Here is a 144,179-nt window from a genome sequence, read left to right on the forward strand (position 1 = left end):
TGGGTTTTGTGAGGCCAACCAAGCAACATAGAGAGAATCCCCTCCACAGTGAAGCATTGATGAAGGAGAAGACCAACATCATGTAGTGTTAAAGCTGTTGGGTTACAAAAGCAAACCTGAGCAACAGATTTTCTGAGAACAAAGTCTTGCACTACTTTGGAATAAGGGGAAAGGGACATGGTGCCCTTTAAAAGCCAGTCTTGACTAAGTGATTGCTCAAAACTGAGACAGCAAATTCATCATTCAATTATATTATTTATGTGGCTTAGCTACTGCTTGCACTCTGTGCATCCCCTTGTCAAACAGTATGGGCATGGAGTTACCAAGACTCAGGGTTGCAGGCTCAGTTCCAAAACTTTGGTAGAATCAAGAAACATAAACCTCTTTTTAAAAAACAAAATAAGATTGACTCAAATAAGTGGCAAGAGACAGATTACAGACCAGGGGGGGAAAAATGATGTTCAATTTGCAAATGAAAACATGTCCTCTAAGACAAGGCAAATTTGCTAAAGAAGCTAATGGTCCACATCAGTGGGTGCTCAAAGGAGTCTGCTAAAGCCTTACAAACAAAGTTATCAATTAGTGGTTCAATAGTTGAATGTCTACCTCAAAATATACAAGATCAGTATTAACCATCACAAGCTCAGCGGTCAATCAAATATCTATTTCAAGACACTAGGATTAGTATATTTCCCAGGATGAATCCAATATGGTATTAGAAAGTTGAATTAATTGATTAAAGGCGAGAGTTAAGTGAAATGAGTGAGTATAAAGTTTAATTAATATTTTTAGATTTGAATTCAACTAATATCAAAATGACTGGAATTAACTACTTGGTTAGTTAAACTTTAACCCTTTCAAATTTTTTATTCTTTAATAATGTAAAGACGTTAAATGCAATTGGGATTGGACTTTAACGTCTAATTTTTAGTTAAAATTGAAATTTTCCTTCATAAATTGAGATTGAATTGAAACATCGTATCGACCATTGAGATTAGATATCCAGATGAAAATTAAAATATGGTAAATATCAAATAAGAAAAGGCTTATATAAAAACCAGAAAACACATGTTACCTATAAAGGAGGATGGAAAATAATTGAAAGGGGTAAGAAGTTGTATTCTGTTAGCCTTTTAAATCACAACTACAGCAGCTGGAGGTGGCTTTTATTGACAATCCTTTCCAAGATTACATCATTCTGATCTTCCAATAATAAATAAGTGGATTTGGTTTGTTAAGGATTTACTATCTAGTCAATGAGAAAAATTGCATTAGGTATCCCAATAATAAACCTAACTATAGTGTAAAAGATTAAGTGTTTAAGTTTAATTTGAAAATTTCTTATCGTAATCGCATTAACATCTTAATTTTTAATTTAATCCGGTAAGTATTTGAATTCTGTTTTTATAATCTCTTAAATATTTTTAATTTTTAATTTAATTTAACAAACATCTAAATTTTTTTTCTTAGTAGATTATATTGAAAATTCAAACATAAAAATGACTAAATAATTAAAGTTTAAATGTCCAAATATGTAATTAATTATGATTGTTTCCCTCTTATTTGGTAAAGTAATGATCATATTAATAGTGAAAACTTACATAGTTAAGAGAGATTAAATTTCTTAATTCCTGCTCAATAATGCATTATGCATCAGAATGACATATCTTTTTCCCAATTTTGATGATCAACCGTTTGAAAAATTGGATCAAAACAAATAATTACAACCTGAAACAATGATGATTTTGTTTAAATTAGTGAACTAAAATTAGCAAAAAAATTATTTAAGAAACAAAAAAGAGTATAATGAAGGGACTTTGCCAAGTCTTTATCAATCGGTTAGTTGAAACTTGAAAGTAGGGACCAATAAGCTAAATCATGCAAAATTCTAATTTGATGAAACCTTGCATGCCTATACACATTTGGCTTTCAGCTTTAAGCAATCTCCATGCCAAATAAAATAAAGATAGAAAAAGAAAAGGAAATCATATCTAAGAAATGTATTTATCATTAAAATGTTTATCCTATTAATTTATTTTTCATGATGAGTTTTAAGTATGTATTTTTCAGATCCGATCTGTACATTCGAAAATTATTTCACTGAAAAATGATTGAATCAAATATAATAAATTATGATTCTAACTATGAAAATAGAGCCAACTATTATTAGAATTATTTTTCTAGTGTATTTCTTGTTTTTCTCTTAGAATCTGTTTGGTTCGATGCTAGAAATAAAAATGGGAATAAAAAGAAATGAGAATAAAAATGATTATATTTTATATATTATTTGATTGAATAAAAAATGAGAATTAAGTTCATTTATGAAGAAATGAGAATGAGAATGATCATATATTTCATATATTATTTAATTGAGTAAAGAATGAGAATAAGTTCATTTATGGTTGATACTAATAATAATATTTAATTTTATAATTATTATCTATAAAAATAATATTTATATGAAAATAAATTATTATTTTACTTGTTTGATTATTTATAATAAATTTAGCTTGAATTTAATGGAAATAAATTTTTTATTCTTTAAGAAAAAATAAAAAATAGATGATTTCTATTGATGGGTAATCCCATTCCGATTCGAAAGTGATTTTTAATGAATCAAACACCAATAGAAATTACTCATTTCTATTTCCATTCTCATCCTATTTATTTAAGAACGAAATATTCTCTTATATATATATATATATATATATATATATAATTAACCTTGCTTTCAATATTATTTTCACCAGTTTAGTTGTAGAAGTAAAGACCATCTGCTGCAACTACCAACTTAACTGCCCATCATCATGTTTAAAAGGTTAGGAGGCCACTTGCCCCAAAAGCTAAAAAATAAATAGAGGGAAAAACATAATTCCAAAGGGACAAGGGCATAGTGATGTGGAAGTAATTGATGATAGATATAATATATATAGGCACTAGTCACATGCATGCAAAAGACAATACATTATGGTCCAACCCACCATCATTTGTTAGCTTCTTCTGTTATAAAACTCCCAATTCATTTCAAATTTTCCATGAATTATGACCAGAAATTTATTTCTTTACCTACCTCACCTAATTGGGTATTTTTATTACTATTTTGTTGTTTTTTTCTTTAATGAAATTACTATTTTTTTAAGGCCATTTACATTTGTTCAAGAATATTTTCCCCTTTATTTAGTTACATGAATGTAAAAGGTTGACATCCATGCACCCTTGGAGGTATAAACTTTCCTAAAAGCTTAGTCATAAAGTTTAATTTAACCTTCTATGATTCTTATTTATAATCAATTCATTTCCATGACTAAATATCATAGTTTAAGAAAATAATCAATTTATTATATATAATATGTATATTTGCATCCATTGATATCTTGCAATATAAAATTTTCAACCTTTTTTTTAAATACTATTTACATAACTTGAATATGGGCCAAAATAATCCTAAAAATAGAACTTAGGGCTAACTAAATCAAACTAAAATCTTATGATTAAATTGACATTTTGCAAATAGTTAAGGTAGATTTGCAACTTATTCCTTGCATAATTTGTTTCCTGCTGCCATGCATGTCGAGTTTTTTTTTTCTTAATTCTTTTTTTTAATAAAGATGAACATAGCTTGCATATTATGGTTCTTATTAGAAAATATTTTTATCTTGAATTTGTATTTATTAAAAAAGTGATTTTTTAATAATTTTTAATTTTTAATTTAATTTAATACATATTTAAATTTATTTTTTAATAATATTTAAGCACATTCATAGAATATATGAAGACATATTAAATAAAAACACATGTCAAAAAATATTAAAATATTACTAAAAATAAATTTAAATGTCTATTAAATTATATTAAAAATTAAAATGTTGAGCCGACTAAATTATTAAAATTTAAAATCATAAATATATATTTAGCCTTCTTTTACTAATCAACATCTTTTGGAACTGGAATCAAGAATTGCTGTTGTATAATCCATCAATTCCTTCATGTCACTTTACATGAATGATTATGGGAGTTGAGTTTTGTCAATCTGTATTATCTAATTAAGAGTTGAATCGGATAAAGGATAAGTAAAATTATTTGAACTGAATTAAGACGAGATCGAGTTATATCTTTTTTAATTTTTATAAAATTATATTTTTATTATATTTTTATCAGTTGTTTTAATATATTAGTTAGTATTCTAACTATTATGAGGTACAATTTAAGAAATAAAAGCTGAATGTGAATAATAATTCATTATGGAGGAACCTTTTCAGAGTGTGATTCTAAGCTTTTCTATTTTTCCTTTATTTATCAAAGCATCAGATTTCAGAATTATAAATATCATATTTAAGTTTGCAACTTCTTTAGTTTCTGTAAAAATCAAAATAAAATAGATTATCTAAATCTATCCTACACTAAATTTGGTATCAAAGCTTCAAAGACTCTTATAGTTTGATATTCATCAACAATAGAAATATAGGATTTATGAATTGATCATATAAAATCTTGTGATTGAATTGATTCTGTCAAATATTACTTTAATCACCATAATTATGAAGAACTGTATAGGGTAAAATCTACAAAATCATGAAGGTATTATGTTACACAAATATGGATTCAACCATACATTAATATTGCAAGAAATGAAAACAGAGCTTTAAGAAAAACTGTCATCGTATTCTTATCAAAGAATGATGATACGAGTTTAAGGTTTAATCGATTGAAGTTTTCAATGACTAATAGGGATTTGCTCAGAAGGTTCCCTTCAAACCCTAGCGATCAGACTTCCAAAACTACTAACCCTAAATCTACAAATTGCATCCAACATCATTAGAGACAAAAGCATACAAGTTGTGCCAAAGCCAAACCTAAGACCTAATATGCAAACTATGCCTAGTGTTGGTAAATGAGCAAGAAATCTAATACCAAGAAAGCACCAGTAACTACAAAATTTAAAACTTAAAACTTCAAAATGTGCAATTAAAAAAGTTCCATATCTAGATTCACATGTAGGGATTTCAAGACAGCAAGTGGTAGAAATTAATGGTAGCAATTACTGTAATAATAGTAGAAATTAATAGTACATTAACAAACAACTAGAGACGTATCTTAAACAAGCAAAAGAGGTGAAACAACAATGGCAGCTAATAGAAGAGCATATGCAATTCCATGAGCAACATGGAAAAGGGATAGAAGATTAAATACTTATGATTACAAAACCTCAAATCTCGCTCCAAAACTTTGCATGTCCAAGACATTGAAGATGAAGAATCAATTCAAGTAAAGGAAGAATTAGAAAAACAATAAGAAAAGTAGAGCCTTTGCAAGATATTGATCAGCATATAGAAGAGAACAAAAGGTTTGATTTATTGCTCAAGTACAAAAAAAAAAAAAAAAAAAAAAAAACTCTTAAAGTTGTGAATTTGTGTTGCCTATTTATAATGTTCGAAAAGGTGGACTTCATTATTCCCGGTGAGTTCATAGATGAGTCTAAGAGGAGGTTTCAAGTATTTCATTTGCTATAAATAGTTAAAAAAGCTGAATTCGAGTATAATTTTTTATTGTATTTATTTTTATGGATTTTAAAACTCGAAGTATTTTTAGGTGTAATTTTAGATATTTTATTTTTTTTTCTTTGCTAGTTAAAGTATCATATCTCAAATCCTGTCATAAACACCAAATTTCAGCCCGTAACTTGTCCATTTTTTGCAATCTAATGTTATCTTGCATCACTAATGAGACTAGGATTCATACATCATGTAAAAACTTAAGAATAAAGTTCAAATAAGCCTTTAAATTTTGAGGGTACGACCAAAATAGGCCCTTTTAGCCTTTTGGGTCATTTTAATCCAACATTTAGCCTTTTGAAACTTAAAAATAAAGTTCAAATAAGCCTCTAAATTTTGAGGGTAGGGCTAAATAAGCCTTTTTAACCTTTTTGGATCATTTTGAGCCAATATTTATCCTTTTTATTAAGCAAGGGAATCCAATAAAAACAATAATAATTTTTAAAATTAAATTTAACAAACAAGTAATTATCTATTAATAATAATATCAAAAAATTACAAATCCTTAATAAATACTACATATTATTTTATTTTACTTTAACTTTTCTTTTTACTTTTAAAAGAGAGTACACGTAAACTCTCTCATCTAAAGTTAAATTGAGCTAAAATATTAAAATTTTATATTAAAATAGCCTAAAAATGTCAAAAGAGCCTAATTGGCTCTGCCCGCAAAGTTTAGGGGCATATATTAAAACCTCGTTCCTTAAACTTATGGATGGATTGATTTTCAGTACCTAATAAAGAGAAGTAATTCCAAATAAAGTGCTCTTTAAGATTCTATTAAAACATGTTTTCCATCATCTCACCCTTCAACAAATCTAGTCACGATCTGAACTAAAATACAAGAACTATGCTGCTAGTTACGAATGGTGAATTCATTCATCCTACTCACATAAAAACAATGACAATTTGCGAGCATAGGTGAAGACTAACTTCATGAATTTGGGTCATTACTTTGCGGCTTGCGGCTAAAGAAGCATGTTGTCTACAGTTACATAAATGAATCATATAATACACCAAGTTATTATACATCCCTCTGCCATCTCTTTACATCAACTGCAAAGCTGAACACATAACTCCTGCTGAGACTGGGAAAGAGCTCCATCAGCCGACAGTGAAAGGACATGGCTTTTCCCAGTGCTTATGCATGTAATGTTGAGTTCATTTCCAAATTGGCTCAACTGGAAGCACAACAATGGATTCAGGAACCAAAAAGAAATCAGAACAAAAACAATGAAGAAAAAACCATTTAAGAGCAAATAGTATAGGTGCTATATAATTGCATCATTCTGTATTGCTCCCCAAGGCTAGACTTTGATTTATTCTGCAGTATCCTACACATCACTCCTCTGAGATACCCAAGTCAAAAGGTGGGAAAAGCAAGTCGTTTTTTGTTTGAAACAAGGTCGAATAGATATCAAGACAAAATTCAATCCCCAAAGCACCAAGTCAAAAAGAGAATGCAGGTCCGTCGTATGGTTTAGTAAAAACTATGTCGAAAGGGAGCATTTCAAATCCATTCCCTTCATTACTACTGCAGTTTCCTTTCTTATGTCAATGATTTAGATAAACATAATATGAACAGCACATACAAACCAATAAAGAACATGCAAAGGGAGGAGAGAGAGAGAGAGAGAGAGAGAGGTAAAAGCAGTTACATTGCAATCAACTCTTGACGACTTGCAACTCCACAATGAGGTAGGGACGCAGCTCATATAATGACACCAAGAACAATGATCATTTAAATTTGTGCCGCGAAGGAGTGTTACCAACCCAACTGCAAATCTGGAAAAATTACAGAATGTAAAGAAAACTCCTGAACAAGTACCTATAACAGTTCAGATTGTTCAAGTTGTTTGAAATTTAACTCGTCGAAAATAGAAAACAAAAATTGATAAAGCCTTCCTTCCCTCAATCATTTCATTTTGGAACATAATTGGCCAGTCTTGTACATGAAGTATAGAATATCGATTCTAGAAAAGATAAAAATGCTTTTTAATATCATTTTTTTAGTTTTGAAAATGCCTCGGTAATTGATGTTTTTTTTCCAAAAGCATGCTTGACAAAAGCAATTTGTAAAAAAAACTAAAATTAATCTATTAATTAAAAATTTTAAATCTGTGCTTTTTACACCCAACAACAATTCCAAACAGGCTCTAAAGCAATAACTATAGAAAATCTAGAAGTAAGTTCCTATTATGCTTATCTATGTCACTCAGCTTCTCTCCATATACTAAGGAATTTACTTTAACCATAATGATATATACCCATATAAAATATCACATACAGAAAATCAAATATGTAATCAAAATCCCAACTGTAAAGAACAACTTACCCAACAATCAATAGTATGACAGAGACAACCCAAAGTACATACTGATAGGTCTTGTGTTTAGATTTAGCTGGGGGTGCAATGTACCCTGGAGGACAAGCTTTTTGGTTAACCCACCCAAACTGAGGCCGAATCAAGAATACAAATCCAAGAAGAAATCCAGAAAAAAACCCTCCAATATGGGCAAAGTTGTCCACATGTGGAAGGATTCCAACTGCTAAATTTATTATGATGATCAAAACAAGAGTCAGCAATGCTGCCAACTGCACATAAGAATTGGTAGTGTAAGATAACTGGGACAGACATATCACATTATCTAAAGGTGAAAATGTTCTAGGAAACTATTTATTCAGAGCAATTGAATGTACCTTATTTGCATATATGGTCCAGTTTGTAATCAGCTCCGAAAGCATGCCTCCTAGTAGGCCAAAAAGTGCACCAGAGGCACCAACGGAGATATTTGACTGAATAAAGAGGGCTGACAACAAGCTCCCACCAAAACCAGATATGACATACACCAACCCGATTCGGACTGAAACACGTAAATAACGGAAATAAATTATAACTTGCACCCAAAAAGAAAATGTTAACTGATCTTCAACCCCCAAAAATATAATATTAATAAAAAACAATAAATACAAGCATTAGTACTAAAAACTATTTGTAAAGTCACAAATGGTATCCATCGTTTCAAATCACCATCATCGATGTACACCAGACAGACATGTCTATTTAAGTTGTACTTAGTAGATAGGTGATTGCAGTTCCTAGAAACTCTTTCACATGAACAGGTTTATGACATTAAAAAGTAACAAAAAGACATTAATAACAAAGGTGATTTTGAGAAACTAGATACATACTAAATCCAAATTCTTGCTCAAGTCGAATTCCAATAAATACAAGACTCAACATGTTGGCGAGTATATGGAACACTCCGGCATGCAACCACATGCAAGAAAGTAGGCGCCAAGCCTGGTGCCCATCCACCACTTTGTCCACATCTAAAGCTCCCATCTTCTCTAATCTGAAAACATATACTACAGCATATTAGACAAAGAAACTCGGGTTCCCATTCCATAAATGTAATATATATATGAAATGCAGCTCCATCTAGAAAGACTATAGTCGGCAAAGGAAAACTTTAAAAAACACAACTTCTAAATTCTACAACTATGCAAATCTTTTGTGTGTTAATTAACACATGTTAACTAAATTTGAACTTGCCCAAAATAATTAAAGAAATGACTGAAATGAAGTTGTCTAGTGCCAACCCAACAAGGAAAAAATTGAAAATCTCAAATATCCATTATCGTGCCAAGAACAAGCAATTAAATATAAAGAATTCATCAATCGTTTTAATCGAGACCCAGAACCCAAATTTTCCAAGGTTCATCCACAATCACAAATGCAAAGTAGAATCACATATAAAGAATCATCAATCATTTTAATCAAAACCACAACCCAAAATCTCAACTATTAATCCACTATCATATGCAAAGAACAAGAAATGTAGAATCAAATATAAAGAATTATCAATGATTTTAAACATAATCCAGAACCCAGAATGTAGAATCACATATAAAGAATCATCAATCATTCAAATCAAAACCCTGAACCCAAAGTCTCAAATGTCCCTCGACTATAACATGCAAAGAAGAAGCCATGTAGAATCACAGACAAATAATCATTTATCATATAAATCCGGACCCATACCCTGAAAACTTCAAACCTAAAATTCCATCATCACAAATCCAAAGAACAAGCAACGTAGTATGACAAATAAAGTAAAATCAATCACTCAACCTTAAAAAGAAAAAAAAAAAAAGTCATCCAGCATCGCATGCAAAGAACCAGCAATGCAGAATCACATATAGAGAATCACCAACCATTTAGATTAAAACCCAGAACCAAAAAACTCCAATATTCTTTCACTACCACAAGCAAATGTAAGACAATATATAAAAAGGAAAGGAATTTTTAATCATTTTAATCAAAAACCCAGAATCCAAAAAGCTTCAAAATTTGGAAAGAAAGACATGAACATATCAAGAGAGATGAGGCACTCACGTAGAAGAAGAAGGACCAAGAAGCGGGTTTTCCTTCATGGGTTGAAAAGAGAACCTCCCTAAAAACTTGGCAATACAAGATTCTGGCTTCAGGCTATTGCTGGGACAGTTATTAACATACATAGTTGTAACAAATAAAACAACATTAGCCCCCACAAATAACGGTACTAGCCATGGTAACCACCGTCTAAACGGCCTAAACTCGCCGGCTGACGACACATTTTGCTGCTGATTATGAGACGCTACCACTGGTAACGGCGTTGATCCTTTAGATAAGGGTGGTGGTGATTGGCCCACTGGGTGTACAACGTTGTCCCCTCCTCGCCGTGGATGATGATGTACCTTGATCCCTACAGTACTGTTTGCGGGCTCTCCCCCCACCATTGATTCTGATTAAAAACTGAATCAAGAAATTGTTTTTATCAAAGATCACGGTACATTGCAGGAGAAGGAAGGTGAAGTGGGAGAGGGAGAGGGAGGTATAAATGCGTTCCGTTTTGGTTATTTATTAAGATAGAACATAAAATTGATGCTTTGTTTTAAATTATTATGACAATAATGTCTTGGATTTATGGTTTGTACTTACTCTAATGTCCGACTAGAGAAATTAAATAATCTAATTTTCAGTTCAATACAATATTAGAATCTAGCTGGATTCGGCTTCTCACTCAAAACCCATCTCCAAAACTTGCTTTGATTTTTCATTATTTATCAGGGAAATGCCTATTTTCCTCAACTATATGATAATTGATGGCTACATATTATTTACAGTTAATATAAAAATAATATTTTCTCTAAATAATAATATAATAATATATTTAAATTTAATTTAAATAGTAAATAGCAATTCTACTTTTTGGGTTTTTATTTTTGAAAATATAAACTCTGAAATAGATTTGAATGAGTTGTTATCCATTTACAATGGAGTTGAAGTAAAGGGGAGCAATTATTTTACTTTTAATAATGATTATAAGTGATTAATGTGAATAGAGAAATCAAAGTGGTAATTAATTTTTATAAGAATAATGTAATGATTTAAAAAAACATTATATGAAATTCATTAAATTTATGTATTTGTCTCTTTGTCTGCCATCATTTTTATTGGTTGATGTTCATAATATCTCATTATTTGATGTATAATTTAACTAAAGGATTCAATTTGGTAAAATAACATTAAATAAGCACAAAGATTATATTGAGATTGATACAATTAATTCATATAGAAAGAAAAAAAAAATCAGGGTACTTGCTAATTACTAAACAAATTAGATCAGAGATTAAAGTTAATAGTGTACTTAATTCAGGATTAATGAACATGGGTAGTATGATTCTTGTAAAGCATTGTGATGTCTTTCTAATTTGCCTTTTAGATTTTGTCCCCTTGCAGAGATTATTAAAATCATATAATAATAATCTGTGGTTCTTATTCATGAGAAGTACCTTCTTAGAAAGTGCTACTTAAAAGAGATTATTTGTCAAAAATTGTATTTTTAATGTGTAATTCCAAGTATATTATTTATTTATTTATTTTTAAATATAATTAGATTTTAAAAAATATAATAATTTTTTTCAATTAGTTTCGCACCGTAAATTATTATATTTTAAAACTTGTAAATTAAAATGATCAGATTTTATAATATTCAAAGTTTAAAGATTATAACATGCAATCCTCTTTTTAGCTTTTTCAGTATTTAAAATGTAAGATTTCCATTATATATTTAACATATTTAATTATTTTTAAATAGATTTCTTATAAATGTGAATTTCTCAAATATATTATAATAATAATAATAATAATTAATTAATTATTATTATTATTATTATTATTATTATTATTTCCGCCAATCACTCGCACTGTCAACCTGACCAGAGCTGTTCTTAATCCCAACTACACGTTGAGCATCTGTCCATTGTTGTGAAAGAGAGCCAATCACCGTTGGGGAGTTAAGTGAAAAGAATAATAATTAAATTGAATACAGAAAACATTACCATATTGAAAATGATAAAAATATATTTTTAATTTTTAATTTGTCAACCTTATTTTATTAGTTTTATTTATTTTTATTTTATTTTATTAAATTTTTCTATTTTTATATAATTTATTTCTAATCTAACTAAGAAAGAAAATACATAAATTTAATAAAATAAAATAAAAATTTAGAATTTAATAAAATAAAAATAAAAAATTTAATAAATAACTCATTTTAGAAATAATGATATAAAAATAAAGTTACTAAGTCACTAGACATAAATTTTAGAGCTATATAACTTTAGAGATATATATTCATTTTATATTGTCAATTTATTTAACAAATATTCATATCTAAAATATTGTAACTTATAAATAAATAAACAAAAATATAACTAAAAAAGTTCTAACATGAATTAATAATGTAATAAACATGAAATTATTTTGACATGATTATTATTTATAAAGTGTACTTATTTCTAATATATAAAATTTAAATATGTGTGAAATTCATAATTTTTATTAACTTATTGATTAATAAATTATATTTATAATTAAATAATATTTTTAATTTTAAAAAGAATATTTTAATTAAAATTTAATATTACATTAATTAAAAAATTTCTTCCAATAGAAACTAACAAAATAATTTTCTAGTTAGACAATAATTTCAATTCTAGACAATAATTTTTTAAATAATATCTTTGATGTTATATTAATTAATAAATTAATTTTTTAATTATATATTAATTCTAATCTTAAAAAATAATAATATTAATTAGTTAGAGATTAAAAATAACTTTCGTATAATCCTACTAATAAAATCTCAAAATACTCTTAAAGAAAACTCTTTAATTTATTATTTCATAAAATAATATAAGTTGTTATAGAATATTAAAAAATCTATTAAATTTTATTTATAAGTTCAATTTATATTTTCATTTATAATAAAATAATAATAAAATCGTGCAACGAACACGTAACAATTAGTTTTTAATCCATATATATATATATATATATATATATATATATATATATATATATATATATATATATATATATATCAATCTATAAGACCTAAAATTTTTTTATACGTGTATTTAATTTTTAATATGCAAGATTCTTATTTTGACATCTGTACTATTTTTGACACATAGAATTCAAGTTTATGTATAATTTTATGATTTTTTTAATTAATTTATTGATTAATAAATTACATTCCTAATTAAACACCCATTCTAATCCTAAATAGCACATTACTAATATATTAGTTTTTTAATTAGATAATGATTAGTTTTTAATTAAAAAATAATTATTTTAAAAGATAGCATCTTAATTATATTTTAATATTATATTAACTAACAAATCATTTTTCTAATTAAGATAACGATTATAATTATAGAAAAATATTAAATATTATATTCACTAATAAATTAATTTTTAATTATACAATAATTTTTAATTTTAAAATAATAGTAATATTAATATAGTGATAGTATTAGTTTATATAATAATAGAGTTAATAAATAAATATTTTAGAAATAATTTATTGATAGTATTAATTGAAAGATAATATTAATAAATAAATATTTTATTAATATCATAATATGAATAAATTTTTTAAAAAATTAAAGATATTTAGAAATAGTTAATTTGCTATTATTTTTAAAATTATTATAAATTAATATTAAATATTAAGCAATTGATTAAATTGTATTTATAAATTTGATTTTATAATTGAAATAATAATAATAATCGTGCAACGCACGAGTAAACGACTAATTAAAAAATTAAACATTAGCACTAGACATTATTTATCTTTTATATTAGTAAATAAAAAGTTAGACTTTCTAGAGCTTGATAACTTAGTAAAGCATGAAATTTCTTTGTATTTTTTAAGGATATAAAAATTTAAAAAGAAATAAGTTTTTCTATTAATCCAGTAATATCAATAATGGTCTTTATGATATTGAATTATAAAGACTTGTTTAAAATATTTTATGATAAATTACCTTTTCGATTGCAGTCAAAAATATACTTTTGATATTATATAATTGCCTGATATATTGATTATTTTCCTCTCTCAATAAACTATTGATATTATACAATCAAGAGCAAAAGGTTTCATCCCGTAATTTCTTAACTTAATAAAATGTCAATTCTTTTACCTAAATATTATGGATTATTTTGTGCTTTAAACAATGACAATATAAGGATAAGATTTAAAGAAGACTAAACTGAAATTTTAAAAGAATCAAATTATAAAAGTATTAAGAAGTGTCAAAAAAATTTATTTTAGAAAAATTTATTTTAAAAATAGATTTTGCTAAAATATTATTGTGGAACCCTACTATTATAATTCTATTTTTTAATTATAGATAATTAATTCGTATCATTTTGTATAATTTATTTATTTTATACATACTAATATATATTTTTAATAAATTTATATATAATTTTTTATTATTTATACAAATCAAAATCACATAGATGAATTTCATAATTGTCAAATATTATTGGTAAATTTCCAAAAATAGATAAAAATTTGATTGATTACTAACTAAGGACTATATATTATTGGCTTATATAGTAATTAATTATGTTAATAAATTATTAAAATTAAAATAACATCAATTCTTATAGATTTTTATGATATTATATACTTATAATATATTAGAACGACTCTTTAAAAACATATCGATTGAACGATATTTTTGTAACAATATAATATATTAAAAAGACTCTTTAAAAACCAATAGACTAGATGATATTTTTATAAAAATTATATTGAAATATACCATAAGACCAACATCATTAGCCCTAGACACTTGATAATGAGGATATCATGGCTCTTGCAAATTGGTATATAAAATTATTTGTTTTTATTTTAAGACAAAAGTGAACAACTTCCATGTCAAGAAACATAAAACCTATCTAATAGTTGAAGCAAGAGATAACTTTGAATAGATGAAGGGTCTTAGAGCATTTTCTTAGAAAACAATGGTCCAAATAAAGAAAGGAAAAATATATGCATCTTTTGACATTTGGCAAAATATTGTGCAACTAAGGTTACAATTGTGGTGGTGGAAAGTAAATCTTTATCATTATATCAGAATTGGACAATTCACAAGTCTCCAAATTCACATTTTCCTACTGAGTAATTTAATTATGGTCAATTCTTAGTTAAAAACAAATCAACATCTAAACATTGTCTTTAGAGGTTTAATGTTGATTTGGAGCTTTCTTTTATTCAGATATTAAATTATCCTTTTCTACCAAGTAACCAATGACCAACAACTTTTCCTTCAAATTTATAATTGAAAAAGTTCTTTTCTGGCTAAGTAAGTCCACAAAAAGTTATTTTTCTGGCTAAGTAATGTCCAGAAAATGGCTAAGTAAGAATGGAATGTGTCACTTTGCAATGCTTTTTAATCCCATGTGTTTCAACTCTATAATGGATAATACCAAATTTCATAGATTTTTGTTTTTCTAGATGCTTTTAATCCAAAGAAATATATAAAGAGAGATAAGATAATTTCTCTAATGGTACTCTTAGTTTAAAGAACATCATTTGTGCAATTAAAAACTTTCACAACAAATAGTTTCAATATACTTTATATATGGTGACTTTTATTTATTTTAATTATATTTTCATAAATATTAGTAATTTTAACTATTTTTTTTTCGTTTATAATTTTTGCTAATAAAAAAATAGAATTATAAATATTAATTAATTAAAGAAAATTTACAGTATATTTATTAAAATTAAAATAGACATTATAGAGACTGATGTTTTTTTTAAGATTTCAATATTTTTGAGGCAGTTAAGTCTTTAGGCACTAATACCATATTAGAATCTTGGTGGTTAGAGAATGTTGGATGTGAGACATCTTCCTTTTATATGAAATAGACTTAAGTTACAAGCTGTTCATTTTAAAAATCGACTTAGTCATGGGATCACAAAATTTGTACCTCCTAAATTTCTCAAAATAGATAATAAAATAATGACTCACCGTTTTTTAGTCTAATTTCTTTTCATTAAGCTTATAAGGCCTTACCATAGTTGGACAACTTCAAACATGAAGATGCTTTAAACTAGGCTTCTTGCTTGTCCAAAGTGCATAAACAATTTTAGTATTTAATTTAGTTAGAACTATGCTAAGGATATATGTTGCCGTTGTAAGTGCTTCTTCCCAGCGTGATTTTGGTAAGATAGAATGGCTAATCATGCTCCTTATGTCATTAAATGTCTTATTTCGTCTTTCAGCTACACCATTCATAGTGGGTAAACTCAGTATGGTATACTATGGGACGATATTGCATTCTTCTAGAAATTTAGTAAATGGTCATGGATGTTGTTTACCTGAACTATCATATCTATTATAGTATTAACCACCACGATTTGACACTTTTGATTCTTTTGTTGAGTTGATTCTCAACTTTAGCCTTATATTATTTGAATACATCCAGTGACTTTGATTTTTTATGAATTAGATATATTCAGCTATATATAGAACATCGTCTATAAATATTATAAAGTATTGTTTTTCATTTCAAGCAATCGTAGGGAATAGTCGACAAAAATTTGTATGTATAAATTCTAAGACGTTCAAATTCCTTTTGGCTTTAAATCTTCTTTTATTGATTTGTTTTCTCTTTATATAGTTAACATAGACGTTGTGAAATTTAAAAAATCTAGAATTTTGTTTGACACAAGTCTCTCCATTATTTATCTAGAGATACAACCTAATCTCTTGTGCCATAAAATAACCAAATTCTCAATGGTTGATTTTCTTTTAGTACCTCGTATACTTAATTGCGTGGGTTCATGAAATGAAGCAATTATATCAATTGAATAAAGATTATTATGACCTGACTAAGAATCAAAACTAACCAATTTTGAATCATGAAATAAACTAAAATTTCCATTCGCCAAGGAACACAAATAATCTGATTTGTCCAAAATAGAAATAGAAATCAAATTCCACCTAAATAGTATCACAATAAATGTTTCATCAAAGATCCAATAATCCAATCCTTAATAATAACCTAAAAGTTCTTATTGCTTCAACTTGAATTGTCTTGTCGTTGCTCACATAGATGTATTTTTTACCGTCACTTAGCTTTTAACAATTAAGAAAATCCTGCATAGACACACTGATGTGAGTTGATGTACCATAATCTATCTATTATACATGTCTAGGAACCATAGTTAATTAACTTTAGGAAAAAAAACTAAGAAGCCATGCATGATAATTAGTGTATTACTTCTTTTAGTGCCCTTTAGCTCTACAGAAGAAACAACTAGTAATTTCTGGTTTATTCGGTTTCAATGTTGGTAATATTATATACTTGAGATTGCACTATACTAACATGTATATGTTGCTCTTAGAAAGAATTTGAAATAAAAGATTTTTCCCGGATCATTTGAAATTATTTAAAGGGTGAAGAGACTAGCTAGAGTTTTTATCTCAAATTCAAGTCTTAACATTCAATATTGTGAAATTCTTCTCTTTCACACTCAAACTCTTAATTAATATTAGTATTAGCCTAAAAATATCCAAATCACTTAACAATTATGAAGTTTAAAATCTAGAATCATATTAGTGTTAGGTTAAATTCTTAAAATAAACATCAATGAACTCAAAATCAATTATGTTTATAATTACTAACAAAGAATAGATTAATAAGCGGGATGGTACTTGAATTCATAATATGATTAATTACTCTCTAGAGTGTGCAGATCAACACGTATTTTGCAGAAAGCCATTTAATTTTCTTTGTATTTTCTAACTGATATATGATATTAGTTTAGAATAAAATCATACGTGTGATCTGGGAACTATAACCATTATATTTATAAAGATAACAACAATTTTAATATTATTTTTTTGATTTAGCCCATCACAAAAGTAAAAATTATTTTTTAGGTCTCTATACATTAAAAGCTTACAATTTGTTAGATATACTAAAGGAATAAGTACATAAAAGTATTATGTGGTTTCATCATTTTACAATTTTTAGTATGTATTTTTTTTTCAGACAAAAAGAGCCATGTGGTTACAAATCGTGAAGGAAAAGTATTTCATCATTAAAAGTCTTGATTTTTGTAAGGATTTAGTCATCTTCACTCCGATCAGTCATCATTATCTCTCATGTTTGATAATATAAGTTTAGAGCTTAATAACTCAAAACGTCATTTTTTAACCGTTAAATTAATATTATCAGATTAATGACTTCTTAAATTGCAGTTTAACGATCAAATATTGAAATTGTGAGTTATTAAGCTTTAAACTTGCGTTATCAAACACAAACAATATGATAATGATAGCTGATCGGCGTAAAGGTGGTTGAATCCTTGCAAATTGAGACTTTTTAATGATGATATATCTTTTTTTCTCACGATCTATAACCACATGTCTCTTTTTATTTGAAAAAATACCACATATTAACAGTTGTAAAATAAAAAAACCACAAAATATTTTTATGTACTTATCTCTATATTAAATCTAAATTATCCAAACCTTATTAGATCACTTTTAATTGAGTTTAACATTAAATGGTTACATATAATTTATAATTATTTACATTTAATTATCTATATCCATTAAATTTTTATTTTGTAATCTTAACCGTTTAGAAAAGTGACCTCCTCTTTGCTAAATAGATAATTTAACTTTTATTCATTAAATTATTCAAATTCTAAGCTTCATTAAAATTCAAAAACCTTATGGCTAATGTAATAAAATTATAGGAGCCACAATATATATTATAGAATTAAATCAAATTATTTTAGCACTTCTCTCTCCTTCTCACCTTTTATCTTCTTTTTTTTTTTTATTTCACTAAACCTCATTTGTTACATTATATCAAGAATCAGAAATAATTTCCTTGCAAATTCTTGTCTTTTGATAATTCTTTTTTTTTTTTTCTTTAAACAGTAAACAAAACCTTAAACTTCACAATACTATTATTTAAAAGAATAATTAAGAACCTTAATATCAAGCAAACTGTATATCAAAGATCATTCTTCTTGTTCATCAATTTTCTTAAAGACTAATAATAGGTAATGTGACTTTCATATCTCACTACTTATTTAATTAGTAGGATCCATTATAATTTAAACAAACTATTTTAATATAAAATGGTAAAACTCTCGCATTATGGAAATGGCAGAGGGTGGATATTGGATTATTTAAGGTTTTCCAAATTCAAATTTAATTAGATACACATATTTAAATCTATTCTAAATTCATTTAAAATATTATTTTATTATCTAAATCCGCTCTAAATTTGAATAGAAAAACTTATATACTACCTAAATCCGTTCAAATTTGTTTAATTTTTAAAATAAATTTTATAGATATTTAAATATGTATCGGATATTTTATCCATTGAATATCCATTTATATGAATATTCTGACAATTAAATAAATACATATCTATAAAATTTAAACTTTAAAATATATTAACAAATATTGATGAAACAAAAAACTAAAAATTCTAATAAAACCAGAAAATATTATAAAAATTAAACTAATCAGATCTAAAATTAAAATCTCAACGCATTAATACAACCTAAGCATAAATTTATCATATTTAAAATAGTATTATAAATCACCAAAGAAAAATTATATGCAATATTTAGTAATTCAAAAATTACATAATCGAATTCAGCTAGTAAGTATCCAATAAATTAAAATCGAACCCGACCCGTGTATTGAAATTTAAAACGGGACTCATTTCAAATTTAATTACAATTATCTAATCAATTTTATTAGGGTTCAGATAGAGCGGGTACCAAAAAAACCCGCCCCGCTGCCATTCCTATAGTCGAAAACACTAAAGAAATTTTTTTTAAAAGGAGTTACACTCTAAATTTATCCATAGGTTTTTATTTATTTATTTTTGGGTTTTATACATGTGGTCATGTTCCCTCTATGACATCCTTTTTAAGAGATTGGTTAGTCATTTACTTAGTGTGAAGCCATTAGAGACTAAATCTATGAGACCTTTGTTGTATGCATTTGAGATTGCATTTTTTCAAACCAGTTTTTCTAAAATAAAAAATCTATTTATTTGCTTATTTAACTTTAAAAATTACTTTAATAAAAAGATTTGACAAAATTAATATATAAGAAAGTTAAAAAAGAAATTATAAACCTATTTTGTAACATTCAGCAATTTCAAAGAGGCATATAATAACAGGCATTTGTAAATTGTAATCTAATCAGTGGGATTAAAAAATAATAATAATTAATAAATATATATCTTTTGGTGATTCTTCTTTCCTGATTAAGTAATTGTGTTTCTCAAAAGAAAAAGAATTTAAAAAAGAAAAGAAATAACTCAATGATAAAAGGAAAATATTTTTATAATACATATGCTCTTTTTGTATGTTCTTTTTAGGAATATATCTATTTTGTCAGTTTATTATATTATAATAAATTGAAGAAAATAATTAAGAAAGAAAATAATAATAATATAGTTAAGGAAGAAAACCTTAATTTTTAATTAAGGACAGTCCAGCAACTAATCAAACCAATTTGATTAACTTAACAAGGTATGTTTGTGTGTATATGTATAATTAACATTCCTTAACAATATTGAACAGATCCAACATCTTGAATTCTTCAACGCAACCACTTCCTTTTTCTCCCTCTTTTACTCTCCTTAAACCCATACTTATTCCTTATTCATGCATTTTCTTGCTCCACAAACAACCCTTTAGATTCCCCTCTCATCACTTTCTTGTTCCCATCACTCCATGGAACATAAATTCTATGATTCTTGATTGCCAAGACTTCTCTTATTCGTGCATTATCCTGAAGAAAGAACAAAGAAGCTGTAGCTATGGTTGGACAAGGACCCAAGAAATTCTGGTATTTTGTTCTCACATCTTTTCTTTTATGGTTCTTATTGGTTTATTTCTATTATTCTGGTATAAAGATAGATAAAAACCAAGGTGACAATTTTGTTGGTACCCATGAATCTACATTTGTTCATGTCCATGGAAATTCTATTGAAAAGGGAATTAAAGATAGAGAAGATGTTAAAGAATCTACTGTAGATGTGAATGTAACAAGTAAAGGTAGCCCTATTGACAATTTCTTTACAGGAGGTGATTGGGATAGATATCTTGATGAAATATCAAAGGAATCAGATAATATAATGCACCTCACAGAGAATATTGAAGCTCAATCTGCTAACAAAGACTTTGTTAGAGATAATGGGATTGAAAGAAAGGTTGATTATGTTCCTAAAGGAGAGAAAAAGATTGAACAGCTTATCGTAGAAAATGGTTCGGATTCGGATTCAGAATCATGCTTTGGTCGATACATTTATATTCATGATCTTCCTGGTGAATTCAATGAGGACTTGCTCAAGCATTGCCAGTTCCTTAGTGAATGGTCTAATATGTGTTCTTTGATATCAAACTTTGGTTTGGGTCCAGGACTAAGGAATCCTGACAGAGTGTTTTCAAACACTGGATGGTATGAGACAAATCAGTTTATGCTAGAAGTCATTTTCCACAATAGAATGAAACAGTACAAGTGCTTAACTAATGATTCCTCATTAGCTTCAGCAATCTTTGTACCTTACTATGCAGGACTTGATGTTGCTAGATATTTATGGAATTCTCATACAGAGATGAAGGATTATTATTCGCTTGATCTTGTCAAGTGGCTAACAGAAAAACCTGAATGGAAAAGAATGTGGGGTAGAGATCATTTCTTGGTTGCAGGAAGGATTACTTGGGATTTTAGAAGATTGACAGATGATAATTCTGATTGGGGAAACAAACTTATGCTTTTGCCTGAATCAAGAAACATGACATTGTTGACAATTGAGTCCAGTCCATGGCACGCAAATGACTTTGCTATACCATATCCGACTTATTTCCATCCTTCGAGCGACAAAGAAGTGTTCGGATGGCAGAACAGAATGAGGAGAATAAAAAGACGATTCCTGTTCTCGTTTGCAGGTGCTCCAAGGCCTAACATTACAGAATCTATCCGCGGAGAAATCATCCATCAATGCCAGGCTACAAGGAGGAAATGCAAGATGCTTGAATGTGCTTCAGGTTCAAACAAATGTTACAAGCCAGTTAATGTGATGAAGATCTTTCAAAGTTCAACATTCTGCTTGCAGCCTTCAGGGGATTCATATACAAGGCGATCGACATTTGATGCAATCTTGGCAGGATGTATTCCAGTCTTCTTTCATCCAGGTTCAGCTTACGTCCAATATTTATGGCATTTGCCTAAGGATTATACTAAATATTCTGTGTTCATACCGCGTAATGAGGTGAAAAATGGCAAGGCAAGTATTGAAAGGATACTATCTCGGATTCCAAAAGAAAAAAAGATGGCCATGAGAGAGCAAGTTATAAAGCTGATTCCAGGAGTTGTATATGCAAATCCAAGGTCTAACTTAAAGACCCTTGATGATGCATTTGATATTACAATTGATGGAGTTCTTGAAAGGGTTGATAAGATAAGGAGTGATATCAGAGAAGGTAAGAATGTTTCTGACGAAGATGAAGAATTTTCTTGGAAGAAGATTTTGTTTGAAACAGTAGGAGAACATGAATGGGATCATTTCTTTACAAGGTCATAGAAATTGAATAGGAAGAAGAGATGTTAGAAACATGATATGAAAGAAAGAAAGATAAAAGGCAAAAGATTGGTTTAATTGTACAAATGATTCATCATAGAAAGGAAGAGAAAACTTCACTTTGTTTGTTTCTCAACTTCTTGTGTGTGTGTTTCTATCTGTAATTGGGTGACTTGTGCTGCTGAAGTGAGATATCAGTCCAACTATGACAGAATGAGAATGTATAAGAGAAAAAAATTGATTTTTTTCATATACTCTATCACAAGTCTACAATAATTAATAAATACATTTGAATATAAAAGATAATAATAAATATTAAATATTAAAAAATATATAAAGAAATATATTTTTAATAATTTTCAATTTTACCGAAAGAATAATAAATTACAATTTTAGTAGAAATGTGCTTCATTCAATAGACTACTTCATCTATTCACTTAGGGTATGTTTAGTTTGGCAAATCAATGCAGCTCATAATTGATATTTGGCGATGATAACCGATAAATTAAACCGTTTGATAAAATTTTATTATCGGTTGTTATTAGTATATTAAATGAGGGTATAATTTATCATTAATAATTTTTATTTTATTATTTATATTCAATGATGCAAATTAATAAAAATAACTTATCATAATTAAAAATATTATAGTCAATTTTTTTAGTTCAATTGTATTTATTATTAAAAATATTTAAAAAATTATTTTAAAAGTATAAATTTAAATTTAAATTCTACTAATAAAAATTTCTAATTTCAAATACTATAACTATAAATATTATAATTATTTAACTATTAAGAATAATTTTAAAATAATAATTAGTTACTATAAAATATAAAAATCTAATTATATGAGATCAATTTAAAGTATGTTCTTATTAATAAGTTTTAATAAGAATAATAATGTCCAAATAAATAAATAAAATCAAATCAGCTATCAGCTAATAAGAGAAAACTTTAAAATAGAGCTAATACAAATAATAACTAAAGTTAATATAATCAATAATTACTGATTGAGACTAAATTAATTATCAGTCATTATTTTTTAATTTTTTACCAAACACTTTAATATAGTTGTTCAACAACAGTTGCATCAAACCTTTGAGCCAAACACTCTCTTGATATGCATGTTTTGATGATTTTTTCTTAATGTGAGATTTATTTATTTTTTTATATTATTTCATCAATCCTATAGAGGTTCATATAATAGTAGGATCATGTAACTCCAAAAGAAAAGGCACACTAATACTTGTTTACTAAAATTGAATATACAATAAGAAAAATATAAATGAACCACTGTGGATCCAAATTCTAAAAGATGATCCGCATTGATATACTTAAGAACCAGGAAAATGAGGGAACAGGCGACTACAAGAGAAGATAATTGGTTAGTAATGTTTCAATATTTTGTGTCAGAAAAACATTTACACTTTCCAAGTATAAGAGAAGTAGACTATAATACCTTCTTTAATATATCTTGGCTTAGAAATATAGCCAAGCGTTTGTAGTCCAACGGTTAGGATAATTGCCTTCCAAGCAATAGACCCGGGTTCGACTCCCGGCAAACGCATCGCTGTTTTTTTTTTCTTCAAAAGAAGGATGATGAAATAAGCCCCTAAACTATTTTTGGACGCTAACAAAAGTTTGTAAAACCTGGAATCTAACCTCCTCGGTTAATAGATAAAACCTGTAATCTAAGTCCCACATCTAATAGAGAAAATGAATCTCTAATAGAGAACCAAATCTTTAAAAAAAAAAAAGAAAATAAACTAAAGTAATCAATTGAATTCTTTAATCGCTAATCAACTAATACTTTAATTATTCAAAGATCCAAATTATTTTTGGCAATGCAATATAATCATCATTTTATTTTGACTCTTTATATTTGGTCGTGTCATTTTAATTTTAGTTAGAGAAAGGTAAGCTGTGTATGTCTTAAAGTAAAATGAAGATGATGATATTTAAAGCCATATGAATCTTCCTGATTCAAATAGTATTGAAAGCACAACCGCATATCATTAAGGATATACTTGCAACAATCTTAAAAAATAAAATTCTTATTTAGCATTAGTCCACTAATATTGAGTTTTGAAACTCTTGAAATCCAATTTAAAATATTTAAAATCTTTAACTTGACATCAACAAGAAACTCTCTCACCCTAACAAAATTTTACAAATGAGAAATTTCCAATTAAATTAGAGAAAGTCTCCACATAAATAAAGACTTGAAAAGATTTAGATAGATATGAGAAAGAGAGATTCACATGAGCGTACAAAGCCATAACAAAAGGGTTTATCTAAAAAAAAAAAAAAAAACTTTGAATACAAACCGAAAAATTAAAACCAAGAGATGAGCTACTTCTTTTTAACCAAAAAAAGAAAAGCATATTAAAAGCAATTATATGGTGCCTTTAATATGAACCAGACTCGAATTTGGGCACTTAAGAATAAACCACTTGCTCCCTATTTTTTACCTCTTTCTCCTCCTTTCCATGTTGGCGACAATGGTGGAGCCGATGGTACAGTGGGTCGATTAGACATTGTCATAGAAATAAGAAAAGCTAAAGCCAAAGTAACTCAAATTCTCTAGTTTCTAACAGTAATGAAATGCAAATCGAGCTTGGTAATTAGCCCTAAAGCGATCTTGGGCAGGAACACGGCTATGGTAGTTGTCGCCAACTTTATTTTAATTGAAAAGACGAGTTTCCTTTTTTTTTTTCCTCTTTCTTTTGATTTTCCAAACCCTAGATTTTCTAAATGAGTTTATATAATCGTTTCCCAAACCCTTGAGTGAACCGAAGAAGATATCTTTAATAAATATAAGAACTATTTGATTTGAAAATATATGGGTCGAGTTCTTATTTATCATGTTTAAATCTGATTTAGAAGTCATCTATAGTTTTTAACTCTTGTGCTATTGGATTCTGGCTATTGCAAGAGATTGAGTTGACTGGCTAGAAAATTGAACGAGTTAGAAGCTCAAACTCAACTTTTAACTCCTTTTAATCTCTCGAGAGGCTTAGATTATTGGTTTCAGAAATTTCAGTGGCTTATTTGCCCCCCCAAAAATAGTTTAGGGGCAGAAGTGCTACTAGCTATTAACATTAAGGGCAAAAAGTGCATCCCCATGGAAAAAATGGAAGAAAAGCCTACCCAAATACTAGACCAATCACACACGCTAAACAGAAATATCACCAAACGCCCCCAGGCCTAAACATAAGATATTTAGGCGCCAAAGCAACCCAGAACCTCAAAAAGGGTATTCTCGTAAAACAGAAGAAAATCGTAACTATTTAAAACTGAAAAACCCGTGTCTCCAATCATTCCGTTACAATTTCAGCCTCATGTTTATAGTAGTTTCTTCGACTTTCAAGCTACTAAAAGAAACTCATGGCCGGCGCGTGCACTTCCATCTCCCGGCACGTGATAGGTTCCACCACCGTCGAGCTATCCAGACCCAGTAATCGCAACGGAGTTGCTTCTTTTTCCGCCAGGATCTCTCTGAAAAGTAACGGCGCCTCAGCGTCACCGGTGGCAGAGGGACCGTCGTGTATATATGTTGGACCGGTTGAAACTGCTAGTAAAGAAACCCTGGAGGCTCTCTATCGTCAAGTAAGACACTTCTTAATGGTTTACTAAACAATTTGCGAAATTTAGGTCAGTAATAGCTGTTTATCGTTTGAAAGTTTGACTAGAATTAAGCAAATGACATGTGGCGTGTTGTGATTAGGCAAGGGATGCATATTACAGTGGTCAGCCACTGATAGTTGATGACATGTTTGATAGAGTAGAGGTAAATGATTTTAACTTGGATTTCGAATCTTATGATATTTGGTTTGTGTTTATGTTGATTAAAAGTGCGTTAATTAATGATTTTGAATTGAATTGGAGCAGTTAAAATTGCGATGGTATGGTTCAAAATCTGTAGTAAAGTATCCTCGTTGCAGTATTAGGCGACAATCCACTTATGCAGATGCTGAGGTATATCTTTCTTATGAATGTAACAAAGCCATACCATTTGAATTTTCAACTGCATGTCTAATTGATGCAATGCCTCAAGCACATAGTAAATGTTGAAGTAGAATGATATATTTTGTCATTTCAAGGCCTTGTTTGAGATAAATCGTAGTGTAAGAATTCAATTGAATGGAATTCTTGCAAAATCATGTCACTTGTCGCCTGCTTTTATTTCTCTTGAAAAAGTCAAAAGAGTTGAATTCTATCGACTGCTATTTATTGTTTGGAAAGTTAAAAAATGTAAGAATTCAGTTCAATTGAATTCTATTTAGTCGATTTTCATGTTTGGGAAGTTCGTAGTTTTTATTCTTCCAACCTATAGAAAAATAACAAAATAAAAATAAGATAAGCATTTTGATTTAAATTAATCATGCCAAAATTCCATGATTTTGCAAGAACTAAACTGAATTGAATTCTTACATACAATTGCTTCAGAAACTTTCCAAACATGAGAATTGACTAAATTGAATTCCATTCTTACATTTTGAGACTTTCCAAACACCATGGAAGTTCATGCTTCTTTCCGTTGTTGGCAGTAGGTTGTTCTGTTTCTGCAAAAGAAAATCTTGTTTCTTTCCTCCACTTGAAGATTGATTGACATGGATGTAGGGCAGGATGATATATCACAGGTGTTTGCACTAGCTAGTATATGGATCGTCTTTCTCACAATCGGCAGTTCATTATGTGTTGGGCCTATTATCTACAGTTTTGTTCTAGCTTATCAAGATGCAATTAGTTCCAAAATTTCCCAAGGCAGTCAAGCTTCTATGGTACAATTTCTCGCCACTGTGAATGGTATTCTCTTCATGGCAGTGGGTACTCTGATTGGCTATCCAATTGCATCATCTTCTGGTAATAACTTTAAAGTTAATTATATTTAACTAGAAATTCTGTAAAAGCTTGATTATTTTTGTTTCTGGTGATTTTTGCTATAGATTAAAAATGTTTACCTCATGCACAAATGCTTCCCGGCTAGTGTAGGGTAGGGGAAGGTAGGCACATATGTATGCAGCCTTCCCCGTGATTTTTTGCAAAGAGACTGTTTCCACTTGTTTGTTGCAGATTAAATTACAAAATTAAAATAACCATCCCTTTCCCGTAAACCCTTTTCATCTTTCCACCTTGCAGTATCTTTTGTGACCTATACTGCTTGGACTCTATCTAAATATCAGAAAACACATATCTGCCATTTTGGAATCCTTCACTTTGCAAGATTTTTAGTTTTGACTAATGTAATTGTGAAAGTGTCACTTCCTTGTCCAAATTTTCTTACCTAATGTTGCCACCATAGGGTAGCGTAACGAGTTAAGGTAACTATGTTTGTGGTGCATCCTCAGCTTGGACATGTATATAATATCTAACAGATGTACCACATGTTTGGGATTTGATCTGCCTGTCTTCCTAGGGCTAGATCTCAGAAATTACCCTGTCCCAAGAAAATAACAAAGTTTATTACATTTGATGAGCACTGTAGTGTTTCTCTCCAATGCCACAAGGAGAAAATAGGCCACCTGTGGTGGAAAAGGAGAACAAGGCAAACAAAATGGAATAAGAAAATTTCTTTATTTTGGTTGATTTATTGGTGTTACATCTTGGAATTAGTAAACATAAATCATGTTGTCCTTTACTTGGTTGTTCATTGGAGATATGATTTTTCATTTTATGCACCCATTGTCACAGTTAAGGTGCTTCAGGGCCTATGGAGGAATGACTTGGTGGCACTCAAGGGGGCATGCCCAAACTGTGGGGAGGAGGTCAGTACTGATACTGTCTTGTATTCATCTTTCTTCTCTTGGCACTTTGGTGGCTCTGATTAAGAACAAGAAGAAAACCTGGAAGTTTTCACTTGCTTCTTTTCTCTTCACTATCCTATGATATTTAGCATTATACAAGAAGTCGTGTCAGGATTTAACTTATAATACATTTTTCCGTCCTCACTCTTTTTGGAGTATGTACAGGTGTTTGCCTTTGTGAAATCAGATCAATCTAACAACTCCCCACACAGAGCAGATTGCCATGTATGTGAAAGCTTACTAGAATTCCGCACAAAGGTTGAGGTATTGTATTCTTCTTGTGCCTCAGGAAATTGCTTTTGATTAGGAAAAAAGAAAAGAAAAACAGCTTGAAGTTTATTATAATAGAATATCATGCAGTAGCTTTGAGATAGCTTCAAATGGTCTTGTTATTATAAAAGTTTCTATTTGTTGTTGTATGGCTGCTAGGTTTGTGGTCAACTCTACAACCCAGCCGTTTCTCTTGCATTTCAAACTTTATTTTATTGTTATAATATGTCGCGTCCTCAAAGGTGAAAACAGGACGAAAAGAAAGTAAATGGAAAATACTTTTTAGGGTGAAAACTTTGATGTTCACCTTACTCTCATTCTGCAGCGAACCGATTCAAGGCTGGGTAGAAATTGGGTCTATGGCCGCATATACCTTGTATCACGGAGACGGCAGAGATGGAAGTAAGATTTTCAGCTTAGTATATTCAATTGAAAAGCAACTGTGTACGATATCATGATTCTTTCTAGTCTTGGTTCTTTCATGATCAAATTGTGTATGTTGAAGTAATCCTAAAAGAGCATCATCCATTATTGGGCAAGTAATAACTGATAGATACGGGATAATTGTAGATTTCCACTTTCCTTATGGTAGGAGGTCTTAGAACCCATAGTAAAATACAAAATCTTTGTAAAAATCAAAGATTCCAAGATTATTCTTCATTTCTTTGTAGAGACTTGGAGGATTTTTGCTGGTTAGATGGCGGAAAGTTCCGGCATTCATATTTTTCTAAAAATGTGTCTCAGGTTGCATTTACATTTCAGTTAGTCATTTTAAATGGAATAATTTCAATCCGGTGCATAAATTATTAATACTTCTAACATACAGATTGACTTGGAGATCAAATTCATGATGGTAGACGAGTGTAAATTATGCAAGTATCATTTAATTTTCATCGCCTAAATTTGAATGAAACATGACATTTCCTTTGTCTTTTTAAATTATATAATTTGATCCAAAAACTCAAATAAATCTTAATTTAAAATCTTATAATCCAAATGTATTTGAGGAAAAACGAAATGGTATCAGCCTAATTACTATTTTGTGATCTCATTTTCTAAAAAGGTTTTTTTCTAAAATGCAACTCTGGGATTAATCTTTTTACAAAAAAAAATCGTATGGTTCTTTTTATAACATTTTAGTACTTTAAAAGTTAATTGTTAACAATTTACATTTTAGTATTTAAAAAGGCTTTCATCCAATACCAGCCGTGGAAAAATTAAAGAGCAATAAAATAGTTTCATAATTTAATTCTTTGCCATTTTTCAGAGCAATAAAATAATTTCATAATTTAATTCTTTGCCAAAGTAATTGGATTTATTTAAAATTAAAAAGCTATTTAACGGTATAATATTTAGATCAAAAGGTTAAAATTCTGCTTTAATTTTTTAATATGAATGCTTATTATTAATGTTTATTAGTGTTGGTGTCAAAGGACATGAATATATGGTTAGGTTTGCTTAATCAAAAGGTGGGAAAACATCAAGTAGTGGAAAAGCCAATTGGTAGCTAAAACTACGAAATGCAATTAAAAATTCGCATCCGGAGAACTTGTCAAAACGAACCACTGAGGATTTCTGGGAGACGCTCGTCACTAACTGGTCTAGTTGATGAACTAAGAGAGGGTAAAAGAATTAACTGGAAAAATAAGGAAAAAATCAAACAAATAGAGAGAGCAGCCTCAAAGAAAGGTCATCGAGAGAGCAACCATTCATATTCATTCAAATTATGATCCATATTGTGTTTAACTTGTATGAAGACAATTCTTGAACAATAATGTAACAGAGAACCCAGTTGGCAAATCCGAATTCCAAAGAATTAAAAAAAGAAAAAAAAAAAAAAGAAGAAGGAACGAATGCCCATGTTCTTGCATGGAGAGAGAGAACGCAAGAAAGGCCAGGAAACTCTATGTGCTAGGGCAAACTATAGAATGTGACACCAGTTAATAATCTCTATCAGCACAGAACCCAGATAGATCCCTTAACCAAATGCAGTCATGAAACTTTGAAAAAACCTTATGCCATTTCTCCAGGTTCCTAAATCCTTCTATAAAAACAAAATTAATCATTGTCATTGAACCATTTCAGAATTTTGTGTGCAGGCGAATTATACCATGATGATCTACCTAATCACATTTTCTATCATCAAACAGATGCATATATGCGATGCCCATAAAATTGCTGTATCTTGGAGGACATTTATGAAGAGAAGTTGAACTAAAATTTCCATCAATGAAATGTTTAGCATTGTCATGCTCTGCAAAATTAAGATGTTGGAAAATGAAGGCGTAGTTAAGCAAATGAACTTTCTCATTGTTTTCAGGGCATAATTAATGGTTCCTCATACAGCTGATTAAGATCAAATAATGCTTCGCGATAGAGACAGCAGCCAAATTGCTGAACCAAGCCAATCAGAAGTGTGCCAAGCTGTATACTAGAATCCATGAAAGCTGAGGAACACATTCACAAACAAAACACAGCAGGCTTGTTAGGTATAAGATCAAAAAAGACCATTCCTAATTTAATTTACTTGAAGACAGCATCGCTTTGTAGGAGAAAATATAATAATAGCAAAGAAGTCAAAAGTACCAGAAAGAGGGTGATCGAGGCAAAAAGCCCCTCTTGGAGCAGAGCTCCATGACCGCCAAATTCTTCCTCGTCAATCTTTAATATCATGGAATAATAACCATATATTATCCCAGAAGATATCAAGAGAAAACTGTGAAACCAAAATCAGTAGCAGAACTTTAGCAAAGAAATTGCTATAGAAAACTATAGAACGTAAGATTTCCAATTACAAGAACTTTCTATAACTATTAACGCTTGAATGTCTACATGAGTGTATCAGCACAATGTTAGTATCGCTTTTAAAGAAGCAAGTATATTCTAAATCAGACCAAAGTGAGCCATGTGAGTCAATTTTGGGCCAGTTTGGCATTGCTGTGAAGCACCCTAATTCTAAAAATCTGAATTTTTTTATTTTTAATTTTCCTATTTCTGCTTTTCGGATCATGCTTTTGGAGAAAACTTAGTTTACTCTGCTTTCCTTAAAAGTCAGATTCCAAAGAGTACTGGAAAAAGAAAAAGTCGGGTTCCGAAAAAAGCAGCTATCGAAGGAAAAAAAATTTAAGACAGGTGGGGAAAGCAATGCCACACTGGCCCTTCAACAAGATACAAATAAAACTAGCATCAAATTAGCAACACAGCGATAAACACTAATTGTGTGACACTGTCCCTACTTTCTCCTTTTAAAGATGTGTGTTTAAGAAGGCAAGAACTCATACACCATATTGCCGATTCATCCTAATGCCTTGCTATGTTATCCATCGAAAATTCAACTTCAAGAGATCATAAATAAACAAAGAGAGTCTCTCAACTCTCATCCAAATGAGAGGATGAGAGAATTTAAATGCACTGACCATTTGGGACAAAAGGGCCCTTCCATTATTTGCTTAAGACCCATACTGTCCACTAATATGTACTACAATGATGCCCCATTATATTTCATTTTGGAGTCAATTAATAGTATTAAATACACGGTCTACATCATAGAGAATCAAACCGACAATAACTTCTAAGATTAAGTACCACAAACACTTACATGTTGATGCACTTCTAGTGCAACTGTAAAATATCAGACCAAGGGCACCATCAATGAGTTCATTATAGGCCTTTACTTAACATCAAAACTACCCTTTGTACCTATTACCTGTGACCTTGGATTTAGACATCACACCCATCCATGAAAAGAGGTCATGCAACCAGTGTGTTAAAGCATCAGTACACAATATTTGCTTCCCATTGATTGATCCATAAGCTAAACATCCAAGGCATAAACCTGAACATCTAGAGAGAAGACCAAAAAGTGATTCCGAGAAAGCCTTCTCCATTTAAGGCACCCAAAATCCTCTCTCCGACTGCCTATAAAAACTCTTTCTGCAGCTATTCATTTTCTTCTGCAAAAAGAACTACATGAAAATAGGTCTAGAGACCTATTAACAAGTATAACTCCTTCACATCTATCTAGCTCAATCTTCAAGAGGCAATTTACCCTTCAGAGTCGTGCATTAAATTGGAGAGACTCGCATTATCCATGCCTTTTGGGAAGAACTCACAAAGGTAAGCTCATAAATAAAGAAGGGAACCTGAACCTCAGGGTCAAGCAACTAAATATCGACAAAATTTTGAAGGCCAACTTCAAAATGCTCTATTCCTGTATCTTGAAAATACACTTCTACGCCAGCAAGCCTTATGACCACGTGTCTAGTTAGCTATAGGAATTGCAACCACCTATTTGGTTAGACATGATTTCAGGAGAGGCACATTAATTATCAAAGGATGAAGCTATTATGCCTGTCAGACTTTCATCTAGTCTCTCCATGCTCTTTCTACTCCTTCAATTAATTCCTACCACAACTTAAATAAGTAGACACCTTCAGCCAAAAAACCCAGACATTTCATAGAAGCACACAAAGTGAAATTTGATATAGCAGCAGACCAACCCACAAAAAAATCATTAGAATAGAATCTGAAACATTTTTGCAATATGTCAAGTATTGACCCTCAAAGTCATTACAAAGAATCCAAACAGGAAAAGCAAATTCTCCCAGTTTATTTTACTTAAACCTCATCATTGCATATTTGCATTCTAATAACTATAGGTATACATATAAAACTTAATTTCTCAGATGTCCAGCCCCTGAGGACTCAGAGCAACAGCCAGACTGTAAACTACTACTTAAAAATCTCAAGTCTATTTATCCTAGTAGGACCCAGAGCGAATGCCAAACTGTAAGCCACTACTTAACTATGTCAAATTTCTTGATCCTTATCGGTCAATAATAAAGACTCCAGATAGAAAAAATTTTAGCCGTGCATTTTTTCAGCTAAAGTGTTCTAGAGGTGCATCTTCCACAATCAATCCACAAGAATCATAACACAAGCTCCAATCACAAAATTAACATGAAAGCTTAACTCAACTCCAACTTACATCATTGAACTATAGCTAGAACTTCTGTTGTGTTATATCACAATAAATGGTGTCCAAGACAGCTGGCTCTAGGGAGTTTCAGATGAATGCAGCATTCCCCTTGCACATCAGGGGAGCTGTTTCCTGTTAACTCTTATACACATAACTCTTGAGTCAAAATGGAGCAAGTCTACATCAACAATGCATAAAGAACATAAAAGAAAAATCAAAATGTTCATTGACATTTAAAGCCACATCTAAAACTGGTCTTAATAATTTCTCGCATTATTTTTCAGAGGTTAGCTGAAAGTTCCCTGTTTTATATATATCAAACTAACAACTTACTGTACTATCAAACTCCGCTGCTGGTTCTTCTACCAATGACATCAAGAACACACATAAAGTAGAATAAGTATTGAACACATCAATGCATGCCAACACAGATTCACTAGTTAGAAAAATATGGACAAGAATGTTGAACGAGAAATAGTAACTAAAAATAGCATCTACATAATTAGTGAATTAAGAGGGTGTATAAACTCCAACTTACAGGCCGATCCAAATGCCACCAACCAAAGGTATGGCACCCCAAAGCAATCCACAAACAAGGGCCACTACTTGCCTAATCCAATGCAAGACATCACCCAATTGATCCTGAGCCAATAAATAAACACACATCAATAATCAAAAACTTCAAATAGAATTGATAAATAACCTAATTCTCGCCATCTACTTTTGCATTCAGACATTTATATCTACTCTGCAAACCACTCAATTGGGTGGTGCTGAAATAATACAAAGTCGTATTTGGATTAATGGGTTTAACTCCAAAACCAATATTAAGTAAAACGATATCTCCATAAAAACTTAAATTCGATGGAATAATAGCACTTGCATCAAGTCAACAGTGAAACTGTAGTGTTACGCTACTAGAAGGCTAGAAATACTATAAATATCCAATAAAATTGATAATTCAAAGAAACATAAAAGGTTAACTTTTTGAAAAAAAAAAAAAAAGAGAGAGAGTAATGAAAAATGAAAAGAAAGTTACTTTATCCCAAGAAGCCTCAGGATCCAACAATTTAGCAAATTTGAAAGGAGACAAGTGACCGTATTGGTGTTGCTGCTGCAGATGCTGCTGATTATTCAATTTAGTTGATTTCCCTTCCTTCATTGCTATAGTCAAAAACCCAATAAAAACTACGGATTTCTTTTAAAAAAAATTTAACATCAACAACAATAACCCAGGTAAGGATTTCCTTCAAGAAATGAGATTTTCAATCTGGGTGTCCTCGGTTTGATCGAATTATTGTGTGTCAATAGCGGCAGTGATGATGGGTCAAAAGAACTGCAAAAGCTAGGGCTGAAAGAAAAGAGGGAGACGGATTTGATTTGATAAAAAGAAAATAACAATATTATTGAATTGGGTTTTGTTTGCTCTGTAAGTAGATCTACAGTATCATAAAGATTGTTTTTTTTTTTTTCTTTTTGAGTGGAAATTTTATGCAGTGGGCATATTTCCACTTCAGTAAGCAGACGGCACTAACTACCTACACGTGCTCTTCATACTCATCCAAACGTGCCCTTTGATGCTCATCCAACTTAATTGGGATCTAATTTGGTATTTTAAGAAATTTTAATCACAAATTGAAAAATAAAACTGATCAATTTATTGAAATCGAACTGAAAAAATCAATTTGGTTTAATTATAAATTTTTATATTGAAAATTCATCAGTTTAGTTAATAGATTAAGTTTTAATTAATTGGTCAGTTTTTATCTAATTATTCTCTTCTCAATTTCCAACTTTTTTTACTTAATTAATCTAAAATAGAAAATATGTAATACCGAAATTGATTAGTTTATTTTTGTGGTCGGATTTAATTATCAATATGAAATGCATTATATTTTTATAAGGGAATATAACCATAATATTTTCTTTAATTACTTTAATTTAAAAGTTCACTAAAAAAATCCTTTTTCATTAAAGTCGGTAAAAGTCTTTATCCTTAGTTTTATAGCACTTAAATTGTTTGTGTTTATCTAGATAAATATTTAACCATCAGCACTTAATTTAGTGGTTAAGATTCAATATCTTTTAATATTTTATAAAATATTTTTATTAATGATATTGGTTATAATATTTCTAAATTATTCCTAAAAAAACAGTATTTCTAAATAAAATAATTAAATTTTTATATTTGAACACTCAATTTTTAAATGTATGTTGTGATTACTCACAGGAGTATTTAAAAAAAAAATCTATATTTCGAGATAAATATTGATAGATCAAGAGTTATATTAGATTTTTTTTTTCTCAAAGAATGTATTAAATGAAATTTTACAATATCATAAATAAATTTTATATTATAAAAATAATTAATACTAAAAGAAATTTAAATTTTACAGTTATTAATAACTTTAGCATATAATTTTTAATTTTTTTATTTTATTAGATATTTTAATATTGATTTCAATTTTAGTATTTAGTAAAACTATCTATCAAATTAATTGACTTATTATAAATCTCGATAACAATAAAAAAAATTTGAATTAATATTTAAATTTTTGACTCATTTTATTTTTAAAATATTAAAATTAATTTTATTTTTTGGATAGAATTAGTATCATTATCTTATTAGGAAACTATTTTTTTTTATAAATTTAGGAAACTATTTATTAGTTAACATAATATTAAAATATAATAAATATTTTTTTTTAGGATTACATTGAGTGTTTAATTAGGAATATAACTTATTAATCAATAAATCAATAAAAAAAACTATAAAATTATACATAAACTTAAATTTTATACGGTAACAATAGTACACATGTCAAATAAAAATCCTATGTTTCAAAAATTAAGTACATGTGTCCAAAAAATTTTAAATTTCAGAAACTAATATATATATATTCTCTCCATCTTATACTAATTCATTTTTTTTAAATAAATATATTTTATTTATCTATCATTTTTATATATTCATATAATATTAATTTTTTTATTTTATTCTTGTGTTAATCTTATTTCTAATTAGTTTTATAAAATTCTATAAGTCCATAAAAAGATATAATAAATTTTAAATATATAATTTAATCTCATTTAATTACTTTTCTCTATAATTATCTATTAAATATCTTTTAATTCAAGTAAAATGCTATTAAAGATTATTATAATTGTCAGAACTATAGAAGTCGTGGCTATTTCTGACTTCTTTTACATAGAGTATAAAAAAATTATTAATATTAATAGATGGTGGATAAAAAAAAATTAAATTTTAATTTCTTGTTGAGCTAAACTAGTAAATATTCAATGTGTTTTCATTTTGTCAACAAGTACTAAGAAAAGAGAAGAAAGAAGGCTAAATAAATGTCCAACTTTGCTGATAATTGGTGATCAATGGCAAAATGATCAACTGCTAATTGCAACTGTAATACTTGTTATATATTTAATATTTAGCTGAAACAGTAAGAATGTTTATTTTTAAAAAATAAGAATTCTAAATTTTTATTTTTATTTTTGTTATGAATTAATTAATAATTATTACTTTTTATTATATAATCCATAATTGATTAAGCCTCTAATAAATTAAAATATATATATATAATCTTTATATGAAAAGACTTGTTACATGAAAAATTATTTTTAATAAAATACTCAAACTTTGTCCAGTGTGGCATGGCTGTGGCAGTTTAACATATTTGGGGGGAAATTTTTAATAATTATGAAAAAACAATTTATATGTAAGAAACGTTTCTGACAGAGTTACATATAAGAGATTATTAAAAAGTAAAGATGAAATTTAAATTAATAAAATCCATATTTTATTTTTCAAAAAAAGGTCAATTTAATTGAATTCTATCATATTATAGATTACTTTTCAAAAAATTTATATAAATAAACTATTTATTTTTATGACAACCATATAAATTATTATGTCTAAATTCATATTTTATTCTATTATATTATAACAACCATATAAATTATAAATTATTTATAATATAATTTATATGGTTGCTATAATAATAAAACAAGTCAAGAATTCTTACTTCCATTATAACAACCATATAATTTATATTTTATTATAGGCTTAATTGTAAAAGAATACTCAACCTTTAGCATTTTTTTTAATTTAATCACGTGTTTTTAATTGTAACAATGTCATGCGTGACCTTATCAATTTTTCAAATCGATACATAAATAAGATTTCCAATGAAATTTATTCTACGTGGCTACCGGAGCTCCAGTACATTAAATACGTAGAGACAGTGCATTTTAAAGCCAAATCAGAAACTTAAATAAGATTTCCAATGAAGTTTACAAATTTTTTTAATTTAAAAAATCTTGATAAAATTGTAAAGAAAATTAAAATTCGTAATTTTATTTGCAATTGAGCAAAGGTAGGATTCTTGACGTGACGTCTATATGGAGTAATTCAGCCAATTCCAGCGCCACTTCAGTAAAATTATGTCGAATTTTCAACTGATGCTTTGAATTGCAAAAAGTTATAAAGTACGTGTTGAAATTGTCAAAATTAAAAAGTCATATTAGATTCGTAAAAAACACTAAAGTTGATGATTATTTTTGTAATTAGCCCTTTTTTTTTTTTGTGAATAAAAGCCTATGGTTTTTTGTTTCTATTTTGCTTGAAGTATCTTCTCACGGTAATGACAGTACCATTCTTACTCTCTTTTTTTCTCTCATGGAGATGACAATACCGTCGTAATTATTTATGTAAATGGCAAACTTAGATTTACAAAGATGCTTTAGTTTCTTGCTTTTTATGCATCTTCTCATCCCTTCATACATATAATCCACAATTACTGTTGCAAGATCCATTGTGTTTCCCTATCCATTCAACTTGATTGTAAATATCACTGAAAAGAGAATGAATCTTCTGAGCAGCACATGAAATGTGGTAAATTCTAGGATACGTGCTCTTAAGCACTTCAACAGACCGCAGATATTCAGCATCGTTGGTGACAAACTGCACAACATGATCAAGCCCACTTGATTCAGTTGCAGAAGAACCAACCTCTTTGATATCCAAATCGATTTGCTAAAACTTGGAAATTTCATATGAATTCTTAAAGACAGACCCCTCGGAAAAATACAGAATGACACTAATGGACTTACGTGATGTCTCGAGCATTACTGAGCAATCAGTTCTTGCCCATGATTCTGTCAGGTTCTTCACATATTTGTCAACTTCAGCTGATAGCGTCTTCACGAGCATCACAGAAGTTGGTGGCTTATAATCAGGACCAAACTCAGCTACATGCTTCATGAGCTTACAAAATGGCTCTTCATATGTGAATTTGAAGTGCCATATGCCATCTGTATACAGAAAGTTAATTTCATTAGTTTTTATGCCATCATCTGTCTAGTGAACATTATTTATTTATTTATTTAGATTGTACCTTCCACTTGTTTCTTGCATTTGTTTTCTTTACTGAGAATCTTCTGTTCAGTTTGAATCCTTTCAAGCTTTGTTTTGCAAGTACACTGAAAGACATCCGCTAAATATCTTTGTAAACATAATCTGTTTCTGGTTCTATGATCTAAAGAAAACACATGCATGGATGCAAGTTTATCATATTAAGATTATATTTCACATTTATTGATGAAACATTTGCTTTTTTTCTTTTATGTTGAATGAAAATGTTGCCTGGAAGGCCTTGAATAACTGTTTCTGGATACTATTAATAAGTATGTGAAAGTGGAACTAAAATAGCATTATTGTTTCACATTTTAGTGCAATTTAATTCAAGCAAAATTTAGATATTTTAAAATTATTTGTATTTAAAACAATATTGTTAAATTATTATATAATTTAATTTTAGATATTAATATAAAATTAGAATTTCTAGTTAAAAAATGTTATTCCATTCTTCTTTTTATCATACATTAGAGCTAAATAAATATTAAAAGTAAAAAAAAAAACTAAATTAAATAGTCATTTCTTATTCTGTCTAAATAGTTTAGATACCACTTACCTTTACAGAAGAAATGCTGAAGTTGATAAGTTCATTATCAATAAAAAATATCATAATAATTTTGAAGGTTAAAAATGTAGTTCTGTATCAACCATTAAAATTACATTAATACAAGTAAGATTTTCATTTTTAGTATTGTTTAATTTTAACTTTCAACTTTAAATTATTTGTTTTATTCAAAAATTTATAATTAAACTATATAATAATTTATTAATATTAAACAAAAAGCAAGTATTTTTAGTATGTTCAAATTTTTCTAGGATTAAAATATATTAAAAAATAAAAAATACAAACAAGTAAAAGAATATTAAATTTTAATTTTAATTAGACACTAATATTAACTTATCTTAAAAATAAAATTTACTCTAATTTGATAATAAACTTAATCTTAAACGAACTTAATATTTGATAATAAATAAATAATCAAATTATAATTTTAAATCATTAATTTAGTCATTCGACTGATACAGAAGGAGGTAGTAATTAGTTTTATTAAAATTCAAGAAAATTTTACTGTAACAGAAAAGTACAAAAATTGACTTGTTATTAGAACTTCAGAAATAGATAGTATTGAATCAAATTATTAATTTACTTATCTTTTTTTTCTAAAATAACTTCTTCAAATTTTAAAAAATAAAATAAAATAAAAATTGAATAATTTTCCCACCTCAACTAAAGAGTTCTTTAGAAGGGTTTAATTTTTTTTCTTAATAAAGTTCATTCTTGTTAAAAAAAAAAAAGAATTATGTTCTGCATTCTATTTTATTTACATAAAAAGATAAATTTCAAGCTGATCTTTATTCTTCAAAGAAAATGTACACAAAAGGATAAGATTAATATTAGGATATTATATTGCAATTCTGCACACGTTTATTTTTCTCTTTCAAAATTTATTTTTATAATGGATTAAATTAATTTAATGATTTGACTATGATTGCAATTATTGACCAAGGCTATAGAGTAACATTATAAAAAATTTAAGTCATCAAGACAAGTTCTATCTTATTTTCTGATGACTCTCTCTCGTTGATGTTGCTGCTATTGCTCTTTATTTGACTAATTTGTAATATATAATTTATAAAGGATTCCAATCCCCAATTCTTAAAAATTAATGCAAAATGAAACTTAGAAGTGTACTAAGATTGTAATAATAATAATAATAATAATAATAATTTCACCACAAAACTCATGTATTGAGTCATTTCATAATTAGCATAGTCAAATTATAGAATTTTACAAACTTATAAAAGGATTTGTCTTTCTTATTGGTTGGAATATAGTGCACTAAAAAAAACTTGCAGTTTAGCGACGGATTTCTTAAAGGGGTGAAACCGTCGGTAACTTGAAACGGTAAAATTTTATTGGTATATTGATCTTTGCTAATAATTTAGCGATCAATTTTTTGGATCCGTCAATAACTTAACTATGAATTTTTTGGGTTCGCCAATTGCTTAATGATAGCTTTAGCGACAAACTTTTTTTGCTAAATAATGGGGAGAATTTGAACTTTTAGCGATAGACTTACTCATATTAGCAACAGATAGGCAAGGGATCACGTCGTCATTGAAGTAAAACCGATTAGCAAACGAACGCTAATCCCTAGATAAAAAGTAAGGGACAACCCGTTACTATGTCCCTGCCATTAGCAAGGGATTAGCATTTGTTACTAATTGTCATGATAATAGCAATGGATGTTCCCTTGTTAACGGCCAAAGAAATTAGCAACGGATAGATAGTTCGTCGCTAAGTCATGATAAATTAGCAAGGGTTAGTCCCTCTCTTGTCCTTATAGTTAGCGACGGATTCTGATCTCTCTCGCTAATGTGTTCTTTTTCAATAAATGTATTTATTTTTCATCGTTGACCAGCCAATAAGTTACTGTATTATTTTTTTAATTTATATATTTATTATTACTATTATAAATAAGCATATTATGGAGAAATAAAATGAAGAATATGAGAAAGGAATTTTATATAAATAAATAAAAATATTTGTATACTAAATACAATATCATAAAGTATATATAATGTATAAAACTATCAAAACATAGAAAAACAATTAGGTCGTAGGTCATTGATCAGGATCAGAGGCAGATGGAGAATGGTGTGGAGGTGCAAGCTGGCCGGAACATGCCATCTCTGCAATGAGGCGTCGCATGTCTCTCATTTGCTCTTGCATTTGCTACTTCATCATAATCCTTTGTGCCTCCATGGTTGCCCATTGCTCCTCCAATGCCTCCATGGTCACGCATTGCTCCTCCATATATTGTTGCAACTCCTACTACAACTCTTGGTGAATAGCGTCTTACATATGTTGCACATCTAAATTTGGAGATGCAGTAGTGGAGAAGGAGGAACTATTGTAGAAGTCTGGAGCTCTAGCACCCATGTCGTACACTCGGCACTTCTACAAACACTTAACTAAAAGACATGAGCTAAATGAAGGCACTGAAAATGTAAAGATATGGCAATATATAAAATTTCTTTACTTTTTCCATTTATATAGCTTGGTCTACCTAATATCATAAATATAAGTAGAACTCTACCAAATGAAAAACTAAATTTTCTATTCTAAATATATGAAGCTAAAACATAATTTAAATAATAAATAAAAATATATATAATCATCAAAATTGAAATTTAAAGATGTTCAAAATTTATATAGTATTTTAAAAAAATTATTCTAATGATTTTTTTATTAGATATTATAAAAATGGGATGTATGAGATTGTATCTTTTCTATTTGTTGAATATTCTCATATAAGAATGAAAGTGTTGGTCCTCTGATTTCTTGTTTCAAGAGCATCGATAGTATCCTTCTTGGATTTTTCCACATCTCATGAAAAACTCTTATAATTACAGTACATAACACCACTCCTGCCACAACTCCAACAATACCCTCCATCTCTTTTATTTGAGTGCTCTCGCTTAGGGTTGTAATCGAACCGAGCCGAGCCGAATATCAACAATTTTAGGCTTGGTTTGTTTAATTCTGGCAGAGGCTCGAGCTCGATTCGAGCTTTTATAATGGAGCTCAAGCTCGGCTAGCTCGAAAATAATTAGGTTCACCAAAAGTTCAAGCTCGGTTCGCAACTAGCTCGATTCGATAAATAGCTCGAGTTCAGTTTGAGTTTGATTCATTAAGTGGTTGCATTATGAGAAAAACTCGAGTCCGAGCTTATTAAGCACAATTTGTGCTCGAGCTCGAACTCGTTAAGCATTTTTTAATAATTAAGTTAATCAATTGCAACACCTAAAAATATAGCAAAAAAATGATGAAAGTATCAAATTTAGCAAAAAAGATTAAAACTTGCAATAAAAATAATCAAAATCGGCTTTTGAAAATATAGCAAAACATGTAAAAAAATATTACTAAAACAATATGAATAATAAAAATAAGGACTATCGGTGCATAATAATTGCAAGAAGACCAACTAAACATATCACAAGTCTGTGTTCACTTAAAAAGCATATAAACTAGTCCACTATTTCATATTCTAATGGCAACCATCTTTTAATGAATAATATTTAGAAAATTTAAAATAAATTTTTAAAATATAAAATAGTCGAAGTGTGATATAATAAAATAGCTAAAAGTTTTTCGAAATAATAATATTAATTTATATAAATTACAGTCTTGATTTATTTTAGCTTAGTTTTCAATTTGATTACCATTTATAAATACAAACATAAATTCAGTCCAATGTTTTAATTAAACTAAAATTTTCTCAAAGAAACCGTATGAACTCACACCGACACACCACTCTATTAACTCCAAGATTCGAGTTAGACAAATATGAGATATCTAAGAAGTAAAGAGCATGAGATTAGAAAGAAAATATTTTGTGTTAAGGTTAAGATATATAAGGTTTTGCAATAATGGCAATAGCACTGATTATATTCATTTAACATAATTTTTTCTTTATGCGCTGGTGTCTCGTTAGTCATGACCTATTATATACTAAATAAGAATTTAATAATAAATATTTTTTTATTTAATTAGTATAATAGCTCCATATTCTGGTTAAAAACTTTATTTCTTAAAAAGATTTAATCCTTTACCTCTCAATAAAAAATTCGAGGAAGAATATACATTCTCCAATTCTTTTAATTTCTAATTGAGAAAATTGGATTATGAAATTATGAAACATAATTTTTATTAATTGAATCAATCCATTCAATTGAATGAGTATGAGTAAATGATCTATAGAAAAAGACAGAAAAGTATATTTCTAATCGTAACTAAATCTTTAATTTTTTTTTTGTTTATATAGTCGAGATTGAAGCAAAATAAGTATTAAACGATGACTTTGGTTTACCATAGACATTGACATCTTGTTTTAGCTCAGTGGAAACAAACTACCTTTCCTAAGGATTCTTTCATATTGAAATAGAGAACGAAGTAACTAGAAAGACTAAAAGAACCCCCACTCGTCTATAGGGATCATCTAGAAAGCGTCTTGCTTTCAATGCATTAAGACAGAAAAGTTGACATAGATATTATGTGTCAAATTTCTGTTCGCTCACTTCTTATAGCTGAAAAAATTTTCATATTCCATAAAAGAGCCTAATGAAAATATCTGCAGGGATACAACAATATATTGGATCTAAATATGTTGGTCCTTTTGGAGTTCTTCAAGTTCTAGTGGATGGCACAAAATACTTTTTAAAGAGAATCTTTTTTTCTCTAGGAGGGATACTCGTTTATTCAGTACCAGACCATCCATAGCAGTCATCAATTCTATTAAGTTATTCAGTAATTCCTTTTGGCTATCACCTTATCTTAACCAATCTAAATATTAGTGTTTCATTATGGAGAATTGAGGATTTTTCTGATAGGGGATCAGAGTCGAGAAAAAGTAACAATATCGACTCGAACACTGCAATGGTTTGTTGTAATACAAACATTTTGTTTGATTGAAAAAAATGTTATAAATTATAAAAATATAATTAAATTTTATAATACATAATAATTTATAAGTAAAATAAAATTTGTATTAATAAGTCAATTTTATTTTATCTAATTTGAAAAAAATGTTATAAATTATAAAAATATAATTAAATTTTATAATACATAATAATTTATAAGTAAAATAAAATTTGTATTAATAAGTCAATTTTATTTTATCTAATTTGAAAAACACTTATTTTATTAAGTTGTTATAGAATATATTTATTTATTATTTATTAATTTTTTTGTAATTTTTACTAATAGTAATTGCTACGTTTAAATGTTATAGTTATATTATTATTATTATTATTATTATTATTATTATTTTGAATTTGAACTCTAGCCTATAAACGAGCTTGCTTGTCAAGCTTATAAACAAGCATGTTCACGGACTTTACAAACGAGCCAGATTGCAAACATGCTCGTGTAAATTACAAACGAACCAAGCTCGAGCTCGAGGTCATAAGCCTGTTCGCGAGCCAATAAATGAGCAAATTCGCAAGCTAACAAACCAAACTTTTTCAAGCTCGAATTCAGCTCAATAAAATTATAAAGCTCAAAATTGAGCTCGAGCTCGGCTTATTTAAATTAACGAATGACCTCGAACGAGCTTTTTATCGATCCAAGCTCTGAATAGCTCGTGAGACATTTGGTTCATTTATAGCCCTACTCTCACTTAACTCTTTTACAAGTTTAGACTAATATAAATACATATAGAGAAAATAAAGAAATATTGCATTCTTTACTACTTTGAGTAATTAGGGCTATATGTCCTAACAACAATCTGAACTTTCCTATTTATGAAATTACAAATCACTCATGACATCAACACAATTATGTTATGACTACAAATCTCACTTATGATTTGAATCTTATTAGCAAAAAATTAGTAAATAAAACTTTTGAAAATAAAGTAGAGAAAATGGCAGAGAAATAAAGGAAAAACAACATATTTTTTATTTTTCAAAAAAAATATAAAAATAAACTAATATGCAAATAAAACAACAGAAAAATAAATTACTCACTACTCTTAGCTTATGCATCTAATCAGCTTGTCCTTATTTTTTGCAGCTTCATAAACCATCTATAAACTTTTTATTTTTCTTTCTCTTGTCCACAAACAAAAGCATTAAATTGAGAAACAAAAGGAAACAATTAATGCAACTTTTGTATACTACAAACCACAATTAGAAAAAAAAAGGAAAGAAATTACCTACAATTGGAAATGGATAAGACAAAAAGGGCGTACGGAAAGAAGGTGAGTGAGAAAGGCTAGAGAAAGAAAGTAAGAGAGAGAGAGAGAGAGAGCCAGAGAGATAAGGTGATAGAAAGAGAGGCTGCATAGTAAGGGAGAGGGAGAGAAAGAGAGAGAGAGATGTGAGTTAGGGTTTGGCAAAGAAGAAAAAGAAGAAGAGGAAACAGAGAATGAAGTGTCATTTTATGTCTATCGCTAAGTGAAGTATAAACAGCAGCTCCTAGTGTCGTCTAATTAAAACTGTAGCGACAAACATAGCCCATCGTTATCTAGTAGATACAAACGACTAACCAAAATGGATAGTGACAGACGGAGCTCCGTCGCTAACGTTATCTAAAATCATTGCACCTAACCGCGTTGAGGTCAAACAGTCTAGCCACTAATTATTTTCATCGTTAAAAGCCAACGGATTCAGTTTTTGTTACTAACCAGAGACGGACCTATCTATCGCTAAAGGATCTAGCCTTTGGTGTCAAGTTGCCACCAAATTTACCGACGGACTAATAATCTGTTGCTACATTTTTTTATAAGAACCCATGTAGCACAAGGAATCCTACTTCAACAAAGAATCATAATTCCACTAAAGATCATAATCCAGCAAGGAGTCATGATGATGAGAACCCATGTATCACAAGGAATCCTACTTTAACAAAGAATCCTAATTCCACTAAAAATCCTAATCCATCAAGGAGTCCTGATGACATCTATTTAGGAGTTATTTGTTTTCTTGTTTATTTAGGAATCTTGACCGTATCTTATTCCATTTCTTTAAGGAGTTATTTGTTTCCTTGTTGATTTAGGAATCTTGGCCGCATATCTTAGTCATTCTAGGATTAGGATTATTTTGTTTTAAACTCTATAAATAGAGCTATGTAATTCGGTAAGTATATATATATATATATATATATATATATATATATATATATATATATATATATATATATATATATATATATATATATATATATATTTAATTGAATAGAAAACCTTGTTTTTGCTTAAAGAGTTTCTTTAAGTGTTCTTGAGATTAAAACTTATTGTTTAGGTTTTGATTTCACTTCTACCTTAATTTAATTCTATTAACTTGTTAGTTTCTAGGATTAATTAAGTTCATCCCATTATAGCTATTGATCTTATTTCTTTATAAATAAGGGTGATAGTTCTGCAAATATCTTTTGGCAAACCTTATAAGTATCGATCTTGGCGTGTATCCTTCTCTTCCTTAGAAGGTTTACATCATTTGGTATGAGAGCTAGCTTACAAGGTTTGGTTACATATCCTATTTGTTATCTTCGTTGTTCTTCTACTCATACTTTTTTGTTTTCAGATTTCTCTTCATCTTATTCTCTTCGTCAATTTGTTTGGTTAAAGTATTCGAGATGTTCTAGATAAATTGGCCTGTGATATCTTTATTTTGTTATTTCGTTTCCTTTAGTTTGCTTGATCAAAGTCTTCGAGACGTTTCAATCAAATTAAAGCTCTATGTATTTTGTTCTTGTTTTGTTATAAAAAAAAAAAATCAATCCATTAGTTTCTTATTCTTTGTGATTCGTTTTCTTGTCTAGAGTATTTTCTTTTATTCAATTCGTCTTCTTTGCTATTCTTAGAGTCTAATTCATTCGTTCCTTTTGTTTCTTAAGTGTTAAATACATTCTTTATTCTACATAAATCAAATATGTCCTTTTCGTTTAATTTGTTTATCAAAATTAGTTCGTCATTAATTCATCTTATTCTTATGTGTTTTATTATGTTTAGAGTTAATCTTGGTCATTAAGTCTAGTTTCGTTTACCTAGTTTGTGCTCTTGTATGTTCTAAATCTGATTCGTTGGTTATTGAGTAGTTACAACTTTGGTTGTTAGGTATTTGATTATTTTAGCCTCTATAAGTGTCAAAGAGTAGAGATTGAGTGGTACAAGGCAAATGGTGAGCTCATTAGAGGGTAAAAGCCTAATTGAGTGAAACACGAGAGTAAATGTCTTTATTTTGAGTGTTAAACACGTGTGATTGTGTGTAAGATATATTTTGTCAGGAGGAGTTTGCTAGAAGACGTCGAGATCTTCTTTATCAATCTTATGATAGATTGTGGGGACGAAAGATTGATGATTATTATGAAAAGTGTTTGCAAAAATTTTATAATCCTAAACTTAAGCCAAAGAAGATAGAAAGACAATCACGTCAAGATCTCATTGATGAACTTTCAAATGATATAAAATCTCTTAGGAGTAGCCTTGAAAATAGTTTTGAAGATTTAAAGGGATTGGAGCACCTTGAAGATAAAGCTGAGTCTAAGCCATCTTTGGAAACTAATATTGATGATATAGAAAAGGTAAATTGCTCTATTGAAGTCAACGAAGATACAAAAGGCATAATGAATGAAGATGGTGAAAAAGATAAACTTTTGAGCGAAATCTAAAATGAAGAGATCATTATTGAAGATGAAGGAAAAATTGAAATAGTGAAATATGAAAATATTTTACTTGATGCCATTGAGCCAATTGAACATGTTGATTTTATTGGCATTGAAAGTATTATTTATTCTAAAGTTCCTCTAACAACTTTTGTGAAAGATCTGCAGGTTGATAATGAGTTAGTATTGTTCTTTGAGATTATGTGTTGGCTTCTTTCACAAGATTTGAGCAAGATTCGAGGATGAATCTTTTCAAAGAAAGGGGGGATGATGAGAACTCATGTAGCACAAGGAATCCTACTTCAACAAAGAATCCTAATTCCACTAAAGATCCTAATCCAGCAAGGAGTCATGATGATGAGAACCCATGTATCACGAGGAATCATACTTCAACAAAAAATCCTAATTCCACTAAAAATCCTAATCCAGCAAGGAGCCTTGATGACATCTATTTAGGAGTTATTTGTTTCCTTGTTTATTTAGGAATCTTGACCATATCTTATTCCCTTTCTTTGAGGAGTTATTTATTTCCCTGTTGATTTAGGAATCTTGGCCGCATATCCTAGTCATTCTAGGATTAGGATTATTTTGTTTTAAACTCTATAAATAGAGCTATTTAATTCGGCAAAAGTATATATATATATATATCTTTGATTGAATAGAAAATCTTGTTTTTGCTTAAAGAGTTTCTTTAAGTGTTCTTGAGATTAAAACTTATTGTTTAGGTTTTGATTTCACTTCTACCTTAATTTAATTCTATTAACTTGTTAGTTTCTAGGATTAATTAAGTTCATCACATTATAGTTATTGATCTTATTTCTTTATAAATAAAGATGATAGTTTCGCAAATATCTTTTGACAAATCTTATAAGTATCGATCTTGGCGTGTATCCTTCTCTTCCTTAGAAGGTTTACGTCAATTTTCCTTGCGAGTTCATTGTCATTCCCTAGGTAGTCATGGCGCCATTTTTTGGCACAAAAAATGCCTACGAGGTAGCGACGTAAAGTATCCGTTGCTAACTTTCTGTCATTAAATGGTCGGTATTTTGTAAAAAAAAATTTTGTTTCGTCATCAATCTATTATTTTTCTATAACAAATTAGTAAGCGATTGAATCTGTCACTAATGAGTTGTTTTTTTTTGTATTGATGCTTTTTTTTGTTAGGCAATTTATTAGTGTGATGTAGTATTTTTAGTAAATTATCTTTTGTTGTTTTAAGATTAAAAGAAATTTTTATAAATTTATTATATGTCATATCAAATAGATAATTGTTGCAACAAATACAAGTGGGTTGTATAGTATTTCTCGAAAAAGAAACTAAGTCTTTGGTTTCCCCACTCTTCAATCTTCATTTTCATATTCTTTCTGTGATAGGATATTAATGAACAAATTTGCAAGTTAGTTTGGTCAAATAGAGTTTCTTTTCATAGGTAAGTAATCCAATAAAGCTAGAATTTTTATCAATAAAAATTTAAAATATTTGGATTGAGATAATTGTGTCATTTATACTAAAAAAATTAAAAAAAAACTAAAGATAAATATAAATTACATTAATTCTCTGTTTTTCTTATATCTTTAATTATCCTTTATCAGAAAAACAATTCACCTAATACGTATTTTAAATATTATAATAATTATAGAAGCTTATTAATTTAATCATAAAAGATTGGATATATTTATCAATTAATTTTTCTTAAATATAAATAATCAAATTTATTTATTTTTTCAATTTGAGATGTGTACTTATCATTAAATTAAATAGTTGAAAGTGTTTTTACCCATTATTTAATTAGCACGTGTGCTATGATTTGTTTTTTTTCAAATTGCACAAATATTAAGAAATTTATTTTTTTTCCAATGAATATCATTATTTTTATTATTTTCTTATTAAAACACTTTTAATAAAAAAATTTAATACGGTGTACGGTAATTTAAATAATAATGGACTTACCAATTTATCTATGATTTTTAAGATTTGAATAAAAACAATTTTATATAAGAACTCAAAAAATTATATATTATGGTATTTGATTGGAGTATTTATAATTGTATAAAATTAACAATTTATTTATTTTATACTAAACAAAATAATTATAACTTTAGTTTTAAAGAAAGAAATATTTTTTACCTAATCTAAAATATACTTCCATTTATATATTAATGATTTACCGTCAGAATAGAGAATATGCAACTTCATACCCATCTATGGCTGTTGATTGGATTCATTAAACTGATTTGCTGATGCAACATTAGTTATTCTTTTCTTGTATGAAGAAATAAGGCTTAATTGCTAAAAAGATTTTAAATTTTGTTTATGTTATCAAGTTTTTAATATTTTAACGTTAATATTTTAATATTAATTTCAATTTTAGCATTTAATAAAATTATCCGTCCTAGCTTGGTGTGAATTCTGATAACAACAAAAAAATAACCAAGTCAATATTAGAATTGTTGATTCGTCTCATTACTAAAATATTATCATTTAAGTACGTAATTAATTTTTTCTTTTTTTAACTTTGGAGTTCATTAATCTTAGGTGCTTAAACGGTAATATTTTAATAGTAAAAGTGCTGATTCAATTTCTTATTTTTATTATTGTTGCCAGAGTTCATGCTATGATAATAAATTTTGTTGATAATTTTATTGAAGATTAAAATCGAAATTAATATTAAAATTTAATATAAAATTAAAAATTTCAACAATACATGCTAGATTTGATAATTAAGTGTAAAATATAAGATTTCTTTTGACAATTAAACAAAGAAATAAAAATGGAAAAGTTTACAAATTTGTTACAAGATCAATTTTTAAAGGTGCAACAAACAGAAAACAGCAAAGTTTACAAATTGACCAATTATTTTTATTGACAATTATTATATATATATATATACATAATGGGTATGTGATTGAGTTCCTTTTACGTCAAGAAATCTCTAAATTCCTTCAGCTTCAAACTCTTCCAAACCCTCACTTAACAAATATGGGTTTTTCGTTGTTTACCAGTTTGCTTTTGTTCAGGTTTATAATATGATTTAGAATAGCTATAACCCCATTTTACATCATTATTACCAAAAAAACAATGATTTCCTTATGCCACACATATTATATTTGTGAATCACATTTTAATTTTTTTAATAATTTTTATCTGTGTCGCTCTTCCAATTATTATATGTATTACATATTTAGAGCATTATTTTAAAGATAAATTTTAACCTCTTAACTAATATTTTTATTCTTTTATAAATTATTTTTCTATTAAATTTATTTTTTAATTTTTTTACCTTATTTTAAAACTTAAGAAAGAAAAAAAATTAAAAAGCAAGTGTGGATGCTAAGGGCTTGTTTAATAATAGAAATCTATGTCAATTTTCTAGAAAATTTTTCAAATAAAAATAAAAAATAGAATATTGTATTTACTTGTATTTTTTAAAATGAAAATAGAAAACAAGTTTTTAACAAATTTTTAAAATTATAACTAAATTTTGAAAAAAATTTAAAAACAAGCTTAACGTGTTTTTTTATATTTTTCTTTATATAAAAAGTTACTTGATTTCAAATGAAAACGAAAAGTTCTCATTTTATTTATTTCAAATCTACCTTTTATATTTAAAATATTACCTAAATAGAAAATAATTTTTTTTATAAATTAAATATGGTTTATAAATTTTTTATAAAAATAAAAAAAATTATTTCCTTTAAATATTAAAAAATGAATATAAAAAAAATTCTCTATAAATAAACATATGCACTAAAAAGCTCAAAAAAAAAAAACTAAAACGTGAATTTGTCATCACGCCAAAGTCTATTAGTTAAGTTTTACATTCATTCATTTACTTAACTCCAAAACAATTAATTGTTTCAAATTATTAATATGGTAAAGTTCAATCAACTAACTGAATATTTTTAATTATGTTAATATTAATTAAACTCAATTATAATTCTACTAGTTGGGTTTTATACTTACGCATTTAATTAAATCCCACTGTAATCAATCATATCAAATTTCTAATAAAAGAGATATTCGTGAGAAAAAGTAAATATAAAGTGGTAACTATAATTTCATGATGATATACACTTTAGATTAAGTTAACACCTCAATTAGAATGCGGCTTTGCCTACTAATTATGTACTTAATAAGACTTGCTATTATAATCTTTGGATGAAAAAGCAAATAAACAGAAAGATGCATTTATAATTGGTGCGGACAGATTTATGCAATAAACAACAAAAATTGGCCGCACTTTTCCAGCTTTCTTGGGGGAGAATCTGTTGCCCTGCACGCTTCCCCCCCCCCCCTTCGCCTGTCATTCGGCCCCCCCCTATGCTTCCATGTCCAAACAAACATCACCTTATCTCTCTCTCCCAATCCCCATTGTGCCCCTGCCTTCTCGAATCATTTATCACCCATTTCTCAATCGTGGTATAAAGAAAGAGGTCACTCCAAATTATCTATTAAACTTTTAGCAAAAAGAAAATAAAAATAAAAGTTCTTTTAATTTTTTTAACGGTCAAATACATATTTATATCTCTAAATTTTAGTTATTTAGTCCGTGCAATACTATAATTTTAAAATTAATTTAATGGACACTTAAATTTATTTTTTTATAATATATTAAGACTTTTTGACATATATCTTTATTCAATATGTCCACATATATTGCACAAAAGTATTTAGATACTACCAAAAAATAAAATTTAAATGTATGTAATATTAAATTGAAAATTAAAAGGTGTTTTAGATATTAAAAGATATAAATTCAAGTGTTTGTTAGATTAAATCAAAAGTTAAAATGTTAAACTGACTAATCGATATAAATTCAAAGGTATAAATATATATTTAACCTTTTTTTATCTATTATATTGATAAGAAAAGGTGGAATTCAAACTCGAGTTTCATTATAACTAATACTAAAACTCGAATTTCATTCTTAAATAACTCCATTGGATCCAAATTATTTCTTTATTTTAATTTTTTAATATTTCTTTTTCATATTTGTTATTATATGTTAATAGACTTATTAATTGTTTCTTTTGTGTTATCATATTTAATATTTTGTTACACAATATTAAAAAAATTCAATGTCTCTTAATTGTAGGAAAGTTGTAAACATTGTAAATATTTTTTTTATACCCAATATTATATTTAAGATTTTAGCATCCATAAAGTATCATATGACTCATAAAAATAACAATTTGAGAAAGAAATATATAAAATAGCTGTTGCCTATAACTGGAATTTCTCAAGTTCTTCTGAAATGGGAGAAATGAAATTCATTTTAAATATACACAAATTGTGGATACCATAGATGAGGCAAAAAGATAGAAAATATGGTCCACAAGATTGATAAAACTTATGAGAATAAAAATAAATAAATGGTATTATATTAAATGAATTTGCTTTGTTTGATTGACAGGATCACATTGACATGAGCTGGGGAGGGTTTAACAGATCATAGCTCAAATGATAACATGTTGCATGTCTCCTCTGCTACATGTTTACCAAGATTGAGCTGGACCAAATCTCACCATTCTTATTACTCCATCCATTTTCATCAAAAGAAATAAATTCAAATTCCCTTTTGTTTGGTTTTATTCCTTTAGAGTGTTGTGATTTAACCTTTTGATATAAGAGATTATATGGTTTCTTTTGTAACACTTTAATACTTTGAAAATTATATTGTTAGCAATTTATATTCAAATTCATTAATATCGTTAATAGTTTTGAAAATTAAATCTCAAACGAAGTCTAATCACTGCAAAATCGATCTTGTTGGATAGATGATAAAATTTGGTATTTTTTAGTCTAATTAGATCATTCAAAATTCGTCGAAATTGATTAGAATTAAAAAAAAATCAAATTATGATACTATTTTAATCTTTCTTTGATTTTTCTCTCTAAATTGTATAAAAATTGATATGAGTAGTCTTAGATGAAAGCTAAATTGATAAGAAATAGAAAATGGTGGTGGAATCGCAACCTATTAATACTAAATGAATGAAATATAACTATTTAATTAACGGTATTAGTGAATTTGAATATAAATTATTAACGTTTCAATTTTGAGAGTGCTAAAATATAAATAAATAAATAAACACATAGAACCTCTTATATAAAAGATTAAATCAGAGGGTTAAATTTTGTGCTATGTAAAAAGATTAAATTATACTTTCCCCTTCCTTCTATCATGTAAACAATTAAGTCTAAACATCACAGTCACATGTACTTTTGTACAAAATCTTCCTTCTTTTTTCAAATATTTACTTCATTTACTATTTGAAGAATTTGATAACAACATGATTCGAACTAATTTAAAATACGCTTGAGATTACCGTTGGATATTAAGAAAAAAATTAAAGTCTTTTAATTCAATAAATTATTTCTTATGAATTATTATTATCAAACTCACTTTTGAAAAAAACATCAATTTATCTAGTTCTAAACAATTTAAAAAATTTAATTCTTTTAAAGCATTTTTATCAACCGCAATTCTAAATAGAATTTTTAATAATATAAAATAATAAAGTTTTTAATTTTATTTTATATGCCTGCAAAATAGCTCTAGCACAACTTTTTTAATTAGATAATTATTTCTTATAATAAGAATCTTTATTTTCTTCATTTTTTATTTATAATTGTCAAAACATATATATCTTTTTGAATTTTAAAAAGAATATAATAAGTGATGTATTTTTACATAAACAGACAATTCAAGTTCTGTCTAAGGAACTGGTCATGGTCCTATTTTGGTCATGACCGTGGTCCTGAAAAGGGTAGCATCAGTGCAGGACAATTTTGGATCATAACCAACCATAACTTGAATCCGAATTAAGTAATGTATGAGTACGGTTGTAAATAAATTATTGAAATACCAATTTGGTTGAATTTCAATTATTTTTAACCATGTAAAGATTGTTAATAAACATTTTAGCATTTGATGTAGCTTTAATGCATCAGCTTTTTGCTAATCAGTAATAATTAATTAGTAAAAGGAAGAATGATTTCAGAAATAAAAAATATAAAGTAATTTTGTTTAGGTAATGTTGTGCTTTTTATAAGGGATTATAAAATTTTAAAATTTATTATTTGATTAACAAAATATGAATAAAGGGTCAAATATCTCTTGGAATTTGTAGCTCATGGATAAATAAGTCCAATTTCAAAACTATTTTAGTAAATAGATCCATAATCTCTATTATTTAAAGGCTAAATAGATCTAAATTTTTAAAAAATTATAAATATTTCTATCATACTCGTTATTTAAATTAGTTAAATAAAATAAGATTTAACTAATATTAATTTTTAATATTCAAAATAAATTCAATTTTAATTTTTAAATTTTATATGTTAATAATTATTGTATCTATTTCACTATCACCGTCAATTTTGTCAAATCATCATTAACACCGTTACCATCAATTTCATTAATTTTTTAGTCAAAAATTGAATTTATTTGACCTTCAAATAGAAATTATGAACTTATTTATAAAAATAGTTAAAATTAAACTTATTTTTCCATAAACTACAAGTTCAGAAGGGTATTTGATATTTTGTCTAATAAAATATATAAAAGTTTATAAACTTTTTTAAATTTCTCCTTCATTAAAAACTTTCTATTATTAGGGTTAATGTAAATAATGATAATTGTTGACATTTTCAAGTGCGATCACGATCATTAAACATGTTAAGGGAGCCAGATTATTTTTACTTCTTTAGCTAAGCTGATACAGTTCTGATAAATTCTAAAGATATGCCAATTTATAAACTGAAAGATATTAATTAAGAATTGATTTAAAAAACTAAAAACCTCGTAATGAAAGAGCATAAGAATTTAAATAATGAAAAAAATATGTCTAAGTAATTTGTAAAAATTGGTCTATTATAAGTATTAGTCTAGTTTGGCTAATAGTTTGACTAGTAAGAAGATGACTACTCCATATAAATGTATAAAATTCAATAATATTTATATTTTAAGTACTCTAAAAGCTTCTTCAACCGCTTCTTGCACCACTTTCTACTTCCTTAACCTCTTGATAATTGCATTTCAGTAACCACCAATAATTATCCAAATATTTCTTTGTCCGCGGATAAAAAAATAAAATATCGACTAGAAAATCATATCATGGGATATGATTTAATATGTGAGCTTTTGTAAAATTTGAATAAAAATAAAATCATTTTTTATATGGACCGACAAAATAACTGGACTTTTAACTAAAGCTAATTTTAAGTGTGAACGCTCTTAGGAATGTTTAACTGGGTTTTATAAAATCTCTTTTTTTTTTCCTTCTTCTTTTCATTCATTAGAGGGTCAATAGGCTATGAATTACATAATATGGAGTAATAATTCTCTTACATTCGCTATAAATATGAAAATTTATCTAGTACAGAAGAGATAACTCAAACTCGAAATCTCTCACTCTCAAAAGTAAAGGTTTTTGCCACTTGAATTAGATCTCAAATGTTAAATCTCTTATTCCAATAAATACGAAAGCTTTTCAATTTAATATTTTACAAAAAAACAAATATTTTGTATTTTATTTCGTAAGTGCCTTTAAAATTCATTGATTTAATTCACATATTAAACAAGATAAAATAAATGAATTCATAGAATTTAAAAAATTTATAAAAATCTGAATTTTAGAATTTATTAAATTTAAGTGTCTCATTCTAAATGAATCCTTATTGTTTGTAATTTGGGTGTTGAATTTATTTAATTTAAAAGAAAAGTATTTCTTTAGCTTGAGCATATATCTCTATTATACTCAAAATTAATAAATGAAAGTTATATATTACATTTATTTATTTGTAGTTATAAAAGTAACTAATATAAATTTTATATGCTATAAAGTAGATGACAATTTAATTATTATATTCATATTAAAAAAATTTATGATACTAAATTTATGTATTTATTTATTTTTATATAGTAATAAATTAAATAGTTAATATTAATGTGTATTAGTATGTAAAAGAAGTAGTATGGATTTAAATGGGGCAAAAATCAAAAAATGCCCCAATTGGCACTTGAAAAAGTTCGCACTGCAATCAAAAACCATTTTGATTTTACAATTTGACTTTCTTCATATTCCTCTAATTAAACACTTCCCCTTTTGTATGTCGAAAAGATTAATTAAATAGTAAACACTTTCCTTTTTCATACTCCTCTAATTAATTAAATATTACTTTTAAAAATTAGAGTTATTATTTAATTAAAAATATAATTTAATAATTAATAAATTAATATAAAAAATAATAAAATTACACTTAAATCTAAATTTTATATATTGAAAATAAATAAACATATTAAATAAAAATTTAATATATTAAAATATAATCATACATTACCAAAAAGCTTGTCTACCATCTCTAATAGTGATTTAAACTTAATTTTTAAATTATTATTAACAAAGTATAAAGTAAGTTCATCTTCTTGTTACTCTACTTCTTATATTCTATGCATAGACATTTAGATTCTGAATAAACATCTACACTTTATCCTCCACTAATGTTGATTAATTTTTATTAAGAATTTATACCAACTTTGGGATAAGGGGAGGATACAGCCATACAGGCAGTGGGTGGAGGCCTTGGCCCTAAAACTTTTAAAATTTGTTTATATAACTTCTAGGATTCTTTTTATATATAAATTACACTTCGATATTAAATAATTAAATATTTATTTTATCATTTTAAATTAATAAATTTATGTCAGTTATTTATCGGTTTGATGTATAAATAGGAATATAAATTAAATATATATAAAAAATTTAAATTATTAATATATGTAAGTCGATATATTAATGAATTAAAAAATATTTAATATTAAAATTAATAACTATGAATTTAGCCTTCCATATTTAGATTAATTTAAATTAGGTAAATATTTACTCACCGGCTCAAACAACAAATTGCCACCTAACTTGAAACCCTCCCTACGCATTACCCTTTCATTTTTAACTTGGCAACCCGCTCTTCTTGCTAGCCACGTGTCAGTTCCTCCATAAATATTTTGACTTTCTTTTTACATGAAATTGAAAAGAAGACACTAACCCATAAAATAATTTATTTATTTGGGTCCAAAATATTTTCGACATATTATTCAGATCATTTTCATGTTTAAAGGGCCCACCTCTACTTTCGGTCCCACCACTAACCCCACGCCCCTTATCCTCTCCCGAACATAACGCCGTCATCTAACTTGGTGCTCTACCTGCCACGTAAAACCCCACTCCGTCAACGTTGTCTCTGACGGAGATTCCCTCTCGCCGTCACACTTTATTTTTTTCAATGATGGTGCCCGTATTATTTTCTAATAATTTCATAATTACACAAAATATTTTATTTTTTTGAATTCTTTTATTTTTTAAATTTTGTGTTGTTTAGACTGAGATAATAGGGACCAAAAAGAGACCAATGAAGACCAACTGTTGTGCCACGTAGGAATATCATCTTCTCTTTTTATCCGACGTGGCACGCAGACAGAGAAAAAAGTAGACCACAAGTTTCCTTGGCGAAACCGGAATTGAAGTGCGGGACATGCTTATCGGGATAACTGCTTTATTACTTGTCTTGTAAATTCCGGAACTCCGATTTGCTTTAAATGACCTATATGCCCCTCGAGTGTTTTTCTTTTTTCTTTCTCAAGAAAGTATTCATAAATGGGATAGAAAAATTACTGCCGTTGTTGAGAAAAGTTAACGTACAATTTGATCGAAATTTATAAAATTTATTTATAAATTTAAAATTTATATAATTCTAAATAAAATAAAAATTAATTTAAATTTATATAAAATTAATTATAACTAATTTAAATTTTAATAAATAAATAATAATTTTTAAATAAAATTTAAATTAGTAAATCAATATATTTTATAACATAAAAATATTTAATCTAACTTTATATTTTAGTAAATCATGATAAATTATTTTACAATTTTTATTTGGCAACTCATTATTATTATGTTATCTATGTTTAATAATGTGAGCTTAAAATATATCAATTCTTAATTTTATTACTATTAAATTGCCATAGAAAAATGATTGGTATATTAACGATTATTAAATAAAAAAATATTTTTTAAAAAGAAACTTAAAATTAACTTAATTAATCTTAAATAAACTAATAAAAGGAGTATTAATTGTAATGTTTTATTCATAATTTACTCTCATAAAATCTATCATATTTAGACAATAAATTTTAATATATCAATGCAGATTCAGACAAAAAGAAAAAGAAAAAAAAAGTGTAAATTAGAAGGCTCTATTTTATATCCAAGAGGATCTTTGCCATTTGATTGGAGGAAGAAAGACAGAATATTTTAAGAAAATAAAAATAAAAATAAATTAAAGGTTTGGATCTGCAGACACGTGATGAATAAACAACAGATCCAAGTCATACAGTTGTGTACGGCCAACTGTATTATTCCTAAAACTTATAAAATGTGTTTTAATTTTGATCAAATTTTTTCTTTTTTTTTTTCTTTTCCTTTTTCTTAGAATAATTTCCATTTTAGGATTTATCCAAAAATTCTCATCCTTTAACAATTTTTATTCTTACTCTGGTGAGTGGATTTTGCTTATAGATAATTAATTAGTATTATCTTGATCGATTTATTAATTTTATATCTCATTTTATTAATTCAAATTAGAATGATTTATATAAATTTAGAATTATTTATATTTTTTATACGGATGAATTCCGCAGTTATTATATATTACTAAGTAAATTAATAAAATAAATAAAAGAACAATAAAAATAATTTATTTTATTAATAAATAACTTGATATTATATAGAATCGGTTAATTTAATATTTAATTTTATTAATAAATTATTAAAACTAAAATAATATCAATTATTATAAATTTATAAGATATCATATATTCGTAACACATTAGAATAACTTCTCATTGAGTCATTTTGATTACAGGTCACTTTAATTGACATTATAAAAAAATTGAAAAACTTAAATTCAAAGTATTTTGTTATGTAAGAATAAAAATATAAGCTAGTTAATTATTATTTAAAAAGTCTTTCTTTAATGAATATTTCCAAATGAATAATTTTTAATTTTTTTCAGATATCTTTACAAATTATAAATCAATCAGGATAATTTTATTTGTTCTGAATATTGATAGTTATAATATAATAATTAATTATTATTGATTATATGAACAAAAGTTATTTTTAGAGTTTTTGTATAAAATTATAAATTTAATAGAAGTAAAACTTTTTATTTTTCTTAGAATACTTTTTATTTTTTGTTTGCTACTTGGGTTACTAAAAATTGGATAGGGATTAGTTACTTTTCTAAAAGTTAGACATGCAAGTGACTCAATGGTGTAAGTTGAGCAAAACTTTCATAGCAACATGTTTCATTCATTTAATGTTTTTATAATTTCATCACATATATTTTTTATTTTATCAAAAGTCTCGAGCAGTGGATTATATAATAGAGATAGCTATTTTTTTACACTTGTCAAAAAGATAAAATTTCACATAGTATAGAAATAAAAGCTTGACCTTTTATTTTCTAAAAATAATCGCTACTGCCACAGGTATATTTTTAGTGTTTTAAAATTTATCTATTAAATATAAAAAAATAATTCTATATTTTTATCATAATATATAATACTCAATATTAATAAATTGTACTCTTTTATAAATAAAATCAATTGAGGACGTATCACTGTAATTTTTTTAAACTACTATAGTTCTATCAAAAAATTAAAATGGGTAAGTAAAAATCTGGCTTATTTTTTGTTATAAAATATAAGATAAAATGAGAAAGACAAGTTCCTTCTCTAGTGATCCAACGTTTTTCTCGATCATAAAAATACATATAGCCACAGAACACAAACTCAAAAAAACACGTGTCATAATCTTGGAGTAACTAAAGACTCTAGTGGGTCATCCATAAAGGAAGAACCGGTCTTTAGGTAACTTGGAATACCGGATATAACAGGTAACTTAGAAGTAATTACCGATAGGTTCGGTGACAAGGGGTCAATGGTATAAGCGCTGGGGGTTTAAGCAAAAGGTTGGGTGGCTTTAGAGGGTTTTGCAATCAAAGAAGTTTAGAGAGAGAGAGAGAGAGAGAGAGAGAGAGAGAGAGAGAGAGGCTTTTTATTTTAATTTTTGTCTGGGATATTTAGAGAGAGAAAGAGAGGAAATGGAAATGGGCATCCTTTGAAACAACAATTTATTTTGAGAGAGAATTATGGGATAGAAAATGAGAGAATTGAAGGGAAAAAATGAGGGGAAGTGTTGTGTGAAAGAAAAGGGGAATTGGGTTTTCGTACTTTTGGTTTTTGATCTCTGCATTTACTTCAAAATCTTGAGAATTTCTCTTTGTAAGGATAAAGGTTTGATCTTTGAACCAAAATACCATTGTTAAGAGGTGAGCCATGGATTTTGACTCACAATATCTGTGCAAGTCTCTGTTTTTTCTGGTTGGGATGAGGTTTTTTTTGTCCTTATTTGGGTGTTTGGTTCCGGGAAAATGAGGAGAAAGGGAAGGAAAATGTGAATTTTGGAACCAAGAAAACGTTACAAGACTGAAAGTTTTAAACTTTTCTTTTTCTCGGAAACAACTCTAAAATGCCAAGTGGATTTTGTTTTATTGGATGGAATTTGTTTTTCTATCATCCTTTTCTTCTGTTTTCTGCAATTTCTTTATGGATTTGCTCTTTAATCCACAATTCCACTTTCAGTTGATTTGATCTGGATCCTAGAGTGGGCTTCTCCTTCCAAAAAACAAAACTTTCAAAATGATATAATTTATGCTTTACAAATTTTGAGTCCAGGATAAAGATACAATTTTTAACATATAGTTGGACCATAAAATATGATTTTGATTTGTGCAAGGTGGATCCTTGTCGAGGGTTTTAGATCTTTTGGCCTGAATTTTAACAGAATTTCCTGCACAAGTGTCTGAATTGATGTTTTTTTTTTTGAAAAATCCTCTTACTTGGATCCCCCATATCAGGGTTTTGTTGTGGTTTTAGTATTTTTTTTTATAAAATTCTTCTGGATTTGAAAAGAAAATGAGGCTTTTGATTTTTGTGTCTAGAATTGACAAAAATTATGGAGTAAAGATTTGTGGGTATAATTGTTTTTTCATTTTCTTTTTCTTATTCTACCTCAAACATGATATCAGCTCTCGTTTTTTACGCTGATTTTTCTTTTTTGTTTTTTAAATTTTTAATTCCTAACTTATTACCCACAGAATTTGTCATTCTTTTCTCTTACATAATTCTGCTTGATTATTTGTTTTTCTGTTTCATCTGGTTGTTTGTAGTTGTGCACTTGTTGGTTGTAGTAGATCACGAGGATCTGATCATGGAAATTCTACGCTTTGCTTATAGTTTTGTGCTTCTGTATATATTCTATGGATTATGTATGGTTTGAATTGAGCTGCAAGGAATAGGGGACTCAAAATCATGATCAGATGTTTAGTTCTGATGGAAGTCTAGCAAATCATAGTTCCATATTGTCAATTCATTACCAAAAGAAAGGATTTTGATTGCTGCAGCCAAGCAACTGTGGAATTAAGTTAACGGTGTATTTTGTTTCTTCTTTCTTCTTCTTCTTCTTTTTCTTTCTTTATTTTTTTCTTTGGTTTCTACTGCCTTTAAAAGTTTAAAGGAGTGATCTTCTGTTTGATGCTGGTAGATGGGTTTTACTGTACCATTTTTAAGATTTTGGTTCTCATGTGGTTTGTATTTGGTTTTATTCTCTATAGAGAAAACCCCTTTCTGCCTAAAGTTTTAGTGATCCTACGTTCTGTTTTTGAACTTTCTAATTATAGAAATGTTTATCAGTGCTCTTATCTATCAGTTTTACAGTCTTCAAAACCTCATCTGATGCTTACGTTATTTGTTATCAGTTAGGTTCTTATTACTGGTTTGGCAAGGTTTGCATTTCAAAATTATTACCTGGATTGTTGTTTCTCCATATCTGATGCGTCCTTCCTGGTATGATCCCTGAGATATGGTGTTACAGAAGAGGTTAGACTACGGATTCAATGGCTATCAGGTTCCTCCTACACCTCGAGCTACGAGATCAGTTAGGGTACTTCATTCTGCTATTGTTCTGTGTATGATAGTCTTGATTCGTCTGTCCATTTTCTTGTCCATAGTGGAAAGTCTGATCTATATTTTATATTTCTTATATAGAGGAGAGGCTCCTTCAAGAAGAAAGTTGAAGAGAGTCAAACGTGTGCATTTGACTTATTGGCCATTGTAGCTGGAAACTTGTTGCATGACAAAGAAAGTACTCCAGGTTCTAGTAATACATCAGCTGACAAAAATCAGTGCGTGGCTGTCAATGATACTGTTAAAAATAAATGGCAAAATGATGAGAAAAATATGAAAGTTGAAACTCAAGATCAAGGAAGCCCTGCCAGGAAATTTTTTATTTCTGAGCTTGTCGCACAAGATAATGAACAAAATCATTGTTCTGATGACCTCAATTTAGGAGTAGCGTCTGCATTGGCAACTTCTGATTGTGCAGAGAGATTTGATGCTGAGAAGTTGGTGAATGGAAAAGGCAAGAATGACATGGGGTCATTTGCTAGTAAGGTAGAGGTAGGCTCTTCTAGGCATAGGGAGTTTGATGGTTGTAAATTAGAGGGTGAAACTAAAAAAATAATAAAAGACGAGCCCCAGAAATTTGGGAAGGTGATAAATGGCACTGTGGCTGATATGTGCAGTTTTGATGATCCACTGGTCTGGGATGGGAAACCTCATGCACATGTCAGTTCGGACAGTAGTGCCAAGACGTCTTTGTGTGGAAACCATGTTTCCCATGGCTCTTATCCCGCAAATTGGGATGATCTAATTGTAGATAGAGATGATGACGAAAACTCTTCTGGGTGTACTCACCCTAGCACCACAAAAAAATTCTTGAGGCCAGCGCCACGTATTGGAGATCGAAGAATAAGGAAAGTTTTGGCTTCTAAATACTGGAAAGTAGCTCCAAGGATGAAGGATGGGACATTGTCTAATACAGGTAAGCTGTTGCTTTATGTTCTAAGATATTGCTCATTCTAAATTTCTTGTTGGCTGTTATGTTCCAGGCTACTAAATTAAGTCATTCACTTTTTCTAGTGGAATTTCTGTGGGTGCATGCAGGTGGTGATTCAAAGCCTTTTTACCACAAAAGGAAAAACTATTACAAATATCAGAGGTCTGAAAGGTTATATCCTTTCAAGAAGAGGAAACACTTTGGCTATGGTTCGCAATCAAATTTTGAAGGAGCAATTAGTAGAGAGTTCATTTCTGATTCACCCAAGAAGGGCAGCATTGGAGATGCTGCTGTTTCCTCTCCAAAGATGCATGGAGGTCTTCTTCTTTTTCTTTCCTATATCTGGTTTAGTTTCTGTGCATATCACAAAAATTCTATTATCTTTTGCTGAGACTCCAAATTTGCCTTGTAGCTACTGCAGCCTCATCTTCAATTGCAGGTCAACGCAATTCATTCCAATCAAGGGATTCTCATGGTATGAGAATCTTTCATGGAGTGATTCATATGTACTCTTTTTACTTGATTGGTGTCTGGCATTCAAAGAGGTTCTTACATGAAGGTGTATTTTCTTGTTCACAGTGAAGCTTAGGATAAAGTCTTTCAGGGTACCAGAGCTATTTATTGAGATTCCAGAAAGTGCAACTGTTGGTTTATTGAAGGTATAATGATTTTGTTTTTAATTATTATAATATTAATGTGTATAATTTATTTGCTAGTTAAGTTGTATTGTGTAATATGGCTAGATGCTAAAGAAAAATTTACCTGGACATGGTTGTCAATTTATATGTTTAATAAATATATTTACTTTTTGTGCGGATTTGCGACATGTTGGCATATCTATGTTTATAATTTTGTAAGCATGCATGTATATGAGCCTATTGTATTATCCAACTCCTTGATGAGCGCTATCTCATAGTAGGTCTTTTTCTTTAGAATGTAGGTGACTGGTCTCTTGAATTCTGATAATGTTTCATGTTTTTCACAGAGGACCGTTATGGATGCTGTGATTGCTATACTTGGAGGTGGATTGCGTGTTGGCGTACTTCTTCAGGGGAAGAAGGTTCGGGATGACAATAAAACTTTAATGCAAACTGGAATTGCTCACAATAATCAGTTGGATGCTTTGGGTTTTAGCCTGGAGCCTAATCCTTCTCAAACTCCCCATTCTTTGAGCCCTGGATCTTCATCCTTTCTGCCTTCTTGTGACACACCACAGCCTTTAAGCAGGTAATTGGAAGTATTAACATGTTGAGATCTCGACGTCGATTCTTATCAGCTGTTTATGTTTATAGTTAGTCTCTTAAGAAAGATCCATTTGTGATAATTATTTTGCCTTTTATGCACCTCATAATAAGCTCTCAGATATATTGAATTTTTTGAAGATGACTTTCCCCTGATTGACAAATAACAAGATATTTGGCAGGGAAACATGATCCAAGACTCTAGCATTTTTGGAAACTTACTTGTTCTCAGCCATGTTTGCTTCCAACTAAGGAAGCAAACTACTGTACTATGAAGAAAAGCAAACTGTTATAATGTGGCAAAGTTCTACCCCTTTGCATGCATGAAATTGTTATGCAGAGCTTGCGATGTTTTGCAGCGTTGAGTTTCTGAGAGATATGATTTCATTCTCAAAAGAATTAAATTATGTATATGATCATCTGAATATGTGTTTTGAGTTCTGAAACTTGTGAACACTGAGACAAGTATTTTAAAATTTCAGGTTGAGCATTTTTTTTCTCCAGGTCTAGATTTATGGTGCACCAATAAGTCTGATGTTTCTTTTTACTAGGTATCCACCTGATCCAAGTTTGGTGCATCAAGCCACATGTGGTGGTTCTCCTGAGCCTCATTCAGCTAATTTAGGGAATTTCATTGAAAGTGACCATGATTCAGCACCCTTTCCTAAAGATATGTTAGTTGACAAAAGCACAAGTGACTCAAAAGCTCTGGTTCCTTTATCAGAAATGAATATGGAGGCACTAGCTGTGGTTCCTGCACATCGCAAATCAAAGCGATCTGAGATTGTGCAACGCCGAATTCGTCGACCTTTCTCTGTTACTGAAGTTGAAGCATTGGTGCAAGCAGTTGAGAAACTTGGAACTGGAAGGTAATTTTGTTATCTTGATAATTATCAGCGAAAGAAACTTGGACAGTCATGTCTGCAGCTGAGATTAGCTAATTTGGTTTGCTTGGAATATTTTATATAAAACCAGTCCCTGAAATTGTCTTATCACATTTGAATTTTATGAAAATAATTGGAATAGTTGATATTTTAATCTGCAGATGGCGTGATGTCAAACTGCGTGCCTTTGACAACGCGAAGCACCGAACTTATGTGGATTTGAAGGTGAGTTTACTCAGTTTTCACTCTTCCAGCTCATATCATCTCCTAGATCTTTTTGGCTTCCCATTTGTTTGCCTGTCTTTACTTTAGATGGGGGTTTTAATGGTTTCCAGATGGTTGAACTTTAAATCTGTTCTTCTAAAGTTGGAAAATGCATTTCTGAGTCTTGGATAAAGATAGTTTAGTCTATTAAAAAATACAGTTGCTTGTAGAACAGGTAACCGATTAGATGGACTTTAAAGCTTTTCAAAGTTTCTGGATCTTATCTGTAAATTAACAAGGAATCTCTTCAGTTCTAATCTTACACGATGTTTCTTCTATATTTCTATTCTCCTTTCTTCTCTCTTCAGTACCAACATGCCCTTTACCAAATTCTCTAATTTCCCACATTCCCTTTTCGTGTTACATGAGTTATCAAGGTAGTAGATGACTAATTGAATTTTCTTGGAAAGCAAAAAAAGGGCAAAGATGAGTTGGTTCTTTTTATGCAGGATAAATGGAAAACACTTGTGCACACGGCAAGAATATCCCCTCAACAAAGGAGGGGAGAGCCTGTCCCCCAGGAGCTGTTGGACAGGGTCCTGACTGCTCATGCATACTGGTCCCAGCAGCAAGCCAAGCAGCAGCTCAAACAGCAGCAGCCGGAGACTTGCCTTCTTCTGTGAAGAGATGGCAAGCAGACAGGCTAGTTGTGTTTTTAGAGAAGGAAATTCTGTGTATTTTTGTTATTATTGTGTAAAAAGTTGGTGACATGATGACAAAAGGGAGAAATAGAAAGTGGGCTTGAAGATATCAGCTTTATTGTAATATTGTTTCTTGGCGCTCAGCCGTGATTCTTTTCCTGCTTGGAGAGGTGCAATGGCTTTTGTAAATGGTGATGGAATAATAAGAGCTTTGCTAACGGGATTCATCTGACAAGAGATATATTGTTCTTTTATCTTTTCACATTCTTTCCTCCATTTTCTTTTAATGAGCTTTCAGATCATAGGAATTCAAGTTTCTTGTAGAATTTGGTTCTGTTATTCTTCTTCTATGGAATGTTAAAATGCCCCCTTACCCATCAGCTGTCAGAATTTAAACCTGATTGCCTTGAAAGTCTTGGGAAAACCAAAAACCATATGTATCAGTCTTGATTTTTAACACATTTGTGGAATGTCGCATACTACAGTTGCTGGGTGTTGCAAAAATAGATTTTCAAATATTTTTTATTTAATAAATTTGATTTATTTTTATTTTTATTTCCTTATAAGAATAATTTTTAAAATATAAAATAATATTAACAAACTAACTGTTAGTTAGGTTGGAAAAGGCCATAAAGAAATGGCACGTGATTGCATGTGTTTGATAATGCACTCATTCAATTCAGGTTTTTATTTATTTTTCTGGTAAAACTTTGGAATTTAGTTTGGCCCATCCAAAAAACAATAATTAAGAGAGTTTGGTTTCAATTGTTTTAAATTTGAGAGTTGAAAAAGGCATAGCAGAGTGGAAGATATGTGGGGTCCAACAAGCTTTGCTTTATCATCTTCCATTAATATTTTTATTTAATAATGCTTGACCTATTATACACTGTTATTCTAATTGCTAAGTGACTGGTTTCTCTGGTAAATGGACCACCTATTTCATATAAATAAATTCTTACTCTATGATTTAGAGATTAACAAAGCTATTTGCACTATTATCATTTCACAATTTATGTATTTTAAATATAAAAGTGAAGGTTAAAATAGTTGCTGAAAATATTAAAGTTTAAATATTATTAATGAAATTTTTATTTATTATAATATTATATTATGGAATTTACAATGAGATCAAAGCTCACAATAATGAACAAGATAATGGACCATCCAAGTGGCATTACTCTCTATTTCAATATAATAAAGTCTATAACTTGTAAATATCAATTTAATATTTTGTGGGATTTTGGGTCTCAAATTGTATTCTTTAATTTTGAAGGGAAACCAAAATTGGAAATATCCTAAGGAAAAAATAGCTATCAAAGCTTGAACTTTACATTTCTTACCCTATTAGATTACATTGTATTATATATCCATTCTCTTTCAATAATTTAAATTTGATGTCTCACTTTTAAAGTCTTAATCAATTTTCCCCTTTCAAGGATTTGTCTTTATTTTTTCAATATGTATTATACAAAGATATGATATTGACAAAAATGGTGGTTGTCTCAAGAATTTATGAATAAAATCAGCAGACTTTTGTCACTTCTACAAAATTCATAGATAATTATAATTATCCAATACTAATATTTATCTACTGAATTAGTATACACCTAATTATATATATAGACTAAAAGTACTTGCTCTATCTAAATATCTCTATAAACTTACTGTGGTTGTTTCCTAATTAAGGATCTATTTGGTTCGGCCGATCAATGCAGCTGGTAACTGGTAGCTGATAGCTAGTAGATGATGATTAATAAATTAAACTGTTTGATAAAATTTTATAAGCGGTTGCTATTAACATGTTAAATGACAATTTAAGATATAATTTATCGTTCAATATATTTTATTTTATTATATTATATTCAATGATACAATTTTTTTAAGAATAATTTATAATAACTAAAAGTATTATTGTTAATTTTATTTATCTTAATTGTATTTATCATTAACAAAATTTATAAAAATTATTTTAAAAGTAAAAATTTAAATTTAAATTTTACTAATAAAAACTTTTAATTTTAAATACTATAATTATAAATATTATAATTATTTAACTCTTAAAAATAATTTTAAAATATAAAAGTTTAATTATATGAGATCAATTAAGTTTAATAAGAACAATAATATCTAAATAAATAAAAAAAATTAAATCAGTTATGAGTTGATAAGAAAAAGCTCTCTTCAATATTGATGTTTGGTAAAAAACAACTATCAGCTACATCAAATCTCTGAATCAAACACTCTGTAAATGAATATCTACTATTAAAAATTGATAGGACCAAAGGTTCAACTTTTTTCAGAAAGAGATTTAATTTTGAAAAAGAGAATCAAATAGATACTTTAGCATGCAAAAAATTAGATGCTATTTTTTATTAAGATAAAGGCCTCAAATTTCATTTTCAATGTGTCAATTCATAAATTGATAAGAAATATGCAATTTGTATGTCACTCTCATATAATGTCTTTTTCACAAAAAAGAAAAAGCGATCTCTTACTCATTTAAATTTGAAAAATTAGATAAAAGAAAATGAAAAAAAAAAAAAGATTCTTTTTTTTTCTAGTGGCTATAATTATATATGCTTTCTCTTTTGGAATTTCCTACCCTATTATTATTCATCAACAAAAAAGGGATGAGAGGTATCCTACTATGTAAGGCTAATAAAATTGGAGAATTTATTTTGCCCAAAAAGAAATATAATAATAATAATAATAATAATAATAATAATAAATAATAATTTATTGGCTCAAGTTTCATGATATGTATGGAATATGGGGCATAAATCACATGATAACTCTAAATAAATAATTATTTAACTATGAGTTAAATAGAGTTTATTTATAGCCAATTAAAAAAAATACCACTAATAAATTGAATGATTTTGAATTCAAGTCTCTTTATTAAAAATATATTATTTTATAGCGAGCATTGTAAAATGACCATTCATATTGTCTAATTTATGACAATCTTATTCCAATTTATTAAACATAAATTTTATTTAGGATGGATTTCTTTTTTTTGAAGAAAGGGATTTTATGAGTTTCAATTGGCTAATTTCTTCATCATCTATTCGTTATAACTTCTATTTTTTTTTTAAATATATATATATATATATATTTTTTAATTCTTGGTAACAGGAAAATTGCAATATTTCCCACCAAAATTCATGTTTCACTGATGATCTCATATCCTGGACTGCATAAAAGAAGATTTTAGCCCATGACAGGCCCATAAGTAATAATATAGGCTCTTATCAAGTCCATCCAAACTAGCATTCAATTAGCCCAATGATCAAAGGTTGTAGCCCGGCCCACTTTACATTACTTTTTTTTTTTTTTTAATTTTAATTTGTTTTGTTTGTTATTCACAATTTGAAAATAGCTTTTAGATTCATACATAAAAAGGTAAGGCAAAAGAGATCCAGATTTTATTACATCAACATAAATAATGTATATTTTTTTAATGGAATAGAAAAAATATGGCGAAAAATTACTCAGACTATGATATTATTTTGGTCATTTTAATTTCGCTCGGATATTGAAGAAGACAACCAGGTTAGAGTTTCATTGTTCCGAAAACAATTTTCATTCAAGTTCGCTAGTTAGTTAAGATGGATAATATAAGGTATATAATGTTTGGCTACATTGTACTTTAAAAAAAAAATGCTAAACATTTCTTCTTCCTTTTTGGCTCTTATTCACATATCATGTAATACATAATATATTTTATAAAATTTGATAATTTAATAAAAATATTATATGATACATCAGGCGGGAAAGAATTAAGACAAATAAAAGCGGGTTGTGTAACATTATTTATTATTTTTCTTTTACTTTTAGTATAGGTCGAGGAGTGTATATTGTTGAGTTGTTTACAAAAATACTCATTTTTAGAACAATAATAACATTTTTACCTCAAAAAAAAGTCTTACAAAAATCCTCTTTTTATGTAAAAGATTTTGCAAAAAAGTACACTTTTTCTTTTTAATGTCAATTACAAAAATCCGATGTGAGACGTTTCTTGCACTGTTCTTTAATGTCCAATAAAAATAAAATCATGAAAATCAGACATGATTAGTGGATTATTTTTGAATTTATAAATAATTATTTTTCTTTTTATTTAAGATTTGTGTTTTTACATGAGTCTATTTTTTCAAAAGAATATATATTTCACATAAATTAATTAATTAATATGGACGACTTCTTAAAAATTATAACAATTTTTAAAATTTTATTTTCTCTAAGTTAAAATTTGAAATTTGTCCCATTCACTTTATATTATATAATTGAATTATTCGTAACTTGTGTTAGAAATTTCTTAAGCTAATATGATAGTAAATGCCAATTTATTTATAATTTTATCGTTCTTTAAACCTATCTAAATATCTCGCTTTATTTGACTTTTTGAGTGTAGTTTAATTTAAAAAAATTATAAAATAAAAATTTATAAGAATTTGCAAAACTAATAAAATTTATATCCTAACAACACAAGCTCAATATATATTCTATCAAACTATTTTTTTTTTGAAAAATTACGACATTACTAATGTGAAATTGAAATTCAATTTCTAATATGTTTCAATACTGAAATATAGTTTTCCAACAAGAAATTACAATTATTTTGGAATTATTCAACAAATAAATAACAATTAAAGTAAAAGCAATTAAAGAGAAATCTTCATAGACCTACAAATTAATAGAACATCAAGAAAGATAATTTAACACAATAATTAAAAGACTTTAAACTAAAATAATTTATTTTATATAAAATTTAAATAGAACTGAATTTTTACAGAGAGTAAAATTCTATAAATTTTCAGAAAAATCCAAAATGATAGTCTTTTTTTTCTTTTGCATAAAAAAGAGAGTAGAAATGACAAAGATTAGAGAAAAAAAAGAAATTGATACCCAAAAGAAAAAAATAACAATTCAAGAAAGAAAATTGAAGATGATTTTTCATACGTTTGAGAATCAACCATACTAGTCATAATATCAATCACACATTAATTAACCATCAACCAAAAATCGACAGAATCATTCTATTATAAAAAAAATTGAATAAATAAAAACAATGAATAAAATTAAAATTTAAACAAATATGGATCATACAATATATCATTTCTTATTTCTGTTGTAGGTTCATTACAAAAAATATTACATTTAGCGATGGAAAGAAATTGAAATAGAGACTAAAAGAAAAATAAAATTAGTTTAAGGAATATAATTAAAGACTAATTTTTTATAAATTGAAAAAATCAACCAAACATATACTATATTATCTTAACATTAACTAAATATCAACCAAACGTCAATAAGAAAAAATTACTCAAAATAACTATCTTATTTCTTTAATAATTTAAGTAACTATATAATATCCTAAATCTTTTCAACTTATTATATTTATAAGATTTTATTTTTAAAATAAATAAATAATACATTCGAGGTGGAATAATTTAACAATAATATTATTTTTAATTGTGTAACTTTTTATATATAATTAAATTAAAAAATTAATATAAAGTTTAAATACTTATTTTACATATGGTTAGTATTAAATTATGATAATAATTTGTAATTAATTAATTTTGACTTATTTGATCAATTTAAAGCAATAACTTTATTAAATTAATATTTAAAATATAAATAAATAATAGCAGTACAAACTTAATTCTATGTTTATTAGCTTTGTGTCTTCGTAATCATATACCATGTTAATTACTTGATATGGTTCTTTAAATCAGTATGTGTTAGAAATTTTATGTTATTAAAAAAAGTTTAAAAAATTTATCAATATTAAAATTTTAATTAATTCAATGATTAATTTTAGTCATTTTGACATTGGCTGGAAATAAGTCAAATTCCGTTAGTGAACTCCACATTAATCCAATTTATTAATTTTTCAACTTTTTATCAAGATGGATATTTAGTTCCTTAGGATCTGTTTACTGTAAAGAATTTTTTCCATTTTTATTTTATAGTTTTAAGAAAAATAATTATTTTTCATTTTCATAGAAATTTTTTAAAATATGTTTACTTTATAAAAAAAAAAAATTTTATTTAAGTAATATTTTAAATATAAATGATAGATTTGGAATAAATGAAGTGAAATTCATTATTTTCATTTGAAAACAAGTGAATAAAAACATAGAAAAAAATAGTAAACTTGTTTTCAAAAGTTTTTTAAAGTTTCACTATAATTTTTTGACATTTTTCTTTGAATGGCTATTTAGTTTCGATAGCTTGGTATGATAATATATCAACGTTTCAAGTTAATTTTATATTTTAGATGGAGGATGACAATTTAAATGACAACTGAGTGGTAAAATCAAACCTACACTTAATATGTAGTATGAAACTCCCATATTATTAAAGAATAAAAAATAAAATTAATTTATAAATGCTAAGGTCTAATCTATTAAATGCCTAGTTTTAGTCAATTTGATATCAATCGAATCGAAATTGAATCATATTAACATACTCTCCTAAGTACTCATTCACTTAACTTCTTGATTTACAAATTATTTAAATTTTAATATTATAAATATTGTCTAACAATATTAATTAAAAATTCTCCTCAAACTGAATTAACATATTAATTAGTATTCTTATATTTGTTTATAAACAAAAAAGAGCAAATAGCTTTTAAATTAAAAATTAAATATTCTTTTTATAAAAAAATATTTTATGGAGGGACAACTTGACCAACTAAGAATGATTTAGAAAGGTGGGAAGCATATTGGAAGAGGAGAATGTGAATGTCAAACTTTATAAGTGTGAAAAGGACTACTCCACCAAAAGCAAGCAGTCATTTTGCAAAAAGAAAAAAACATAAAAATATAATAGAGTCAAACAAGAAATAATTTTATAATTACCTCTAAAAAAATGAATTCCTCTTTGTTGTTCTTGTGTGGGGATTTGGGTAATGTATATGATGTGATATAATTCATGAATTCAGATTCAGCCCATACAAACATTGGAGAATGGTGAGACAATTTGGTTTTGATACATTCAAGTGTGCCCATTTGCTGAAACCTGAATTTTATTCATATTTTCTTAAATTGGTGTCATGATGTTAAATTACTCTTATAAAATATTATATGATTGTTAAATTTTTTAAAATGTAAGAATCATATATCAGACATAATCTAAAAATTATTATTATTATTATTTTTTAAATTTATTAAAAAAGTATTAATTCAGAACTCGCAAAAAATAGAATTCGAACTCAAATTGCATAAACCAAAATTCTTTAAACTTATTCTAGAATGTAAATATCTATGAAGAAATGGTGGTTTAACTTGTAAGGACCATATAAGATATAGTCAATCTAATACAGAGACAAAGACCTAGAAGACATCCAACTTGTGTCTAGAAGGATTTGTGTTTTATGGATTCAACAAAATTGTCTTGTTCCCTTATAAAATTTTCAAATGTTAGAGATGAAATAGAATTATTTGTGCTTTTATTTGAACATCTAACCCCAAGACACCATCATCAAGTCATAATAGTAGGTATTGAGAATGAAAGCTTAGTCAAATTTGAGCTTAATAATTAATATGTTTTGGAGATAATTTATATTTGTTATTTTATTTTTTAATTATTTATCTGTTTCTTTTAAATTAAAATTTTTTAATGAAGAAATTTTGGGTGAGTTTGTAAAATATAAACATTTAATCCATATATAATGCACCAATTTATTTTGATTTCTTTGTTGTTACTTTCTTTAGCTTGTTTTTCTTGTCATTTTACCTTTCCATTTTCAATTGAATGAAGAATTTTTTATTAAATTTTGTTCTTTTAAAACCACTAATTCACCTCCCTCTTTATACTTATAAGATTTCAACTTATATTAATATAGTAAACATACTAATTAATAAAACAATAAAGTTTTCTCATGATATATTATTAATAACAAATTTTTATTAATGTTATTACATGTATTAAATTTAGTACTATTTGAGTTATATATATTTAAATTTTTTTAAATAAAAGATTTAATGAATCTAAAATATTTATAATCAATACAATAGCTATGCAACATCGCTCTATCCACACTAGAATTTAAATTTGGCGGATCCTTCCCTTTGGTGCTAAAGAAATATATATTTTTTTGTATGTAATATTTACAAATGGTATATTTGGTTCGGTTAATCAATGCAGCTGGTAACTAGCGGTTGATAGCTGGTAGCTGATGGCTGATAGCTGGTAATTGATGGTTTATAAATTAAAACATTTGATAAAATCTTATTAGCGATTACTCTTAATTTGTTTAGTGACCATTGAGAATATAATTAATTCTTTTTTAGTTCAATTATATTCAATGATATAACTCAATAAAAGTAACTTATAATAATTAAAATTATCATAACTAATATGTTTAGCTTAACTATATTTATTATTAAAAATATTTATAAAAATTTAAATTCTACTAATAAAAATTTCTAATTTCAAATACCACAATTATAAATATTATAATCATTTAACTATTAAGAATAGTTTCAAAATAATAATTATTTATTATAAAATATAAAAATTTAATTATATGAAATTAAATTAAAATAAATTATTAATAATAAATTTTAATAAAAGCAATAGTGTTCAAAAAACTAAATCAGTTATTAACTGATAATAAAATAATTAATTTTTAATTTCTTATTAGAAATTTTAATATAATTAATCAATGAGAAACAACTATCAGCTACATCAAACATCTAAAATAAATATTTTAAAAAAATTAAACTTTTGAATTACTTCGATCAATTGTAAATAATTTATGTTGCGTTTTCAATAAAAATTAATTATTGTTGGCTAATTTTTACTCATGTCGGTGAAGAAAGCAAGTCTCTAACGGCAAAGCAAAAAATGAGAAGAAAAAAATTAGAAAAAATTAAAAAAACACGAGTGTAGCTGACTCTGGAACTTTCCACCACAGCACTAGTGGCGCGTTGACACGTATAGGTAAAAGGCTAGGCTTCGCGCACGTGACGGGGATGCGGGAAGATCAGCTCAGATCACACTACCGGCTTTTTGGAGGGGCCAATTGGAAGGTTACCACGTGTAATACTAATGACCCCACGTCTATTGACTCTGTGTTGTTCGTGCACGTTTCTCCGGGTCCCACGTAAGCAGAAAATTGGGACCCTGGTACACTGAAGAGAAGAATAAGTGAACCAATTAGCGGTTAGCGCGTGAGATGCAACTGCAAGGGCAGATAACGTAGATTACAAGTGTCAAGTGTCAACAGAGAATCACAAAACCCGATCCACCCAATAAATTTTATATCTTTATGTTTTACATTATTTTTTTTTAAAATGTACATTATCTTTTTCTTATACAAAATTATAATTTAACAAAACCTTGAGTATTATTTTATTTTTAATTTTATATTTAATTATATTAATTAAAATAATAAAATTAAAAATTAAAATTAAAATTTTATTATATTATATAAATAATATTAGTAAGATAAAATAATAGTATAGTAAATAAAATATAACATATATTTTTTGAAATCATATAATATATATAATATATATTATTACACAGTAAAATATAAAGTTAAAAAATATAATTTATTATAATATATAATTTATTCTTATTTATAACTATCTAGACTAAAATTAAATTTTTTTATAATTACATAAATTTATTTTTATATAAAATATCACTATAAAAAATTTAACATATATATATATATATAAAATAAAAATTACTTAAGAGTATGAGAAGTAACAGTCAAAAATTTGAAAGTAATAAAATTATATATATATTATATTAAATTTTGAGATATAGAATATATATAAAAATTTTATTTTGTATATTTATTTTGATTCTAAATATTATGTTAATTAAAAAATAAATAATCTCAGATGATCTCAATCAAATCTAAGTCTCATTCTAAATAATTTTTCTTTAAATAAAAAACAAAATAATTGGTGACACTCATAGAGGAGCATATTTTATGTTTATAAATAAGAAATCGGACATAAAACTAACAAAATCATAGTTTGGATGACTTTTCTGCAACTAATTAAGAAAAAGACCAAAAATCAAAGGAAAAAATAGTCCAAATCCGATAGACAGCATATCACTAATGGCGGGTACAGTTGCTTTCCTGCTCTTTGATATTTTCACCACCTAAATACCACAAAGTTTCTACAGAGAAAAAAACATAAAATAGCGATCTTTATGCATAAAGACAAAGCTCTCTGACAAAAAGAAAAATAAAAACAAGGCTCAGAAACGCGTCTTTATTTTTACTATTCATCGACTTCTTATCTTTTTCTTTGAGTTGGTTTCCTCTCAGGTACGCCAAATTTCCTTTTAATCATTTTTTATTGCTTTTTTACTACGATTTACTTGGATTAGTAGCTGGGTTATATGGTTCTTGAAGCTCAGTTCTTGTTTAGTTTTAAACGTATGGTTCTTGCTTTTGTTTTTAGTTCTTGACCTGTGTGGTTAGCTTTGAGTAATTTATATTTGTGGGTTTTAGTTCTAGAGCTGAGATTGTTTGCTAATTGGGTAAAAAATCAAGTTTTTAGTTTGATCGATCTATGGGTATTTTGGTTTCTTTCTGTATTGATTAAAAAGTCTGGTTCTTGGCTTACAGCTTTTGTAGCTTTCCAAGTATCCTGGTATTAGCAACTTGAGAGTTAGCTTGTTAGATCCATTGTTGAGTTTTTGATATTCAGTGATTCGTGGAGATTTTGATATTTCTTATGGTTCATAGATATTTAAAGCTAAGCTGTAGCAGTTAAAGTTTTCAGTCCTCGAACAGTTTGCAATTGAGCTTGTGGAGTAAACTAAGTTCAGATTTTGGATTTTCAGATGGGAACAGATGCTGGTTTTGCTGAGTTCTCTGGTTTGAAATTTGAGGATGAGATTGATTTCCCTGATTTACATCAGTATCCAACTTTTACAAATGGATACAAATCCAATGACCCCACTTTTGATATAGACTTCAATTTTGTAGACACTTCACTTGTTTTGCTCGACTCAGATCCTAGTAGGTCTGCTCCTTCCTCTGTTGCGACCATGGAAGGAGACTCTCCTTCTGATGATAGTGACTTCTCAGAGACTGTCCTCAACTACATAAGCCAGATGCTTATGGAGGAGGACATGGAACAGAAGCCATGTATGTTCCATGACCCATTGGCTCTTCAAGCTGCAGAGAGATCACTTTATGATGTTCTTGGTGAGAAGTACCCATCCTCGCCCAATCAATCCTCTTCTTTTGGTGATCAGTTTTTGGTTGATAGCCCAGATGATGGGCTGTCGAGTAGGCTTAGTGATTATAGCAGCAATAGTAGTTCTGGTTCTAATACCAGCAGTTCAGCTGAACAACAATGGATTAATGGTGAATTTGGGGAATGCAAACCAGCGTTTTTGCAAACACCTCTTCCTACTAATTTCGTTTTCCAGTCATCTGCAAACTCTAGTTCACAACAGCCGCTCAAATTGAAAAATGGGTTAGCAAATAATGCTCATGATGTAATGGGGTCCTTTGAGAGTAAGATTGTGGTGCCAAATTTTTTTAGTGAGAGAGAATTAGCATTGCAGTTCCAGAGAGGTGTAGAGGAAGCTAATAGGTTCCTTCCTAAGGAAAATCAATTGGTTATTGATTTGGAGACAAATGCATCAATACCAGAGATGAAGGAAAAGAATACAAAGGTGGTTGTGAAGGAAGAGAATGAAGAGACAGAATATTCTCCCATTTCAGTTAAAGGGAGGAAGAATCGTGAACGGGAGGATGATGATTTTGATGAAGAAAGGAGTAACAAACAATCCGCAGTTTATGTAGATGAAACTGAGCTTGCAGAGATGTTTGATAAGGTGTTAGTGTGTACAGGGGGAGGATGCAGACCCCCTGGGTGTATACTCAGTGACTCTTCGCAGAGTGGATCAAACAAGGCACTACAGCAGAACGGACAAACAAATGGATCTAATGGTGGCAAGGCTCGAGCTAAGAGACAAGGTAATAAGAAGGAAGTGGTTGATTTAAGGACCCTTCTGATTCTATGTGCACAAGCTGTCTCCAGTGATGACCGCAGGACTGCAAATGAAATACTCAAGCAAATCAGGCAGCACTCTTCACCTTTTGGTGATGGATCCCAGAGATTGGCTCATTGCTTTGCCAATGGTCTTGAAGCACGTTTGGCTGGAACAGGAGCCCAAATCTATACTGCTTTGTCTTCTGAAAAATTATCAGCTGCGGATATGTTGAAAGCTTATCTTGCTTATATTTCGGCCTGTCCATTTAACAAGATAGCAATCATTTTTGCAAACCATAACATCTTGGCTGTTTCTAAGAATGCATCAACACTTCATATAATAGACTTCGGTATATTATATGGTTTCCAGTGGCCTGCTCTGATTTATCGCCTATCAAAAAGAGAGGGCGGGCCTCCCAAGCTGCGTATTACAGGGATTGAGCTACCCCAAAGTGGTTTCCGACCGGGAGAGAGAGTTCAGGAAACAGGTCGGCGCTTGGCAAAATATTGTGAGCTCCATAAAGTTCCATTCGAGTACAATGCCATAGCAAAAAAATGGGAAACTATCCAAATTGATGACCTCAAGCTTAATCATGGTGAGGTTGTCGCTGTGAATTGTTTGTTCCGGTCTAAGAATCTACTTGATGAGACAGTTGTGGTCAACAGTCCCAGGAATGCTGTATTAAACTTAATCAGGAAGATGAGTCCAGATATATTTATCCATGCCATTGTTAATGGCTCATATAGTGCCCCATTTTTTGTCACAAGGTTCCGTGAGTCTCTTTTTCATTTCTCTGCATTGTTTGATATGTTTGATACTAATATGTCTCGAGAAGATCAGATGAGGTTGAAGTTTGAGAAAGAGTTTTACGGTCGGGAGGCTTTGAATGTCATAGCATGTGAAGGCTCAGAAAGGGTTGAGAGACCTGAGACGTATAAGCAATGGCAGGTTCGAAGCTTGAGAGCTGGATTAAAGCAGCTTCCTTTGGAACCTCAACTGCTGAAGAAATTGAAGTGTAGGGTCAAGGAAGGGTACCATAATGATTTTGTGGTAGATCAAGATGGTCAATGGATGCTGCAGGGATGGAAGGGACGGATTATTTATGCATCCTCTGCCTGGGTTCCTGCATAGGAACAATATCACACGGTGGTCTAATATTTTCGTAGGATGGAGAGTCAGCTCTGGACGTCCTTGGGCTTCTTGGTCTGTACTGCAGAACTAGAGTAGGGAACTTGTAGAAGAGTCTCATTGGTATAATGAACTCTCACTATGTAACAAGCCTCACTTTCTGAGAGTTTTGTGTTGACTGCTTAGTAACTCTTAGTCTTACCTTCTTGCCATTATTGTATTTATTGTATATATAAGAATCCTCCTCAGAACCTGATTCCTCCTCTTCTTGCAGCACGACTTAATAAAATACTATTACTATATCATTTAGCCAAAGCTCTATTTTCTTGGGTTTCCTGTTTGTCATTATAATCATCATCTTCTTATTGTTCTCTCTAGCATTTGAGTTTATCATCCAGGATTATCAGTTGTTCCAGTGGATCTGCAACCATGATAAGCATTCCGAGTTTATTTGGATGTTTGCTGTTATGGGAATTGTCACAAGTTCTATTTTATTTTTTTTTTATCAATGGAAATTGTCACAAGTGATGGTGAACCTATGCTCAGTTCTTCAGGATCAAGAACAGCTTTTGTTTCTGTCAATGTTTTCTTCAGATTGAATGTGCCGAGTTTAGCACTACTTTGTGATCAATGTTTTCTTCAGTCCACTGCTACTGCTAGTGGGTGAAAGGTCGAATGAACATTGAAATTGTGTATATCAAGCACCCACAATAATTGAGTGGAATCTAGTGGCCACGTGAACTGTTTACAATTCTCTTATATATCTCTTATTATAAAAGAAATTTAATTTTCATTATTATGGACAGATGGTAGATGAGGTGACCCTAATTTAAAATATTTTTGTTGATTTTCATAAATAAAAATACTAATGAGAATCTTCTTCTTTTTCCTTTTTCCAATAGTTCAATCAGTTTTTAATATAAAGAGAATAATAATATTTTTTTAATGGTAATATAAAAGGCCCTGATTATATATGGTCCTAGGTTGGATGATATGATGTGAAACCTTTCACTTAGGAACAAAAAAGAGAATAATTAATTTGTTCTGAACATGGGAAAATAGGTATAGTTCAATGTATTAGCACTAGTGGGGCAGTGGCTGATGATTGTTATTTTTCTTTAAGAAATCAAATCCACTCTTTAGCAGAATTTGCTGTCTTCTTTGGAAATTGAAAGGAAAAAGAACAAAAAGCAAGAAAAGGAAGAAAAGTTGTGGAATGATGACAAGCTATAAAGACAATGGTTTGATATAAAGAAGAAGAAAAAGAAAAGAAAAAAGAAAAAAGGCTCCCTGAAAGGCACAATCCAATGAGTATCTGTTAACCTGTCTCAGGTTTTGGCTTTTTCTACTGTGTGTTTACTTTGTAGGAAGTTTAGTCAAGAGATTGCTTGAATACAAGGTGGCCAAGAGGGTCCAATAAGGACCATGCAAAATCCCCATTTCTTATCACAATATTTATCTATCTTAGGTGTGTGCTTAAAATATTACAACTTGGAACATAAGATTCTTAATTTTAGGGCTGCCAAGTTGTTTTTAGAAGGCAAAGATATTCTAATATTTGGTTCCAACATGATTCATGTAAATACAATCTCTATCTTAGGAGTTTCTTTCAAAGGAGAAGGGGCTAATATCTATCTATATATATATATATATATATATATATATAGTTACACAAGACTCTGAAAATATTTAATTTAATTCTTTTGAGTTGATTGACTTTTTAATATGATATTAGGGTTTCTATTGAAATATTATCTAGTCACTATAATTTTATTGATAAAATATTTTAGGACAGATTAAAATGATCTTGTACTTATGCCCTCTTCAAAGATAATAAATATTCACATTTAAAATGTATTACACATATTATTATTATTATTTTCTTTTTGGAAAATATAGTATTTATACAGTTTCCTCTCTAGTTAAAGAAAATGAAACTTAACAAAAGAAAACCCTTTTGAAGTATTTGGTTCTTAAGCTTGTCAAGGATTTCTTGAAGGATTTTCATTTTTATTCCTTTAATAAATGAGTGTGAATCTAAACTTTATTGAAAAATGACTTTTAAGTATATGTATAGTTTTTTCTTATGTTCATGTGAGATCCACCTTCAAATGCAAGTATGGTTGGATGAAATTACTGAGATTCTATATAAAAACAAGAATTTTGGTAGTGAATCTAATATGAAGAAAGGTCTTCTCTTCTAGTAACCTCAAAATTAATTTTGGGTATGGTTAAAGGGTTACACTTGCTTTGAATTGAAGCACAAACACACCATTTGGAGTTCACTAACTACTCACTTTTGTATTATAATGATTAATTTTGTTATTTTTTATTTTATAATTTTACTGGGTTAGAATGTATCGAACATGATCCTTACAAACTAATCTCATTAATCTAAAGCGAATCCGACATAACCCTTACAAATTAATTACTATATATCTAACACCAAAATTATTTTGCTTTAATAAAGTTAAAAATGGTGGACCATATCACATACCAACCCATTTGGCCTAAACAGTGAATAGAAACAAAACCCTTGACCTTGTATTTTTGAATACCTTAGATTTGTTGCTTAATCATTGAGCAAAATAAAACTGGTAAAATGCATGTTCTTGTGAATATTAAAGATTAAAACCTTTGGAGAATATTTTTCTAATTTTTTTTTTTTTTTGGATTCAGAGACAAAATAAAGAAACATATAAGTTATAATGAAATCATACATATACGTATGCAACTACGTGTATATGGATTCTCCACATGAAATCAATTAACTGATTTTTTAAAATAAAAAAAAATATTATTTTTAAATAAATTATGCCCTATTTGTTTAATATTTAGTTGTTGTTGTTGATGATGAGTAGGTTTTGACCAAGTTAAGAGAAATTAATTTATTAAAGAATGTTGGAAAATGGAATAATTAATTACATAATTAATTGAAGTAATCAAGAGATGTTAAATCAGAATAAAATAATTAGAAAAGAGTTAGTATTTCTGGTTGGAAAGACTTGCTTCTCAAGTATTTTGTGATAGAGAGACTGTGTTCTTGAGTTCCAAGTTTGACCTTCAACCATTGAGCTGAGTTGCTTGTTCTCCAAGTGAAGTTGCTAAAATTGGGGCAACCCATGGTTTTACCTTTCATTATTTGACCTCTTCCACAAAGTAATTCATTTGATTTTCCTCTTCTTTTTCAAACAAGGGAAAGAAAAATGAGTGCTTTTAATGGCATCAATTCTTAATGTAAAAGTTGAAAGTGGAAAAGGGTTGGAGGTCAATTTATTTCCTTTTATATGATTTTGTTGTCACTAATAATTTTAACCCAATCAGGTCAAAAGATAAAAATAAAAATTCAACTCAAATTAAATCGATATTTTTTAAATATGTATTAAATATTTTATAATATAAATTATATAATGTTAAATTATACCAAATTTAATAGATTTTATTATTGTTAATAAAATTAATATATTATATGTGGCATATTTTTAAAAATTAATTGAATTTTCAAATTTAAAATATTATTCTAAAAAAATTAATAGATTATAATTAATAAATTTGTTCAATCACAAAAATAATAAAATAAAATAATCTGTTATTTAAAATTAAAATTATTGTAAAGATAAAAAATTAATATAAGAAATAAAATTTTAAATATTATTTGATAATATTAATTATTCAATTATTAAAAGAATTAATTGCTTAGAAAAATGAATATAAAATTTAAGTTTTGCATAAATCATCAACAATGTTAACTTGGCTTATTGGTTAAGTCCTTTTTATTTTAATTTGACGATTAAAAATATAAATTTATTTTGTAATATTTAAATTTTTTTTGTTAGAGTTGACTCGTCTAATCTGGTCATCGGTTGACTCGACTGGATTATTAATTTTAAAATATATTGATGTAAAAATAAATTTTAAAACTGACTGGATAGAAACATGTTCTGGTTTATGGTTTAACCAGCCAAGTTAGACCGGTTTTAATAACTATAATAGTGAGTAGAAAAAATTCTTAAATTATGAAAATTTAAAGGTAATATAAAGTATACAATTTTTTTCTTGAAAAAATATTGTAAAGTAAGAGCAGTAATGCTTGCTTTAACTTTGATTCTGAACGTAGAATATGGTCTTAATTACTTGAATAAATTGAGAACAATAACTTTAGACACTATTCTTTTTGTTTTAATTTCTTCAAAAATAAATAACTATATATTTTTTAATTTATTTTAGTATTTTCTATTTATAATCATACATATATATATAGTTTGAGAAAGAAGAACTCAAAAATATATGAAGGCTATGTTTACAATAACATAAATATGAAATATAAATGAACGCTAGAATCAACAAATTCTGATGTCAAAATTTATTTTTAGAAATATTTTTAAAAACTAATTTTTTCTTCTTAATAAATAAAATTAAAGGGATTATGTATGTTGAATATGTTTTATTTTATGTGGCCTAATAATAATGCATTGTAAGAATTTCTCTCTAGTTTTGTACTTCTTTTCTCTTTGTACTTTTACCTTATCAGTGGAACATAACTAATTATTCATTTATGGGCCATGGCTGCCAGGGCTCTTTTTATCTTCTTCTGTCCCTTCAAACACATGCAATGCAGTCATGGAAATAGAGTCACCACTTTTGACCATCATGTCCCTTTCCACCCATTTGCTTGCATTGCAGCCTCCATTCAATGCATTCATTTTCTTCCTTTTTTTTTTTTTTATACCCACTCCTGGATTATAATAAGGTTTAAAATGAGTTTTTTTATATTAACATATTAAAGATAAATAATGCTCTTACAAAATGAAAAAAATAAATTATCATATATAAAGAGAACTCTCTAGACAGTAATGTCTGACCACCGGCCTAAATCTGTTAGCCTTTAGATTAATTTGCTGACATGTTTTAGCAATTGCTGTCCATTCCATAGTTTCATTACCTGAAACATGATTGGCCAAAGTAGTCAAAACCAAAGCAGCATATTAGATGATTATTTATCAAGAAAAAAAGAAGAATAAACAATATGGCTCAGATGGCTGCATGTTTCTTCCTAGAAGGATCCTTTTTCGCTAGTGACAGAAGATTTCTGCCTCCCCTTTTCGAAAGGTGTTTTTTCTTTTCCTTTTCATATTTATATGACAGAAGCTGATTTCCTGCCTTCTTCTCCAAGTTGGGTTGTTCAGGTACAACACAAAAGCGCAGTTTTTTGCTCTTTAGTTTTCACTGTCTTCCTCTCTCTCACTCTTTTGTTAATCATATTACTTTGTTTCCTCGCTTCAATCTTTTTCTGCTTCTTGGGTTCCTTTCCTCGCTTCCAAATTTATGATGGGTTTGGCTTAGTTCTTGTTCTTGAAATTATATTTCCTGTTATTGGGTTTGGCTTCCTTATTTGATCTCTGCTTTCTATTTTATCTGTGTGTTAGTTTCATTTCGTAGCTTCTTCCGTACGTTCTTCCTTTGGATTTTTGGTTAGTCAAGGTTTTTGGTAGAGTTTAGAGTTTATTTGGTCGGCTAATTTGAAAGTTCTTGATTAAAAATTTAGTGAATTTAGCTTGAAAGAAAGAAGCTTTTATTCTTTTACCAGCTAGACTTGGGTGGGATTTACTTACTTTTTTTTTTTTTGAGGAATTTTAGGATTGGGTTGATAATGATGGATCCTAAATACACAGGATTCTCTGATTATACAACTGGTTCCATAAGTGATGAGCATACCATATTTCCAAACTCTGATCAATTCCCAGATATTGAAAATAAATTTAAATTGGACAGTCCTTCCTTTGATCTCAACTTCATGAATGTTCCTTTTGATCCACCTGATTCAGGTTCAAATGATTTGGGTTTATCCTTTGCACTTAGTCCAGGGGGAGAATCATTTGTCCCAGGGTTCAGTCCAGGTGGAGAATCCTTTGGCCCTTCACCCGGCTGGAGTCCAGAGGGAGATTCCTCCTCCCCCTCTGATGATAGTGATTCTTCAGATCCAGTTCTCAAGTACATAAGCCAGATGCTTATGGAAGAGAACATGGAAGATAAGCCCCCTATGTATTATGACCCCTTGGATCTAAAAGCTACTGAGAAGTCATTGTATGATGTGCTTGGTGAGCAAGATCCTTCGTCACTTGAATCACCCCAGCCTTATATCAGCTATGAGAGCCCTGATGGTAATCATTCAGGAAATGGTAGTGATCATGGTGGTAATACTAGTACTAGTACCAGTACCAGTACTAGTACTAGTACTAGCACTAGCACTAGCACTAGCATTGGCACTGGCGCTAGCACTAGCACTACATTTGCCACCAATGATTTTGTTGATCCTCAGTGGGTTTTTGATGTTGAAGAGTCGAATCCAGTTTTGTTACAGACCCCTTTTCCCAATGACTACAATTTCAAGTCCAATTCCCATTCCACTTCGCATTTTTTGGCAAATCCTTCAAATTGTCTGCCTAATATTGGCGATGGGATCATGGGTTCTTCTCCGAGCGAGATGGTGCAGAACATGTTCAGTGATACGGATTCTGTGTTGCAGTTTAAGAGAGGGTTAGAGGAAGCTAGTAAATTCCTTCCTAGAGCTAGTCAACTAGTTATTGATTTAGAGAGCAACTCGTTTGCCAATGGGCAAAAGGAGGAGGCTCCAGTGTTGGTTATGAAGGAGGAAAAAGCTAAGAGGCCTAGCTCACCTGATGAGTCAAGGGGTAGGAAGAATCACAATCGAGAGGATTCAGATTTAGAACAAGGGAGGAGCAGCAAGCAGTCGGCAGTGTATGTGGAAGAGAGTGAAATTTCAGAAGTATTTGATAAGGTATTGCTTTGGCCTGGTTTGAAGGGTACACAATGGTGCTGTGGCCCTGAAGTCAATCAGGATGCAGCAAGCAAGATCCCACAGGCAAATATACAATCAAATGGATCAAATGGTGGAAAGACTCGTTCTAAGAAACAGAGCAAGAAGAAGGAAACAGTGGATTTAAGGAGTCTTCTGATTCTTTGTGCGCAAGCTGTCTCTGGAAATGATTTTAGGACTGCTAATGAGCTAGTGAAGCAGATTAGGCAGCACTCTTCCCCTTTAGGTGATGGGTCTCAGAGATTGGCTCATTGCTTTGCTAATGGTCTCGAGGCACGTTTGGCTGGCAGTGTCACTGGAATGCAAAGCTTTTATACTTCTCTTGCTTCAAGGAGGAGGACTGCTGCTGATATATTGAGAGCTTACAAAACTCATCTTCATGCTTGCCCATTTAAGAAGCTCTCAATTCTCTTTGCAAACAAAATGATTATGCATGCAGCTGAAAAGGCAACAACTCTTCATATTGTAGATTTTGGTGTCTCGTATGGTTTCCAATGGCCAATACTTATCCAGCTTCTCTCTATGCGGGATGGTGGGCCTCCCAAGCTACGCATTACAGGGATAGAACTACCCCAACAAGGCTTCAGGCCAGCAGAAAGAATTGAGGAGACAGGACGTCGCTTGGCAAGGTATTGTGAGCGCTTTAATGTTCCATTTGAGTACAATTCTATTGCTGCTCAGAACTGGGAAAACATACGAATTGAGGAGCTCAAGATTAATAGCAATGAGGTGCTTGCTGTGAATTGTTTGGCTCGGTTTAAGAACCTACTTGATGAGATAGTTGAAGTGGACTGCCCAAGGAACGCTGTTCTTGACTTAATTAGGAAGATAAAACCCAATATTTATGTCCATTGTATCATTAATGGATCCTACAATGCTCCATTCTTTGTCACAAGGTTCAGGGAGGCACTTTTCCACTTCTCTTCACTGTTTGATATGTTTGATTCTACTTTATCTCGTGAAGATCAAGGCAGGATGATGTTAGAGAATGAGATCTATGGGCGAGAGGCCATGAATGTTGTAGCATGTGAAGGCACGGAGAGGGTTGAGAGGCCCGAAACATACAAGCAGTGGCAGGTTCGCATTACAAGGGCAGGGTTCAAGCAGCTCCCATTGGAACAGGAGGTTATGGAAAAATGTAGGCATAAGTTGAAAACATGGTACCACAAGGATTTTGTCATTGATGAAGACAACAACTGGATGTTGCAGGGATGGAAGGGTCGAATTATATATGCTTCCTCCTGTTGGGTGCCTGCATAGTTGTTCTCGGTGGCATCACAAAAGTTAGAGAGGAAACTGCTTTCTTATGGAATTGAGCGGGCTTGAATAATCACGAATTATGCATAGGTACTTATTCCCTTCAAGTTCCAATATACATTTTTTTCCCCTCATCTCTTATCTTTTTGAAACAAAAAATTAAGCATTTGCACAAGTCTCATAACTTGAATGTTCAACTGATATATATATATATATATATGGTATCTATTGAAATCAATTCCTAGAGAATAAAAGAAGCTTATTTTGTATTGTTTTCTTTTCTTTTTCAGATGCTCCCATACTATACATCTCTTACAGAAGAACCTTGCAGAGATGGAGAATGTTAGTATAAATCTCACCTTGAATATATGCATCATGTTAGCGTATTTTCATTTGATGGTTGAAGGACTATTAATCATTGCAGGAAGTCTAGACATGAATATCCTTTCTGAGCTTGGTGACGGTGACCTTTAAAAACAAGCTAGAACCCCTCCCCTCATATGTGCAAAGGCTGTGATATAGACTAATAATAGCTGCCACTGGCTTCTGTTAGGTAATTTTGTAATCAAATTCTGGGCTTTCTTTCTTGATGATTTTCCAATTTAGTTGTTCTTTATGTGGAAATGCTTTCCAGTACTATCTTTATCTGATGTATGAAAGTAGGCAGCAAAGAAGTTTTGGATTTAAATTTCTCTCTGATGTTACTTATGAAGTTGTTGATCATCTTTTCTTTTTCTTTAAAAAAAAGTTCTGTCAAAATGGAAGACAAAGTGCATACATATGCTTTATGGTGGCTTCTTGATGGGTGGTTCGATATCAATGGATAGATGGTGAACATCTTTCCACTGAAGGAGGGTTCATTTTTCTTTAGCTGATATATTCTTCTTGCTTTATGAGCTAGTGGTGGTGGCGCTGCTGGTGGTTCTGATCATTGCCTACTGGGCTATTCAGTCATGCTTCATGCTTTAAAAATGAAGACTATTTTAAAAATAAAAATACAAATATAGAGTAGAACATTTTAAGTTCCTGACTAACTAAAATTCTCCGATTTCAGTCAATTGGATTTAGATTAACCATTTGAACTGAATAGGGAACACTCTCTTAATAGCAGCCATGAGAAACATTTGTTTGTCATTATTATCCAAGGCAACAGCGGTTTAAAAGATTCGCCAAACTTGGCACATTAATTATCAAGTTATATATTTAAAGAATTATTAATGCGACTAAAAATAATTAAAATAAATCTTATTATTATTAAAATAAGTAGTCCTTTTAACTATGGATATACAATATCATGTGAATTTATAAAAATTGATATAATTTATTAAAATAATTATATAATAAATCAGTCATTAATATATATATATATATATATATATTATATTTATCGATCAGTCAAATATAATATTTTTAATAATAATAATTTTTTTATTTTAAAATGTAATCAATGATACTTAACAACAATTCTATTTATTTATATAATTTTAACTTATATAAATAATTAGAGGTTAAATATAAATTTACCGACAATTTAAATTAGTAGAAAAATATATAAAATTAAAATATTATTTATTAATTATTACTGATTGGTTTTTTATAATTAAGAATAAATTTTATAATAGTAAAATACTATAGTTGAACTCTAACAAAACCCTGATTATATTTATTTTAATTTTCATCATTTAACTAAAAAAATTCCATGATTGGGTATTATAAGAGTTTTTGGATTCTAACAACTTCCATATTCCACAATCTTTTTTGAATTCTTTTTAATGCCTAAAATTGCATAGAGAGAAGAAAGTTCCATCATAGGTGAACTTAACCTACCTTTGTTTATGACAATTATAAAGATAATCATAATGTCATTTAAATATATCAATTATATTTGTAATTTTGAGTTATTTATCATATAGCAAGTGTATATGATTTATGATTTGTTTGTTCACTATCTAATGTCAATACTTGGAATGGACTAGCAATTGTTATCATAGACAATCATTTTAGATTCATTTTTCATAATGGGTGGCTATAAAAAAAAAAAAAAACATTTTGTTAAATACTATACAATCTATTGTCTTTATAATAATTAAATTATTGACTTAAATTCTAGATAATTGTGATTTGAAATGGAAAAAGATTTATGAATATAGAAACTTTAATTATGAATGTTCAACCAATTCATCAAGATCTTATTTCTCATGTCCCATCATAAGGAATTCTCTTTTCTGGTCAAAACTGGGTTGTGATATTTCAGGAGCATAGCTACAACATTATCAATGGAGTTAGGCGACCCAATTGAAAATTTTAATTATATGTTAGTTCTTATATATTATATTAGGACCATACACCATGGTGAATAAGAAAAATTAATAATAAATAATTAATATCAATTGACGCAACTAGTTTAATATATAAATAAAAAAATTTATATCTAAATTAAATAGAATAAAGTACAAAAAGTATTTTATTGTTTAGTGCTTTTGCATTTAGAGGACTGTGATTCTTTTCGTAACAAAAAAATACTATGTGGTTTAATTTTTATACTTTTTATTATCTTATAAATTAATATCTTTAGATTTTCATAATTCAATAACAAAATTACTTATTAAGTATTTTAGCATATTACTAACTATATTGAATTCATATTTAATGAAATTAATATATATATATATATTTTAATTTTATTAGAAATGAAATGAAATAATTTTTAAATAAAATTATAATATCTTTAGGAATATCATGATAATTATAGAAAATAAATATTACATTAATATTAAAATATTAAATTCTAAAGATATTAATTTATAATTTAGTAAAAATATAAAAAATTAAATCAATATGTATTTCTTTGTCATAAAAAATTACAGTCCTCTAAATATTTAATAGCGCCTGAACGCATGATATATTTTTATATTGTTTTTCAATTAAATACTCCCAGTGAAATAAATACTACAAATTTGATTTTTTCAATAAAATCATCACTCAATAATTACTAAAAATTGGGGAAGTGTCCAAAAATTAATTAAAAAGAATCATAACTCTTATTTGATTTATAAAAATAATAGACATAATTTAAGAGAATTTCAACCACTTCAAAACAAAATTAAAAAGAAAAAAAATAGAGAAGAAACAACAACTAAAAGAATTTTCTTTTTCTCATAAAAAACTAAAATAATTTTCTTAAACCCTAAAGAAGAGGAGCTCTAGTAAAATATTTTCCTTTAAAGAGAAAAATATTTATTTTTTTCTTTTTTATAGAATAGAAATTAGCAAAATTCATATTATATATAATTATTAGAATTTTAATACCTTAAGATCTGTTGCTAAATACTGAAAATAGCTCTCTTTTTTTATCAAATGTAAATGGGAAGAGTCAAGAAATCTTTTAAATTAAATATTATAATTAATTTTTATTAAGCTTTACCAAATAATTTAAAATATAAATGAAGTGTGGGGTCAGTTTAATGATGTTAAGGAAAAGAAATATTATCAAGTGCTTATGCTTAGTTGGAAAATGTATAAAAATACTAATCATTGCATTGTCATTTTCATAACATAACATTTACCGGCGGCTTCAGTAATTATTAAATTAAATTATTTCTTAATTTTTTATTAGAAATTTCTATCTATTTTGAAAATTTAATAGTGATTTATTTAAAATAATACGATTAATTATTCATGGATAAAAGATAATTCATAATAATAGAACAATCTAATAGTACTCGAAAAAAATTAAATCAAATAATTAAAAATTATATATAAATTTATTAATAATCTAAATAAATAAATAAAAATATAAAATAAATGAATTATTATAAATAATATCAATTAATTATTTATAATTAAAAATAAGTTTCATAATAATAAATGACCACTATAATACAACTTAGCTCTTAAATCCTATTAATTTTTTTTTGTTTTTTAAATAGTAGCAAGGTTTGACCATAATATTGAATTTGACTCATCTGTTTCAACAATTAACTGTAGATTACTAAAGAATTATGCATGAGAAGAAATACATGTCCATGCATGAACATAAATACCTGGACTAATAATAATAATAATAATAATAATAATAATAATAATAATATAATAATAATAATAATAATAATAATAAAATAAAATAATAATAATAATAATCAACATGTTACTTGTATGATTGCGCCGTGGAACTAATTATTTTATGGTATTTTCAAGTTTGGATGAATTGAATGAATTATTATTGGAAGTTCAGAGTTAAAGATTGACCAATCCTCTTATTTCATACCCATTTTGAAATTTCAAGAATTTCAACAAAAAAGGAATGCTCAGTGGACTGGGGCTTCGGATTTCATATGGAATATATAAGGGTTAGCATCTTTTTTTAATATTATTATGATTTTGAGTTGTTTATTATTCGAAAAGATTTAGTGATAGATAATTGACATATATTTATTAGTATTAAATAAAAAAAAAATATATCAATAATCCAATACCAAAATATTTCACACTTATAATACATGTTACTTTTTTTATTTGTTATATGATATATACACTAAGCTTAGATAAGATTTTTTATTTATAATTTTTAAAAAGAAAAAAAAACACCGAGTCATGTTATTTAGCAATTTCTTTATGAATTTTTTTTATCTGGATTTAGCGTATGCACCACAATAATTTAAAAACTGACACATATATGAGTGTTTTATATTTTGATATTAAATTATTAATTTTTTATCTATTATTTAAAATTAATAAATACATTTCAATTATTTATAGATTTGATATATAGATAAAAATATACACTGGATCTAAGTAAGAATTTTTTGAGTCACCGGACTTTCGGCCATGGGTTTATTATTATTGTTATTATTATTATAAATAAGACGAAGACAGTTTATATAAAAAGTTGGAGTGCAAAAGCATCACATTGTATCCATAGTCAATTGGAATATGACGTTTGATGTTTAAGGTTGTCTATCCCCTTTGGCTCTAAACATGCTATGAATATTCTTGTACAACGGTTACTAAAGAGGTTTCCAGGAAGCTTACACTTTTCAATTATTTTAGCCTTCATATTTTACCAACAATACAGTTCCTTTGACCGATTTTTCAATAATATAAGTGTTTCAATAAAATTTCTTCTTCTAAAAACCATTCTTCTGTTGATATCTGCAAGAATGTTCTTGCTTCCTGTTTCTTGAAATTCCCACTTCTACACTTCAGTCTTTTCTTTTTCCTGCTTTAAAGATCTTAGTCCATCACTATCATATATATAAATATACTGAGAAATCTCCTACTTCAATAATGGGAAGCAAGTTTGAGTTCAGATCATTTCAAGTCAGTTCAAATCATATTAATCCTGATGATGGGTTTGGCTTCAATCTTGAATCTGTCAACTCTGCATCTCTTACTACCAATCTGCAGCCTTTTAGATCGAGTACTCGATCTTTTGAATTGAGTTCATATGGTGATTCTGCATACAATAGTGAAACTAGTAATTTCTCCCAGGCTGTTTTGAAGTATATAAGTGATATGTTAATGGAAGAAGACTTGGAAGATAAACCTTGTATGTTGCAGGATTGTTTAGCTCTTCAAGCTGCTGAGAAATCCTTGTATGATGTTCTTGGCGAAAAGTATCCACCTATTTGTGATCAATCCCCTTCTTCTATTGATCAAAACAACGAGAACCCAGATGATTATTTTGCTACAGCTAGCGGTGTTGGTAGCTGCAATAGCTACCCTTCTGCTGATAACTTAGCTGAGCTCAATTGGAATTTTGATCAAGGGAAGTTCGAGTCTGCTAATATTCTTAACAGGGTCACAGGGAATGTTAACAAGCTTCCAGATTCGGCACCACAGAAGAGTGGAAGGAGCTTTTTGTCGAACCTGTCAAGGGGAAGGAAGAATCAGCAGCATGAAAATGGTAGTTACTTGGAGGAAGAAGGAAGAAGCAAGAAGCATTCAGCGGTGATCTATACTGGAGTGTCGGATCAGTTGGAGATATTCGATAATTCGTTTCTGCATAAGGTTGAGAACAATGAGTCCTTACCATGTCCTCTATTTGATGCATCACGAAATGAAGAAAGCAAGAAATTGCAGCAGAACGAGCAGTCACCCAACAACACACGTATGAGGAGACACGCTAAGGATAAAAAGATGTTTGATTTATCTACACTCCTGATTCAATGTGCACAAGCTACAGGAACTGGCGACCAGAGGACTGCATACCAGCAACTGAAGCTGATTAGGCTGCACGCTTCGCCTTATGGGGATGCAAATCAAAGATTAGCTCATTACTTTGCTAATGCACTTGAGGCACGCTTGGCTGGCAGTGGGAAATTGATGCCTACTCTCTTTATAGGACCTTCAACTAATACTGCAGATATCCTGAAAGCTTATCAGCTTTATGTTTCAGTATGTCCTTTCAGGAAGATGTCAAATTTCTTCACAAACAGGACGATCACGAAAGCAGTAGAGAAGGCAACAAGGCTGCACATCATTGATTTTGGCATTTCCTATGGATTTCAATGGCCTTGTTTCATCTACCACCTGTCAACAAGACCTGGTGGACCTCCAAAGGTTCGCATTACAGGAATTGACTATCCTCAACCTGGTTTTCGGCCTGGAGAAAGGGTCGAAGAGACAGGCCGAAGGTTAAAAAGATTGGCTGATAAGCTGAATGTGCCATTTGAGTACAATGCTATAGCGCAGAAATGGGAAACTATTCAAGGCGAAGATCTCCAGATTGACAAGGATGAAGTAGTTGCTGTTTGCTGCATGAACAGGTTAAAGAACTTGCCAGACGACACGATTGTGCTTGACAGTCCAAGAGATGCTGTTCTGAGATTGATCAAGAGTATAAATCCTGTTATTTTCTTGCACGGAGTTGTTAATGGCTCCTACAATGCTCCATTCTTTGCCACAAGATTCAGGGAGGCGCTCTTCCATTTCTCTTCACTGTTCGACATGTTTGAGGCTATAGCAACTCGTGAAGATCAAGAAAGGTTGGTGTTCGAGAGAGAATTGATTGGAAAAGATGTAATGAATGTTGTAGCATGTGAAGGTTCAGAAAGGTTTGAAAGGCCTGAAACATATAAGCAATGGCAGATCAGGAATTCTAGGATCGGATTCAGGCAGCTACCACTGCATCAGGACATAGTGAAAAGGGTTAGGAACATTAAGAATGATTATCATAAGGATTTCGCTGTTGATGAAGATGGTCATTGGATGCTGATGGGATGGAAAGGAAGAATAATTCATGCCATTTCAGCTTGGAAACCTATCGAGGAGTGACATGTACACTAGCTATATATATTTATCCCAAATCATAAGCTAATTAGAATTTTTGGACTTATGATTTTTTTTAATCACATTTATGCATTCTGTTTTTAATTTTTCAAATGAAATATAACTTGCATAATCTGAAGTTCATTTATAGTGTAAGGAGCAAAATTTACTTATTAAGTGAACATTAAATTTTTAATTATTTAATTTAAATCAGGCAAAAATACATTCAATTATCTTTTAATAATTAATATACTTGTAAATTAAAATATTCATAAATATTAAAAATATTAACTTATTAAGTTTATAATGATTGAAAACTTAAGAAATTATTGACCAATATACTCAAAACATAATGCGTATAAGTAGGTTTAAGATTAGTAAATTATTATATAAGAATGAATTTATATTCTTATAAATCTTTACTTTTCAATTGAGTAAGTGATTATAAAAAATAAATATATATTCTAAATTTTTTTAATATCTTTCTAATAATTAATAATTACATAAAATTAATCATTTACTATTGAATAATAGAATGATTGATTATGTAATATGAAAATATGTTGGTTTTTATAAAATTCATTAATTAATAAAATTATTAATTGGATAATTACTATTTATATCATGTGTTTGTCCATATTATACTAGTTACTTTCTGACATTTAAATTCTATTTTGTAATTTTATACTAAAAACGCATTCATCAGAATTTTTATTAAACGACTTAATTAGATTTGATTTTATATTATTTGTCCATTTGATCTTTGATGTAATATACAAATTTTCCTTTATAGTTTATTTATTATACTAGAACCTCATTGTCTAATCTTTATACAAAAATTAATTTTAGTGTCTATATAAAAATAATTAATTAGTATTCTTTAATCATTATAATTTTTAGTTTAATTAAATTTTAATAAAATTTAAATATCTTAAAAATACTTATATTAATTAAAATATTAAAAATTCATATGATTTAACTTTAAATTGTTAAAATAAAATTATTACTATTAATTTTGTTGTAGTAGAATTATAAATTTGATAAAAAGTTTGAAGATCAAATCATATTTTTTTTATCAATTTAGATCCTTAATTATATTGACTTTTAAAATATAAGGGGACTTTAGTGCAATAAATAAAATATATGAGACAATTTATATATTACATAAAATATCAGAAAGTAAAAAGTATAAAATTAAATCTAATTAACGATTCCCTAACAAAATTCTAACGGCTGGAGTTTTAAGTATAAAATTACAAAATAAAAAAATAAAAAAATATATTTTAAATATCATAAAATAACTAGTATAATATAAAAAAATACATAAGATAAATAATAATTACTCTTTATTAATTTAGTTAAAAGTCTTATGTCTTATAGTAAATCACTACAAAAATAATATATATATATTGCTTGATGAGAAGACTCAATGCTAAAAAATTCTCTTTTTTTCATATGATTGATGATGTATATACCAATATAATTAATTAAATGATAATTATTAGTACCTTAACCAAATAATTTAAAATATAAATGAGAATCTGGGGGTGGATTCTGAAGTGAGGTCAAAGGTGGGTCCAGTTTAATGATGTTTAAGGAAGAAATTAAAGATAAAAAGGTGCAAATTCATGCTTAATGTTATAAAGTAAAAACCTTAAGTTTGATTGCATTGCCACTTGCATAACATCATTATTCTATGGGTGTGAGGAAGTTAATAGGATACCGGCGGCTCCAGTAATCATATATTTATTTGTTTCTTAATTAATATATATTTGCATTATCTCATTTCCATAATAAATTTTTGTTGATAATAATATAATTTTAATTAAGGGAAAAACCACCGAGAGCATTGGAGCTAAATGATGAAAAACTAAACCTAGAAACTAATACAACAAGCAAGGAACAAAGTATCAGTTGACTCCTTAAGCTTGTGTCAAAAGGCCAAATAGACTGAATTTGAACTTTTTCAATAAATAACTGTAAAATTTTCATTTTTAAGACCATTTAAGTTCCAATTCTGGCTGGATGAAAGCCTCCCTTACAAATTTCATATTTAAATTAATAAAATAAATTGAAATCTAAAAATAGTAATTTTTACTTTTAGAAAATATTATGTTTTTTAAAGTTTTTATTTCTTTTAATTTAAAAATATAAAAAGTATATTTGTTAAAAAATATTACTAAATTCGCATTGCATTACCACCACACCAAACTTTAATAAGTTTGAGTTTGATTCATCATTATTTTGTACGAACTCGAACTGAACTTGAGTTTAATCAAATGACCGGGTTGGATTTAAGAACTCTGGTTGAGTTTTGCTTTCTGGGCACCAGTCTTATTGGGATATAAGAGACCCGAAAGGCTGCTAGTATTGAGGTTAGGGTTCTGCTAAAGTACTCGTCCCTTATGAGTTAAAAATTAATTATTTTAAATTATGCTATGACACTTACTTATTATTTTGTGATGTTTCACCTTATTTTATTAACCATTGCATATGTACATTTATGGCTGTTTTACTTTAGATATATGATTTTAACTCACTCCTAAGACTGACAGTCTCAATTTTAAATTTTCAGGTGACAGCTAGGTCCTCCGTCGATTCCTTTTTGCAGTCCGACTTTTCTTTCTTCTTTTAGCTTACTGTAATTAAGCCTTAATTATCTGTATTTTAAATTATTTGAAATTTTAGACTCTTTATAGTAATATACTTGATACCTTATATTTTAATTTGACATGTTAAAATGAGATATTTACTAGTAATCTAGTTGAAAGGTTAATTTAATTATGTGCAATTTGTAAGTGAAATGTTGGCTTGTTTTAATAGTATATAATTATGTATGCATTTATCTAGATCTTCAGCTAATTAGACTTGTTAAGGATTTCAGTGGCTTTAAGTCTAGCCATTTTCTAGCGTTGATCATAGACTCACAAATCGGATCGTGATTTCCACGGGTTCGGATTTTTTGAGCTATTAGGCATTTCTTTATTAATTTAACAAACTTTTCTTTATAGTCGCATACGAGTGACGTGCTTTTGTCAACTTGATTTTGGTTTAAATGGCCCAAAAAGTACAAAATTTCGGGCATATTTATTGAAAGGGTTAGAAATCCGTCTATTTGACTCGGTCGCATAAGTTGAGGGGCCAAAAGAACCCGTTGTCCCACAATCAACGACAAGAACAAGACTTTGCCTAAAGCTAAAAGAACCGGGAAAAACAATGCTGGACTTTATTTCTTTTCTATTTCTTAACTACTCAAGCTGAATAGTAAGGATTTAAAATTGTTACAACGTATATATAGTTCATTCCATGATTATGCTCCATATCACTAGTTTGAGTGAATGAGTTATGATTAAAAATTTCTTATGTTATAATTTATAAATGAAGAACAACTGTTGTCGGTGGCCCTCCCCTTCTCTTTTCTCCTTTTCCTTTTCAATTTTGGTTTGGTGGGTGATTTTGCTTGATGTGTGCCGTTCTGAAGGCGGATAGGATGGGCTCTTGCAGTCGCCGGGGAAGTGACTGGTGCGGTATAAAAGCAGGTGCTGAGGGCGATGTTATAGATGTGGCAAGTGTTGATAATGGTTTGGCCGCCATTATTGTCCTCCGGGCTGGTGCCTCCATTCTTGCTTGGGTGTTACAACCATCATTCTAAGAGCTGTTGTTCGCTTCTATGAGCAAGGATTCCGCTGGAGTCCGCTGGGTTTTTGCTTTTGCCATTGCTGCCTCCGTTTGCCTTCTTACCCACCACTGAAATTTATGTTTTGCTTCTTTTGTTTGATTGTTTCCATGAGTTGGGTCAGTTATTGGTACTTAACTTATGTTTGTTTTTCAATTAGTGTCCCTTTATCATGGGTTTGTACTTTAAAAAAAAAAAAATGATTCTAGTCTTTGACATTTCTTAGATCAAAAATTGTTCATTGAGTTATGTGACTCGGCCTATCCAATATTTCAAACTTTCTCCAATTATTTACTCTCTATTAAGAGAGCATGTTTAGGTGGGTCTTACCACATCCACCCATTTGCAGAATTTGGAACCTTAGCCCGACCTACCAATCGGGAATTATTGGCTTATTGATCAGCCATGTACCAAAATTATGGAGTCAGCAGCACTGCCTATCTTATGGCTTTTTTGTGGTTCTTAATTTTGTTGATCTTGACTTTTCTAGACGTTTCTTTGTTCATTAGCAGGAGGTATGTATCTCTTGATGGTACTCTTTTACACCTCATGTTAATGAAATTTTTAATTGTTAAAAATATTAAGAACGACATAAGTAAAATTAAATTCAAAAAATATAAAATAGTTAAAATAATGTATAGTCAATTATATTCTTTAATTAACTTAACTTGCAAGTAAGTTGCAATTCGAATTTTCTATTTAGGCTCTCTTCAAAGTAATGGCTAATAAGATAATGCGTACACGTGTGGAGTTGCGCGTCACACGTGCTTGTATGTGGCTATGCGCGTGATGTTGAGTTGTGAACACGACACAATTTGTGCGCCCTAAACGAAAAAAATTAGTGACCAAATTATTTTTTAATTAATGATTTAAATTATTGAGCATATATGTTACTAAATTTCACTAAGATATTAACTTTAATGAAAAAATATATATATTTATATTATTTTAAAAGAATAAAAAAATAAAATTTTTCTTAATAATAATATTGTAAAAGTATAATATAAAAAGTATAATTTGATTCTAATATGTGATAATAATAATAAAATAAAGTATTTTATCGTTAAAAAGTATTAATTGCTAATGATTTGGATATCTTTATCGAATCAGTTATTATTATCATATTTTTTCATACTTTATAATATGAGTTTAGAATTTAATAACTCAAAATGTTATTATTTAACTATTAAAATTAATCTCATCGCGATGATTTCTTAAGCTGCGATTAACCGTCAAATAATAAAATTGAGGATTGTTAAACTTTAAATTCATATTTTTAAACACGAACAATATAATAATAATGACCGATCAAAATGAAAGTGATTAAATTCTTATAAATTAAAATATTTTATAATAAAATATATTTTCTTATCACGATTTATAATCACATATCTTTTTATTTAAAAATTATACATTTAAAATAGTACACCATATAATTTCTGAATCTATCCCTTTTATAAATTAGAAATTTTTGGCATAGATGGAGCTAGAGTAAGAAAAGGACTAGAGAGGAATATTCACGAAGGAGAAAAGTCTAAAGATTTGTGTTGAAAAAGGTAGTGATTCTAGCTTGTTATCTTTTAGTGCACGAGGGATAGATACCCCTTGTCTAATAAAATAAAATATAAAATAAAAATCAATTTCACTTTCATTAAAATATAATAAAATAAAATAAAATATTATCCAATGTATTAAAAAAGAAAAGAAAAATAAAAAGAAAAGAAGACCTTGAGAGTCTAGACATGTCAGGATAACTCCTTGTTTGAATTCCCTTTCACTCGCCAATTAGTAACTAATATTCTACTATTATACCTCTCAACTTGAGAAGGATAGATTGAATTTTTCTTTCCTCAAGTTTTAAGGAAAGAAAAATAAAAATCTTAAAATTGGTTTTTCGAAATCTATTATAATAATAATTCTACTTAAAATGATAAACCTGTACGTAAGAATTTTGCTATTGAATTAATACTCATATTTTACGAATTTTTATTATAAAAGATGCGTTATTTTATACAGGGACGACGATATATCCCGTATATATAGAATTATATAATTTTATTTATCTAAATTAAATAAAATTTAAATTTTTTATAGAAATTATATATCTTTCATTTGTTGAAAAATAAAGAATATAATTTAATTAATAATAAAAATAAAAATCACTACAACTAACTTAAATAGTAAAAGTTAGTATTTATATCCTTCAATCGCGTTAATAATTTTTTTTCATTTACAACTCGGTGATCTGCGCGCTCTATTCAGTGATTATATATATCAACTTTTTGATCTTTAAATGAGTTCAAAGCAAGAACATCAATAAAAAAATTCTTATTATCAATATTGTAGCTCTATGAAAATCCTGTTCATGAGTATATCTATAAAAAAAATTCAAATTTGACCTTTCGATCAAAATAGAATGATATAAATAAAAAAAATTAAAATTTTCACAAAAAGAATCAAATCTCCACAAAAAAAATAAAAAACTCCATAAAAGGAGAAATCAAGAATCCTAATAATAATTTAAAAAAATAAATAAATTTGAGAAATATATATTTAAAAATAGAATGATGTAAATAAAAGGAAGAACATACCACTAATGATCTAAAAAAAATGATTGCCGGTGATGAAAAACTACAAAGAAAACTAATAGAAAATAAAAAATATTACAAATTTGGTGTTTTAACTTTTTATTTTTCTATTTTGGTGTCTAAACTATTTTTTTTGTTCAATAAAGTGTTTAAACTTACTAAATATGTTCAATATAGTGTCTCTAGCTGGTTTTACAGATTAAATTGTTTATTTGACTTATTTTGAATAGTAAATTGATTTAAATACCCTCCTTTAAAATAATATTATATATTTCTTTCTTTCTTTTTTTTTATCTATTTTCAACACTATTTTTAAAAATTTTATTTGTTTTTCAAAAGATTAAAAGAAAAAAAGTAAAATTATTTTATTTTCCCCATTCATTCAAATAAAAATTTAAAAAATTAAATATCATTTACTTATTCTTTTATTTGTGTGCATTCACCTCAAAAAATAAAAATACTTTCACCTCAAAATAATAAGAGAAAAAAATAAAGGTATTAAGTGTTCTAGAAAAAAATAATTTATATAAATTAAAAGATAATAAGTAAATTTTTTTCTAAAAAATGAATAAAAATTAAAAGAATTTAATTCAACATTCTCTTTAGTGTTAAAAAGAGATTTGATAGATAATAGAAAAATGATAGAAAAGATTAAGAAAAAGAAGAAAAAATAGAAAAGATTGTAAGTAAGTATCTTATATATTTGTGAGGTGTAGAAGTAATCATATGATATTAAACTATGTGAATTGAGTGAGTACTTATATATTTGAAAATATAAGTATCTTATCAAATGCAATTTCCTTCTAAAATTAGCTTTGGCTAATTACATTAATATTCGTGCATGATTAATTATAGATTTCGATTATAATTTTTTTATTATAAAAATATTAATAACTCTATAAAATTAAAAACTGAAATATGAACTTTTAATTATGAATAATATAAAATATATGAATAAATAAATGTAAATAATAAAATTATAATTTTTATAAATTTTTTTAATTGCTGAATATAAACAACTTATCAAAAGCTATAATATAAGTTTAAGCTTTTGACAAGTTTTATATACTATTGCACCCAAGAATAAGATTTAAGTGGTAATTCGTTTGTCCCTGTGGATTTAAACAGAGCAGTAAAAATGCATCTGTTTCCCTCGTACATTTAATTAAGTTCATGAATATGGACAACGTTAAGGAACCAATACATCCAACCTAAACCTAGAATTTTCAGCGTTCACACTTCCTGACATCCAGTCAATGACTTGGAGATGAAGATTATGAAAGAAAAGGAGAGCAACAGCATTGCCTTTGGCTTGGGTTCAATCTAAGGTCAACATGGAGATGTATAGTATGAATGCAATCCAACACTCCCATGGGACCTCATTAAAAGAAAAGGAAAAAAAAAAGAAAAAAAGATTTTGTACCCATTGCAGAAAAGCCAACATTTGGTGAGGTGGCGGCTGTGTTTTTGTCCTCCCAGAAACTGCCTTTCCTAGAACCTTCATTCCTTCCCTCCCTCTCTCAGATATCTATGGTGCGCTCTTCACTTTCTTGTATTTAAATAAGTGATGCTTTAGTGTTAGTTCTGAGAATCTTGAACTCAAAAAACCAGTCTCTTTTTGGGTTTTTATTTTTTTCAATTTTTTGACTCGGGTACAGAGCAATTTTTTATTTTCTCATATTTTTGGGAGAACTTCTTTTAGTCTTTTTTCATTTCTTTTTGGGGTTTAGCTCCATTCTTGCTTTCAGGATTCTGGGATCTTTGCATTCTCTAATTGTGTTTCTGGGTTTCTTGAATTTTTTTCTTTTCTGTTTCTGGCACATTCATTCAACTATAAACTGCCAAATTCTTTCTTTAATCTAGGTAAATCTTTTGGATTTCTTTTAATGTTAGTGTTGTATATTTATCTCCAATCTTTCTTTCAAGATTCTTGAATTTCCCACTTAATTGATTTTATGTGTTACTTGTCTTTTTGTTCTTTTCTTTAACATTTTTCCATCTGAGAACAACCTAGTTGCTCAGCTACAAGTCAATTTTTGATTTTTTTTTTCTTTTTTTCTTTTTATGAAAAAAGTTTGATATAGCTGAGCTAATAAACCTGAGCCATAAGTCTCTTATCTTGTCCTCCTCAAATTGATTGGGAACTAAAATTAAGGTTTGGTGTTCATGGATACTCTTCTCCAAGAATTTCCAAATACCATGAACCGATTCAAATTTGATCATGGCCCAATTTCTTTCCCTTCAAACAGAAATCTTCTTAATGGGTATGAACTCAATCACAACTTAAGTAATCCTATATCTAATCTTCCTTTTCTTTCCTTTAACTCACAACCTCCTAATGATTTGACACAATCATCACCATCTTCCTCAGAAGGGCATGATCCTAATAATAATGCAGTTCTCAAGTACATAAGTGATATGCTTATGGAAGAGGATCTAGAGGGTAAGACCTGTATGTTACAGGATTGTTTAGCTCTCCAAGCTGCTGAGAAATCCTTGTATGATGTTCTTGGTCAGGAATACCCTCATTCCTTGAGTCACTGTCCTCAAATTGTTGGAAGCCCAGATGATAATTCACTTTGGAGTAGCAGTTTTGATCGCAGTAATTGCTATCCTGGAGCTGTTAACTCCTCAGTTGAGAAACCAAGTTGGACCCTTGATCAAATTCATAATTTAGATTTGTATAGTACCCTGACAGGGCCAGATTTTCATAGTGTCAGGCAAGGGATAGGAGATGCTAGCAAGTTCTTTTCAGATGGTGATCCTTTGGTTGTGGCTCCAAATTGCAGCTCACCGACATGTTCAGACAAGGAGGAAAGCGATTACTCACCGAGTAGTTCGCGGGGAAGGAAGAATCATCAACGCGAGGATAGCGATTATTTAGAAGAAGAAGAAGAGAGGAGCAACAAACATTCTGCGCTTTCTCTTGCCGAGTCTGAACAGTCAGAAATGTTTGATGAGGTATTGCTTTGTCCAAGTGGGAAGCACGAGTCTGAGATGTGTGCTTTTCAAGACAAGTCACGGAATGGAGCAAGCTTGAAAGGATCTAATGGTAGAACAGCGCGAGGAAGGAGACAGGGAAACAAAGGAGAAGTGGTGGATCTGTCAACTCTACTAGCACAATGTGCACAGTCTGTGTCAATCAGTGATCACAGGACTGCAACTGAGCTACTTAGGCAGATCAGGCAACACTCTTCACCTTATGGGGATGGAAACCAAAGATTGGCACATTACTTTGCTAATGCTCTCGAGACTCGTTTGGCTGGCACTGGGACCCCGGCATATTCACCCCTTTTAAGTAGCAAGACACCGGTTTCTGACATCTTAAAAGCTTACCAGGTGTATGTTAAGGCATGTCCATTCAAGAGAATGTCAAATTTCTTTGCTAATCAGACTATTTTCAAACTGGCAGAGAAAGCTACTAGGCTCCATATTATTGATTTTGGGGTGCTATATGGTTTTCAATGGCCTTGCCTTATCCAGCGTCTCTCACAGCGGCCTGGTGGACCGCCCAAGTTGCGGATTACAGGAATTGAGCTTCCTCAACCTGGTTTTCGCCCTGCGGAAAGAGTCGAGGAGACAGGCCGTCGCTTGCAGAGATATTGTGAGAGGTTTAATGTCCCATTTGAGTATCATGCTGTAGCACAGAAATGGGAAACCATCAAATATGAAGATCTCAACATCGACAGGGGTGAGATGACTGTTGTTAATTGTTTGTACCGGTTGAGGAATCTCCCTGATGACACAGTTGTAGCAAACAGTGCAAGAGATGCTGTCTTGAAACTTATCAGGAAAATCAGGCCAGACATATTTATCCATGGGGTTATTAACGGTACCTACAATGCACCATTCTTTGTCACAAGGTTTCGGGAGGCACTCTTCTACTACTCTGCACTGTTTGATATGTTTGAGATTAATGTCCCGCGCGAAGATGATCAGAGAATGCTGTATGAGAAGGCAATTTTCGGAAGAGATATTATGAATGTGATAGCATGTGAGGGTGCAGAGAGGGTTGAAAGGCCGGAGACATACAAACAGTGGCAAGTAAGAAATCTGAGAGCTGGGTTCAGGCAGCTCTCACTAGATCAGGAGATTTTGAAGAAAGTTAGATGTACTGTGAGATCAGAATACCATAAAGATTTTGTTGTCGATGAGAATGGCAGGTGGATGCTGCAAGGATGGAAGGGGAGAGTCATCTCCGCGCTTTCTGTTTGGAAACCTGTCCAGGACTAGTAACATGAAGCTAACGCTTGTAGCTCTTAGAATTAGTAGCAGAAGTCCTATTTCAAATCTTTCATGTAAATACTACTAGCAGATATATAATATTGATGGTTTTTTCTTCTATTTTTTTTTGGCCCAACTGATCAAATGTGAGCTGCAATTATATTATATGTCAAAGTTTTGAGATTATGATTTTTTTTTTTTCTGGGTCATATGAGATTATGATTCTAGCGGTGGTCTCTCTGATTCTTATGGTATATCTTCCTTAGGCATTGATGACTAGGTATTGAACTTTTAACAAGTCTTTGACAATGTCAAACCTGCAGATTTCACATGATACAGAATATTCTCAGTAAATAAAATCTCCAGTTAGATACAGGGTGGATTCAGTATTATATCTTAGAAGGATTGAATTCTTTAATTTCTGATTGAACTAGTGGCACAGAAAAGAATCGATCATATCTCTACTTGTATTCTGTGTTATACCATTAAAAAGAATATCATTCATGGGTTTATAACAAAAGGAGAAGGGAAAAATTATAATATACTCATAAAGATTCTCTGCTAAGAGCAAAACATTGAAGTTGAGAAAATGCCTAATAATCCAAAGGCCTCATTCAATATAGAATAAGCCACAAACAAATTACCATCAGAATTTGCAGAATAGTTGAAGAGATTGTAATTAAGGTTGGTCATAGCAGACAAAGAACCACCCATCACTCCTCTTGAGCTCACCAGTTTGGTATAATGTTTGATTGGACCTGCTAAATAGAGGCCCTCTACATGCCCAAAAACCCAATGCTATTTTCCATAATAGGTGCAGCTAAAACAGGAAGCATTCCCAAGATTTCAAAAACTACTAAAGTATTACCAAAAAGAAATTTCTGTGTCTTGAACTTTTAAGACATTTTTTAGTGATTTTAGGCAACCAATTATAATTAAATACCAGAGGGTATTAAAAAGAAATATCAGAAACTCCGCATGCTTCTGGAGTATATACAGTAATTGCTGCAGTAACATCTAGATCAAACTCTAGATTCCAGAATTCTTGAAACATGAACACCAGGCACACACACCAACTGCTATTTTTGTCTAATATATTTTTATTCTAATGGCACATACACAGGAGCAGGAAGAGTTGAGGGGGGAACATACCAGAAGTTTCATAAATATAAGCTATTTGCAGCTAAATGACTAGTCATTGGAGGATTATTTCAAAGCTAGTGTATTAAGTAATTGCAGCTAAATGACCAGTCATTGGAGGATTATGAAAAGCCAACAAATATAGTCTATGCCATACATTCATCAGTACATATATAAATAAAAGGCAGGGGGTAGGATATGAAAGCAAATATGAATCTCTGGTAGGTGGACCTTACAAAAAGAACATGGTGTAATTATATGTTTTTGCCTCCCAAACAAAAAGCATAAAAATAGAAAAGAAAAAGTCTACTTTTATATCAGGAATAGCTAAACTAAGGAATACATTAGTTTAAGGAATTAATTAAGACATAATGATGGGAACTTAGTTCCCATAACCCCCACTATATGCATCCACTTCTCCACATGTCAGTAACTTGTGGATCCAGATTCTTAAAAGTTAACTTGTCAACTATTTGCATATTTTTATTCTAACATTTTGCATCTCTCATTGGGTAAAGCTGATCCTTACAATCTGGGCAGCTAATTGGTGTATACCCATTGGCTTCTTTAAGATAAAGGGCAAATGAGACTCTCCTATATCATTCCCGTTCATTCTCAACAAGCTGAAACCAGTGCTTCCTTCTAGCTTCTTGCTTTCTTCACTGTAAAAGGTGTATTGAATTGTGTTGTTTCCCTTTCTTCCCCCCATACTCTCTTTCAATCCTAGTATTACTGAGCCAGAATTTTCAGTGCCTCTCATTTCCCCAGTAACTGGAAAGGAGAAACAGAACTTTCAGAATCAATTTTTTGTTTGATTCCATCAGCTAATTCTTTATGGATGATGCTCTACTCCGAGCACCTCCAGGGGCCATGTCCGGATTCAGATTTGAATATGGCACTATGTCAGTCCTTCCAAATCAGCATCTTGTTAATGGTTTCAAACTGAATCACAGCTCTGTTGTAGATCCTTATCGATCTCTGCATCCAAAAAATGCACATGCGTTAAGTAGTGACTCAGCGACCTCTACAAGCTCAAGCTTCGAACTAGACTCGCCTGATAATAGTGATATCTCCAATGTTGTTCTCAAATACATTAGTGATATGCTAATGGAAGAAGAATTAGAGAGTAAGAACTTTATGTTTGAGGACTGCTTAGCACTGCAAGCTGCTGAGAAATCCTTCTATGATGTTCTTGGCCAGAAATATCCCGCTTCTTTGGATCAATCACCTTTCCTTGATCAAAACATTCACAGCCTAGAGGGTACAAGCACTTGGTGTGGATGTGGAAGTACTAAAATCAGCAAAGACTATGCTACTTCTATCAACTTGGTGGACTCCAGTTGGATTTTTGATCAATCAGAATTTGAATTCTCTTGTCAACGAAATTATTCTGCAGGCCACCTCGAAAATGCTATCCAGGTTCCAGATTTATATTGTAGGTCATTCTCTAATGATGATTCTTTGCTTCTATCAGAGTCTCAAACGAAGGATTATGCAAGAGGTTGTTGCTCTTTTAGTAGTTCAAGGGATAGGAAACATCATCAGCGGGAGGAAAGTGCCTGTGTAGAAGGGAGAAGCAACAAGCATTCTGCATTTTCTGTTGAACAGCCCGAGGATACGAAGATATTCGATGAGGTGCTGCTGTGTCAAGCAAGAAACAACGACTCTGCATCTTGTGTTACTCAAAATGCATTACAAGGTGGTGGCGATGGACAGGAGAAGAATCATGGACGGACAGAAGGGTCAAACCGTAGAACAGCTCGAACAAAGAAACGTGGTAGCAATAAAAGGGACATGATGGATCTTTGGACTGTCTTACCTCAGTGTGCACAAGCTGTGGCTAATGATGACCAAACGACTGCAAAGGAGCTGCTAAGACAGATAAAGCAATATTCTTCCCCTTTTGGCGATGGAAACCAAAGATTAGCACATTTCTTCGCCAATGGGTTGGAGGCAAGGTTAGCTGGCACTGGAACACCCGGATATGCACCCGCTGTAAATAGTACAACATCAGCTGCTGGTATGCTAAAAGCTTACCATGCATATACTACAGCATGCCCTTTCCAGACAATGTCACATCTTTATGCTAACGAAACTATCATGAAACTAGCAGAGAAAACAACAAGGCTTCACATCATTGATTTTGGAATTCTTTATGGTTTTCAATGGCCTTGCCTGATTGAGGATCTGTCAACAAGACATGGTGGACCTCCCAGGTTGCATATTACAGGAATTGAGTTTCCTCAACCAGGTTTCCGACCTGCAGAAAGGGTTGAAGAAACAGGCCGTCGCTTAAGCAAGTATTGTGAGAGATTTAATGTTCCATTTGAATATGATTCCATAGCACAGAACTGGGAAAGTATACAATATGAGGATTTCAAGATAGACAGAAATGAGATGATTGTCGTTAATTGTTTGTATCGCTTAAAGAACATTCCTGATGACACAATGGTGGTGAACAGCATGAGAGACAGTATTCTAAAACTGATGAGGAGAATCAACCCGGATATCTTCATCCATGGAGTAGTTAATGGTACTTACAATGCACCTTTCTTCCTCACACGCTTTCGAGACGCCCTGTTTCACTTCTCAGCACTGTTCGACATGATCGATTCAACCATTCCCCGCGAGGAACCTGAAAGAATGATGTTTGAGAAAGAAGTATTTGGAAGGTATGCAGTGAATGTGATTGCTTGTGAGGGTGGGGAGAGGGTTGAAAGGCCAGAGACTTATAGACAGTGGCAAGCTCGAAACATAAGGGCTGGGTTTAGGCAGCTTCCATTAGATCAGGAGATCATGAAGAAGGTGATAACTACTGTCAAATCAAATTACAATAAGAACTTCATTGTTGATGAAGATAGTCAGTGGATGTTACAAGGGTGGAAAGGGAGAATTATTTATGCGCTTGCAGTTTGGAAACCTGTTCATGATTAAAACTAAAAACTAGGTTTTGTTGTTTCATTTTTACTTCTCCAGTTGAAGCATGACTTGCAATGAAATTTCATAATCTTCCTGAAGATGCACTAGCTTCGTAGTTGATGCTCATCTTTCTAAATCTTTATTGGTCTCTTATGCATTTGTTTATTTTTATCACTCTGATGGTGGAACTTGCATTAACATTTCCAAATTATCTCATTCATAATCTAGTTCTCTCATTCATATGAAACAGCTTTTCTTTTCTTTTCATTTTTTTTTTTTTTTGGTTTTCCAACTGACCCCATTATACCTACCACTACCAGCACTAGCTACTTAAATTTCTGAAGGAGCCAATCAGAGGTTAAGTGACGGCTACTTTTGTCTCTTTTTAGGAACTTGACAGGAAGATTCTTCTTTTTTTTTTTTGGCTAATGAAAATATTACCTAGGATGGCAACCACATGCTTCTCCTGAGTACAGAGTCCTATGAGGCTCACACCAAGAACATGGTCCAGTACTAGGTAATGATTCCTTCACTTTTAGTGATGATCCCTTAACTTTCTCTCACTAAAGAATTAATAACTACTGCCATGCTAGACAGGTTTGCTTTGAATATTCTTCCACTTACAGCTGTGTTCTGTTTGAGGGATGCTCTTCTGTTTTGGTTTTATTCTGCAATTGTGGGAATTGCTTTTTGTTTGCTCGATCTGTTTATTGTTATATTCTCATGTGATGTTGTTTGTGTCTGATCTTTGTCTAGTTACCCAGGTCAGTTCTTGTTTCTTGACAGATAAAACACTAACAGGCAACAGCTTACACGAGATATTCCAAGTTCAACCGGATATTTAGATTTTACCATGAATCAATTCTTGAATCTTGAAATCAAGATTATGTGAATGAATTATCATCTAGCCACAGTCACACAAGTTTGTAGCAGAATGATGGGTGTAACCGTGGCAATAACAACTCCGCAGCACATAGACACAGGTAGTACCACTAAAAATCGTCTGAAACTACAACATAGATTCAAGGACCTGACATCTAAGGAACAACACCTTTCTAAGGAATGATAAAGAGGAAAGATATCCAAGATTAGAAGCGGTGGCTGACAGATTTTTCACTGGTATGTTTTTGTTAAGTTTTTATGCTTCACCCTTTCAAAACAAATTTGAGACAGAAAGGCAACAATGTGGGGAAACCATTTCTATCCCAGCACTTAGAAAGATATGGATGCACTCTCTTCATCCTACTATAAATGGTGCAATGTCATCAGTAGATAAAAAAACTCGTAGAATCTTATTTGCTAGAATCATGCATGCGTGCGAGGGAGAACAAGAGGAGAGAGAGAGAGAGAGAGAGAATAGCCAGAAATGAAATCCTTGTAAAAAAGTCCGCATATTGAAAAATAATGCAATGGCAAAAATATAGTATTCTATATTATCATACTACGGGTAAATTCTTTAGCTTAAAAGGTAAAACAAGGTACAGAAACAGAAGTACAACAATACAACATCAACTGTTAGGATTTGGCTAAAAAGAATTAGAACTTGACAATAAAAGAAGGAAATTCTGCAGCTATTAAGATAAACTCCCTAGCTCACCCTCTCTTATTTTGATTGTTTTGACTTTTTGGTCTGAGCACACTCCAGTCCAGCTTTTCACGCTTTGGTTGCTTGAAGGACCCCTTATTGCTATTTGGAGACGACTGTTGGCTACCTTCAGTTTTTGGTGATTTATTTTTGTGTGGTGATTCAGGTACTACATCAGATTGTTTTCGTTTAAGGTCTCCATCAGATTTTGCATTACCAGTGTTTGAGCACTCTGCTCCATTCAGTGATGATCCATTCCCTCTGCCAAAACACAAAGAGAAAGATGTAAATGGGTTGCAGAACTCCAAATAGTACAACAATTTTCTTTTCTAAAAGAAAAACACAGAAATGAAAAGAAAAGTTTCTCACACACTGTGCGCATGTGCAAGCATGATAATATTCTAAGTTTCTGTTACTGCATTCACCATTTATTACCATGTGTATATTTGTTTGTCTTCTTTTAATTGCTCATTACAGTAACCTACTTATTACCCATGCATCTCCTATTCTTTAAAGTAATGAGAATAATCAACTACAACTGAACTAAACAGTCAAAAAGAGAAACAAAGTCAGATTAGTTAACAGTTCAACATAAATAATTGACTAGATAATGCCCACATGACCATCTGGGATGAGCTACACATCATATGTCTCTATCCTCCTATGGCCACATTTTCTATAAATTGCAGCAATGCCATTAAACAAATAAAATAAAATAAAATAAAACCTTTAAAATTTACATTCAGACCCATGTCCAGCATGTATCAGATCATACAAGTCTTACTGCCCCAGTATAAACCAAGACATTTTTCATTTTATGAACAATTACGTAAGGAACTACAAACCAAGAGTAAAAGTGATGCTAAGAAATCAAAACTACCCACCTAAAAGATGTTCCTCCACTCTGACCACTGGAGGTAGAGACGTACACATCAGACACTTTAGGCTGACCAAGGTTTGTTGTATCTTCATTTAGTTTCTACCAAGACAATTGATTTGGGGTGAGGAGAGCATAAGCCACAAATGAAGCTCAGGAGGCGACTATCATTGGATAAAATTTTTCAGGTTACTCAATCTTTATACTCACATCCACAGAAGGATTAAAACTTTGAAATGACATCCGTCCTATAGATGCTCCTGGATGGGGATCCCCTTCCATTATTACCACACTACACAAATACAAAAGCATTGTAACTGATCCATAAAAATCCGGTACTATGAAATTAAGAATTAGATTATACAAATGAATGAGCTAATCAAGCAAGGTACATTGTATAATGTACCTTAACCTGCATTCATAAGAACTTCAATACAAGGAATATGAAACTCTAGCCTATGACAACAAGGACCTTAACTGAGATCTCAGCACATCTAAAATTGAGCTATTTAGTTTATGGGACCTAGCTACTAAAGGCTTCCAGCACAACAACAAAAGAAGTAAAAGCTTAAGAAGCTGATGTTTACCCCAAGACCATTTCCAGTGTTTCAAATATAATTTCTTTCACATACAATTATCCAGAGAGAAAATAAACCATTAAAAAGCCCAATATATATTGATGGTAATGTACTCGCTAGCGCAAGCCAAATAAGAATTACTACAACGATTTAAAGATTGTATTCAACTTACAAGTCAAGAAGCAAAAACTACTAGTAAAAGCAACATTACCACTTCCTAATAGTACCAGGGGAAAAGAAATTCCCATCAGGTTTCTCCTCTTCTTGTTTCTTAGCTTTTTCCTCCCTCACAACCGCCCTTTGCATAAACTATAAGATAACAAATTTTTAACAACAAATCAAAAAAGAAAATCCCATATCAGCACAAGCATAATTTCCCCCCCACCCCCTCCCTCCCCAAAAAAAAAAGAACAAAAAAAGAAAGAACTTTTAATAAAGTAACGCAAACCCAGAAAAACTAAATCAAACCCTGTCCAAATCCCCAATCAATTACATCAAGAACAAAAAGACTAATGTCTTTATAAGTTAATTATTACCTTCAAGTTCCTCAAAGTACTTGATATCTCACGCTTTGCCATATTCAAAATTGTGCTACGAAGAGAAGCAAAGACCCAAAAATGAACGAACTTTACCCAAGAGCAAAAAGGAAGCAGCCCTTCTTCTTCTTCTTCTTCTTTTTTTTTTTTTGTATTCTGTGTGCGTTGTTCCAAAACCGTTGTTCGACTAGGATTCCAATAGAAAAAGTCTTAACTTTTTGATTTAGGGCTTAAGACTTTCCCCAATTTCTGGTGCGTTTTGTTACAGCGAGTGGGCTTGTCTTTTTAGAATGAGTACGGGCTATGGGCTGGCCCGATTATGTCTTTGACTTGCCCACTTCAGTTTAAGAATAAGATAATAATTTTAAATTACCAATTTAAAATTATTATTAATCTAGAATTAATTTTATATATATTCCTAGTCAGGAAGGAATTAATGTCTCCTACTCCATCGACCCCCGAGAAAAGGATTCCTACAGGAATAGGAATTTATGAATATCCATACATTAGGCTCTCTCCTTACCTATAAAAGCAATCAAACCAAACCACACTCACACTCACACTCGACCGCATCAGCAACAACAAAAACCAAAACGCACCAGAGTCTACTCTTTTCAATTCCTAATTCCATCATCGTCTTAGGTTTGTTTGTATATCCAATGTTTCTCGATTCTTTTTCTCTCTCCCTCTCTGTTTTTTCTTTTTTTCATCTCGTGGGTTATAAAGAAACTAATGCTTATTTGTTTTTTTTTTTTCCTTTTCTGTGTATGTGTATTTGTGTTTTGTAATGATATTGTAAACTAATGTTTTTTAAGGTTTGATTTATTGTTTTGTGAATTGGGTTCTCTCTCTTTTTTTTTTTTTTTTTTTACATTAACTTGGATTTTTTTCCCGGTGGACATCTTTGTGGATAGGAGCTGTTTCAGTACAGATAAATTATGGTAATGTTAATTACCCGTTGCCATCTATTTAGTTTGGGTTCTATTGATTATTGATTATGAGTCTATGATTATGGTTATGAACTCAAGTATGGACATGATCACTTATCTAATCACCAACTGAAAGGACTGCCTCAGTTGTTGATATTAAGATACTTTTTCCTTTTCCTATGAATTGTTTGTGTTTTCTTGAGCTGTCATTTTGACCATTTGAAATTATGAGTGTCATTCTCATAGCATGCAAGTTTTGGAATTAGTCAAACAAAACAAAAAAGGAAAAAAGTTAAAACATGATCCTTGTTTATCTTTTCAAATTATGTTCTTGCTCAAGTGTTACCAGTTTTTTTTTTTTTTTTCTTTTGTTCAGTTAAAACGCTGTAATATCTATTTATGCCCCCATCTGATCATTTATTTGAACAATTGCAGGATCACCTAGCTCACAACAGCTCAATGTTTGAACGCAGCTATCGTTGTTACCCTGGCTCTTTTATTGACAAGGTTTGATAAACATCTACTGAATTTTCTTGTAATGATTCTAGAGTTGGTAGTGATGGGTTTGTTGGTTTTCTTAGTCTCCTTATAGCTATATGTCTAATTAAAGAAGACATATTACATCTCTTAATCTGCAATTATTACTTTTTGGCATGTTTCATTTTATTCTCATGCTCGAGTTAGCTTGCTAAATACTACACACTCCTCGAATCTTCACTTCGAATTCTTAACTCATTTTTATTTTGCAGCCGCATTTGGAAAAGGGTGATAAAAGTATGTTTGTCTACTCTCTACAATATTTTCCACCTCTACTTTTGTTTCCCCCTTTTTTGCTTGCATTGTTTTTCAAATTAATTGGTTTTTAACTGTTTGAATTGTTTCCAGTTATTATGCCTCCCTCAGCACTTGATCAACTTGGTAAGCATATAATTAATTCTCAATATTTTTACTTTGCTTCGTTCTTTTTGTACACTGTTCATGTGTTTGGATAGATCCTTTCTTTTTTGTGTATTTATTTGTTATTACATATTATCACGGTGTCAATAACAAGATTAAATGTTTTATTTCCAGCTTCTTTGCACATTGACTACCCAATGCTATTCGAACTTCGAAATCCCTCTGCTGAGCGAGTTACACATTGCGGAGTTCTGGAATTCGTTGCAGATGAAGGCCTAATATTCTTGCCGTATTGGGTATGTCCATTCGCAATTCTGATATTCTGCTACTTGTCAGTCAGATATTTTTACCTTATGGGGTATGTTTTAGTTGTGATTCTGGTATTGTGCTACTTATTTATTCATCTACTTGTTTATTCTATACACTTTCAGATGATGGAAAACATGCTCCTTCAAGAAGGAGACCTTGTGCAATTGAAAAATGCTAGCCTCATGAAGGGAACTTATGTAAAGCTGCAGCCCCACACAACAGATTTCTTAGATATCTCCAACCCCAAAGCAATGTTGGTCTATTACTTCTCTCTTTTCTTTTGATGGTAGAAAGATTAAGAATCATTGGTGTGTATTCATTTCTCCCTTGCTTACTTTTGCTTGCAGCTTAGAGACTTCATTGAGGAACTACTCTTGTTTAACAACTGGTGATACCATAATGGTTGCTTATAACAACAAGAAATATTACATTGATATAGTTGAAACAAAACCATCCCCTGCAGTTAGTATTATTGAAACGGATTGCGAGGTGGATTTTGCTCCCCCTCTTGATTATAAAGAACCTGAAAAGCCATCACCGTCTCCTAGGTCAAACCAGACGCGTCCTAAAGGTTATTCAGAAAGTTTGTCAAATTCCTGAAATTCATCTTAAGTATTTAAATATCTTACAACTAGTGAGCTTTTCTAACTAATGGGTATTAATCTTTAACATCCAGTTGAAGAAGAGCCAGCCAAAAAGATACCAAAATTCAGTCCTTTCAGTGGTGCCGCAAGACGCTTGGATGGAAAACTATCAACACAACCAGTTGCAGCAGTTACTGAACCAGTGCTGAAACAACACCAATCAGAGGCTGGGACAGATATCAGGGGCTCCAAGCCATCAAACGCTGCATCTCGGTCTCACTCGGGGAAGCTCATCTTTGGGTCAAATGCAAACCAACCCCAAAATGAAGCACGAGAGGTATGTATTTTTTTGCTTGTGATGTTACAAGATGCGCCGATATTTCGTCCAATGCATAATGAAGAATTGCATATTTTGCTGATGTACTTCTGCTGTAAATTGATTAGCATTGACTTTCTCATTCCTAGATTGCGGCAAAGAAGAGCAGTCCAGAAGCTCCTCAGAAGGCAGAACCACCCAAGTTCCAAGCATTCACAGGGAAGAGATACTCTTTGAAATGATTAAATCAATTAAACTTTTCAGAATTCATCATTTTTTGAATAGAAGCTAGAAGAAACTCATTTTTGAGATAGAAGCTAGAAGAAACTTGTTATGGTGATTTTGTGGAGTGAACTCCATTTTTTATTATTATCATTATTGCTATGTAATTATGTTTATAAACCATAAATGGGGATAGAAGCGACAATAGTCCACGGTTTATAGGAATAAATAATGTAATTCTAGAGTTTGGTTATATTATACCTTGACGGATCAAAATTCATTGTGCTATCAGTTATCAATTATGTTTTGTCTTTCTTTATAAAGAAAGCAAAAGAAACTGATATCACCAACTTTTTTAGAAGATAATAATTAATTCCAGAGTACTGCATGAATTTCCTTGCATTTCATAAGCAGCAGGAGAGAAGCAACTATAGTAAAAATAACAGACATTCTTCAACACTTGAGGGCCTCATTACTCGTACCATAACAACCCAATGGGCCAAATACCATCACTAGGTTGGCAAGAAAGTGTTGAACACCAAACCAGCAATGCTTATAACATGGCTACATGATTCTCCAGCAGCGCAAAGGGAAATAAGATGCTTTTTTATATTCTTTCAAAATTATACTATTTTAAGTTTTTTAAAATTATAAAATAAAAAATTATAAAATAAAAAATTATAAAAATTAATATTATATTAAAAATTAGATATTAAATAAATTCTTAATATATTTATAAGCACCACCCTCTATCACCCTACATCTAGTGGAAGGAACACACAAATCCATGATTTAAAGCCACATTAGCCAGGTACTTTCCATATTACATAGAACATCAGTAGCAAATGTGAAAGCTCAATGGCCCAACTGTTACAATTTTACAAAGATCAACGTACTGACCCTTACATACTTAGTTTCTTTTTTTTTTTTTTTATAAGAAATCCCCATCAACATATAAGCTATGCTTTCACTGATGTCTCAATTGCCACCCTTCCTGAATACCTGACACCGTCAGACTTCTCATTCGCATCCCAGAGCTCCGGCAGTGCTTCCTTAATATTGTGGATGCTCTCTAGTGCATAGTCCACACCTTCAGTTCGATGAGAAGAGCCCACCTGAACTCGCAGCATGGAAGTTTGGTTAACAACCACAATTTCAGGGATGAAAAGAAATGAGGGAAAGAAAGAAGAAGAACAGAAACATCTTGGAATAACATTTTGCTCAGAGTTTGATATCATTAGCTTACCCACACAGTGGTGAGACCCAATCGTTTCCCGGTCTGTAAATTACGGATGCTATCATCAAAGAACAACTGGAAAGCAAGAAAACACATTGTCAATGAAGGATTCTAAATTCTGAGGGACTAGCCAGGAACACATAAACCAGAAAGTACTGAGAGTAGCTGTGGTCAATAGGACAAAGATGGCTTCAGGTCTAAATCCTACCAATAGTGTACATAGCTAAAATAATCCACTTACAGTTCTCTGCGGGTTGATGCTGGTAATCTTGAAAACCTGCTCAAAGGCGTCTTCAAATGGTTTGCAGACAACTGGGGACCTCGGAAGCGCAAGTCCAGCATTAGGAGCAGCTGTGTACTCATTGATATCGAAGACTCCATTTTCATCCTCATTGACAGATTCATTGCCTTTGGTAGTGTTATTTAATGTCTCAAAGGACAAGATCCCTTCAAAGCAATCCTCCAAGCCCAGTCTACTGAGGACCCTGCTGGCATGTGTTTTATCTGCATTGGTGAAAACCTTTACAAAGAGATTGAATCATTATCATTTTATCACGACATGAAAAAACCTTAATGGAAAACCATATGCATCACCATGCAGCAGTTCATCATGCAAATGTAACAAGAAAATGAGACTTACAATTTTCCGAACTGGTAAGCTGTGTAAGAGATTTCTAAGAACAGGGTCAGGTTTTAGGATATCATAAGGCAATCTTCCATGAACGAAACTGTATAATAGACAAAGTATTAGACCAAGTGCAATCAGTAAATCCATACAAATAGACATAAAAACAGAGAGACAATTACCTATGGAAGTCATCATAGTCAATATTATGCCCAATAGCCTGGAGATAAGAAAATCCACAAAAAAGAAAAAAGAAAAAAGAAAAAAGCAAGACTTTCAATCAAGATAACTCTACAAAAAGCACACCAAGAACAAAACCCACAATAGGTTTCTTCAAATCTTACCCTTAGACCAGCCAATGTAGTTCCATAGAGCTTGTACAAGGAAACACACAATTCTGCAACTTTACTTTCCTCAATGCCAAGCTTTTGAACCATATATTCTACAGGAACAACAATTTATCATAAGGAATAACAACATACCGAAAAATCCAAAAACATATAAGCAATTAAGCATCACTGCATCAGACAAATTCTAGAAGAAATTACCTTGAATGTTCTTAGTGACATGCTGTGACAAACCAGACCTCAAAGGATAAAGAGTGTCATCTACATCTGAATGTCAATTAAAAGTTAAAACCCATTATCATGATAAACACTAACAAGAAGACAATTTTAGTTTCCAAAATAACAATCACAAAAGGGAAAGATCTTTATTTTATTCTTTTCCAGAAAAGGAATATGAGAGACTTACCAAAAAGGAGACACTCATACTTCTCCAGAACATGTTGCTGGTTTCCTTCATACTCCATTTTTCTTTATTCAACTCCAAAAATTACACCAAAAAGATAAGTGAATAAACCAGAATACCATATGTATACATTGCTTAAGTAATAATACTAAAAATATCCCGATTAAAATTTTTTAAAGAGAAAAACCACTCAAATTCCCAAGAAGAAGAAGAAATGAAAAATTAAAAAAAAAAATGCCAGATCAAGAGCATTTACACCCTGAACAATGCATCATACAAGCAACATTATACAATAACAGCAAGAACATTAAAATTGCACCCGAAAACCAAACTAAACAAAAACTGGAAAAGAAAAATAAAAATCTGTGCTTCGTAAGCCAAACGAGAGCCAGAAAAATACCCAATAAAGAAAAAGAATAAGACAAGAAAACCCATTTACCAGAAAGATTGCAGAACCACAATACAATGTTAAAATGTAAAGAGAAGGTATCACTAACAAAATGTGAAAGAAGAAAGAAGAAAATAAAATGGGAGTTCGGGTTCCTTTAAATAGTGGAAAAAAGAAAACGTAAGAGTAATTAGTTTTGATTGGATGTGAAGTCTAGAAAACACGCAAATGTTGGAACCATTGACTCTCTCTTAGCTATGCCGTATCAGAGCTCGACACGTGTACAATTTGTGTGCAAGACTTTTCCGCCTGTATTATTTAAAGTTCATAACCGACAAGAAGTTAAGAGTGGTCGGTCGACACGTGGAGGTTGTAGAATTAGTTATGTATAAAATAGTGCACATGACTATGCCACGTACTCACAGGGGATTGCTTGCTTCTAGAAATGAGGATTTCTTGTCTCCGTTTTCTTTTACCTTACCAAAAAAGAGAAAATAAAAAATTAAGAATTCTACCGTATAAAAATTAAGAGAATTGATGTTAATATAATATAATATAAATAAATAATTTCTTATTTAAAAAGTGGGTAATATTCGATAAGAAAAAAAAGAAGAAGGAAAGATTTAGCTTTGGCAAACTCCATTTTCTCTGTTTTTATTTATTTTTTATTGTCTTCGTATATTTTTCTATTAAATTATAAATAATTAATTTTTTATTTTATTTTATTTTGAAATATATATTGTAATAATATTTTTATTTTATTTTCTAATTAAATTTATATTAATAAAATAAAATAAAAGAAATAAGTAAGAAAAATATGTGACTCTTAAAAAAATATTTAAAAAGTAAAAAAAATTAATAAAATATATTTAAGAGTCGCTTCCTCCGTTTTTATATTTAAAAAAATAAAATATAACTTCTAAATCATTTTAAGAAATGATGGTAAATTAAGAAGTCTCTTGCAAGCCTAATTTTGGCATGCACTCGATATAATAGTGGCGGAGTATGATTTGAGAAATTAGTGGGAATGCTATTATTATGTTAATTTGTGTATTTTGTGGAAAGTCTTTTTCATTGTTTTGTGGGGTTAGTCCCTTTGTTGCCTTCCAATCTTCATCTTAGATTCAACTTATTCTGATTGATCTTGTTAAGAATGAAGATTTAAATGAGGTGTTGTAGCTTTGTAGGTAGATCCAAGCTTGTAACAAGGCATGTTTCTCAAAGGTGCAGTAGAAGTGAGTCAATCTTGCTGATTTAAATTTCAATTTTAATAAAAATAAAACTGAAAAGTTCAGGAGCTCAGTAAGGAATCACATAATATATTTTAGAATATGAGCATGAAGTTGTTGTATCATGTATGAACTGAATACCTTCACTAAGTGTTCAAAATTGTTGAGGAGATCCTCTAATTATTTATTGTTGTAATAACATTGTTGTTATTTCTATGCTAAAATGTATCATTTTACAAGAAGAGAAGTGGCATCTTTTGTTTCTGCTCTTAATAAATCAGTAGACAAACATTTTTCTTTATATTGGTGTAATGAGTAAGGGAAAATTCATGCTTTGCATAAGTGATTCTCAGCTTTAAAAGAAAAGAAAAAATGAAACCCTTTATTGATGATCATAAGTAGGGACAAAAAATTTCCCTGCAGAATTGTTTACATATACAATGATAAGTTAGGCTGTAACAGAAGTCTCAATGGCAACCTTTCCTGCATACTTTCTTGTTTTAGTCTTCTCAGTCGCTTCCCATAGTTCTGGCAATGCTTCTTTAAGGTTGTGGATGCTCTCAAGAACATGATCTGCCCCGGAAACCCGGTTCGAACTCCCAACCTAGAACCCATTATTTGTCAACATCAGGAAGGACATATAATGTTCTGAAATCAGGTAATTATGCAAGGAAAAATGATGGCAGCAGCAGAGTAATTTACCAACACAGTCTTAAGTCCCATTCGCTTCCCTGTCTGTATGTTTCGGATGCTATCATCAAAAAATACCTGAAAACAAGCAGCAGCAGATAGTTCCAGGTCATCCATACTATGTGGTAGATTCTTGGTTAATTGGGCTCCTTCTAGAGTTCAAACCTGTAATCTCAGAAGCCCTGGAGACTAGTCCGGTGCTCTGACTGAGGTTCGAACTCGAATGACAGCCTTGGAGATGATTTCAGTACCATTTAAGGTTAACATATGACAGAAAGAACTTAATAAAGAGATTTATGATTTGAATTCACTTACTGTTCTTTGAGGATTGATGTTAGCCAACTTAAAGGCCTGCTCAAATGCATTTTCAAAAGGTTTGCAGACAATTGGAGTCTTAGGAAGTACTGAACCAATCTCAAAATTTTCAAGCATTTCACTTCCAAATTTAACTTCACTTTGATCATTACAGGTACTGGTTTTATGATTAGGGTTAATGGTCTCAAAGCAAACAATGCTCTCAAAACAGTCTTCCAATCCAAGCTTGCTTAGAGTCTTAGCCACATGGATTTCGTCAGCATTTGAGAAAATCTATTTCATTACAAGAAGAAACAGAACATTATCATCATTTGAAATAAAATTATGGATTTGGAATTGCTATCAGGGCCAGAAGAAATCAATTGTAACTTACCACTCTGCGGACTGGCAAGCTAAGCAAAAGACTCCTCAGAAAATGGTCAGGCTTTAGCTTCTCATAAGGTAATCTCCAATGAACAAAACTGTAAATTGTACTTCATAATCTGAGATCATTTGCATATATGTATAATATTTATGTAAGAATACAAAGGCAAGGATTATTGGAGACATTTATAACTATACCTGTGATAATCATCATTGTCAAAATCATAACCAATAGCCTAGAAAAGGATTAGAAACAAGAAAAGAAAATTGTAAGGTACCGTCAAGTTAACGAAATAGAACTTGAAACAAATAGCAGAAAACAACAGTATCTACCTTGAGACCTGCCATTGAAGTTCCGTAGTTCCTGTACAAGACTTGATTTAATGCAGCAACTTTATTTTCTTGCATACCAAGCTTCTGAACCATATATTCTGAAGACAAGAACAATAGCAGAAACCATTTTATTATTAAGGATCTGAACAAATGAAAGAAGTAAGGTCAAGATCAAAAGCTATGCACCTATAAATTGCATACCTTGAATGTTCTTGGTAACTTCCTTTGAGAAACCAGTACTTAAGGGATAAAGGGTATCATCAACATCTGCAACAATAGCAAGAATTTGTAATTACATAAAACATTTTGAGCTTGTTAAGATCATGTTTGGTGACAATCAAAATGAGAAAAAGGCATACCAAAGAGAAGAGTGTCATATTTTGGCACAATAGATTGCTGATATTGATCTTCAAATGCCATGACCAATTCTTGATAAAAAAAATACCCTTTAAAGAACTAAATAAGATTAGAAAGAGAGACTGGTTTTCTTGGAAAATCAAATTAAAGGGAAGGAAGAGAAAGAAATGGAAATATGATATGGGATTAAGCTGTGAAGGATTTGGAAGATTATATAGAGTTAAAAGGCAGGTGAGAGGAAAGAAACAGAAGTTACTCTTTTCCTAGTGGGTCCAAACATCCAGAAACCAAAAGCAAATGTTATGACTGTTTCATGAATTATAAGTATTAGCCACTTCTTCTTGACTTCTATGCCAACATAGAAAATTCTCAAATCCTAAACTCTACTTTTTATTTTTAGGTATTTTGCTTTCTCTTTCTCAAATTCTCAAATTTACATCTTTTTTTTTTAAAAAGAAATTAATTTCATTAAGATTTTATGTAAAGGAGAAAAATAAAATCGTTTGGGTATTTTCTTTTTTTCTTTTTACAAAATATGCATGTATATTTATTTTATTAAAAACGTATAATGATATTTATTAGGTTAGGCTCACAAAATATAAAAGCAAAGCATTATATAGGAATGGGTGGTGTCACTATCAAAATTAAGAAATAATAAGAGTGGGAGAAATTAGGACACCAAGAAATGGGATGTTGGACAATAATTCATATAATAAAGTAGATATAGTATTTAATTTGACATGTGTACACTTATGGTTCTTCTCTTTATTATTATTATTATTATTATTATTATTATTATTATTTTATTTGCTTTTGCTATTGTGTCATGTGGTGGTGATGAATAAGCTTTCATTGTCATTTCTTTAGCTAAAAAAATCATATTAATTTACTATTAAAAACAAAATTGCAATTGTTGTATTCTTGGTGTCAACATAAAAAGAAATTACTGTTCAATGTGACCATTTAAAAATGGACAGTTTTATTAAATAATGCATTTTTTTTACTAATGATTTTATATTAATATTAATCTTATTATATTTAATTAGAACATGAGTAGTAGGTTTTAGTTCATATTTTAGGACTTGGAAGATAGTGATTTGGTGAATTAATATTTAATCACTATTAAATAAAAGAGTTAATGTGAATATTAGATTTATTATATGGAACACGTTTGTAGTTATTTTGGTCAGGTATTGATGGGGATTAATTAATTAATTAATTAATTAATTAGGGTAAATTAAAATAATAAAAAGTAATTAGCATGCTTAAAATGACATTTTGCAATTGACTAAGTTAAATCAACATCACGCGTCTTGATACTTAATAATAGTTTAAAAGGTGATAATGATGTCTTTCCCTTTCTCTGTGTTTTCTAAAATTCTATTCAAAACATTGAGACAAAGTTATGAGTTTATAAAAGAAACAAACAAAAACTATATAATATAAAAGAATTACATGTTTTTTTTTTATATATAATTGTCAATGAGGAACTCAACTTCTTGAAGTTATTGCCTGTGAGTTATTGAAATATTGAATTTGAGTCTTTTACATCTCTATTTACTAATATAAGTATTTTACGCACAGAAATATTAATAGTTGGATTAATTATTATTCATAAAATAAAAATTAAATATTTTAAATATTTTAAATTAATATAAAATAAATAAATATATTTCATTTAGAGTGAAATAGTTCATAATATTATATTGGTTATTTTTAAAACATAGTATGTAATATTATTATTTGACAGTTTAAATCAACCTCACCGAAACAACTAATATTTCCACCATAATTTTACGACTATACGATAATATTATAAATGTTATATCTATGTTATCATATACGATCAATACAATTTTTGATAGTACCTAAAAAAACAGGGTTTATTCTAAAAGTTATTTTTAAAATTGTAAGAAAATTCAAACAATTAAAATTATAATCTTTATTTCAAAAAATTGTATCAAATGAGACTTAATTTGACATCCTTCAACTAATTTAACGAGTGAAATAATTATTATTTTTTTATAATAATGAAATGGTCAAATCATTCTTTCTGATTTAAGCTAACATGGAAAATAAAAGAGTTCAGACATAACTAATTTAAGGATCCATGTGCAGATAATGAATAGTCATAAAATAAATTATCTGTTGGCTTATTATTATTATTTTATTATGATTTGGAAGTTGTAACAACCATAATTAAATGGAGGAAATCCCATCTGGTTTTCTTAAGGGGGAATAGTTGTCAGTAATGCAACCCTTATTTGAAAAATTAGATTTTTCAGAGGTCCCAACAGAATTAATTGAATCTGAATTCAATTCAAGAATCAAAATACACATATGGTCAATATTTTCAATCCAAGACAGAAGAAGCCTTCCCAAAAAGTAAAGAAGGACATGGAGCAACTGCTGGTTCAACTTTGAATCTTTAGTGACCTGATTTGGGGAGCATTGGAGGCTTTGGCAACATCACAGACAGGAAAAGGCACAAAAAATTAAAGAATTTTAATTCTGGGTCAATTTGATCTCTATTAGAACATTTTTAACTGCATACTCTATATAAAAATAACTTTTTTATTAATAAAAACTTGCTAGGCCCATAGTTAAAAATCTACTTTTTTACGATTACGAGGTCCATTCGAATACGAAATTCAATCTTAAAAATACAGTTTAGGATTTACATTTTTATCATTATATATTTTATTATATAAAAATCATTTATATATAGTCATAAAAAAATGTTGATTATAAATAAATTTAAAAAGAAAAAGAGACAAACAATGGGTATGGATTTGAATGGCTAGGAAGTTTTAATTTGACATTCTGATCATAAATAAGAATCATGTAATGGGTATGGATTCCCCTACCCTTCTGCTCTTCCTCGTTAAGCCCTTTCCTGCTTGCTTCCTTTTCGAGCAACATTTCTGCAATCTAAGCCAAGTGTTCTTAGGCATATAGGTCATCTTCATTGCCTTTCTCAAGTCATTTTAAGCAAGCAATCCTGCTTGACAAAAGAGGGAAACAGAGGAAAAAGAAAAGAAAAATCATTGTAGTGACAGAACATATCCTTGCCAACAAGTTGGAATTTCCAATTTACCATAACTTTTATCTATATCTATCCATCTACCTAGGTGTTCTTTTATATTTAGTAATCCAGAGCAGAGCGCGTCGGGTTTCACTTTTACGGATGATAAAATACTACTTCAAGAGTTTCTACGCAGCTGCATGCTTAAATATTCGAACTCGATACCTTAGTTAAGATAAAACAAGAACTTTATTTTTTCATCGAAGAAAAGGATGAAGTTCTTCTCATGGCATATGTCGAACTTCAAGCAACCAGAAGAGAAGATTGTTGGGTTGTTTCGTGTCTTCCGCAAGTTTAGGAATAAAGAGACTTGTTCTCTCTAGTTTAATGGGTCAATTCTGTTTGCATTTTTCTAGCTTAGTAGTTGAGCTAGTGGAGTCGAGTCCTTAGTTTTCTCTGTTTCAATTATTTTGCTTCAGTACATGTACTCTATAAAGGCATTGGAAATGTATGAATAATGTAGATCATTTCAGTGCAGTTTTGTGTTTTATCTGAGCTCACAGTAACAATTGGTATCAGAGCAAAACACGAATCAAAGTGATCAAAGAGAGAAAAGAGAAAGAAGATGAGCGAGGACAAGACGCTTACCAAAATCCCTCACTTTGATGGTCATTACGATCATTGGAGTGAATTGATGGAGAACCTCTTGCGAGCCAAGGGATTGTGGAGTCTAGTAAAAGAAGGTTTCACCGAGCTGGCAGCGGGAATCGAGACAACTGCAGCGCAGCAGAAGAGTCTTGAGGAGCTCAAGATGAAGGATCATCAAGTCAAGCACTACTTGTTCCAAGCAATTGATCGGGTTGTGTTTGAGCAGATCTTGGATCGCAAAACATCCAAGATCATTTGGGAATCAATGAAGAAAAAGTTTGGAGGAAATGAAAGAGTGAAGCGATCTCTTCTCCAAACCTTAAGGAGAGACTTTGAGGTTCTTGCCATGAAGAACAATGAGAACATTGATGATTACTTCAGAAGGGTGATGACAGTTTCCAACAAGATGAGAAGCAACGGAGAAGACATGCCAGATTCGAAGATTGTTGAGAAGATACTTCGAACTTTGACTAACAAATTCACGTATTTGGTTGTGTCTATTGAGGAGTCCAAAGACATAGGGAGCATGACGATCGATGAACTGCAGAGCTCTCTGTCTGTTCATGAGAAGAAATTCAAGAAGAACAGTCATGAAGAAGAAGATCAAGCTCTCAATATTGGAGGAAGAGGTAGAGGATCCTATAGAGGTCGAGGTAGGGGCAGAGGACCCTCTTTCAATAAGGCAACGATTGAGTGTTACAACTGTCACAAACTTGGACATTTCCAATACAAATGTCCAAATAGGAACAATGGAGCACATTTTGCAGAGATCGAAGAAAAGGATGAAGTTCTTCTCATGGCGTATGTCGAACTTCAAGTAACCAGAAGAGAAGATGTCTGGTTCGTGGATTCTGGGTGCTCAAACCACATGTGTGGAGAGAGAAGCTTGTTTTCAAGATTGGACACTGCCTTCATACACAACGTCAAGCTCGGGAACAATCACAAGCTGGTCGTCGAGGGGAAAGGAACGGTAAAGATAACACTTAATGGAATTAGCTATGTGGCCACTGACATGTATTATGCCCCAGAATTGAAGAACAATCTGCTAGAGTGTTGGACAACTTCAAGAGAAGGGTCTGGACGTGTTATTCAAAGGAGGAGAACGGAGAACTTGTAGCATATTTCATCCCTCAAGAGGAAAAATAACAGAATCCGTTATGAGTGCTAATCGGATGTTTATTCTGCTGGGAGGAAAGACAAAGGAGGAAAGATGCCTGCAGGTCGATGTCGCAAATAAGGAAGAGCTATGGCATCATCGATACGGACATCTCAGCTACAAGGGTCTCTTAACTCTGCGCAATAAAGAAATGGTCACCGGCTTACCGGACATTGGACACATGAAGATCACATGCGAGGCGTGTGTCAAAGGCAAACATCATCGAGTTTCTTTCCCAAAACAGAGCAAGCGGAGATCAACCGAGAAGCTGCAACTCATCCACTCTGATCTGTGTGGTCCGATCACTCCGCCATCAAATAGCCAGAAGAGGTACCTAATAAGCTTCATTGATGATTTCTCACGGAAGACGTGGATATATTTTGTGCTAGAGAAATCAGAGGCTTTTCACACTTTCAAAGAATTCAAGACTCTTGTAGAGAAACAAACAGGGCACTTTATTAAGTGTCTGAGAACAGACAAAGGAGGAGAGTACAACTCTACCGAGTTCAAGGAGTATTGCAAGGAACATGGAATCAAGCAACAGCTGACCACCGCGTACACTCCACAACAAAACGGCGTTGCTGAATGCAAAAACATAACCATTATGAATATGGTGAGAGCTGTTCTATTGGAAAAGGAAGTACCAAAGAGCTTCTGGGCGAATGCAGTACAATGGGCAAATCATGTTCTTAATCGATCTCCTACAATGATCTTAAAAGACATGACTCGGAAGAAGCATAGAGCGAAAGCAAGCCATCGGTTGAGCACTTTAGAATCTTTGGCTGCATCGGATATGTTCATGTTCCTGATGTCAAAAGGACCAAGCTCGATGATAAAAGTGTGAAGTGTATCATGATTGGCTACAGCAGCGAATCAAAAGCCTTCAAAATGTTTAACCCGATAGAGAAGGCTCACATCAACCGGGATGTGATATTTGAAGAAGAGAAGAAGTGGAATTGGGATGATAATCACTTGGCTGAACAGAGCATGGAACTCGAGTGGGAAGATGAGTACGAGAGTGACGAAAATAAAAACGAAGAGGAGGAAGTAGAAGCAGAAGAACCAGAAGAAGATGGAGATCAGAATGAGGATTCTCCTTCACCAATTCAAGTCCAAACAGAAGCTACAACCTCCGCAGTGGGCAGACCGAGAAGGCCACCAGTTTGGCATGTTGATTACACATCTAGAGCAGAGTTCTCTGATACTGAAGAAGAGACAAATATGGCGAGAATTGGATCTGAAAATCTGGAGGAAACAATGGCATTTATGGTCATCTCAGATCCAACAACTTTCCAAGAAGCTGTAAAACACTCGATATGGAAGGAAGCAATGGATGCAGAGATAGGATCGATTAAAAAAATCGAACTTGGTCTCTGGTGACGCTTCCAGATGGAGCCAAAGCAATTGGTGTGAAATGGATTTACAAAACCAAATTCAATGAGCTGGGAGAGGTCGACAAATTCAAAGCTAGACTTGTGGTAAAGGGTTACGCTCAAGAATATGGGATCGATTATACGGAAGTATTCGCACCTGTGGCTAGAATGGATACTGTGAGGATGATTATCGCTTTGGCAGCTCAACGAGGTTGGGGAATTTATCAATTGGATGTAAAATCGGCGTTTCTATATGGCGAGTTAAAGGAGGAAGTTTTTGTGGAGCAGCCTCAAGGTTACGAGGTAACTGGGAAGAAGCATATAGTTTACAAGCTTCATAAAGCTCTATACGGACTGAAACAAGCACCACGAGCTTGGTTCAGTCGTATTGAAGCTTATTTTATCGAAGAAGGCTTCGAGAGCAGCACCAATGAACAGACTTTGTTCATCAAGCGAAAAGGAGGTAAAATTCTAATCGTTAGCATCTACGTTGATGACCTGTTGTTCACTGGTGATGATGATGAGTTACTAGATAAGTTCAAGCAGTCTATGAAGAAAGAGTTCGATATGACTGATTTGGGAAGGATGAGATATTTTCTCGGCATAGAAGTGGTACAAAAGGACGATGGTATTTTCATATGTCAAAGGAAATATGCAGCTGAAGTAATCAAGAGATTTGGAATGCAGAATCTCAATCCTGTCTGCAATCCGATAGTTCCTGGACAGAAGATTGGTCGAGACAAAGCAGGCGTGAAGGCTGATTCAACTCTGTACAAGCAGATGGTGGGAAGCTTGATGTATCTAACTGTAACACGCCCTGATTTGATGTTCGTGGTGAGTCTCATCAGTCGTTTCATGGCCAATCCCACACAGTTACACTTTGCCGCAGTGAAGAGAATCATGCGATATCTCAAAGGAACAATGGAGTATGGGATTTGGTACAAGAAAGAAGGAAGAACAGGGCTCGTTGGATACACTGATAGTGACTACGCGGGAGATGTAGATGACAGCAAAAGCACTTCAGGGTATGTTTTTTGATGAACGGAGGAGCTGTTGCATGGTCCTCACGAAAGCAGCCTATTGTAACGTTGTCATCCACTGAGGCAGAGTACGTTGCAGCAGCAACCTGCGCTTGTCAAGCTATTTGGATGGGAAGAGTTCTAAAGGAGATTGGTTATGAACAAGGTGGTGAAATGCTACTATTATGTGATAATACATCCACTATTAAGTTTTCCAAGAATGATGTTATGCACGGGAGATCCAAACATATCAGGGTTTGTTATCATTTTCTAAGGGACTTAACTAAAGAAGGAATTCTTAAGCTCGTCTATTGCAGTACGGAGGAGCAGCTAGCGGATATCATGACGAAGCCTTTGAAGATGGTGACATTTCAGAGCATCCGAGAAGCTTTTGGAATGAGCATTCTGAACTGATTTCTTGAGAGGGTTCAGTTCAGGGGAGGGATTGTTGGGTTGTTTCGTGTCTTCCGCAAGTTTAGGAATAAAGAGACTTGTTCTCTCTAGTTTAATGGGTCAATTCTGTTTGCATTTTTCTAGCTTAGTAGTTGAGCTAATGGAGTCGAGTCCTTAGTTTTCTCTGTTTCAGTTATTTTGCTTCAGTACATGTACTCTATAAAGGCATTGGAAAGGTATGAATAATGTAGATCATTTCAGTGCAGTTTTGTGTTTTATCTGAGCTCACAGTAACACTACACACTCTTGAATCTTGTCCTATATTTTAAATTCGGCTGGAGCTTGTTTTATGCATTTATAAACCTACCTGCTCCTACTAAGTAGTTTCTGCTGCTATTGTAAAGATGGTTTATCTTGTTCTTTGCCTCCAAACCAACATTCACACTTTTATCTGTTGCTGCCTCGAAATGTTCCATATTTTTCTTAGCTGTGATTCTTCATTCTTTTGCAACGATTACAGCAGCTTCATTGCAAACATTTGCAATATCTGTCCCACCAGCTATCTTTGGAACCTGAGAGGACCCCCCGCGGCCAATTTCATCAATAAGGATAATGCTAGGAGCGCATTGCCTTGCTTCTTGAAACAAGTTTCTCATTTTGGATGGTCCAACACCGACAAACATTTCCAAATTGTCCTGCAGTTGCCTTTGCTAAAAGGGTCTTTCTAGTTCTTGTAAGCACCTTCAGGAATTTTAGCTGTTATCCTTTGATGCACCAAAAAGGAGGGTTAGAGTTGAATTGGTGTTTTGAAGGATGATAGGAAATTTTTAAAAATTAAATGAGTAGAGAAGGGAAGGGAAGAAAGAAAGAAATTGTGCAAAGATTTATATCTGCTAATATCAATCCCTCAGCCATTAAGTAAAGCAGCATATGTAATTTATCTATATATACCTGTACACAAACCAATGATTCAACCCACCTCCAAAAGATTCAACATGGCATCATTCTGTGTAGAAGAACCCCAACATGTCCAACTAGAAACAGAAAAAGAACCCATCTTCTTCCCTGCATAACTCCATGGGCACTCAGACAATTATCTCTTCAAGACCAAAAAGATAAAATACACTATTTTATTGTATACTAATCTAGATAATACAACTGATGCATCAAACTAACAGAGCCAGAAATCTTTAAAAAGAATGAAAATTTTAGAGAAACAAATGAACTTGGATTACAAAATAATATACAACCAAGGTGTTCTAACAAGAGCAAAAAGAAAATCAAACACAAAAAAAGCTATACAAGAGAAAAAGACATTAATATACCTGTTCATGCTCTAGTAAACTGATCTCTGTCTCTCAAGGGTTATGCTTCCATCCAGAAAAGTTCAGAATTTATCTATTCTGTTATGATGAATTCATGAAGTTGTCAACTAGTCCAGCCTTGCATGAATTGCAGTTAACGCAGAGAATATTGTAATCATTGCTCCATGTAGCAGTTAGATTCTTTTAAAATTTGCAGGTATGAATGTCCAGTTAATTGGGTTTACATACTGGCACCCCAAATTCATCTTACAACAACCAGAGATACAATTGAAAAAATAGAAAAATATATCAAAAAATCTAGAGACAATGAAGATAAGATTTAGATATGTAACAGGAACATAGTCATGGGGTTTGGTTTGGGTTGGGTTTCCAGTATTGGAGAAACATATACTAAGTATATTATTAGTGGGAAAAACCCATAATAATTAGTAAAATGTTAGGCCAAATTAAGTGCTCGGACAGAGAAATCTCAAGTGATATCTTTAATGGTGTACCAGTATTCATTAACATAAAAAAAAAAAAAAAAGAAGAAAAAGCTCTTCTGAACCAAAGGAAGAAACAAACAAATTTAACCTAATTAAGATCATGCAGTTGATGCTAGGATATTAATTCCTGCCAACTTCTCTTAAGCAAACTTTGAATGACCAATTTTAATTCAAAAAATCAGAATTTTATTTTCTTATTATTTTAAAAAATAAATATATAAAATTTGACTAATAATAATTATTAAATTATTTCAAAATTAGACACTTTACATCAAATCCTTATAAACAACAAATCCTCTTAAAGTTAATCATCAATAAAACATCTACAATTATGGTTAAGAAAAATAAATAAAACATCTACAATTATTATAGTCAAGCCCTCCACAGGTTTTTTTTTTTTTTTTTAAAGAAATTTCATGGTTACTGTCTTTTTATATTTTATTTTGCGGTCAAATTTTTTTTACTTTTTTTAGAGAAAATATTTATATTAGTTTTTTTTTAAATTTATCTGAAAAAAGATACTAAAAGTATACTTAAAAGATACCTGAAGGATATTGTTTTTTATTTATATTATTGTGATTTCAGTTTTTTTTTTTTAAATTTTATCAAAAAAAAAAGGATATTAAAATATAACTAAAAATATCGAAAGTTTAGTTATTTTAATTTGTATTATTATGAATTTTCTTTTTATAATTTTATTTGAAAAATATACCTATAAAACATCGAAAATATATTATTTTAACTTGTATTACTCTGAAACCAGTCGAATGAAATAGATTAATTATTTTTATTTTATATCCTTATAGTTGATATTCGTAAATTAAATGATATTACGAGCGGTGGAGCTATAAGGGGATGAAGAAGGATCATAGCCAAAATTATATAGATAAATCTCATAGATGTCAAATACAATTGATTAAAATATAAAAGTAGATAAAATTATAAAATCAGTAACTAAGTATTTTATATAGTTGATTAATATAGTATTTAATTATATTAAAGAATTACTAAAACTAAAATAATATTAATATTTATAAATTTATATGGTACCATAAGCCATAGTACATTGAAATGACTTTTTATAGTTTAATTATATTGTAAAATTTTGTCTTCCTTTATATTTATTTCTAGCTCCGCCATTGGATACTACATGTTTTTTTTATAATAATTAGTGTATTTTAATGAAATAAAAATATATTTTAAAAATATACCATAATATAAAAAAAATATACTAAATATGATTTAAAATATATAAAAATATAATTAAAACAAAATTAAAAAAATTATTCAATGGTAATAAAAATATATAAAAAAATAATAAAATATCAAAATGATATCATATTATAGTTTAAAAAAATATATAAATAAATTGTTTAAAAAAATTATAAAAAATTAATTTTAGTAATAAAATTTTATCTTCACCCTCCCGTACTTTTATAAAAAAATAAAATTTTCGGTTAAAATAAAATTAATAGGTATTCGAATGTATAAAGGGCTCAAATAATACACGATATTGATGGCACATTATAGGCCCATAAATAAACAACAAACTAAAAGGGTTAATAATTGGCTTAATTAAAGCCTGTCTATAGAAAAGAAAATTCGAAAAAGCCCATAATCAATGAAAACTAATAGAAAGCCCCCCTGAAGAATATACATTAAATCATCAAAGCCACTAGGAGGCAAGTTTCCAGTCGCAAAATCTGATCCAAGTAAGGGCGACCTTTCGATCAAACCAACTATATTCAATAAACTGAAAAGCTTTAGAAACGAACAAAATTGAACCAAATTTAAAATTAAAATGAATTAGCCGACTTTTATATAAATATGAATCGAACTGAATTGAATAACTGAATAGAAAAGTAAAAATTACAATAACTAAATTGAATAAATCAAATCGATTCAAACCAAAAATTACTTTGACAATTAAGTTTTGTAATAAAAATAAAAATATATTTTACTAACTAATAAAAAAGATTGGTTATTTTGGTTAAACTAATTTTTTTACCTAAAATCATTTTGAAAATTAAGTTTTGTAATAAAAGTAAGAATATATTTTACTAAATAATAAAAAAGATTAGTTGTTTTGGTTAAATCAGTTTTTCTAATATAAATAAACCGAACCAATATAATTTCAGATGTTATGAATTATAAATAAATAAAATGAATTTACCAAAAAAAAAATCAAACTGAGGCTTTTAGATTTTCGAAAGAGACGAGAGAAATCAAAGTCATCGTTTTTGGTAATTTGAATAATTGTATTCTGAGTAATTATTACTAATAATACATTAAAGATTTATAGTTACACTTTTTGAATATTTTAAATGCTCCAAGTTTCGTCCAATAGATATTTATCAATTTTATTTATAAAAAATTAAAGGTTTTTTTTTAAAGAAAATAGGACAATAAACTTAATTATTGATTGAATAAGACCTAATGATATTAAAAATTTTAAAATTTATCTCTCTTTACAAATTTTGTCCATCCTTTAAATTTTTATTTAAATAATGGTTTGATTTCACTAATTGATTGCAATTATAGCTAAATTAAAATTTCGGTCAAAATTAAATGTTACCCTCTTAGCTCTAAATACTAATTTCTTTTTATTTTATTAATATTATTTGCCTTTTAAAAAAATATATAAAATCATGACGAAAGTGAGAAAAAAATGACTTCACTCTTCATTCTTCTTCTTGAGCCATAATTTATTATTGTCATTCACTTTCCTGGTCGTCTATAACCTAACCTTGATAACTTGTGTGTGCTGTATAAATATATATGACAGTGATGTGTAAATTGTTGATAATGACACGTTACTCTATTTTGATCGAGATTTTAATTTGGCAATCAATTAATCAAATCAAGCCATTTAAGTAAAAATTAAAAAAAAACGTAAATATTTGAATTTTTGGTTCATCAGGCTATTAAATAATGATAATTTAATTATTATTTTTCTTAAAATGAAGTGTAAGTCACACTAAGAATTGATAAAATGGAGTTGTTAAAACTATAAATCGCAAGTTATGTGCTAAAATTGATCCCAAAAAGTGAAAAAGTTTGTTCGACCCTTTACGACAATCCATTTAAATCAAATATTTGTATCATAATATTACAAAGTCTTCAAGGAAGAAAACTAAATTATATTTCAATTAACATCTTGTTATCACATTTTTTAAAACAAAAAAATAGTATATCAATATGAAAAGAAAAAAAACTATAGTTATTACATAATTAACTTGTTGGTCTTTAAAAGACAATTGATGAAAGAATCATCATTAAACTGCATTGAAAACATTAGGAAAACCGTTTTTTAAAATAATATTTTGATAATTATAAAAGAGTAGTCATTATTTATTAAATTGAGTGTAATTTTGACCTAATTGAGTTATTTGTCAAAATTAAATAATACAAACAGTGATGTGGACGCCAATTAGGAAATGAGAAATCCAAATTGATGGATCCCAATGCTGTATTATCTATACGCGTTATTTAATTTTGAATTCTCATTTTCTAAACTATGTCTATGTTACTTGATTTTGACAAGCAATACCATTTGACCAAAATTGGACTCAATTGGCCAAATCATGGTTAAATTGATAATTTTAAAAGAATTTACCAAAATAGTAAACTACCGTAAAGACTTTGATTTTTTAGACTGATAGGCTTAGTTTATAATGTAAAAGGTGAATCCATTAATTTGACTTAAGTCATGCTAATAGTTAGGCCCAAATTAAAATTGATTTGTCAATGACTCGTTCATGGTCCTCTCATTTCTAATATTTGGGCCCATAGATTTCTACATGGTAATAGAGTCTAAGAATAAACTTGTTCATGAACCTGATACGAACTCGAACCGGATACGTTCAAACACCAAGATAAGTAATGGTGAGAAAATCAAACTGATAAACGCTCTCCCAACGTATCCGGTTCGAGTTCGTATCAGAACCCGTTTAACTTATAGACTACATAGTCGAGGACCTTTGGCTTATACTGACCTTTGAGCTAGCCCGATCTATATAATACTATTAAGTGCAAGTTGCACTTGAGAGCAGATGTGAAGATCATTCTACATCGGGTATAAAACATAATATAAAAAAGTTTATAATGTAAAAGAAAAAATTTATTAATTTGACTTAAATCATGCTAATGGTTAGGTCCAAATTAAAATTAATTTCTTAATGATTCATTTACACTCCTCTCATTTTTAATCTATCGACCCATGGATTTCTACAATAAGATTTGATAATTAAGTATTTAAATTTTTAAAAGTTATAATTTGGTGTATGTATGTAGTAAATATTTATGATTTTTGTATATATAGCAGGTCTATAGCAAACTATAAATTATAATTGAGTGTTTAAACTTTTAAAAGGTATGATTTAATATGTAAAATTAAAGATTATTAACATTTGAGTGTAGAGAAGTATCTATTCTTCACTTTTTAATCTTTTCTGGTTTTTCAAAATTAGTTTCAGATACTTTAGAAATACCTAATGTATACCATATTTTAGTAAACATATATCTTTTGATGTTGAACATCTGAGTTAAATTTTTTTCATTGTAAAAAATTTCAAATACTCAAAATATACTATTATTTGGCAAATGTATACATTTCATCGTTCAATTTCTTTCTGAGTTTGTAATTTATTTTATTTGGAAAAGATGAGATATGTAACATATATTTAATGTATACTATTTTTGGTTAAATATATACTTTTGCTATTATTTATGTAAAAAAAAAACCTGATATATACTTGTTTCTTCAATATATACTAAATATATACTTTTCTTTTCCTTGTAGCAATTTATCTATTTTTGTTGGATATATTGATATTTTCAACATTGTTTCCAAATTTTTAAAGTAAAAAAATACCTTTAACAAAATGTAATGATAATTCACAAAAAAAAATGTGTCTTAAATTAATTATATGTTAAAAATATACTGAATATATACAATTTTTTTTAAAGTATAACCAACATATATCTTTTTATTTAAAAAAAAAAACAAATAGGGTACTTTTGTAAATTAAATCATGATTTTGGTTATTTTTATTATAAGAAATTTTTGTAGATATTTTTATAATTATTTTATATTTTTGTGGCATTTATGAAAAAATCTCTTTTATATATGGATGACTGCTTCTATATATTTAAATGTTAATAATTTCTGATTTTAAAGACTAAATTATAATTTTAAAAATTCAAAAATTAAATTTTAATAAAATTTATACACCATCTTTTATATAAATGATTCCCTTAAAAAATAATATCTTTAACAGTAAAATCTCTCACACACCATAAACTAGGTTTTCTTCATTTTATTCAAGGAAAGGGAAAGACAAACAATATATCACATAACATTGAATGTTTATCAGACAGATAAAAAATCTAAAATAAAAACTATAGATGAAAAAAATAATCCTAACAATCCAATAATTTAAGAAAATTATTATCGCAATAAAAAAAATATAAAAAGATACTAGAAATTGATTTAAATCTAATTGAAAAAGTAATTTAAACCCCAATCAAATTTGTATGTTGACTCTAAACTTGGACCATGAAATGAAATGAATTATAAAGTAAAAACTAGTGATAGCTAAATTTAGCATGTATAATATGAAATACCAAGTTTTATTACACTTAATCCTCAACGCAAATTGCGTTTAAAAAACAAAATTACTACATTTTAACATTGATTTTAATTTTAAATTTTAGCAAATTATTCACCAAATTATTGACGTGACGTTAATTTCGATGATAATAAAAGGAAATTGGTTGATTCGTCACATTACTAAAATATTATTATTTAAACACATAAAATTATTTTTTTTATTTTCTTAATTTTGAAATTTTATTTATTTTTATGTGCTTAAATAACAATATTTTAATAATGAAGTACCAATTCAGTTTTTTTTGTTATCAGAATTCGTAGTAGATCTAATTTCACTAAAAATTAAAATTTAAAATCAATATTAAAACTCAATGCTAAAAGATAAAAAAATTTAAAACTACGTATTAAATCTAATAACAATCACAAAACACATAACTTTTTAGCAATTAAACTTAATATATATGTATGTTGGATTTCTAAAAGTAGTCGCGGTAGAGAACATATTGAGGCATATTACAACCATATGACCAAACCACCTTCGTTTCATCTTTATTTTCTTCCTTCTTCTGTTCCGCAGCACTCACACTTATCAACTCCACATGCCCTCCTCTCTTTGGTAACAAGCAAGCAATTGTTGATCTCTTTGTTAACTTCTTTCTCAGTATACTTGTTAATTTAACTGAATCTACTCCATCTCCTATCACCACTATCTTGCTCTTGTCCTCTTCTCCTAGAGCCGCGGATTCGATACCTGCATGTTCATGTTGATGTATTATTCTCAGTATATATACTATAACAAATATGTGAGTGATATGTAGTCTGTATATTTTTACATTCAGACCTTGAATGATTGATACATAATAGAGGATAATCATTTTCTTACACTTGCTATAAAGACAAAAACTCATCTAGCATGAAAGAGAAAACTCGAATTCGATACCTCTCACTTCCATGAGCAAACGCTCTTAAAACTAGACGTTAAGGGTAATATTTAGTATATTTGCCATGTATATATATATATATATGTAAGAAACCAATATTTGCTAGTTTACCTGAAAATCCAACTATAATCTTTAAAGCCTTGGAGCGGGACTTCTGGTCATTCATGGAGATTTTGATGACTAACTTTTGCTGCATTTGAATGAAAGAAATAAATAAACTAACTCCAGACTTTTTAACCTAAATTAGCTTTTGCAAGAGACAACACACCCAAACTTTTTCTTGTCGTACTTTATTTTAGCAAAGGGTTATCGATACCGAACTCTTTTATTAAAATTATATATTTCGATACTGATTTATTTTTATATTTTTAATTTAATTACTATTATAAATGAAAAATTAACGTATAAAAAAGTTAATAAAAAAATAAAGAGAGATACCTTCATGGTTGATGAAAGATGGGTGTGGAAGCAAAGGCACAAAAGGATGGTTTCAAGAATAGAAGCTTTCAAGCCAGTTTGATATGGTTGGTCATGTATAAGCCATATTTATATAAGTCTAAATATGCTATCAAAGGACTTCACTTTTGTGTACATTTCTTAGATGCTTCCTTAATTTCTACTTTATTTAATTTACAAATGGCATTCTTTTGCTAATTTATCCAACTTGCATTAAATTACTTGATCTTCTGGTTGTTAGAGACTATTGTCAACTTTTTAACAAGTAAAATATTATATAAATGTAAAATAAGATACTGCAGAAAGACCCTGTCAAATGTGGGCCCCAGCATCTCTTTATATTTACTAACTTTTTATTATTTTAAAAAAATATATTATATTTATATTAATAATATATATATATATATATATAAATTTATCATCATAAACAGTTTTAATATTAATATAATACAAAATTTCTAATTATAGTAATTTTATCGATATGTATTGCAGATTTTTAAAAATTTAAAATATATATCCTAATAATTTATTATTATTAAAAAATATTTAATTGAATACTAAATTACTTAAAATATTTTTTTATCAAAAGTTTCATATTTTTATTAATATTTATAAAAGATGAAAAATTATGGTATTCGTCTAGAAAATGTTAAGAATATAAAATATATATTACACATTTGATAAATTTTTTTTATTTTTGAAATATAAAAACATCAAACTGTATAGTAGTTTTTTTAGCTTTACTTTAATGAATGCAAAGAAAATAAATATTTAATGCAAAAAAATAACAAATATAAATGCATAACTAAATTATTGTTCCAATTTCTTCTGTATAAAATGAAAATATTGTACAAGAAAAATTGTGTTAAGAGGCAATATTTATATCTTTTCCATAAAGCTTCTAGACGTAATGTATCTTTCGACCATAGCTAGTTTTTCTTATTCATTTATATGCATGTGGATATTAATAGTTGAATTTATTATTATGTACATAATAGAAAAATTAATTATTAAATTTAAAATAAAAATAAAAATAATAAATTAATATAATATTTAAAAATAAAATATTTATTTAGATTTTAATTTATTTTTATAAAATAAATTGACATATTCACAATTTGAATTCATATCCAGCTCTAACTCTAATATATCTCATTATATATTTAATATTTCAATTAAATTATCAAATTTAAATAAAAATAAAAATTAATAGTCATATTATATTAAAATAAAAATTATGCTTGATAATATTTATCATTTTATTAAATTTTAATAATAATTTTAAGTAGTTAATATATATATATATATATAATTCAATTAAAACTTGAAATTCTAATAGTATTTCGCATTTTAAAAAACTTAAATCGGGTGTATTGACCCGTAGACATAAATTTATAGAAATATGTGCTGAAAAGATTTACACATAAATTTATAGAAATATTTGCTAACAAAATTAAATTGAATGTATTTGATCCTTAGATATAAGTACCATTTGTCCTTATCTTTATATAAACTAGTCATTCACTCGTGTTTTACACGGTCGTTATTCTTATTTTGATTATAAAACTAAGTTGATAGATATAATTTAATAAAAAATTTAATATTTAATATTGTTTCGTAAAATTTTTAAAAATAATAACAAACTAACTTTTAAAATGTGGTTAGTCTTTTAAAAATTTTAAAATTTTATTAATGCAACAATATAAAAATTATTTATTAATTAATTTTAATATTATAGATTAATATATCAATATAATTGACATTACTATTTTTTACAATTAAAAATTTATTATATAATTAAAAATTTAATTTATTATTAAATATAATATTAAAATGTAATTTAATTTTTTATTTCCTATATTAGAATTCTTATGTAGTTAAAATTAGTTAATATAATATCAAAATACAATTAATATGTTACTTCTTAGTATAAAATTAATATCATTATCTGATTAGGAAACTATTTATTAGTTAATATAATTAATGTGCTAATATTTTTTAGGATAGAATTATCTAATTAAGAAATTATTTATTAGTAAATATAATATTAAAATATAATTAATATTCTATCTCTTAGGATTATAGTCGGTGTTTAATTAGGAATGTAATTTATTAGTCAATAAATTAATAAAAAAATATAAAATTACAAATAAACTTAAATTTCATGCGTCAAAAGTAGTATACATGTCAAATAAAAATTTAAGCACACATATTAAAAAAAAATTTAAATTTCAAAAATTAATATAGATATAGATATAGTCATCAAAAGACTCCAATATTGGGTACATTTGTTAATTTCGTAAATTTATACATTACTTAATCTACAAATGGCTTTCTTTTGCTAATTTATTCAAATGGTATTAAAAAAACATTTGGTCTTCTGGTTAGTTAAAGACTTTATGTTATCATTTTAAAAGCAAATTTGACTAGTTGATATGTACTAATTCCATTATAAAAGGACCATATCATATGTCTGTACCCCAAGACATCTCTTTAATCTTTAATATATTTAATTAACACCTTAATTATCCCTTAATCCTGATTATTTCTAACAATATTCATGAATCTTAAGATTTTGTTATTAGAGAAAAGAATCTTAAGAAACCTTCGATTCTTATTTTATTTGTTTCTAGAAATAAATTTGGTTCGATCAACTTCTTTTTCTTTTTTTCTCGAATTGCAAATTAAACCGAAAAAATCAATTTTAATATTTAGACCGAATCTCAATTATATATATTTTTAAATTTTATTTTTTAAATCGGGATTTTATCGGATTGGTTTTATTTGAGGCTCTAACTCCAAGAACTATTATGTCAAACTCAACATAATTAAAAAATATTTAATTAAAGACTTTGTACAATTGTACCCTGCTACTGGTACCACTTCTACATCATAAATAAATAGTTCAGTTAATCTTGTGATTAATTTATTTGTCATCCATCTTTGTTCATCCACTAATCATATTAGTCTTCTTTCCTATGAAATCACATTAGAAATTTCTTTAATTACATTATTATCAGATAACTACAAGAGCATTATTTGTTTAAGACACTAAATCTTGAATTGGACAACAAAAAAATCTAACTATAAATAAATAAATAGATAAGAATCTCAAATATGAATGTATGGAAATGTGTTTACATATGTTTGATTTTTGAGCTCAATTTTCTCTGAAGAAGTCAGGTGACATGAGCATAGATTTGAAAGGTGACATAAGCTATTTCTTTCTTCTCAATGTCTATACTATGAATGATTTCACTAACATCAGCAAAGACTATTCTCATGAATGGTAAAGTTTACCTCTCTTAATTCTAGAAGATTTTGTTTTTAATCAAAAGAAAAATATAATTGGTTCAAATTATATATAATTATTTAAGATATTTTAAAATTTTAATAATATATTTTTATTTTGAATTATATAAGATATTTTAGAATTTTAATAATATATTTTCATATATAATATGGTAAAAATATGTATTTTTACAATGTTTAAGTTTAATTGTCCAATTTCAGTTTCTATTAGCCAAAGAGAGAATTATGAAGCTAAACACTTAGAATTGGATCTAATAAGACGTGTTATTATTAAAGTCTAAGATCAAAGTGCATGGACTAACCATTTAACAGGCCCAACCAAAATTCACAATGCCCAAGAGTATAAATTAGTTTTTTATTACTTAAAAAATTTGTATTAATTATTTATCTATAGATAATTAAGAGCAGTAATAAAGATAACTCTTAAAAGCCTTGTGCTGAAAGGGCTCTACAATAAGAAGTTTTACAAATTTAGATGAGTATTAGAAATTGGACATACTAATCATTATTCATCATATATCCATTATTTCCGTCTCTGCAAATTTTCTCTATAATTCCTCATCACAAATATTTAGTTTTAGGTTTTTGTATTTTCTCAAAATTAATAAGGTTTCTGGAAAGTAGAGACTGTCTTGAAGAATTTTGGATCTAGAAAGAGCTTTTATTTTCAATTTTACTTTCATGTTTAACTATTTAATTACTATGGCTATGAGATTAAATATATTTGGTTAAATTTTCCTTAGTATTTAATTTAGTCTATTTACTTTGTATAAATCTTGTTATTTTATATTTAGTAAATAATTTTTTTGTCAATATATTTTTATTAATTTGAATTATTATTATTGTTTAACCATCATATTAATTCAGTAATGATAATTGTTATATATTTATTTAAGTTAAATGTATTAAAGACATCATCTTTACTTCAATCTATATTGATATATTGAATGATTAAAGAAAAATAAATATCACTATCTTATTCATTAGATTCGTGTTTAGTATTAAAATAAAGAGATTACTAAGTAATTGGCTAAGACTATATAT

At 29.4% G+C, this 144,179-nt stretch overlaps 15 protein-coding genes and 1 non-coding gene across 25 annotated transcripts; 10 read left to right on the forward strand and 6 right to left on the reverse strand.

Moving 5' to 3' along the window:
• Positions 1-6,303: 6,303 nt before the first annotated feature.
• On the reverse strand, positions 6,304-10,640 carry LOC8282205 (RHOMBOID-like protein 1). Its single transcript, XM_002533050.4, has 6 exons — positions 9,952-10,640; positions 8,745-8,908; positions 8,253-8,416; positions 7,888-8,147; positions 7,211-7,337; positions 6,304-6,733 (listed from the first exon to the last, which is right to left on the reverse strand). The coding sequence occupies exons 1-6, from the start codon at positions 10,332-10,334 to the stop codon at positions 6,605-6,607; spliced, it is 1,227 nt and encodes a 408-aa protein (XP_002533096.2). The 5' UTR covers positions 10,335-10,640; the 3' UTR covers positions 6,304-6,604.
• A 9,898-nt stretch (positions 10,641-20,538) lies between these two features.
• On the forward strand, positions 20,539-22,672 carry LOC8282203 (probable xyloglucan galactosyltransferase GT11). 2 transcript variants are annotated; one of them, XM_048371512.1, is made up of 2 exons: positions 20,539-20,801; positions 21,038-22,672. In XM_048371512.1, exon 2 carries the CDS (start codon positions 21,091-21,093, stop codon positions 22,537-22,539), a length of 1,449 nt encoding a protein of 482 aa, XP_048227469.1. In that variant the 5' UTR covers positions 20,539-20,801; positions 21,038-21,090; the 3' UTR covers positions 22,540-22,672. The 2 variants fall into 2 exon arrangements, with proteins under 2 accessions (XP_048227469.1, XP_015583247.2); XM_015727761.3 differs by having other exon boundaries at positions 20,539-22,672.
• A 1,359-nt stretch (positions 22,673-24,031) lies between these two features.
• On the forward strand, positions 24,032-24,103 carry TRNAG-UCC. Its single transcript has one exon. It is a non-coding gene; the product is annotated as a tRNA-Gly (tRNA).
• Positions 24,104-25,797: 1,694 nt separating this feature from the next.
• On the forward strand, positions 25,798-29,283 carry LOC8282204 (PGR5-like protein 1B, chloroplastic). The gene is made up of 7 exons (XM_002533048.4): positions 25,798-26,145; positions 26,264-26,326; positions 26,428-26,514; positions 27,165-27,402; positions 28,231-28,304; positions 28,509-28,607; positions 28,939-29,283. Exons 1-7 carry the CDS (start codon positions 25,924-25,926, stop codon positions 29,017-29,019), a joined length of 864 nt encoding a protein of 287 aa, XP_002533094.1. The 5' UTR covers positions 25,798-25,923; the 3' UTR covers positions 29,020-29,283.
• A 1,525-nt stretch (positions 29,284-30,808) lies between these two features.
• Positions 30,809-35,116, reverse strand: LOC8282206 (respirasome Complex Assembly Factor 1). The gene is made up of 4 exons (XM_015727760.3): positions 34,631-35,116; positions 34,130-34,233; positions 31,200-31,329; positions 30,809-31,060 (listed from the first exon to the last, which is right to left on the reverse strand). Exons 1-4 carry the CDS (start codon positions 34,751-34,753, stop codon positions 31,022-31,024), a joined length of 396 nt encoding a protein of 131 aa, XP_015583246.1. The 5' UTR covers positions 34,754-35,116; the 3' UTR covers positions 30,809-31,021.
• Positions 35,117-61,208: 26,092 nt separating this feature from the next.
• Positions 61,209-67,506, forward strand: LOC8280825 (telomere repeat-binding protein 2). Of its 4 annotated transcripts, none has more exons than XM_048375122.1 (10): positions 61,209-61,587; positions 63,076-63,260; positions 63,365-64,199; positions 64,298-64,531; positions 64,627-64,689; positions 64,794-64,873; positions 65,200-65,441; positions 66,007-66,324; positions 66,501-66,564; positions 67,053-67,506. In XM_048375122.1, the coding sequence occupies exons 2-10, from the start codon at positions 63,180-63,182 to the stop codon at positions 67,224-67,226; spliced, it is 2,091 nt and encodes a 696-aa protein (XP_048231079.1). In that variant the 5' UTR covers positions 61,209-61,587; positions 63,076-63,179; the 3' UTR covers positions 67,227-67,506. The 4 variants fall into 4 exon arrangements, with proteins under 4 accessions (XP_048231079.1, XP_048231082.1, XP_048231080.1 ...); XM_048375125.1 differs by having other exon boundaries at positions 64,636-64,689; XM_048375123.1 differs by having other exon boundaries at positions 63,076-63,254.
• A 9,885-nt stretch (positions 67,507-77,391) lies between these two features.
• On the forward strand, positions 77,392-80,669 carry LOC8287884 (scarecrow-like protein 14). The gene is made up of 2 exons (XM_002533707.4): positions 77,392-77,547; positions 78,069-80,669. Exon 2 carries the CDS (start codon positions 78,069-78,071, stop codon positions 80,361-80,363), a length of 2,295 nt encoding a protein of 764 aa, XP_002533753.2. The 5' UTR covers positions 77,392-77,547; the 3' UTR covers positions 80,364-80,669.
• A 4,490-nt stretch (positions 80,670-85,159) lies between these two features.
• On the forward strand, positions 85,160-89,143 carry LOC8287883 (scarecrow-like protein 33). Its single transcript, XM_015728106.3, has 3 exons — positions 85,160-88,545; positions 88,746-88,797; positions 88,880-89,143. Exon 1 carries the CDS (start codon positions 86,011-86,013, stop codon positions 88,456-88,458), a length of 2,448 nt encoding a protein of 815 aa, XP_015583592.2. The 5' UTR covers positions 85,160-86,010; the 3' UTR covers positions 88,459-88,545; positions 88,746-88,797; positions 88,880-89,143.
• Positions 89,144-93,579: 4,436 nt separating this feature from the next.
• LOC8287882 (scarecrow-like protein 14) lies at positions 93,580-95,791 on the forward strand. The gene has a single exon (XM_002533705.3). The coding sequence runs from the start codon at positions 93,742-93,744 to the stop codon at positions 95,728-95,730; it is 1,989 nt and encodes a 662-aa protein (XP_002533751.2). The 5' UTR covers positions 93,580-93,741; the 3' UTR covers positions 95,731-95,791.
• Positions 95,792-103,536: 7,745 nt separating this feature from the next.
• LOC8287880 (scarecrow-like protein 14) lies at positions 103,537-106,332 on the forward strand. Its single transcript, XM_002533703.4, has one exon. The coding sequence runs from the start codon at positions 104,155-104,157 to the stop codon at positions 106,219-106,221; it is 2,067 nt and encodes a 688-aa protein (XP_002533749.2). The 5' UTR covers positions 103,537-104,154; the 3' UTR covers positions 106,222-106,332.
• A 1,528-nt stretch (positions 106,333-107,860) lies between these two features.
• On the forward strand, positions 107,861-111,656 carry LOC8287879 (scarecrow-like protein 33). 2 transcript variants are annotated; one of them, XM_025159870.2, is made up of 2 exons: positions 107,861-110,788; positions 111,028-111,656. In XM_025159870.2, exon 1 carries the CDS (start codon positions 108,187-108,189, stop codon positions 110,284-110,286), a length of 2,100 nt encoding a protein of 699 aa, XP_025015638.2. In that variant the 5' UTR covers positions 107,861-108,186; the 3' UTR covers positions 110,287-110,788; positions 111,028-111,656. The 2 variants fall into 2 exon arrangements, with proteins under 2 accessions (XP_025015638.2, XP_048235823.1); XM_048379866.1 differs by having other exon boundaries at positions 111,058-111,656.
• A 25-nt stretch (positions 111,657-111,681) lies between these two features.
• LOC8287878 lies at positions 111,682-114,047 on the reverse strand. Its single transcript, XM_002533701.4, has 5 exons — positions 113,848-114,047; positions 113,523-113,620; positions 112,944-113,025; positions 112,741-112,835; positions 111,682-112,117 (listed from the first exon to the last, which is right to left on the reverse strand). The coding sequence occupies exons 1-5, from the start codon at positions 113,887-113,889 to the stop codon at positions 111,865-111,867; spliced, it is 570 nt and encodes a 189-aa protein (XP_002533747.1). The 5' UTR covers positions 113,890-114,047; the 3' UTR covers positions 111,682-111,864.
• Positions 114,048-114,093: 46 nt separating this feature from the next.
• On the forward strand, positions 114,094-117,390 carry LOC8287875 (ubiquitin recognition factor in ER-associated degradation protein 1). Of its 4 annotated transcripts, none has more exons than XM_015728102.3 (10): positions 114,233-114,489; positions 114,762-114,788; positions 115,212-115,283; positions 115,526-115,550; positions 115,662-115,694; positions 115,848-115,969; positions 116,105-116,235; positions 116,330-116,565; positions 116,659-116,903; positions 117,032-117,390. In XM_015728102.3, the coding sequence occupies exons 2-10, from the start codon at positions 114,786-114,788 to the stop codon at positions 117,122-117,124; spliced, it is 960 nt and encodes a 319-aa protein (XP_015583588.1). In that variant the 5' UTR covers positions 114,233-114,489; positions 114,762-114,785; the 3' UTR covers positions 117,125-117,390. The 4 variants fall into 4 exon arrangements, with proteins under 4 accessions (XP_048235830.1, XP_048235831.1, XP_015583588.1 ...); XM_002533700.4 differs by having other exon boundaries at positions 114,253-114,489; positions 116,330-116,553; XM_048379873.1 differs by having other exon boundaries at positions 114,094-114,489; positions 115,848-116,235; positions 116,330-116,553.
• Positions 117,391-117,892: 502 nt separating this feature from the next.
• On the reverse strand, positions 117,893-120,291 carry LOC8287877 (uncharacterized protein C24B11.05). 2 transcript variants are annotated; one of them, XM_002533699.4, is made up of 9 exons: positions 120,156-120,291; positions 119,720-119,781; positions 119,515-119,580; positions 119,311-119,408; positions 119,149-119,186; positions 118,982-119,069; positions 118,583-118,861; positions 118,351-118,416; positions 117,893-118,219 (listed from the first exon to the last, which is right to left on the reverse strand). In XM_002533699.4, the coding sequence occupies exons 2-9, from the start codon at positions 119,775-119,777 to the stop codon at positions 118,064-118,066; spliced, it is 849 nt and encodes a 282-aa protein (XP_002533745.2). In that variant the 5' UTR covers positions 119,778-119,781; positions 120,156-120,291; the 3' UTR covers positions 117,893-118,063. The 2 variants fall into 2 exon arrangements, with proteins under 2 accessions (XP_002533745.2, XP_015583590.2); XM_015728104.3 differs by having other exon boundaries at positions 119,720-119,791; positions 120,156-120,274.
• A 1,396-nt stretch (positions 120,292-121,687) lies between these two features.
• On the reverse strand, positions 121,688-123,575 carry LOC8287876. Its single transcript, XM_002533698.4, has 8 exons — positions 123,394-123,575; positions 123,236-123,301; positions 123,035-123,132; positions 122,900-122,937; positions 122,712-122,799; positions 122,339-122,611; positions 122,036-122,101; positions 121,688-121,937 (listed from the first exon to the last, which is right to left on the reverse strand). Exons 1-8 carry the CDS (start codon positions 123,452-123,454, stop codon positions 121,782-121,784), a joined length of 846 nt encoding a protein of 281 aa, XP_002533744.2. The 5' UTR covers positions 123,455-123,575; the 3' UTR covers positions 121,688-121,781.
• A 15,265-nt stretch (positions 123,576-138,840) lies between these two features.
• Positions 138,841-139,882, reverse strand: LOC125371076 (disease resistance protein Pik-1-like). Its single transcript, XM_048378954.1, has 3 exons — positions 139,806-139,882; positions 139,479-139,557; positions 138,841-139,177 (listed from the first exon to the last, which is right to left on the reverse strand). The coding sequence occupies exons 1-3, from the start codon at positions 139,809-139,811 to the stop codon at positions 138,903-138,905; spliced, it is 360 nt and encodes a 119-aa protein (XP_048234911.1). The 5' UTR covers positions 139,812-139,882; the 3' UTR covers positions 138,841-138,902.
• Between the last annotated feature and the right edge of the window lie 4,297 nt (positions 139,883-144,179).

Source organism: Ricinus communis, chromosome 1 (genome assembly GCF_019578655.1).
Source record: "Ricinus communis isolate WT05 ecotype wild-type chromosome 1, ASM1957865v1, whole genome shotgun sequence".
NCBI lineage: Eukaryota > Viridiplantae > Streptophyta > Magnoliopsida > Malpighiales > Euphorbiaceae > Ricinus > Ricinus communis.

What these genes read in the sequence shown, in the direction of transcription:
- LOC8282205 (XM_002533050.4), bottom strand. Translation starts at nt 10,334, where the DNA reads ATGGTGGGGGGAGAGCCCGCAAACAGTACTGTAGGGATCAAGGTACAT. An exon ending in CTTGGTCCTTCTTCTTCTAC is followed by an intron (nt 8,909 to 9,951) that starts GTGAGTGCCTCA and finishes ATATGTTTTCAG; the next exon opens with ATTAGAGAAGATGGGAGCTT. An exon ending in CGTCAAGAGTTGATTGCAAT is followed by an intron (nt 6,734 to 7,210) that starts GTAACTGCTTTT and finishes TTGTGCTTCCAG; the next exon opens with TTGAGCCAATTTGGAAATGA.
- LOC8287879 (XM_025159870.2), top strand. Translation starts at nt 108,187, where the DNA reads ATGGATGATGCTCTACTCCGAGCACCTCCAGGGGCCATGTCCGGATTC.
- LOC8287883 (XM_015728106.3), top strand. Translation starts at nt 86,011, where the DNA reads ATGATGGATCCTAAATACACAGGATTCTCTGATTATACAACTGGTTCC.
- LOC8282203 (XM_015727761.3), top strand. Translation starts at nt 20,773, where the DNA reads ATGGTTGGACAAGGACCCAAGAAATTCTGGTATTTTGTTCTCACATCT.
- LOC8287880 (XM_002533703.4), top strand. Translation starts at nt 104,155, where the DNA reads ATGGATACTCTTCTCCAAGAATTTCCAAATACCATGAACCGATTCAAA.
- LOC8287882 (XM_002533705.3), top strand. Translation starts at nt 93,742, where the DNA reads ATGGGAAGCAAGTTTGAGTTCAGATCATTTCAAGTCAGTTCAAATCAT.
- LOC8287875 (XM_048379873.1), top strand. An exon ending in CTGGCTCTTTTATTGACAAG is followed by an intron (nt 115,284 to 115,525) that starts GTTTGATAAACA and finishes TTTATTTTGCAG; the next exon opens with CCGCATTTGGAAAAGGGTGA. An exon ending in AAACCAGACGCGTCCTAAAG is followed by an intron (nt 116,554 to 116,658) that starts GTTATTCAGAAA and finishes TTTAACATCCAG; the next exon opens with TTGAAGAAGAGCCAGCCAAA.
- LOC125371076 (XM_048378954.1), bottom strand. An exon ending in GATTATAGTTGGATTTTCAG is followed by an intron (nt 139,178 to 139,478) that starts GTAAACTAGCAA and finishes ATGAACATGCAG; the next exon opens with GTATCGAATCCGCGGCTCTA.
- LOC8287878 (XM_002533701.4), bottom strand. Translation starts at nt 113,889, where the DNA reads ATGGCAAAGCGTGAGATATCAAGTACTTTGAGGAACTTGAAG. An exon ending in GTACTTTGAGGAACTTGAAG is followed by an intron (nt 113,621 to 113,847) that starts GTAATAATTAAC and finishes GTTATCTTATAG; the next exon opens with TTTATGCAAAGGGCGGTTGT. An exon ending in GTTTTAATCCTTCTGTGGAT is followed by an intron (nt 112,836 to 112,943) that starts GTGAGTATAAAG and finishes TTGTCTTGGTAG; the next exon opens with AAACTAAATGAAGATACAAC.
- LOC8287877 (XM_002533699.4), bottom strand. Translation starts at nt 119,777, where the DNA reads ATGGAGTATGAAGGAAACCAGCAACATGTTCTGGAGAAGTATGAGTGT. An exon ending in GTATGAGTGTCTCCTTTTTG is followed by an intron (nt 119,581 to 119,719) that starts GTAAGTCTCTCA and finishes ATTGACATTCAG; the next exon opens with ATGTAGATGACACTCTTTAT. An exon ending in CTACATTGGCTGGTCTAAGG is followed by an intron (nt 119,187 to 119,310) that starts GTAAGATTTGAA and finishes TCTTATCTCCAG; the next exon opens with GCTATTGGGCATAATATTGA.
- LOC8287884 (XM_002533707.4), top strand. Translation starts at nt 78,069, where the DNA reads ATGGGAACAGATGCTGGTTTTGCTGAGTTCTCTGGTTTGAAATTTGAG.
- LOC8280825 (XM_048375122.1), top strand. Translation starts at nt 63,180, where the DNA reads ATGGTGTTACAGAAGAGGTTAGACTACGGATTCAATGGCTATCAGGTT. An exon ending in TGGGACATTGTCTAATACAG is followed by an intron (nt 64,200 to 64,297) that starts GTAAGCTGTTGC and finishes CACTTTTTCTAG; the next exon opens with TGGAATTTCTGTGGGTGCAT. An exon ending in CCAATCAAGGGATTCTCATG is followed by an intron (nt 64,690 to 64,793) that starts GTATGAGAATCT and finishes TCTTGTTCACAG; the next exon opens with TGAAGCTTAGGATAAAGTCT.
- LOC8287876 (XM_002533698.4), bottom strand. Translation starts at nt 123,454, where the DNA reads ATGGCATTTGAAGATCAATATCAGCAATCTATTGTGCCAAAATATGAC. An exon ending in CTTCAATGGCAGGTCTCAAG is followed by an intron (nt 122,938 to 123,034) that starts GTAGATACTGTT and finishes ATCCTTTTCTAG; the next exon opens with GCTATTGGTTATGATTTTGA. An exon ending in GCTTGCCAGTCCGCAGAGTG is followed by an intron (nt 122,612 to 122,711) that starts GTAAGTTACAAT and finishes GTAATGAAATAG; the next exon opens with ATTTTCTCAAATGCTGACGA.
- LOC8282204 (XM_002533048.4), top strand. Translation starts at nt 25,924, where the DNA reads ATGGCCGGCGCGTGCACTTCCATCTCCCGGCACGTGATAGGTTCCACC. An exon ending in CCACTTATGCAGATGCTGAG is followed by an intron (nt 26,515 to 27,164) that starts GTATATCTTTCT and finishes GATGTAGGGCAG; the next exon opens with GATGATATATCACAGGTGTT. An exon ending in TCCAATTGCATCATCTTCTG is followed by an intron (nt 27,403 to 28,230) that starts GTAATAACTTTA and finishes CCATTGTCACAG; the next exon opens with TTAAGGTGCTTCAGGGCCTA.
- LOC8282206 (XM_015727760.3), bottom strand. Translation starts at nt 34,753, where the DNA reads ATGAAGGAAGGGAAATCAACTAAATTGAATAATCAGCAGCATCTGCAG. An exon ending in CTGAGGCTTCTTGGGATAAA is followed by an intron (nt 34,234 to 34,630) that starts GTAACTTTCTTT and finishes TTATTGGCTCAG; the next exon opens with GATCAATTGGGTGATGTCTT. An exon ending in CCTCGATCACCCTCTTTCTG is followed by an intron (nt 31,061 to 31,199) that starts GTACTTTTGACT and finishes TGTGTTCCTCAG; the next exon opens with CTTTCATGGATTCTAGTATA.